We start from the raw sequence: 144,179 nt of genomic DNA on the forward strand, positions 1-144,179 counted from the left end.
CCCCTGTCTGATATAAACCCCCCCACAGTAACTGACACCAATATCTCCCTGTCTGACATAAACCAGCCCCACAGTCAGTGACACCAATCTCCCCCTGTCAAGATAAACCAGCACCATAGTCATTGACACCAATTTCCACGTGTCGGATATAAACCAGCCCCAGAGTCACAGACACCAATCTCCCCCTGTCTGACATAAACCAGACCCACAGTCACTGACACCAATCTCCCCCTGTCTGAAATAAACCTTACCAACAGTGCCTGACACCAATCTCCCCCTGTCTGATATAAACCAGCCGCAAAGTCACTGACACCAATCTCTGCCTGTCAAATATAAACAGACTTACAGTCCCTGACACCAATCTCCCCTGTCTGATATAAACTAGCCCCACAGTCACTGACACCAATCTCCACCTGTCTGATATAAACTAGCCCCACAGTCACTGACACCAATCTCCCCCTGTCTGACATAAACCTGACCAACAGTCCCTGACACCAATCTCCCCCTGTCTGATATAAACCAGCCGCACAGTCACTGACACCAATCTCTGCCTGTCAACTATAAACAGACTTACAGTCCCTGTCACCAATCTCCCCCTGTCTGATATAAACTAGCCCCACAGTCACTGACACGAATCTCCCCCTGTCTGATATAAACTAGCCCCACAGGCACTGACACCAATCTCTCCCTGTCTGATTTCAACTAGCCCCACAGTCACTGACACCAATCTCCCCCTGTCTGATATAAACCAGACCCACACTCACTGACACCAATCTCATCACGTCTGAGATAAACCAGCACCACAGCCACTGACGCCAAAATCCCCCTGTTTGATATACACCAGCCCCACCGTCACTGACACCAATCTCCCCCGTCTGAAACAAACCAGCCCCAGAGTCACTGACACCAATCTCCCCTGTCTGACAAAAACCATCCGCACACTCCCTGACACCAATCTCCCCCTGTCTGATATAAACAAGCACCACAGTCCCTGACACCAATCTCCCCCTGTCTGATATAAACCAGCACCACAGTCCCTGACACCAATCTCCCCCTGTCTGATATAAACCAGCACGACAGTCAGTGTCATTAATCTCCCCCTGTCTGATATAAACCAGACGCATACTCACTGACACCAATCTCCCCCTGTCTGATATAAACTAGCCCCACAGTCACTGACACCAATCTCCCCCTGACTGACATAAACCTGACCAACAGTCCCTCACACCAATCTCATCACGTCTGACATAAGCCAGCCCCACAGTCAGTGACACCAATCTCTCCTTGTCTGACATAAACCAGCCGCACAGTCACTGACACCAATCTCTCCCTGTCTGATATAAACTAGCCCAACAGGCACTGACACCAATCTCCCCCTGTCTGATATAAACTAGCCCCACAGTCATCGACACCAATCTCTCCTTGTCTGACATAAACCAGCCGCACAGTCACTGACACCAATCACCCCCTGTCTGATATAAACCACCCCACAGTCACTGACACCAATCTCCCCCTGTCTGATATAAACCAGCACCACAGTCACTGACACCAATATCTCCCTGTATGACATAAACCAGCCCCACAGTTACTGACACCAATCTCCCCCTGTCTGATATAAACCAGCCCCACAGTCAGTGACACCAATCTACCCCTGTCTGATATAAACCAGACCCACAGTCACTGACACCAATCTCCCCCTGTCTGATATAAACCAGCCCCACAGTCAGTGATACCAATCCCCCCCTGTCTGATATAAACCAGACCCACAGACACTGACACCAATCTCCCCTTGTCTGACATGAACCAGCCGCATAGTCACTGACACCAATCTCCCCCTGTCTGATATAAACCAGCACCACAGTCACTGACACCAATCTCCCCCTGTCTGATATAAACCACCCCACAGTCACTGACATCAATCTCCCCTTGCCTGACGTAAGCCAGACCACGGTCCCTGACGCCAATCTCCCCCTGTCTAATATAAACCAGCCCAACAGTCCCTGACACCAATCTCCGCCTGTCTGATTTAAACCACCCCACAGTCACTGACACCAATCTCCTTCTGTCTGATATAAACCAGCACCACATTCACTGACACTAACCCCCCCCTGTCTGATATAAACCACCCCACAGTCACTGACACCAATCTGCCCCTGTCTGATATAAACCAGCACCACAGTCACTGACACCATTCTCCCCCTGACTGATATAAACCAGCCCCACAGTCCCTGACACCAATCTCCCCCTGTCTGATATAAACCACCCCACAGTCACTGACACCAATCTCCCCTTGCCTGACATAAGCCAGACCACGGTCCCTGACACCAATCTCCCTCTGTCTGATATAAACCAGCCCCAGAGTCACAGACACCAATCTCTCCCTGTCTGACATAAACCAGCCCCATAGTCAGTGACACCAATCTCCCCTTGTCAAGATAAACCAGCAACATAGTCATTGACACCAATTTCCACCAGTCTGATATAAACCAGCACAATAGTCACTGACACCAATCACCCCCTGTCTGATATAAACCACCCCACAGTCAGTGACGCCAATCTCCCCCCATCTGATATAAACCAGCACCACAGTCAGTGACACCAATCCCCCCCTGTCTGATATAAACCTGTCCCAAAGTCAGTGACACCAATGTCCCCTGTCTGATATAAACCACACCACAGTCAGTGACACCAATCTCCCCCTGTCTGATATAAACCTGCCCCACATACACTGACACCAATCTCCCCTTGCCTGACATAAGCCAGACCACGGTCCCTGACACCAATCTCCCCCTGACTGATATAAACCAGCCCCACAGTCACTGACACCAATCTCCCCCTGTCTGATATAAACTAGCCCCAAAGTCACTGACACCAATCTCCCCCTGTCTGATATAAACCACCCCACAGTAACTGACACCAATCTCCCCCTGTTTGATATAAACTAGCCCAACAGGCACTGACACCAATCTCCCCCTGTCTGATATAAACTAGCCCCACAGTCACTGACACCAATCTCCCCCTGTCTGATATAAACCAGCCCCACAGTCAGTGACACCAATCTCATCACGTCTGACAAAAACCAGCCCCACAGTCAGTGACACCAATCTCTCCTTGTCTGACATAAACCAGCCGCACAGTCACTGACACCAATCTCTCCCTGTCTGATATAAACTAGCCCCACAGTCACTGACACCAATCTCTCCTTGTCTGACATAAACCAGCCGCACAGTCACTGACACCAATCACCCCCTGTCTGATATAAACCACCCCACAGTCACTGACACCAATCTCCCCCTGTCTGATATAAACCAGCACCACAGTCACTGACACCAATATCTCCCTGTCTGACATAAACCAGCCCCACAGTGACACCAATCTCCCCCTCTCAAGATAAACCAGCACCATAGTCATTGACACCAATTTCCACTTGTGTGATATAAACCAGCCCCAGAGTCACTGACACCAATCTCCCCTTGTCTGATATAAACCAGCCCCACAGTTACTGACACCAATCTCCCCCTGTCTGATATAAACCAGCCCCACAGTCAGTGACACCAATCTCCCCCTGTCTGATATAAACCCGACCCACAGTCACTGACACCAATCTCCCCCAGTCTGATATAAACCAGCCCCACAGTCAGTGATACCAATCTCCCCCTGTCTGATATAAAACAGGCCCACAGACACTGACACCAATCTCCCCTTGTCTGACATAAACCAGCCGCATAGTCACTGACACCAATCTCCCCCTGTCTGATATAAACCACCCCACAGTCACTGACATCAATCTGTTCCTGTCTGATATAAACCACCCCACAGTCACTGACACCAATCTCCCCTTGCCTGACATAAGCCAGACCACGGTCCCTGACGCCAATCTCCCCCTGTCTAATATAAACCATCCCAACAGTCCGTGACACCAATCTCCGCCTGTCTGATTTAAACCACCCCACAGTCACTGACACCAATCTCCCTCTGTCTGATATAGACCAGCACCACATTCACTGACACCAATCCTCCCCTGTCTGATATAAACCACCCCAAAGTCACTGACACCAATCTGCCCCTGTCTGATATAAACCAGCACCACAGTCACTGACACCATTCTCCCCCTGACTGATATAAACCAGCCCCACAGTCCCTGACACCAATCTCCCCCTGTCTGATATAAACCACCCCACAGTCACTGACACCAATCTCCCCTTGCCTGACATAAGCCAGACCACGGTCCCTGACACCAATCTCCCCCTGTCTGATATAAACCAGCCCCATAGTCACTGACACCAATCGCCCCCTGTCTGATATAAACCACCCTACAGTCAGTGACGCCAATCTCCCCCCGTCTGATATAAACCAGCACCACAGTCAGTGACACCAATGCCCCCCTGTCTGATATAAACCTGTCCCAAAGTCAGTGACACCAATGTCCCCTGTCTGATATAAACCACACCACAGTCAGTGACACCATTCTCCCCCTGTCTGATATAAACCTGCCCCACATACACTGACACCAATCTCCCTCTGTCTGATATAAACCAGCACCACATTCACTGACACCAATCCCCCCCTGTCTGATATAAACCACCCCACAGTCACTGACACCAATCTGCCCCTGTCTGATATAAACCAGCCCCACAGTCACTGACACCAATCTCTCCCTGTCTTGACATAAACCAGCCCCACAGTCAGTGACACCAATCTCCCCCTGTCAAGATAAACCAGCACCATAGTCATTGACACCAATTTCCACGTGTCTGATATAAACCAGCCCCACAGTCCCTGACACCAATCTCCCCCTGTCTGATATAAACCAACCCCACAGTCCCTGATACCAATCTCCCCCTGTCTGATATAAACCAGCCCCACAGTCACTGACACCAATCTCCCCCTGTCTGATATAAACCACCCCACAGTAACTGACACCAATCTCCCCCTGTTTGATATAAACCAGCACCACAGTCACTGACACCAATCTCCCGCTGCCTGATATAAACCAGCCCAACATTCACTGACACCAATATCTCCCTGTCTGACATAAACCAGCCCCACAGTCAGTGACACCAATCTCCCCCTGTCAAGATAAACCAGCACCATAGTCATTGACACCAATTTCCACGAGTCTGATATAAACCAGCCCCAGAGTCACAGACACCAATCTCCCCCTGTCTGACATAAACCAGACCCACAGTCACTGACACCAATCTCCCCCTGTCTGACATAAACCTGACCAACAGTGCCTGACACTAATCTCCCCTTGTCTGATATAAACCAGCCGCAAAGTCACTGACACCAATCGCTGCCTGTCAAATATAAACAGACTTACAGTCCCTGACACCAATCTCCCCTGTCTGATATATACTAGCCCCGCAGTCACTGACACCAATCTCCCCTTGCCTGACATAAGCCAGACCACGGTCCCTGACACCAATCTCCCCCTGTCTGATATAAACCAGCCCCACAGTTACTGACACCAATCTCTCCCTGTCTGATATAAACTAGCCCCACAGTCACTGACACCAATCTCCCCCTGTCTGACATAAACCTGACCAACAGTCCCTGACACCAATCTCCCCCTGTCTGATATAAACCAGCCGCACAGTCACTGACACCAATCTCTGCCTGTCAACTATAAACAGACTTACAGTCCCTGTCACCAATCTCCCCCTGTCTGATATAAACTAGCCCCACAGTCACTGACACCAATCTCCCCCTGTCTGATATAAACTAGCCCTACAGCCACTGACACCAATCTCCCCCTGTCTGATTTCAACTAGCCCCACAGTCACTGACACCAATCTCCCCTTGTCTGACATAAACCAGCCGCACAGTCACTGACACCAATCTCTCTCTGTCTGATATAAACTAGCCCCTATGTCACTGACACCAATCTCCGCTTGTCTGATATAAACCAGCTCCACAGTCCCTGACATCAATCTCCCCCTGTCTGATATAAACCACCCCACAGTCACTGACACCAATCTCCCCTTGCCTGACATAAGCCAGACCACGGTGCCTGACACCAATCTCCCCCTGTCTGATATAAACCAGCCCCACAGTTACTGACACCAATCTCTCCCTGTCTGACATAAACCAGCCCCACAGTCAGTGACACCAATCTCCCCCTGTCAAGATAAACCAGCACCATAGTCATTGACACCAATTTCCACGTGTCTGATATAAACCAGCACCACGGTCCCTGACACCAATCTCCCCCTGTCTGATATAAACCAGCCCCACAGTCACTGACACCAATCTCCCCCTGTCTAATATAAACCAGCCCCACAGTCACTGACACCAATCTCACCCTGTCTGACATAAACCTGACCAACAGTCTCTGACACAAATCTCCCAAAGTCTGATATACACCAGCCCCACACTCACTGACACCAATCTCCCCATGTCTGACATAAACCAGCCGCACAGTCCCTGACACCAATCTCTCCCTGTCAGACATAAACCAGCCCCACAGTCACTGACACCAATCTCCCCTTGCCTGACAAAAGCCAGACCACGGTCCCTGACACCAATCTCCCCCTGTCTGATATAAACCAGCCCCACAGTCAGTGACGCCAATCTCCACCTGTCTGATATAAACCAGCCCCACAGACACTGACACCAATTTCCACCTGTCTGATATAAACCAGCACCACAGTCACTGACACCAATCACCCCCTGTCTGATATAAACCAGCCCCACAGTCACTGACACCAATCTCCCCTTGCCTGACATAAGCCAGACCACGGTCCCTGACACCAATCTCCCCCTGTCTGATATAAACCAGCCCCACAGTCACTGACACCAATCTCCCCTTGTCTGACATAAGCCAGACCACGGTCCCTGACACCAATCTCCCCCTGTCTGATATAAACCAGACCCACAGTCACTGACACCAATCTCTCCCTGTCTGACATAAACCAGCCCCATAGTCAGTGACACCAATCTCCCCCTGTCAAGATAAACCAGCAACATAGTCATTGACACCAATTTCCACCTGTCTGATATAAACCAGCACAATAGTCAATGACACCAATCGCCCCCTGTCTGATATAAACCACCCTACAGTCAGTGACGCCAATCTCCCCCCGTCTGATATAAACCAGCACCACAGTCAGTGACACCAATCCCCCCTGTCTGATATAAACCTGTCCCAAAGTCAGTGACACCAATGTCCCCTGTCTGATATAAACCACACCACAGTCAGTGACACCAATCTCCCCCTGTCTGATATAAACCTGCCCCACATACACTGACACCAATCTCCCTCTGTCTGATATAAACCAGCACCACATTCACTGACACCAATCCCCCCCTGTCTGATATAAACCACCCCACAGTCACTGACACCAATCTGCCCCTGTCTGATATAAACCAGCCCCACAGTCACTGACACCAATCTCTCCCTGTCTTGACATAAACCAGCCCCACAGTCAGTGACACCAATCTCCCCCTGTCAAGATAAACCAGCACCATAGTAATTGACACCAATTTCCACGTGTCTGATATAAACCAGCCCCACAGTCCCTGACACCAATCTCCCCCTGTCTGATATAAACCAACCCCACAGTCCTTGATACCAATCTCCCCCTGTCTGATATAAACCAGCCCCACAGTCACTGACACCAATCTCCCCCTGTCTGATATAAACTAGCCCCACAGTCACTGACACCAATCTCCCCCTGTCTGATATAAACCACCCCACAGCAACTGACACCAATCTCCCCCTGTTTGATATAAACCAGCACCACAGTCACTGACACCAATCTCCCCCTGTCTGATATAAACCAGCCCCACAGACACTGACACCAATCTCTTCCGGTCTGATTTGAACCAGCCCCACAGTCAGTGACACCAATCTCCCCCTGTCAAGATAAACCAGCACCATAGTCATTGACACCAATTTCCACGTGTCTGATATAAACCAGCCCCAGAGTCACAGACACCAATCGCCCCCTGTCTGACATAAACCAGACCCACAGTCACTGACACCAATCACCCCCTGTCTGACATAAACCTGACCAACAGTGCCTGACACTAATCTCCCCCTGTCTGATATAAACCAGCCGCAAAGTCACTGACACCAATCTCTGCCTGTCAAATATAAACAGACTTACAGTCCCTGACACCAATCTCCCCTGTCTGATATATACTAGCCCCGCAGTCACTGACACCAATCTCCCCTTGCCTGACATAAGCCAGACCACGGTCACTGACACCAATCTCCCCCTGTCTGATATAAACCAGCCCCACAGTTACTGACACCAATCTCTCCCTGTCTGACATAAACCAGCCCCACAGTCACTGACACCAATCTCCCCCTGTCAAGATAAACCAGCACCATAGTCATTGACACCAATTTCCACGTGTCTGACATAAACCTGACCAACAGTCTCTGACACAAATCTCCCAAAGTCTGATATAAACCAGCCCCACAGTCACTGACACCAATCACCCCCTGTCTGATATAATCCAGCCTCACAGTCAGTGACGCCAATCTCCACCTGTCTGATATAAACCAGCCCCACAGACACTGACACCAATTTCCACCTGTCTGATATAAACCAGCCCCACAGTCACTGACGCCAATCTCCACCTGTCTGATATAAACCAGCCCCACAGACACTGACACCAATTTCCACCTGTCTGATATAAACCAGCCGCACAGTCCCTGACACCAATCTCTCCCTGTCCGGCATAAACCAGTCCCACAGTCACTGACACCAATCTCCCTCTATCTGATATAAACCAGCCCCACAGACACTGACACCAATTTCCACCTGTCTGATATAAACCAGCCCCACAGTCCCTGACACCAATCTCCCCCTGTCTGATATAAACCACACCACAGTCAGTGACACCAATCACCCCCTGTCTGATATAAACCTGTCCCAAAGTCAGTGACACCAATCTCCCCCTGTCTGATATAAACCACACCACAGTCAGTGACACCAATCACCCCCTGTCTGATATAAACCACCCCACAGTCACTGACACCAATCTCCCCTTGCCTGACATAAGCCAGACCACGGTCCCTGACACCAATCTCCCCCTGTCTGATATAAACCAGCCCCACAGTTACTGACACCAATCTCTCCCTGTCTGACATAAACCAGCCCCACAGTCACTGACACCAATCTCCCCCTGTCAAAATAAACCAGCACCATAGTCATTGACACCAATTTCCACGTGTCTGACATAAACCTGACCAACAGTCTCTGACACAAATCTCCCAAAGTCTGATATAAACCAGCCCCACAGTCACTGACACCAATCTCCCCCTGTCTGATATAAACCACCACACACTCACTGACACCAATCTCCCCCTGCCTGATATAAACCAGCCCCACAGTCAATGATACCAATCTCCCCATGTCTGACATAAACCAGCCGCACAGTCCCTGACACCAATCTCTCCCTGTCTGACATAAACCAGCCCCACAGTCACTGACACCAATCTCCCCTTGCCTGACATAAGCCAGACCACGGTCCCTGACACCAATCTCCCCCTGTCTGATATAAACCAGCCTCACAGTCAGTGACGCCAATCTCCACCTGTCTGATATAAACCAGCCCCACAGACACTGACACCAATTTCCACCTGTCTGATATAAACCAGCACCACAGTCACTGACACCAATCACCCCCTGTCTGATATAAACCAGCCTCACAGTCAGTGACGCCAATCTCCACCTGTCTGATATAAACCAGCCCCACAGACACTGACACCAATTTCCACCTGTCTGATATAAACCAGCCGCACAGTCACTGACGCCAATCTCCCTCTATCTGATATAAACCAGCCCCACAGACACTGACACCAATTTCCACCTGTCTGATATAAACCAGCACCACAGTCACTGACACCAATCACCCCCTGTCTGATATAAACCAGCCCCACAGACACTGACACCAATTTCCACCTGTCTGATATAAACCAGCCGCACAGTCCCTGACACCAATCTCTCCCTGTCCGGCATAAACCAGCCCCACAATCACTGACACCAATCTCCCTCTATCTGATATAAACCAGCCCCACAGACACTGACACCAATTTCCACCTGTCTGATATAAACCACACCACAGTCAGTGACACCAATCACCCCCTGTCTGATATAAACCTGTCCCAAAGTCAGTGACACCAATCTCCCCCTGTCTGATATAAACCACACCACAGTCAGTGACACCAATCACCCCCTGTCTGATATAAACCACCCCACAGTCACTGACACCAATCTCCCCTTGCCTGACATAAGCCAGACCACGATCCCTGACGCCAATCTCCGCCAGTATAATATAAACCAGCCCCACAGTCCCTGACACCAATCTCCGCCTGTCTGATTTAAACCACCCCACAGTCACTGACACCAATCTCCCCCTGTCTGATATAAACCAGCACCACAGTAACTGACACCAATCTCCCCCTGTCTGATTTAAACCAGCCCCACAGTCCTTGACACCAATCACCGCCTGTCTGATATAAACCAGCACCACAGTCACTGACACCATTCTCCCCCTGTCTGACATAAACCACCCCACAGTCACTGACACCAATCTCCCCTGCCCTGACAGAAGCCAGACCAGGGACCCTGACACCAATTTCCACCTGTCTGATATAAACCAGCACCACAGTCACTGACACCAATCACCCCCTGTCTGATATAAACCAGCCCCACAGTCACTGACGCCAATCTCCACCTGTCTGATATAAACCAGCCGCACAGTCCCTGACACCAATCTCTCCCTGTCCGGCATAAACCAGCCCCACAGTCACTGACACCAATCTCCCTCTATCTGATATAAACCAGCCCCACAGACACTGACGCCAATCTCCACCTGTCTGATATAAACCAGCCCCACAGACACTGACACCAATTTCCACCTGTCTGATATAAACCAGCACCACAGTCACTGACACCAATCACCCCCTGTCTGATATAAACCAGCCCCACAGACACTGACACCAATTTCCACCTGTCTGATATAAACCAGCCGCACAGTCCCTGACACCAATCTCTCCCTGTCCGGCATAAACCAGCCCCACAGTCACTGACACCAATCTCCCTCTATCTGATATAAACCAGCCCCACAGACACTGACACCAATTTCCACCTGTCTGATATAAACCAGCCCCACAGTCCCTGACACCAATCTCCCCCTCTCTGATATAAACCACACCACAGTCAGTGACACCAATCACCCCCTGTCTGATATAAACCTGTCCCAAAGTCAGTGACACCAATCTCCCCCTGTCTGATATAAACCACACCACAGTCAGTGACACCAATCACCCCCTGTCTGATATAAACCACCCCACAGTCACTGACACCAATCTCCCCTTGCCTGACATAAGCCAGACCACGGTCCCTGACGCCAATCTCCGCCAGTATAATATAAACCAGCCCCACAGTCCCTGACACCAATCTCCGCCTGTCTGATTTAAACCACCCCACAGTCACTGACACCATTCTCCCCCTGTCTGATATAAACCAGCACCACAGTAACTGACACCAATCTCCCCCTGTCTGATATAAACCAGCACCACAGTAACTGACACCAATCTCCCCCTGTCTGATTTAAACCAGCCCCACAGTCCTTGACACCAATCACCGCCTGTCTGACATAAACCACCCCACAGTCACTGACACCAATCTCCCCCTGTCAAGATAAACCAGCACCATAGTCATTGACACCAATTTCCACCTGTCTGATATAAACCAGCCCCACCGTCCCTGACACCAATCTCCCCCTGTCTGATATAAACCAGCCCACAGTCAGTGACGCCAATCTCCCCCTGTCTGATATAAACCAGCCCCACAGTCAGTGACACCAATCTCCCCCTGTCTAATATAAACCAGCCCCACAATCACAGACACCAATCTCCCCCTGTCAGATATAAACCAGCCCCACAGTCACTGACACCAATCTCCCCTAGTCTGACATAAAATGGCCGCACAGTCACTGACACCAATCTCCCCCTGTCTAATATAAACCAGCCCCACAGTCACTGACACCAATCTCCCCCTGTCTGATATAAACCAGCCCCACAGTCCCTGACACCAATCTCCCCCTGTCTGATATAAACCAGCCCCACAGTCAGTGACACCAATCTCCCCCTATCTAATATAAACCAGCCCCACAATCACAGACACCAATCTCCCCCTGTCTAATATAAACCAGCACCACAGTTACTGACACCAATCTCCCCCTGTCTGATATAAACCAGACCCACAGTCCCTGACACCAATCTCCCCCTGTCTGATATAAACCACCCCACAGTCCCTGACACCAAGCTCCCCCTGTCTGATATAAACCAGACCCACAGTCCCTGACACCAAGCTCCCCCTGTCTGATATAAACCAGCCCCACAGTCCCTGATACCAATCTGCCCATGTCTGATATAAACCTGTCCCAAAGTCACTGACACCAATCTCCCCCGGTCTGATATAAACTAGCCCCACAGTCACTGACACCAATCTCCCCTTGTCTGACATAAACCATCCGCACAGTCACTGACACCAATCTCCCCCTGTCTGATATAAACCACACCACAGTCAGTGACACCAATCTCCCCCTGTCTGATATAAACAACGCCACAGTCACTGACACCAATCTCCCCTTGCCTGACATAAGCCAGACAACGGTCCCTGACGCCAATTTCCACCTGTATAATACAAACCAGCCTCACAGTCAGTGACACCAATCTCCCCCTGTCTGATATAAACCAGCCCACAGTCAGTGATGCCAATCTCCCCCTGGCTGATATAAACCACCCCACAGTCAGTGACGCCAATCTCCCCTCGTCTGATATAAACCAGCCCCACAGTCAGTGACACCAATCTGCCCCTGTCTAATATAAACCAGCCCCACAATCACAGACACCAATCTCCCCCGGTCTGATATAAACCTGCCCCACAGTTACTGACACCAACCTCCCCCTGTCTGATATAAACCAGACCCACAGTTACTGACACCAATCTCCCCCTGTCTGATATAAACCAGCCCCACAGTCCCTGACACCAATCTCCCCTCGTCTGACATAAACCAGCCGCACAGTCACTGACACCAATCTCCCCCTGTCTAATATAAACCAGACCCACAGTCACTGACACCAATCTCCCCCTGTCTGATATAAACCAGCCCCACAGTTCCTGACACCAATCTCCCCCTGTCTGACATAAACCTGACCAACAGTCACTGACACCAATCTCCCCCTGTCTGATATAAACCAGCACCACAGTCACTGGCACCAATCTCCCCCTGTCTGATATAAACTAGCCCCACAGTCACTGACACCAATCTCCCCTTGTCTGACATAAACCAGCCGCACAGTCACTGACACCAATCTCCCCCTGTCTGATATAAACCAGCCCCACAGTCACTGACACCAATCTCCCCCTGTCTGATATAAACCAGCCCCACAGACACTGACACCAATCTCTTCCGGTCTGATTTGAACCAGCCCCACAGTCACTGACACCAATCTCCCCCTGTCTGATATAAACCAGACCCACAGTCACTGACACCAATAACCCCCTGTCTGATATAAACCAGCCCCATTGTCACTGACACCAATCTCCCCCTGTCTGATATAAACCAGACCCACAGTCACGGACACCAATCTCCCCCTGTCTGATATAAACCAGTCCCACAGTCACTGACACCAATCTCCCTTTGTCTGATATAAACCAGCCCCAAAGTCACTGACACCAATCTCCCCCTGTTTGACAGTAACCAGACCCACAGTCCCTGACACCAATTTCCGCCTGTCTGATATAATCCAGCCCCATAGACCCTGACAACAGTCACCCCCTGTATGATATAAACAAGACCCACAGTTACTGACACCAATCTCCCCCGTCTGATATAAACCAGACCAACAGTCACTGACACCAATCTCACCCTGTCTGATATAACCCAGACCCACACCTACTGACACCAATCTCATCACGTCTGATATAAACCAGCACCACAGAAACTGATGCCAAAATCCCCCTGTTTGATATAAACCAGGCCCACAGTCCCTGAAACCAATCTCCCCCTGTCTGATATAAACCAGCCCCACAGTCCCTGACACCAATCTCCCCGTCTGATATAAACCAGCCCCACAGTCCCTGTCACCAATCTCTCCTTTTCTGATATCAACCACCCCAAAGTCACAGACACCAATCTCCCCGGTCTGATATAAACCAGCCCCACAGTCAGTGACACCAATCTCCCCCTGTCTGACATAAGCCAGACCCACAGTCCCTGACACCAATCTCCCCCTGTCTGATATAAACCAGACCCACAGTCCCTGACACCAATCTCCCCCTGTCTGATATAAACCAGCCCCACAGTCCCTGACACCAATCTCCCCCTGTCTGATATAAGCCAGGCCACGGTCCCTGACACCAATCTCCCCCTCTCTGATATAAACCAGCCCCACAGTCAGTGACACCAATCACCCCCTGTCTGACATAAAGCAGACCAACAGTCCCTGATATCAATCTCCCCCTATCTGAGATAAACCAGCCCCACAGACACTGACACCAATCTCCTCCTGTCTGATATATAACAGCACCACAGTTATGGACACCAATCTCCCCCTGTCTCATATAAACCAGACCCACAGTTACTGACAACAATCTCCCCCTATCTGACATAAACCAGACCCACAGTCAGTGACACCAATCTCCCCCTGTCATGATAAACCAGCCGCACAGTCACTGACACCAATCTCCCCCTGTCTGATATAAACCAGCACCACAGTCACTGACACCAATCACCCCCTGTCTGATATAAACCAGCCCCACAGTCCCGAATACCAATCTCCCCCTGTCTGATATAAACCAGCCCCACAGTCCCTAACACCAATCTCCCCCTGTCTGATATAAACCAGCCCCACAGCCCCTAACACCAATCTCCCCCTGTCTGATATAAACCACCCCACAGTCAGTGACTCCAATCTCCCCCCGTCTGATATAAACCAGCACCACAGTCACTGACACCAATCTCTCCCTGTCTGATATAAATCCGTCCCAAAGTCAGTGACACCAATCTCCCCCTGTCTGTTATAAACCAGCCCCACAGTCCCTGACACCAATCTCTCCCTGTCTGACATAAACCAGCCGCAGTCACTGACCCCAATCTCCCCCTGTCTGATATAAACCAGCCCCACAGTCACTGACACCAATCTCTCCCTGTCTGACATAAACCAGCCGCACAGTCACTGACACCAATCTCCCCCTGTCTGATATAAACCACCCCACACTCAGTGACACCAATCTCCCCCTGTCTGATATAAATCAGACTCACAGTCCCTGACACCAATCTCCCCCTGTCTGATATAAACCAGCCCCACAGTCAGTGACACCAATCTCCCCCTGTCTAATTTAAACCAGCCCCACAATCACTGACACCAATCTCCCCCTGTCTGATATAAACCAGACCCACAGTCACGGACACCAATCTCCCCCTGTCTGATATAAACCAGCCCCACAGTCACTGACACCAATCTCCCCATGTCTGATATAAACCAGCCCCACAGTCACTGACACCAATCTCCCCCTGTCTGATATAAACCAGCCCCACAGTCACTGACACCAATCTCCCCCTGTCTGATATAAACCACAACACAGTCACTGACACCAATCTCCCCCTGTCTGATATAAACCAGCCCCACACACACTGACACCAATCTCCCCCTGTCTGATATAAGCCAGGCCACGGTCCCTGACACCAATCTCCCCCTGTCCGATATAAGCCAGCACCACAGTCACTGACACCAATCTCCCCCTGTCTGATATAAACCAGCCGCACAGTCACTGACACCAATCTCCCCCTGTCTGACATAAACCATCCCCACAGTCAGTGACACCGATCTTCCCCTGTCTGATATAAACCGGATCCACAGTCACTGACACCAAACTCCCCCTGTCTGATATCAACCAGCCCCACAGTCACTGACAACAATCTCCCCCTGTCTGATATAAACCAGCCCCACAGTCACTGACACCAATCTCCCCTTGTCTGACATAAACCAGCCCCACAGTCACTGACACCAATCTCCCCCTGTCTGATATAAACCAGCCCCACAGTCAGTGACACCAATCTCCCCCTGTCTGATATAAACCGGATCCACAGTCACTGACACCAATCTCCCACTGTCTGATATAAACCAGCCCCACAGTCACTGACACCAATCTCCCCCTGTCTGATATAAACCAGCCCCACAGTCACTGACACCAATCTCCCCATGTCTGATACAAACCAGACCCACAGTCCCTGACACCAATCTCCCCCTGTCTGATATAAACCAGCACAAGAGTCACTGACACCAATCTCCCCTTGTCTGATATAAACCAGACCCACAGTCTGTGACACCAATCTCCACTGTCTAATATAAACCAGCCCAAAAGTCACTGACACCAATCTCGTCCTGTCTGATATAAACCAACTCCACAGTCACTGACACCAATTTCCGCCTGTCTGATATAATCCAGCCCCATAGTCCCTGACACTAGTCACCCCCTGTATGATATAAACCAGACCCAGAGTCACTGACACCAATCTCCACTGTCTAATATAAACGAGCCCCAAAGTCACTGACACCAATCTCCCCATGTCTGATATAAACCAACCCCACAGTCTGTGACACCAATCTCCACCGATCTGATATAAACCAGACCCACAGTCACTGACACCAATCTCCCCCTGTCTGATATAAACCAGACCCACAGTCAGTGACACCAATCTCCTCCTGTCTGATATAAACCTGACCAACAGTCCCTGACACCAATCTCCCCCATCTGATATAAACCAGACCCACACTCACTGACACCAATCTCCCCCTGTCTGATATAAACCAGACCCACACTCACTGACACCAATCTCATCACGTCTGACATAAACCAGCACCACAGCCACTGATGCCAAAATCCCCCAGTTTGATATAAAACAGCCCCACGGTCCCTGACACCAATCTCTGTCTGTCTGATATAAACCAGACCCATAGTCCCTGACACCAATCTCACCCTGTCTGATATAAACCAGCCACAAAGTTCCTGACACCAATCTCCCCCTGTCTGATATAAACCAGCCCCACAGTCGCTGACACCAATCTCCCCCTGTCTGACATAAACCTGACCAGCAGTCCCAGACACCAATCTCCCCCGGTCTGACATGAACCACACCAAAAGACCCTGACACCAATCTCCCCTTGTCTGACATAAACCTGACCAACAGTCCCTGACACAAATCTCCCCCTGTCTGATATAAACAAGCCGCACAGTCACTGACACCAATCTCCCCTTGTCTGATATAAACCAGCCCCAAAGTCACTGACACCAATCTCCCCCTGTTTGACAGAAACCAGACCCTCAGTCCCTAAACACCAATTTCCGCCTGTCTGATCTAATCCAGCCCCATAGTCCCTGAAACCAGTCACCCCCTGTATGATATAAACCAGTCCCACAGTAACTGACACCAATCTCCCCCTGTCTGATATAAACCTGCCACAAAGTTCCTGACACCAATCTCCCCCTGTCTGATATAAACCAGCCCCACAGTCGCTGACACCAATCTCCCCCTGTCTGACATAAACCTGACCAGCAGTCCCAGACACCAATCTCCCCCTGTCTGACATGAACCACACCAAAAGACCCTGACACCAATCTCCCCTTGTCTGACATAAACCTGACCAACAGTCCCTGACACAAATCTCCCCCTGTCTGATATAAACAAGCCACACAGTCACTGACACCAATCTCCCCTTGTCTGATATAATCCAGACCCACAGTCACTGACACCAATCTCCCCCTGTCTGATATAAACCAGACCCACAGTCACTGACAACAATCTCCCCCTGTCTGATATAAACCAGCCCCACAGTCACTGACAACAATCTCCCCCTGTCTGATATAACCCAGACCCACAGTCACAGACACCAATCTCCCCCTGTCTGACATAACCTGACCAACAGTCCCTGACACAAATCTCCCCCTGTCTGATATAAACAAGCCGCACAGTCACTGACACCAATCTCCCCTTGTCTGATATAATCCAGACCCACAGTCACTGACACCAATCTCCCCCTGTCTGATGTAAACTAGCCCCACAGTCACTGACACCAATCTCCCCCTGACTGATATAAACCAGCCCCAAAGTCACTGACACCAATCTCCGCCTGTTTGACAGAAACCAGACCCTCAGTCCCTAAACACCAATTTCCGCCTGTCTGATCTAATCCAGCCCCATAGTCCCTGAAACCAGTCACCCCCTGTATGATATAAACCAGTCCCACAGTAACTGACACCTGGTTTATATCAGACAGGGGGAGACTGGTGTCAGTGACTGTGGGGCTGGTTTATATCAGACAAGGGGAGATTGGTGTCAGGGTCTTTTGGTGTGGTTCATGTCAGACAGGGTGAGATTGGTGTCTGGGACTGCTGGTCAGGTTTATGTCAGACAGGGGGAGATTGGTGTCAGTGACTGTGGGTCTGGTTTATATCAGGCAGGGGGAGATTGGTGTCAGGAACTTTGTGGCTGGTTTATATCAGCCCACAGTCACTGACACCAATCTCCCCGTGTCTGATATAAACCAGGCCCACAGTCAATGACACCAATCTCCCCCTGTCTGATAAAAACCAGCCCCATAGTCACTGACACCAATCTCCCCCTGCCTGATATAAACCTGCCCCACAGTCACTGACACCAATCTCCCCGTCTGATATAAACCAGCCCCATAGTCACTGACACCAATCTCCCCCTGACTGATACAAACCTGCCCCACAGTCACTGACACCAATCTCCCCCTGTCTGATATAAACCAGACCAACAGTCACTGACACCAATCACCCCCTGTCTGATATAAACCAGCCCCAAAGTCAGTGACACCAATCACCCCCTGTTTGACAGTAACCAGACCCACAGTCCCTGACACCAATTTCCGCCTGTCTGATATAATCCAGCCCCACAGACCCTGACACCAGTCACCCCCTGTATGATATCAACCAGCCCCACAGTCACTGACACCAATCTCTCCCTGTCTGACATAAGCCAGACCCACACTCACTGACACCAATCTCCCTTTGTCTGATATAAACCAGACCCACAGTCCCTGACACCAATCTCCTCTTGTCTGATATAATCCAGACCCACAGTCCCTGACACCAATCTCCCCTTGTCTGATATAAACCAGACCCACAGTCCCTGACACCAATCTCCCCCTGTCTGATATAAACCACACCAATAGTCTCTGACACCAATCTCGTCCTGTCAGATATAAACCAACCCCACAGTCACGGACACCAATCTCTGCCTGTCTGATATAAACCAACCCCACAGTCACTGACACCAATCTCCCCTTGTCTGATATAAACCATCCCCACAGTTCCTGACACCAATCTTCCCCTGTCTGACATAAACCTGACCAACGGTCCGTGACACCAATCTCCCCCTGTCTGATATAAACCTGCCCCACAGTCACTGACACCAATCTCCCCCTGTCTCATTTAAACCAGCCCCACAGTCACTAACACCGGTCTCCCCTTGTGTGATATAAACCAGCCCCAACAGTCACTGACACCAATCTCCCCCTGTCTGACATAAGCCAGACCACAGTCCCTGACACCAATCTCCCCCTGTCTAATATAAACCAGCCCCACAGTCACTGACACCAATCTCCCACTGTCTGATGTAAACCAGCCCCACAGTTCCTGACACCAATCTCGCCCTGTCTAACATAAACCAGCCCCACAGTCACTGACACCAATCTCCCCTTGCCTGACATAAGCCAGACCACAGTCCCTGACACCAATCTCCCCCTGTCTGAAATAAACCAGCACAAGAGTCACTGACACCAATCTCCCCCTGTCTGATATAAACCAGACCCACAGGCCCTGACACCAATCTCCCCCTGTCTGATATAAACCAGACTCACAGTCACTGACACCAATCTCCACTGTCTAATAGAAACCAGCCCCAAAGTCACTGACACCAATCTCGTCCTGTCTGATTTAAAGCAACCCCACAGTCATGGACAGCAATCTCTGCCTGTCTGATATAAACCCGCCCCAGAGTCACTGACACCAATCTCCCCTTGTCTGATATAAACCAGCCCCACAGTCACTAACACCAGTCTCCCCTTGTGTGAAATAAACCAGCCCCACAGTCACTGACACCAATCTACTCATGTCTGATATAAACCAGACCCACAGTCACTGACACAAATCTCCCCCTGTCTGATATAAACCAGCCCCACAGTAACTGACACCAATCTCCCCTTGTCTGATAGAAACCAGCACCACAGTCACTGACACCAATATCCCCCTGTCTGATATAAACCAGACTTTCAGTCCCTGACACCAATCTCCCCCTGTCTGATATAAACCAGCACCACAGTCACTGACACCAATCTCCCCCCGTCTGATTTAAACCAGACTTTCAGTCCCTGACACCAATCTCCTCCTGTCTGATATAAACCAGCACCACAGTCAGTGACACCAATCTCCCCCTGTCTGATTAAAACCTGCCCCACAGGTACTGACACCAATCTCCCCCTGTCTAATATAAACCAGCCCCACAGTCACTGACAACAATCTCCCCCTGTCTGATATAAACCAGACCCATAGTCATTGACATCAATCTCCCCCTGTCTGATATAAACCAGCACCACACTCACTGACACCAATCTCCTCCTGTCTGATATAAACAAGCCCCACGGTCACTGACACCAATCCACCCCTGTCTGATATAAACCAGCCCCACAGTCACTGACACCAATCTCCCCCTGTCTGATATAAACCAGTCCCACAGTCAGTGACACCAATCTCCCCCTGTCTGATATAAACCAGCCCCACAGTCACTAACACCGGTCTCCCCTTGTGTGATATAAACCAGCCCCACAGTCACTGACACCAATCTCCCCCTGTCTGATATAAACCAGCCAACAGTCACAAACACCAATCTCCCCCTGTCTGATATAAACCAGCCCCACAGTCACTGACACCAATCTCCCCCTGTCTGATATAAACCAGCCCCACAGTCCCTGACACCAATCTCCACCTGTTTAATATAAACCAGCCCCACAGTCACTGACACTAATCTCCCCCTGTCTGATATAACCAAGCCCCAAAGTCAGTGACACCAATCTCCCCCTGTCTGATATAAACCAGCCCCACAGTCACTGACACCAATCTCCCCTTGCCTGACATAAGCCAGACCACAGTCCCTGACACCAATCTCCCCCTGTTAGATATAAACATGCCGCACCGTCACTGACACCAATCTCCCCCTGTCTGATATAAACCAGCACAAGAGTCACTGACACCAATCTCCCCATGTCTGATATAAACCAGACGCACAGTCAGTGACACCAATCTCCCCCTGTCTGATATAAACCACACCAATCGTCCCTGACACCAATCTTCCCTTGTCTGATATAAACCAGACTCACAGTCACTGACACCAATCTCCACTGTCTAATATAAACCAACCCCACTGTTCCTGTCACCACTCTCCCCCTGTCTGACATAAACCTAACCAACATTCCATGACACCAATCTCCCCCTGTCTGATATGAACCACACCAAAAGTCACTGACACCAATATCCCCTTGTCTGATATAAACCAGCCCCACAGTCACTGACACAAATCTCCCCCTGCCTGAGAAAAACCAGCCCCACAGTCACGGACACCAATCTCCCCTTGTCTGATATAAACCAGCCACACAGTCACTTACACCAGTCTCCCTTTGTGTGATATAAACCAGCCCCACAGTCCCTGACACCAATCTCCCCCTGTCTAATATAAACCAGCTCCACAGTCACTGACACCAATCTCCCCCTGGCTGATATAACCCAGCCCCACAGTCAGTGACACCAATCTCCCCCTGTCTGATATAAACCACACCAATAGTCCCTGACACCAATCTCGTCCTGTCTGATATAAACCAGACTCACAGTCACTGACACCAATCTCCACTGTCTAATATAAACCAGTTCCAAAGTCACTGACACCAATCTCGTCCTGTCTGATATAAACCAACCCAACAGTCAGGGACACCAATCTCTGCCTGTCTGATATAAACCAACCCCACAGTCACTGACACCAATCTCCCCTTGTCTGATATAAACCATCCCCACAGTTCCTGACACCAATCTTCCCCTGTCTGACATAAACCTGACCAATGGTCCATGACACCAATCTCCCCCTGTCTGATATAAACCAGTCCCACAGTCACTGACACCAATCTCCCCCTGTCTGATATAAACCAGACCCACAGTCACTGACAACAATCTCCCCCTGTCTGATTTAAACCTGCCCCACAGTTACTGACACCAATCTCCCCCTGTCTGCTATAAACCAGCCCCATGGTCACTGACACCAATCTCCCCCTGTCTGATATAAACCAGCCCCAACAGTCACTGACACCAATCTCCCCCTGTCTGACATAAGCCAGACCACAGTCCCTGACACCAATCTCCCCCTGTCTAATATAAACCAGCCCCACAGTCACTGACACCAATCTCCCACTGTCTGATGTCAACCAGCCCCACAGTCACTGACACCAATCTCCCCCTGTTTGATATAAACAAGCCGCACCGTCACTGACACCAATCTCCCCCTGTCTGATATTACCCAGCCCCAACAGTCACTGACACTAATCTCCCCCTGTCTGATATAACCCTGCCCCACAGTCATTGACACCAATCTCCCCCTGTCTGACATAAGCCAGACCACAGTCCCTGACACCAATCTCCCCCTGTCTGATATAAACCAGCACCACACTCACTGACACCAATCTCCCCCTGTCTGCTATAAACCAGCCCCATGGTCACTGACACTAATCTCCCCCTGTCTGATATAAACCAGCCCCAACAGTCACTGACACCAATCTCCCCCTGTCTGACATAAGCCAGACCACAGTCCCTGACACCAATCTCCCCCTGTCTAATATAAACCAGCCCCACAGTCACTGACACCAATCTCCCCCTGTTAGATATAAACAAGCCGCACCGTCACTGACACCAATCTCCCCCTGTCTGATATAAACCAGCACAAGAGTCACTGACACCAATCTCCCCATTTCTGATATAAACCAGACCCACAGGCCCTGACACCAATCTCCCCCTGTCTGATATCAACCACACCAATAGTCCCTGACACCAATCTCCCCTTGTCTGATATAAACCAGACTCACAGTCACTGACACCAATCTCCACTGTCTAATATAAACCAGTTCCAAAGTCACTGACACCAATCTCGTCCTGTCTGATATAAACCAACCCCACAGTCATGGACACCAATCTCTGCCTGTCTGATATAAACCCGCCCCAGAGTCACTGACACCAATCTCCCCTTGTCTGATATAAACCAACCCCACAGTTACTGTCACCAATCTCCCCCTGTCTGACATAAACCTAACCAACATTCCATGACACCAATCTCCCCCTGTCTGATATGAACCACACCAAAAGTCACTGACACCAATATCCCCTTGTCTGATATAAAGCAGCCCCACAGTCACTGACACAAATCTCCCACTGTCTGATATAAACCAGCCCCACAGTCACTGACACCAATCTCTCCTTGTCTGACATAAACCAGCCGCACAGTCACTAACACCAGACTCCCTTTGTGTGATATAAACCAGCCCCAGTCACTGACACCAATCTCTGCCTGTCTGATATAAACCAGCCCCACAGTCCCTGACACCAATCTCCCCCTGTCTGATATAAACCACACCAATAGTCCCTGACACCAATCTCCCCCTGTTAGATATAAACCAGACCCACAGTGCCTGACACCAATCTCCCCCTGTCTGATATAAACCAGCCCCACAGTCCCTGACACCAATCTCCCCTTGTCTGATATAAACCAGACTCACAGTCACTGACACCAATCTCCCCTTGTCTGATACAAACCAGCCCCACAGACACTGACCGCAATCTCCTCCTGTCTGATATAAACCAGACCCACAGTCCCTGACACCAATCTCCCCCTGTCTGATATAAACCAGCCCCACAGTCCCTGACACCAATCTCCCCCTGTTAGATATAAACATGCCGCACCGTCACTGACACCAATCTCCCCCTGTCTGATATAAACCAGCACAAGAGTCACTGACACCAATCTCCCCATGTCTGATATAAACCAGACCCACAGTCCCTGACACCAATCTCCCCCTGTCTGATATCAACCACACCAATAGTCCCTGACACCAATCTCCCCTTGTCTGATATAAACCAGACTCACAGTCACTGACACCAATGTCCACTGTCTAATATTAACCAGCCCCAAAGTCACTGACACCAATCTCGTCCTGTCTGATCTCAACCAACCCCACAGTCGTGGACACCAAACTCTGCCTGTCTGATATAAACCCGCCCCAGAGTCACTGACACCAATCTCCCCTTGTCTGATATAAACCAGCCCCACAGTCACTAACACCAGTCTCCCCTTGTGTGATATAAATCAGCCCCACAGTCACTGACACCAATCTCTGCCTGTCTGATATAAACCAGACTTACAGTCCCCGACACCAATCTCCCCCTGTCTGATATAAACCAGCCCCACAGTCCCTGACACCAATCTCCAATTGTCTAATATAAACCAGCCCCACAGTCACTGACACTAATCTCCCCCTGTCTGATATAACCCTGCCCCACAGTCAGTGACACCAATCTCCCCCTGTCTGATATAAACCAGCCCGACAGTCACTGACACCAATCTCCCCTTGCCTGACATAAGCCAGACCACAGTCCCTGACACCAATCTCCCCCTGTTAGATATAAACATGCCGCACCGTCCCTGACACCAATCTCCCCCTGTCTGATATAAACCAGCACAAGAGTCACTGACACCAATCTCCCCATGTCTGATATAAACCAGACCCACAGTCCCTGACACCAATCTCCCCCTGTCTGATATCAACCACACCAATAGTCCCTGACACCAATCTCCCCTTGTCTGATATAAACCAGACTCACAGTCACTGACACCAATGTCCACTGTCTAATATTAACCAGCCCCAAAGTCACTGACACCAATCTCGTCCTGTCTGATCTCAACCAACCCCACAGTCGTGGACACCAAACTCTGCCTGTCTGATATAAACCCGCCCCAGAGTCACTGACACCAATCTCCCCTTGTCTGATATAAACCAGCCCCACAGTCACTAACACCAGTCTCCCCTTGTGTGATGTAAACCAGACCCACAGTCACTGACACCAATCTCTGCCTGTCTGATATAAACCAGACTTACAGTCCCCGACACCAATCTCCCCCTGTCTGATATAAACCAGCCCCACAGTCCTTGACACCAATCTCCACCTGTCTAATATAAACCAGCCCCACAGTCACTGACACTAATCTCCCCCTGTCTGATATTACCCAGCCCCACAGTCAGTGACACCAATCTCCCCCTGTCTGATATAAACCAGCCCGACAGTCACTGACACCAATCTCCCCTTGCCTGACATAAGCCAGACCACAGTCCCTGACACCAATCTCCCCCTGTTAGATATAAACATGCCGCACCGTCACTGACACCAATCTCCCCCTGTCTGATATAAACCAGCACAAGAGTCACTGACACCAATCTCCCCATTTCTGATATAAACCAGACCCACAGGCCCTGACACCAATCTCCCCCTGTCTGATATCAACCACACCAATAGTCCCTGACACCAATCTCCCCTTGTCTGATATAAACCAGACTCACAGTCACTGACACCAATCTCCACTGTCTAATATAAACCAGCCCCAAAGTGACTGACACCAATCTCGTCCTGTCTGATACAAACCAACCCCACAGTTACTGTCACCAATCTCCCCCTGTCTGACATAAACCTAACCAACATTCCATGACACCAATCTCCCCCTGTCTGATATGAACCACACCAAAAGTCACTGACACCAATATCCCCTTGTCTGATATAAAGCAGCCCCACAGTCACTGACACAAATCTCCCCTTGCCTGATCAAAACCAGCACCACAGTCACTGACACCAATCTCCCCCTGTCTGATATAAACCAGCCACACAGTCACTAACACCAGACTCCCTTTGTGTGATATAAACCAGCCCCAGTCACTGACACCAATCTCTGCCTGTCTGATATAAACCAGCCCCACAGTCCCTGACACCAATCTCCCCGTTAGATATAAACCAGACCCACAGTGCCTGACACCAATCTCCCCCTGTCTGATATAAACCACACCAATAGTCCCTGACACCAATCTCCCCTTGTCTGAAATAAACCAACTCCACAGTCACTGACCGCAATCTCCTCCTGTCTGATATAAACCAGACCCACAGTCCCTGACACCAATCTCTCACTGTTTGATATAATCCAGCACAACAAACACTGTCACCAATCTGCCCCTGTCTGATACAAACCAGACCCTCAGACCCTGACAACAATCTCCCCCTGTCTGATATAATACAGCCCCACAGTCCCTGACACCAATCTCTGCCTGTCTGATATAAACCAGCCCCACAGTCACAGACACCGATCTCCCCCTGTCTGATATAAACCAGGCCCACAGTCACTGACACCAATCTCTCACTGTTTGATATAATCCAGCACAACAAACACTGTCACCAATCTGCCCCTGTCTGATACAAACCAGACCCTCAGACCCTGACAACAATCTCCCCCTGTCTGATATAATACAGCCCCACAGTCCCTGACACCAATCTCTGCCTGTCTGATATAAACCAGCCCCACAGTCACAGACACCGATCTCCCCCTGTCTGTTATAAACCAGGCCCACAGTCACTGACACCAATCTCCCCCTGTCTGATATAAACCAGCCCCACAGTCACTGACCGCAATCTCCCCTTGTCTGATATGAACCAACCCCAGAGTCAGTTACAACAATCTCTTCCTGTCTGATATTAACCAACTCGGTAAAAACAAGGACTGCAGATGCTGGAAACCAGAGTCTAGATTATCGTGCTGCTGGAAAAGCACAGGTAGTGTTGATATAAACTAACTCCACAGTCACTGATGCCAGTCTCCTCCTGTCTGATATAAACCAGTGGCTGTGGGTCCCGTTTATATTAGACAGGGGGAGATTGGTGTCAGGGACTTTGGGCCTGGTTTATTTCAGACAGGGGGAGATTGGTGTCAGGGACTTTGGGCCTGGTTTATTTCAGACAGGAGGAGATTGGTGTCACGGACTGAGGGTCTGGTTTGTATCAGACCGGGAGAGATTGGTGTCAGTGACTGTGGGTCTGGTTTATATCAGACAGGAGGAGTTTGGTTTAGTGGTGCTCGAAGAGCACAGCAGTTCAGGCAGCATCCAATGAGCAGCGAAATCGACGTTTCGGGCAAAAGTCCTGATGAAGGGGTTTTGCCCGAAACGTCGATTTCGCTGCTCGTTGGATGCTGCCTGAACTGCTGTGCTCTTCCAGCACCACTAATTCAATATTTGGTTTTCAGCATCTGCAGTTAATTTTTTAACCAGGAGGAGATTGGTGTCAGGGGGTGTGGGGTAGGTTTATATCAGACAGGGGGAGATTGGTGTCCGTGACTGTGGGTCTGGTTTATATTAGACAGGGGGAGATTGGTGTCAGTGACAGTGGGTCTGGTTTATATCAGACAGGGGGAGATTGGTGTCAGTGACAGTGGGTCTGGTTTATATTAGACAGGGGGAGATTGGTGTCAGTGACAGTGGAGGTGGTTTATATCAGACAGGAGGAGATTGGTGTCAGGGACTGAGGGTCTGGTTTATATCAGACAAGGGGAGATTGGTGTCAGTGACTGTGGGGTTGGTTTTTATCAGACAGGGGGTGATTGGTATCAGTGACAGTGGAGGTGGTTTATGTCAGACAGGGGGAGATTAGTGTCAGTGATTGTGGGGCTGGTTTATATCAGACAGGAGGAGACTGGCATCAGTGACTGTGGAGTTAGTTTATATCAACACTACCTGTGCTTTTCCAGCAGCACTATAATCTAGACTCTGGTTTCCAGCATCTGAAGTCCTTGTTTTTACCTAGTTGGTTAATATCAGACAGGCAGAGATTGGTGTCAGTGTGTGTGCGGCTGGATTATATCAGACAGGGGGAGATTGGCATCATTTCTGTGGGGCTGGTTTATGTCAGTCAGGGGGAGATTGGTTTCAGGGTCTGTTGGTCTGGTTTATGTAAGACAGGAGCAGATTGGTGTCAGTGACTGTGGTCTGGTTTATATCAGACAGGGGGAGGTTGGTGTCAGGGACTATGGGGCCGGATTATATCAGTCAGGGGGAGATTGGTGTTAGGGTTTGTGGGTCTGGTTTATATCAGACAGGGTGAGATTGGTATCAGTGACTGTGGGGCTGGTTTATGTCACACAGCGGGAGATTGGCATCAGTAACTGTCAGGCTGGCTTATATATGACAGGGGGAGATTGGGGTCAGTGACTGTGGGTCTGGTTTATATTAGACAAGGGGAGATTGGGGTCAGTGACTGTGGGGCTGGTTTATACCAGACAGGAGGAGATTGGTGTCAGGCACTGTGGGACTGGTTCATATCATACAGGGAGAGATTGGCATAAGTGACTGTGGGGCTGGTTTATATCAGACAGGGGAGATTGGTGTCAGTGACTGTGGGCTGGTTTGTATCAGACAGGGGGAGATTGGTGTCAGGGACTGCGGTCCTGGTTTTTGTCAGACAGGGGGAGATTGGTGTCAGGGACTGCAGTCCTGGTTTATGTCAGACAGGGGGAGATTGGTGTCAGGGACTGCGGTCCTGGTTTATGTCAGACAGGGGGAGATTGATGTCAGGGACTGCGGTCCTGGTTTATGTCAGACAGGGGGAGATTGGTGTCAGGGACTGCGGTCCTGGTTTATGTCAGACAGGGGGAGATTGGTGTCATTGTCTGTGGGGCTGGTTTATCTTAGACAGGGCGAGATTGGTATCACTGACAGTGGAGGTGGTTTATATCAATGCTACCTGTGCTTTTCCAGCAGCACTATAATCTAGACTCTGGTTTTCAGCATCTGCAGTCCTTGTTTTTACCTAGTTGGTTTATATCAGACAGGGGGAGATTGGTGTCAGTGTGTGTGGGGCTGGATTATATCAGACAGGAAGAGAATGGTGTCACTGACTCTGGGGTTGGTTTATATCAGACAGGGGGAGATTGGTGTCAGTGTGTGTGGGGCTGGTTTATATCAGACAGGAAGAGAATGGTGTCATTGACTCTGGGGTTGGTTTATATCAGACAGGGGGAGATTGGTGTCAGTGTGTGTGGGGCTGGATTATATCAGACAGGAAGAGAATGGTGTCATTGACTCTGGGGTTGGTTTATATCAGACAAGGGGAGATTGCGGTCCCACAGTCCCACAGTCCCTGACACCAATCGCCTCAGTTTTGACATAAACTTTGATTCCCATTCTTCCTGGTAGGAAAGTAGGGCCATGTGTGGAATGTTCAAGTCAGTAAGAATCGTCAGGAAGGATTCAGTAAGAATCGTCAGGAAGGATTCAGTAAGAATCGTCAGGAAGGATTCAGTAAGAATTGTCAGGAAGGATTCAGTAAGAATTGTCAGCAAGGATTCAGTAAGAATCGTCAGGAAGGATTCAGTAAGAATTGTCAGCAAGGATTCAGTAAGAATCGTCAGGAAGGATTCAGTAAGAATTGTCAGCAAGGATTCAGTAAGAATTGTCAGCAAGGATTCAGTAAGAATTGTCAGGAAGGATTCAGTAAGAATTGTCAGGAAGGATTCATCAGCACTTTCTTACTGGAGATTTTAATGCCGGGGACCTTTCAGATATCAAATTTCAGTTCTTATCACAGGGAGCAAGTTCCATTTGAAGCAGAAATTCAATACTAATTGCACACTAATTGCCTGTGTAATTTTTCTGAATTTTACAGAATAATCACAGAGAGCTGGTTTTAAAGGGTCACTATACCCCGAAGATCGCTGTCAGCTACAATGACAAGAATCTTCAACTCTACTCTCGTGATAAGGAAGTAACTTCAGCAGAAACAAACCCTAACTGTCAGGACATACCTGATTCAGTGCTGGATGTCACGAGCAACAGGAGTAATGGAATATTCCAACCTCTGCAGTCACATGTAGACTTGCTGGTGTGTGAGCTGACTAAATCCACTTGCACTGGTTGAACAGGTCACTCCCAGGTGTGAATCTGCTGATGTGTCAGAAGTTGGATGAAGTTGTGAATCCTTTCTCTCACACAGGGCAGGGGAATGGCCTTGACACAGTGTGAACTCACTGATGGGTCACAAGGTTAGATGTATTCGGGAACCCTTTCTCCCACACGGCAGATGAATATTCTTTCCGCAGTTTGAACATGTTGATGGATCAGTCGCTGTGACAGTTGAGTAAATCCCTCTCTCAAATGGAGCAGGGGAATGAATAGCTTCTCCCCAGTATGAACCTGATCTACAAGTCACTCTGAGTGAATCCTTTCTCACAGAGACAACAGGTGAATGGTCTCTCACTTGTATGAAACAGCTGGTGTGTCAGCAGAGCTGTTGACTGAGTGAATCCTTTCCCAAACTGAGTGCAGGAGAATGGCTTCTCTCCAGAGTGACTGTGCGGATGAATTTCCAACAGGAATGAGTATTTGAATGCCTTTCCACAATCCCCATGTTTACATGGTTTCCCTGTGGTACTGGTGTTGTTGCTTGTCTCCAGGTTGTGTGATCAGTTCAAGCCTTGCACACACACAAGCATAGCCCCAGGGTAGTGGGAAATGGGAACTTACTGTCTGTAAGGGTGACAGAAGGAGAAACTCTCCAAATATTGAAGATGTTGTTATGAAGTTGAAGGTGTATACTGTACCTTTAAGGGAGAGTGAAGGCTGTTTTGGCAGTGAGAGCAACTGCTGTGTGACTGACTAGCAGTCTCAGAGTGTTCTGGAAAATTGAAAATATGCAACATTTGGTTGGAAATTAGATACCTCAGTATTTTGACCACAATTTGAATTCAGCCAATCTGTTTAAATTATGCCCCAGTATACCAAAACCCAAAGAGAGAGAGAGAGAGAGAGAGAGAGAGAGAGAGACTGCCATCCAAAACACTCTCGATCAACGGTACTTTTTTTACCCTTGCAGCAGAAGTCCAAAGATGACCCAGGGAGATCTCCAATCAGGTCTCCTCTCTTCCTCCTTCTCTCTAGAGAGAAAAGTCTGAGCTTCTTCAATCTCTCTTCATAAGGCAAGCCTTTCAGTCCAGGCAGCATCCCAGCAAACCTTCTTTGCACCCTCCCCAAAGCCTCTGTATCTTTCCTACAGTAGGGCAACCAGAACTGGACACAATATTCCAAGTGTGGTCTCACCAGGGACTTGTAGAGTTGTATCAAAACCTCACGGCTCTTAAACTTGATCCCCCTGTTAATGAAAGCCAAATCACCATATGCTTTCTTAATAACCCTATCCACTTGGGTGGAAAATCTGCGGGAACTATGTACTTGAACACCAAGATCCCTCTGCTCCTCCACATTGCCAACAATCCTGTCTTTAATCCTATATTCAGCATTCGAGTTCGACCTTTCAAATTGCATCATTTCGCATTTATCCAGGTTGAATTCCATCTGCCATTTCACAGCCCAGCTCTGCACCCTGCCTATGTTGCGCTGCAGCCTGCAATCGCTCTCGATACTATCAACGGCACCTCCAACCTTTGTGTCATCTCCAAATTTACTAACCCACCCCTCATCCAAGCCATTTATAAAAACTACAAAGAGCAGAGACCCAAGAAGAGAGCCCTGTGGGACACCACTTAAGACTGATCTCCAGGCAGAACTTTCCATCTCACCTTCTGTCAGCTAACCAATTCTGAATCCAAATTGCCAAATCTCCCTGTAACCCATACCTCCTGACTTTATGGATGAGACCACCTTATCAAATGCCTTGCTGAAGTCCTCATACACCACATCCTCTTCATCGATCTATCCTGTCACTTCCTCAAAGAACTCAATAAGATTTTTGAGGCATGACCTTCCCCTCACAAAGCCATGCTGACTGCCTTTAATCATGCTATGCTTTTCCAAATAGTCATAAATCCTATCCCTCAGAATTCTTTCCAAAACCTTGCTGACCACAAACATAAGACTGACTGGTCTGTAATTGCCAGGGATTTCCCTATTACCCTTCTTGAAAAGGGGAACAACATTGGCCTCCTAGCAATAACATAGAACATAGAAGAATACAGCGCAGTACAGGCCCTTCGGCCCTCGATGTTGCGCCGATCAAAGCCCACCTAACCTACACTAACCCACTATCCTCCATATACCTATCCAATGCCCGCTTAAATACCCATAAAGAGGGAGAGTCCACCACTGCTACTGGCAGGGCATTCCATGAATTTACGACTCGCTGAGTGAAGAACCTACCCCTAACATCAGTCCTATATCTACCCCCCCTTAATTTAAAGATATGCCCCCTTGTAATAGCTGACTCCATACGTGGAAAAAGGTTCTCACTGTCAACCCTATCTAACCCCCTAATCATCTTGTACACCTCTATCAAGTCACCCCTAAACCTTCTTTTCTCCAATGAAAACAACCCCAAGTGCCTCAGCCTTTCCTCATACGATCTTCCTACCATACCAGGCAACATCCTGGTAAACCTCCTCTGCACCCGTTCCAGTGCCTCCACATCCTTCCTATAGTATGGCGACCAAAACTGCACACAATATTCCAGATGTGGCCGCACCAGAGTCTTATACAACTGCAGCATGACCTCAGGACTCCGGAACTCAATTCCTCTACAAATAAAAGCCAGTACGCCATATGCCTTTTTCACTGCACTATTTACCTGGGTGGCAACTTTCAGAGATCTGTGTAGATGGACACCAAGATCCCTCTGCTCTTCCACACTACCAAGTATCCGACCATTAGCCCAGTACCCCATCTTTTTGTTACTCTACCAAAGTGAATCACCTCACACTTAGCTACATTGAACTCCATTTGCCACCTTTCTGCCCAGCTCTGCAGCTTCTTTATATCCCGCTGTAACCTGCCACATCCTTCCTCACTGTCTACAACTCCTCCGACTATAGTTACTAGGATTATCCCTACTCCCCTTCTTGAACAAGGGAACCACGTTTGCTAGCCTCCAGTCCTCTGGCACTACTCCTGTAGACAAAGAGGACACAAAAATCAAGGCCAATGGCTCTGCAATCTCCTCCCTTGCTTCCCAGAGATTCCTAGGATAAATGCCATCAGGCCCAGGGGACTTATCTATTTTCACCCTTTCCAGAATTTCCAACACCTCTTCTCTACATATCTCAAAGCCATCCATTCTACTTATTCGTGCCTCAGTATTCATATCGACAACAATGTCCTGTTCCTGAGTGAATACTGATGAAAAGTATTCATTTAGTGCCTCCCCAATCTCTTCAGCCTCCACACGCAACTTCCCATTACTATCCTTGATTGGACCTATTCCTACCCTAGTCATTCTTTTATTCCTAACATACCTATAGAAAGCCTTAGGGTTTTCCCTAATCCTACCAACTAAGGACCTTTCATGTCCCCTCCTTGCTGCTCTTAGCTCTCTCTTCAGGTCCTTCCGGGCTACCTTATAACTCTCAATCGCCCCTATTGAACCTTCACACCTCATCTTTACAAAGGCCGCCCTCTTCCATTTAACAAGGGATTCCAATTCCTTATTAAACCATGGCTCCCTCACACGACCCTTTCCTCCCCGCCTGATAGGTACGTACTTATCAAGGACACTCAATAGTTGCTCCTTGAACAAGTTCCACATATCAATTACGCTCTTGCCTTGGAATCTACTTTTCCAATCCACACATCCTAAGTCATGCCTCACCGCATCATAATTTCCCTGCCCCCAGCTATAACTCTTGCCCTGTAGTACACACTTATCCCTCTCCATCACTAGAGTAAAAATCACCGAATTGTGGTCACTGTCCCCAAAGTGCTCACCTACCTCTAGTTCTAATACCTGGCCTGGTTCGTTACCCAGAACCAAATCCAGTATGGCCTCACCTCTTGTTGGCTTATCTACATATTGTGTCAGGAAACTCTCCTGCACACATTGCACAAACACTGACCCATCTAACGAACTTGAGCTATAGCTTTCCCAATCAATATCAGGAAAGTTAAAGTCCCCCATAACAACCACCCTATTACTGTCACTCTTCTCCTGAATCATCTTCGCAATCCTTTCTTCAACGATTCTAGGACTATTAGGAGGCCTGTAAAAGACTCCTAACAGGGTGACCTCACCTCTCCTATTCCTAACCTCAACCCAAACTACCTCAGATGGCAAATCTTCGTCCATCTTCCTTTCCACCGCTGTAATACTATCTTTGACAAGCAAAGCCACACACCCCCCCTCTTTTACCCCCATCTCTGACCCTACTAAAACATTTAAACCCTGGAACCTGCAACAGCCAATCCTGTCCCTGATCTAGCCATGTCTCCGTAATAGCCACAACATCGAAGTCCCAGGTACCAACCCACGCTGCGAGTTCACCTACCTTATTTCGTATACTTCTGGCATTAAAGTATACACACTTCAAGCCATTCTTCTGTTTACAGGCACCCTCCTTTAAGATTGATGCCATATTCCTAACCTCCCTACACTCCAGGTCCTGCACCCTAAAGCTACAGTCTGGGTTCCCATGCCCCTGCAGAGTTAGTTTAAACCCCCCCCAAGAGCACTAGCAAACCTCCCCCCAAGGATACTGGTGCCCCTCAGGTTCAGGTACAGACCATCCTGTTTATAGAGGTCCCACCTTCCCCAGAAAGAACCCCAGTTATCCAAGTACCGAAATCCCTCCCTCCTGCACCATCCCTGTAGCCACGCATTTAACTGTTCTCTCTCCCTATTCCTCGACTCTCTATCACATGGCACGGGTAACAAACCAGAGACAACAACTCTGAGCTTCCAACCTAGCTCCCTAAAAGCCTGTCTAACATCCTCAGCACTCCTCCTACCTATGTCATTGGTGCCAATATGGACCACGACTTCAGGCTGCTCCCCCTCCCCCTTAAGGACCCGGAAAATACGATCAGAAACATCATGTACCCTTGCACCTGGGAGGCAATATACCAAACGTGAGTCTCTCTCGTTCCCACAAAACCGCCTATCTGTGCCCCGAACTATCGAGTCCCCAATTATTATTGCTCTGCTCTTCTCCACCCTTTCCTTCTGAGTAGCGGGGACAGGCTCCGTGCCAGAGGCCTGAGCCCCGTCACTTACCCCTGGTAAGTCCCCCCCCCACAAGTATCCAAAACGGTATACTTGTTCTTGAGGGGAATGGTCGCAGGGGGTCCCTGCACTGGCTGCTTCCTCCCTGTCCCCCTCACTGTCACCCATCTATCTGCCATCTTTGGAGTTACTACTTCCCTATAGCTCCGATCTATGACCCCCTCTGCCTCCCGAATGATCCGAAGTTCATCCAACTCCAGCTCCAGTTCCCTAACACGGTCTTGGAGGAGCTGGAGATGGGTGCACTTCCTGCAAGTGTAATCAGCAGGGACGTCCATGGCATCCCTCACCTCATACATGTTGCAGGAGGAACATTGCACTGCCTTCACTGCCATCCCTCTAAAGCTAACCTTTATTTTAAAACAAAACTGGGTCTAAAGAATACAACAAGCAAAATTCAGCACTTACCTCCTTCCCACAACGGATCTTATTATTAGGTTAGAGGAGGAGAGCGGGTGGGAGGCACTACCTCCGTAGTGCCTCGGGTTCTTCGGCTGCGCGCTTGTAAAGGGGAAACAAACCTACCCAGGTAAGCTTACGCTCTACCTGCTTCCGGGTCTCGGCTGCCTCTCTGGTCGTCGTCACTTCCCCCTGCTGCTCCCGCTCTTTCTGTGAAGAGAGAGTGAAAAAAAAACACCGCTGCCCGCTTCCGGTAAGTACTTTTAAAACAAACAGTCTTACCTTAGCTGCTGCTCGCACTCAAAAAAAAATCCTTCTGTATGACTCCTGTGGAGAGTGAGAATGCAAAAATCTTCACCAGCAGCTTAGCAACCTCCTTTCTTGCTTCCCAGAGTAACCTACGATAAATCTGGTCTGGTCCTGGGGACTTATCAATCTTAATGTTTGCCAAAATTTCCAGCACATCAACCTCATCAATCTTGATCGGTTCCAGCCTGTATCCCAGCTCCTCAAAGTTCTCATTCACAACAAGGTTCCTTTCCTTAGTGAAAACCAAAGCAAAAAAACTCATTTAGGGCTTCCCCTATCTGCTCAGATTCCAAGCACAAGTTCTCTACGCTATCCCTGATTGGCCCTACCTTCTCCCTGATCATTCTCTATTCCTCACGTAGGAGTAAAATGCCTTTGGATTCTCCCTAATCCTTCTTGCCAAGCCTTTTTCGTGCCCCCTCCTGGCTCTCCTCAGTCCATTTACTGAGCTCCTTTCTAACTCGCCTGTAATAATCAAAAACTGTGCTATATCCTTGCTTCCTCCACCTAACCGAAGCTGCCCTCTACCTTTTGCCGAGACGTTCCTCTGTTCTCGTCATCCAAGGTTCCTTAATCTTACCCCTTCGTACCTGTCTCACAGGAACAACTTGGTGCATCACTTGCAACAACTGCTCCTTAAATAGTCGCCACATGTCTGCTGTGCCCTATCTGTGGAACAATTGCTCTCAGTTTGTACTTCCCAACTCCTGCCTGATCGCATCATAATTTCATTTTCCCCAATAAAAATGTTCATTTTTGTTTAATGTTTCATATTCACTTTTAGGGCTAAAGAATAAAATTGATAATTTTCTTTAAATAGTGGAATTTAGGAGTCCTTGTCTCTCATACCTTAACATATTACAAGGCAAGGTGAGTTTTTCTGTGTGTTTGGTTTAAATTGTAGAAGGGCTCAAGGATCTTATTCTGTTCTGTAGATCTCTGTAACTCTATGCTGTCCAGGTCCTGTCTGCTGCGAATGGTGCAAAGCTTTTTCTAGGCTGATCATCTGGTTGTAACACTTCTGCTTTCAAGTTCAAAGACCGATGGCATTCAGTTCCTGATTAATTGTGTCGTATCAGATTTTGACTGTTTTTGGTTTGGTTTGAGTTTCCTTTCTCTAGCTCTCTCCTGATGCCCTGTAAAAGAAGTTTATAAAAGTGATCACTGTCAATACAGGAGAGAAGTTCAGACCATTCCAGTATTGGTGAATTATTTGTCCCTGTCCTGTTCCCCCTCCCCCAGAGCTGTGAATGCCTGTCCCCCCACCCCCCGAGCTGTGAATGCCTGTCCCCCCCAACCCCAGAGCTGTGAATGCCTGTCCCCCTCCCTCCCCCAGAGCTGTGAATACTTGTCTCCCCCCCCCAGATTTGTGAATGCCTGTCCCCCCCCAGAGGTGTGAATGCCTGTCCCCCCCCCAGATCTGTGAATCCCTGTCCCCCACCCCCTCCCCCAGATCTGTGAATGCCTGTCCCCCACCCCCTTCCCCAGAGCTGTGAATGCCTGTCCCCCCCTCCCCCAGATCTGTGAATGCCTGTCCCCCCCAGAGGTGTGAATGCCTGTCCCCCCCAGAGGTGTGAATCCCTGTCCCCCACCCCCTCCCCCAGATCTGTGAATGCCTGTCCCCCACCCCCTTCCCCAGAGCTGTGAATGCCTGTCCCCCCCTCCCCCAGATCTGTGAATGCCTGTCCCCCCCTCCCCCAGATCTGTGAATCCCTGTCCCCCCACCTCACCCCCAGATCTGTGAATGCCTGTCCCCCACCCCCTCCCCCAGATCTGTGAATGCCTGTGCCCCCCTCCCCCAGATCTGTGAATGCCTGTCCCCCACCCCTCCCCCAGATCTGTGAATGCCTGTCACCCCCCCACCTCAGATTTGTGAATGCCTGTCCCCCCCCAGATCTGTGAATGCCTGCCCCCCCTCCCGCAGATCTGTGAATGCCTGTCCCCCCCCTCCCCCAGATCTGTGAATGCCTGTCCCCCACCCCCTTCCCCAGAGCTGTGAATGCCTGTCCCCCCTCCCCCAGATCTGTGAATGCCTGTCCCCCACCCCCAGAGCTGTGAATGCCTGTCCCCCCTCCCCCAGATCTGTGAATGCCTGTCCCCCCCTCCCCCAGATCTGTGAATGCCTGTCCCCCACCCCCTCCCCCAGAGCTGTGAATGCCTGTCCCCCACCCCCTCCCCCAGAGCTGTGAATGCCTGTCCCCCCTCCCCCAGATCTGTGAATGCCTGTCCCCCCCTCACGCCCAGTTCTGTGAATGCCTGTCCCCCACCCCCTCCCTCAGATCTGTGAATGCCTGTCCCCCACCCCCTTCCCCAGAGCTGTGAATGCCTGTCCCCCACCCCCATCCCCAGAGCTGTGAATGCCTGTCCCCCCTCCCCCAGATCTGTGAATGCCTGTCCCCCACCCCCATCCCCAGAGCTGTGAATGCCTGTCCCCCCTCCCCCAGATCTGTGAATGCCTGTCCCCCCCTCCCCCAGATCTGTGAATGCCTGTCCCCCACCCCCTCCCCCAGAGCTGTGAATGCCTGTCCCCCACCCCCTCCCCCAGAGCTGTGAATGCCTGTCCCCCACCCCCTCACCCCCAGATCTGTGAATCCCTGTCCCCCCCTCACCCCCAGATCTGTGAATGCCATTCCCCCACCCCCTCCCCCAGAGCTGTGAATGCCTGTCCCCCACCCCCTCCCCCAGATCTGTGAATGCCTGTCCCCCACCCCCTCCCTCAGATCTGTGAATGCCTGTCCCCCACCCCCTCCCCCAGATCTGTGAATCCCTGTCCCCCCCTCACCCCCAGATCTGTGAATGCCTGTCCCCACCCCTCCCCCAGATCTGTGAATGCCTGTCCCCCCCTCCCCCAGATCTGTGAATGCCTGTCCCCCACCCCCTCCCCCAGATCTGTGAATGCCTGTCCCCCCCCTCCCCCAGATCTGTGAATGCCTGTCCCCCCTCCCCCAGATCTGTGAATGCCTGTCCCCCACCCCCTCCCCCAGATCTGTGAATGCCTGTCCCCCCCTCCCCCAGATCTGTGAATGCCTGTCCCCCCCACCCCCAGATCTGTGAATGCCTGTCCCACCCCCCCTCCCCCAGATCTGTGAATGCCTGTCCCCTACCCCCTCCCCCTGATCTGTGAATGCCTGTCCCCCCCCTCCCCCAGATCTGTGAATGCCTGTCCCCCCCTCCCCCAGATCTGTGAATGCCTGTCCCCCACCCCCATCCCCAGAGCTGTGAATGCCTGTCCCCCCTCCCCCAGATCTGTGAATGCCTGTCCCCCCCTCCCCCAGATCTGTGAATGCCTGTCCCCCACCCCCTCCCCCAGAGCTGTGAATGCCTGTCCCCCACCCCCTCCCCCAGAGCTGTGAATGCCTGTCCCCCACCCCCTCACTCCCAGATCTGTGAATCCCTGTCCCCCCCTCACCCCCAGATCTGTGAATGCCTGTCCCCCACCCCCTCCCCCAGAGCTGTGAATGCCTGTCCCCCACCCCCTCCCCCAGATCTGTGAATGCCTGTCCCCCACCCCCCTCCCTCAGATCTGTGAATGCCTGTCCCCCACCCCCTCCCCCAGATCTGTGAATCCCTGTCCCCCCTCACCCCCAGATCTGTGAATGCCTGTCCCCACCCCTCCCCCAGATCTGTGAATGCCTGTCCCCCCCTCCCCCAGATCTGTGAATGCCTGTCCCCCACCCCCTCCCCCAGATCTGTGAATGCCTGTCCCCCCCCTCCCCCAGATCTGTGAATGCCTGTCCACCTCCCCCAGATCTGTGAATGCCTGTCCCCCACCCCCTCCCCCAGATCTGTGAATGCCTGTCCCCCCCTCCCCCAGATCTGTGAATGCCTGTCCCCCCCACCCCCAGATCTGTGAATGCCTGTCCCACCCCCCCCTCCCCCATATCTGTGAATGCCTGTCCCCTACCCCCCTCCCCCTGATCTGTGAATGCCTGTCCCCCCTCCCCCAGATCTGTGAATGCCTGTCCCCCCCTCCCCCAGATCTGTGAATGCCTGTCCCCTACCCCCTCCCCCTGATCTGTGAATGCCTGTCCCCCCTCCCCCTGATCTGTGAATGCCTGTCCCCCACCCCCTCCCCCAGATCTGTGAATGCCTGTCCCCCCCTCCCCCAGTTCTGTGAATGCCTGTCCCCCACCCCCTCCCTCAGATCTGTGAATGCCTGTCCCCCACCCCCTCCCCCAGATCTGTGAATGCCTGTCCCCCCCCTCCCCCAGATCTGTGAATGCCTGTCCACCCTCCCCCAGATCTGTGAATGCCTGTCCCCCACCCCCTCCCCCAGATCTGTGAATGCCTGTCCCCCCCTCCCCCAGATCTGTGAATGCCTGTCCCCCCCACCCCCAGATCTGTGAATGCCTGTCCCACCCCCCCCTCCCCCATATCTGTGAATGCCTGTCCCCTACCCCCTCCCCCTGATCTGTGAATGCCTGTCCCCCCTCCCCCAGATCTGTGAATGCCTGTCCCCCCCTCCCCCAGATCTGTGAATGCCTGTCCCCTACCCCCTCCCCCTGATCTGTGAATGCCTGTCCCCCCTCCCCCTGATCTGTGAATGCCTGTCCCCCACCCCCTCCCCCAGATCTGTGAATGCCTGTCCCCCCCTCCCCCAGTTCTGTGAATGCCTGTCCCCCACCCCCTCCCTCAGATCTGTGAATGCCTGTCCCCCACCCCCTTCCCCAGAGCTGTGAATGCCTGTCCCCCACCCCCATCCCCAGAGCTGTGAATGCCTGTCCCCCCTCCCCCAGATCTGTGAATGCCTGTCCCCCACCCCCATCCCCAGAGCTGTGAATGCCTGTCCCCCCTCCCCCAGATCTGTGAATGCCTGTCCCCCCCCTCCCCCAGATCTGTGAATGCCTGTCCCCCACCCCCTCCCCCAGAGCTGTGAATGCCTGTCCCCCACCCCCTCCCCCAGAGCTGTGAATGCCTGTCCCCCACCCCCTCACCCCCAGATCTGTGAATCCCTGTCCCCCCCCTCACCCCCAGATCTGTGAATGCCATTCCCCCACCCCCTCCCCCAGAGCTGTGAATGCCTGTCCCCCACCCCCTCCCCCAGATCTGTGAATGCCTGTCCCCCACCCCCTCCCTCAGATCTGTGAATGCCTGTCCCCCACCCCCCTCCCCCAGATCTGTGAATCCCTGTCCCCCCCTCACCCCCAGATCTGTGAATGCCTGTCCCCACCCCTCCCCCAGATCTGTGAATGCCTGTCCCCCCCTCCCCCAGATCTGTGAATGCCTGTCCCCCACCCCCTCCCCCAGATCTGTGAATGCCTGTCCCCCCCCTCCCCCAGATCTGTGAATGCCTGTCCCCCCTCCCCCAGATCTGTGAATGCCTGTCCCCCACCCCCTCCCCCAGATCTGTGAATGCCTGTCCCCCCCTCCCCCAGATCTGTGAATGCCTGTCCCCCCCACCCCCAGATCTGTGAATGCCTGTCCCACCCCCCCTCCCCCAGATCTGTGAATGCCTGTCCCCTACCCCCTCCCCCTGATCTGTGAATGCCTGTCCCCCCCTCCCCCAGATCTGTGAATGCCTGTCCCCCCCTCCCCCAGATCTGTGAATGCCTGTCCCCCACCCCCATCCCCAGAGCTGTGAATGCCTGTCCCCCCTCCCCCAGATCTGTGAATGCCTGTCCCCCCCTCCCCCAGATCTGTGAATGCCTGTCCCCCACCCCCTCCCCCAGAGCTGTGAATGCCTGTCCCCCACCCCCTCCCCCAGAGCTGTGAATGCCTGTCCCCCACCCCCTCACTCCCAGATCTGTGAATCCCTGTCCCCCCCTCACCCCCAGATCTGTGAATGCCTGTCCCCCACCCCCTCCCCCAGAGCTGTGAATGCCTGTCCCCCACCCCCTCCCCCAGATCTGTGAATGCCTGTCCCCCACCCCCTCCCTCAGATCTGTGAATGCCTGTCCCCCACCCCCTCCCCCAGATCTGTGAATCCCTGTCCCCCCCTCACCCCCAGATCTGTGAATGCCTGTCCCCACCCCTCCCCCAGATCTGTGAATGCCTGTCCCCCCCCTCCCCCAGATCTGTGAATGCCTGTCCCCCACCCCCTCCCCCAGATCTGTGAATGCCTGTCCCCCCCCTCCCCCAGATCTGTGAATGCCTGTCCACCCTCCCCCAGATCTGTGAATGCCTGTCCCCCACCCCCTCCCCCAGATCTGTGAATGCCTGTCCCCCCCTCCCTCAGATCTGTGAATGCCTGTCCCCCCCACCCCCAGATCTGTGAATGCCTGTCCCACCCCCCCCTCCCCCATATCTGTGAATGCCTGTCCCCTACCCCCCTCCCCCTGATCTGTGAATGCCTGTCCCCCCTCCCCCAGATCTGTGAATGCCTGTCCCCCCCTCCCCCAGATCTGTGAATGCCTGTCCCCTACCCCCTCCCCCTGATCTGTGAATGCCTGTCCCCCCCTCCCCCTGATCTGTGAATGCCTGTCCCCCACCCCCTCCCCCAGATCTGTGAATGCCTGTCCCCCCCTCCCCCAGATCTGTGAATGCCTGTCCCCCCCCCTCCCCCAGATCTGTGAATGCCTGTCCCCCCCTCCCCCAGATCTGTGAATGCCTGTCCCCCCCCCCTCCCCCAGATCTGTGAATGCCTGTCCCCCCCCTCCCCCTGATCTGTGAATGCCTGTCCCCCCCCTCCCCCAGATCTGTGAATGCCTGTCCCCCCCTCCCCCTGATCTGTGAATGCCTGTCCACCCCCCCCGATCTGTGAATGCCTGTCCCCCCCCTCCCCCTGATCTGTGAATGCCTGTCCCCCCTCCCCCGATCTGTGAATGCCTGTCCCCCCCTCCCCCTGATCTGTGAATGCCTGTCCCCCCCTCCCCCAGATCTGTGAATGCCTGTCCCCCCTCCCCCAGATCTGTGAATGCCTGTCCCCCCCTCCCCCTGATCTGTGAATGCCTGTCCCCCCCTCCCCCAGATCTGTGAATCCCTGTCCCCCCCTCCCCCAGATCTGTGAATGCCTGTCCCCCCTCCCCCTGATCTGTGAATGCCTGTCCCCCCCTCCCCCAGATCTGTGAATGCCTGTCCCCCCCCTCCCCCAGATCTGTGAATGCCTGTCCCCCCCCATCCTCCCCCAGATCTGTGAATGCCTGACCCCCCCTCCCCCTGATCTGTGAATGCCTGTCCCCCCTCCCCCAGATCTGTGAATGCCTGTCCCCCCCCTCCCCCAGATCTGTGAATGCCTGTCCCCCCCCTCCCCCAGATCTGTGAATGCCTGTCCCCCCCTCCCCCAGATCTGTGAATGCCTGTCCCCCCTCCCCCAGATCTGTGAATGCCTGTCCCCCCCCCCTCCCCCAGATCTGTGAATGCCTGTCCCCCCCTCCCCCAGATCTGTGAATGCCTGTCCCCCCCCTCCCCCAGATCTGTGAATGCCTGTCCCCCCTCCCCCTGATCTGTGAATGCCTGTCCCCCCCCTCCCCCAGATCTGTGAATGCCTGTCCCCCCCTCCCCCAGATCTGTGAATGCCTGTCCCCCCTCCCCCAGATCTGTGAATCCCTGTCCCCCCCCCTCCCCCTGATCTGTGAAGCCTGTCCCCGCCCCCAGGCTCTCCCTCCTCCTGGGTCAGTCCCACAGGCCCCTCCCCATCTCCATTGTCTCCATTGTCTCCGTCACTGGGACCGTAGGCCCCGCCCACCCCCTTTGCGTCACCAGTATAACGGCGCCTGCGCCTGGCCCCAAACAAAATGGTGGCCACGGCCAGGTCCCGGAAATTAAACTCAGGGCTGAAACCGCGGGACCCGCTCATTCTTATTCGGTTCGCGGGACCTTTACTGGATATTACGAAGACGGATCGCACCACCTCTCCCACCACTGGCTCTATTATTCCTCCGGGACCACCCTCTCCCCGCCATAACCTGGATACTGAAAAAGGGGCCTTCAGTCAATTTGCGCATGCTCCAATGTGCTCAATCCAGCGCCTGCGCACCGGTGTCTTTTGGGGGGCGGGGGGGATATCGCGCGCCCTCTTCAGGAATGTCCTAGAACTTCATCCTGCAGCCAGGTCTCAGGGATGACCATTCAGTCAGATTGTGGTCTTCTCACTCACTTTGCTTCTCTTTAATTAGCTTCATAGATTCTGTGAAGGGGACACTCTGTGGTCAGGAAACAGAACCAGGTATCATATTAGAATTGGAAAGATTGATTTTTATTTTATGTTTGGAATATTGTTCAATTCTGAACTTGGAAGGAAAAAACACCAAGCGAGGAGGAACTGTGCACCTGTCCTGTGTGTGGATGAAATCATCTGAACTGTCAAAATATAATCACAGTCAAGCTGGGGAGAAAGGATGGGAATATGAGGACAGTGAAGGAGGATTCAAATCCCCACCTCAACTGGAAATTCAGCAATGCACTCACACTGAGGAAAGGCCATTCATCTGCTCCAAGTGTGGGAAGGGATTCACTCAGTCTTCTCAACTGCAGGCAGACCATAGAGTTCACCCAGATAAAAGAACTTTTTAAATCACAAGACTTTGGAAAATGCCATAGAAATTCTGGGCAACTGATTGACGTATTCGAACAGAGGAGAGACAATTCAGGAGTTCTCACTGCGGCATTAAGTTTAGACAATTATTTCAACTCACTACACACCAGCGAGATCACACTGGGTAGAGGCTGAGAACCTGCTCTGTCTGCAGCAAGGCATTCATTCAGTCATCCAGCTGCAGATATATCGGCAAACTCAGACTGTTCCCCTGAGCCGAATGAGAAGGCATTCTGTACCATATCCTATGTGCAAAAACACCGGTGAGTTCACACAAGCGTGAGACCATTTCATTGCGATGTGTTTAGGGAGGGATTTACTCACTCTTCTGCCCTACTGGGAGGCCAGTGAGTTCACACTGAGACTAGGCTTTTTAAATGTCCAGACTGTGGGAAGTGCTTTAAAGGTTCCAGGAAACTGATGTTCCATCAACATGTTCACAATGATGAGAAACCTTTCTGGGGCTCTCACTGCAGGACCAGGTTCAGTCAATCATCTGACATCAAACATCAGTGAGTTCACACCAGGGAGAGGCCATTCACCTGCTCTGTGTGTAAGAAGGGTTTGCTCGCTCATTCAACCTGCTGAGACACCAACGTGTTCATAAGGAACTGCAGCAATCAGATTGTGCTGTTAACCACATCCAGGCCCAAGCCATGTTCACTGAGTCTGTTTATGCTCAGGTCAATTAACCTGTGTGAGACAGGTTTAATATTTTGGATAAAAGTCAAATAAATTAGTTTTGCATTAGCTATATTGAGCCATTTTAGCATCTCTGACACAAGTTAGTTCACTTTTGAAGGGATCACCCCCACTGTGGTATTTCACCATTGGCCCTATTGAAGGTTGAAGGTTCATGGATGAAGAACTCCAGAAATGGACTGGAGGACAGTCAAGTTTCAGTATCTTAAGGAATAGCTGGTGAGAAACAAGAGAAAACCTGACTGAAGTCTGGGCTTTCCTTGTCAGTGTAAGTCTGGGGTGAATGATGCCTAACTCCCCGATCTGTCTGACATTCAACCAGTTTGGTACAAGATGAGCTCAGTTTCTACGAGAATAGGGACAAATATTCTTCACAACTGAAGGCAATAAATATAGTCGTTAGAGAAGTGGAAAGGACTTTAAAAAGAAGATAGTGAATTATTGTTATAGAACTGAACAAAACCAAAATGTTGCTAAAAGAAAAACAAAATTGAACATTTCTGCCCTACACTGGTCAGGATTAGAAGACAAGTAAGCAAACTGAAACAGGGAGAACCAATTAATGAGTGATAAGGATTGACATGGAGATGGAGTAAAAGCTATCAGGATTTGGGTAATCCAAGATGGAAGATGGGAAAAGTTTTGGCTGTAAGAACTGCTCGCTTTTGGAGTATTTTACGTGTTGGAAGTGAGTTCCTCGAATTCCACAAGCAGTAATTACTGTTTTTAAGCTGTTTCATTGTTTTGGAAGTTTGGGAGAAAAGATCAAAACAATGGCTCTTTAAAAAGGAGGAAGTGAACAAAGGTAGTGACCACATGGTCTGGGAGAGAAACGGAGAGGGAGAGAGAGAGAGACAGAGAGAAAGAAACTGACACTGCGAACTGACACAGCAGTGAATCTGCACAGTTACTGCCTTTGCTGTTTGAGTTCAAGTGTTTCTGGATATTGGAGTGTGTTGAAGAAAAATTGACAAACAGCGAAATTCACAGCTGACATTCGAGGAACCTATGTTGGAGAGCACACAGCACAGGAGCAGATAAGTGCATGGTTTTTAAGTGTAATATTGCTGTCATTTTTAATGGTGAGTGTTTTTTTTGAGATCTGTCCTTTGATTAAAATTTAAAAATATGAAACATAGATACTAAGTTAGACTGGATTACTGTTTTTTTAGTGCATAAGACTATGCTATTTTCTGTAGGTTGTTAAGGTACAAAGATGGCCTTGAGTCGAGTGATGTGCTCTTCCTGTCAGCTGTTGGAGATTAGGGACAGTTTCCTTAATTCTGATGATTATGTCAGCAGTAAGTATGTTTAGTTCTGAATCCTATCAGATCGCATCGATCAATTGGAGCGGCAGTTTGAGGCAAGGAGGAATTTACAGGAACTAGGGGCATCTGACGGATGGTAGTTTTAAGAAAGGGAGAAAAACCAGGAAAAGTAGGAGAGGGAGGCAGGTCGTGCAGGAGTCTCCTGTGGTTAACCCCATCTCAAACAAGTATGTTGTTTTGGAAAATGTAGGGGGTGATTGCCTTTCAGGAGAACGCAGCATGAACAGCCAAGTTTCTGGGACCGAGACAGGCTGTAATGTAACAAGGGGTATGTCAGGTACCAAGTGATCGATTGTGAGAGGGGACTCTCTAGTCAGAGGCACAGACAGATGTTTCTGCGGTCGACAGTGAGAAATCAGAATGGTGTGTTGTCTCCCTGTTTCCAGGATCAAGGCAGAATATTCTCAAAGGGCAGTGGGACCAGCAGCAGGTCACTGTGCACACTGGAACAAATGACACAGGAAGGAAAATGGATGATATGCTGAAGAGAGGAGAGAGAAAGTTAGGCAGGAATTTTAAAAGGAGGTCCTCGAGGGTAGTAATATCTGGATTACTCCCGATGCTGTGAGCTAGTGAGGCTAGGAATAGGAGGATCAAGCAGATGAACATCTAGGAAAAAGTGAAGACTGCAGATGTTGGAGATCAGAGTCGAGAACGTGGTGCTGGAAAAGCACAACAGGTCAGGCAGCATTTGAGCAGCAGGAGAATCACCATTTTAGGAAAAGGCCCTTCATCAGGAATGAGGCTGTGAGCCAAGGGGATGGAGAGATAACTGGGAGGAGGGTGGGCCTGGGGAAAGGTAGATGAGAGTGCATTAGATGGATGGAGTTGGGGGTAAAGGTGAAAGGTCGGGGGGAGGGTGGAGTGGATAGGTGGGAAGGAAGATTGACAGATAGGACAGGTCATGATGGTGGTGCTGATTTGGAAGGTTGGGGCTGGGATTGGGGGGATGGTGAGGGGGAGGAGAAGTGAGGAAACTGGTGAAATCCACATTGATAGTGTGTGGTTGCAATGTCCCAAGGTAGAATGTGAGGCATTCTTTCTCCACGAGACGAATGGTTAGGGTTTAGTGATAGAGGAGGACCAGGAACTGCATGTCCTCAGCGGAGTGGGAGTGGGGGGTGGGTTGAGAGGTTTTCAGCCACAGTGGTGGGGTTGGTTGGTGCGGGTGTCCTGGAGATGTTCTCTGAAGCACTCAGCAAGTAGGCGACCTGTATCCCCAATGTAAAGGAGACTGCATCGGGAGCAACGGATACAGTAAATGACGTGTGCGGAAGTGCAGCGAAAGCTCTGTTGGATGTGGAAGGCTGCTTTGGGGCATTTGGGAAGTGAGAGGGAGATCGGGGCACAGGTTTTGCAATTCCTGTGGTGACAGAGGAAGGTGCCAGGAGGGGAGGGTGGGTTGGTGGGGTGTGGGGTGTGGACTTGACAAGGGAATGGTCTTTACAGAATACAAATAAGTGTGTGGAGGGAAATATCTCTGTGGTGCTGGGGTCCATTTGTAGGTGGCGGAGGATGATGAAATGTATCCGGAGGTTGGTGGGGTGGAACGTGAAGATCAGGGGGATTCTGTCCTTGTTTAGCTGTGGGAGCCGGTGGGTTTGGAGAAGATGTCAGTGTTGAATCGGACACTGTTGATGGAGATGGAGCGGTCCAGGAAGGAGAGGGAAGGTGGTGTCCGAGATTAATGTGTAGCCAAGGAGCTTGTGTGTGGGAGAAAGATTCACATTTTAGATCATTGGAAGCTCTTCTAGGGCTGAAGTGACCCATATAAGAGGGATGAATTGCACCTGAATTCAAAAGGGACTAATATACTGGCAGGGAGATTGCTGCAACTGCTTGGGAGGAATTAAATTAATAAGGTGGGCAAGGGGATGGGACCCAGGGCGAGAGTGAGGAAAGAGATCAATCTGACACTGGTACAGTTGGGAAAAGGAGCAAGTCAAACAGTCAGGGCAGGCAGGAACAAAGCAGAGAATAACGTAGGACTGATACATCAAACTGCATTTTCATCAATGCAAGAGACCTAGCAGGGAAGGCAGATGAACTCAGGGCATGGTTAGGAACATGGGTCTGGGATATCAGAGCAATTGCAGAAACGTCGCTCAAGGATGGGCAGGACAGGCAGCTTCATGTTCCAAGATACAAATGCTACAGGAAGGATAGAAAGGGAGGCAGGTGTGGAGGAGGAGGAGTGTCATTTTTGATAAGGGATAACATTATGAATGTAATTAGGGAGGATATTCCTGGGAATACATCCAGGAATTCATTTGGGTGGAAGTGAGAAATAAGAAAGGGACTATTACCTTTTTGGGATTGTACCTTGGAGCTCCACATAATCAGCGGGGAATTGAGTAACAAATTTGTAAAGAGATCTCAGTTATCTATAAGAATAATAGTGTGTTATGGTAGGGAATTTTAACATTCTAAATGTAGACTAGAACTGGCATAGTGCTAAGGGTTTAGATTAGATTAGATAAGGTTAGATTAGATTAGATTAGATTACTTACACTGTGGAATACAGGACATTCGGCCCAACGAGTCCACACCGATCCTCTGAAGACCAACCCACCCAGACCCATTCCCTTACATTTACCCCTTCACCTGACACTACAGGCAACTTCGCGTTGCCAATTCACCTAACCTGCACATCTTTGGACTATGGGAGGAAACCGGAGCACCCAAGGAGTGGAATTTGTTAAGTGTGTACAAGAAGATTTTCTGATTCAGTATGTGAATGTACCGACTAGAGAAGGTGCAAAGCTTGACCTACCCTTGGGAAATAAGGCAGAGCAGGTGTCAGTGGGGGAGCACTTTGGTGCCAGTGACCATAATTCGATTAGTTTTAAAATAGTACTGGCAAAGGATAGACAGGATCTAACTGTTAAAGTTCTAAAATGGATAAAGGACAATTTTGGCAGGATGAGGGAAGAACTTTGAAAATGTGATTATGTGCGGATTTTTGCAGGTAAAGGGATGGTTGGAAAATGTGTAGCCTTCAAAAATGAGATAATGAGACAGTATGTTCCTATTGGGGTGAAAGGCAAGGCTGGGAGGTGTGGGGAATGCTGGATGACTCGAGAACTTGAAGGTTTGCTCAAGAAAGAGAAGGAAACATATGTCAGGTATAGACAGTAGAGATTGAGTGAATTCTTCAAGTATAAGGGCAGTAGGAGTATACTTAAGAGGGAAATCAGGAGGGCAAAAAGGGGGCATTGAGATACATTTGGCAAACGGGGTTAAGGAGAATCCAAAATGATTCTACAAAAAAAGCATTAAGGACAAAATGGTAACTGGGGAGAGGATAGGGTACTTCAAAGATCAGCAAAGCAGCCTATGTATCAAACTGCAAGAGATGGGAGGGGGACATTAAAGGAGTATTTGCGTCAGTGTTTACTGTGGAGAAGGGCATGGAAGAAATAGAATGTGGGGAAATAAACAGTGATATCTTGAAAAATGTCCACATTACAGAGGAAAAGGTGCTGGATGTCTTAAAACACATAAATGTGGGTAAATCCCCAGGACCTGATCAGGTGTACGCTTGAACTCTGTGGGAAGCTAGAAGTGATTGCTGGGCCCATTGCTGAGATATTTTTTATCATCGATAGTCACGATGAGGTGCTGGAAGGCAGCAGGTTGGCTAACATGGTGCCACTATTGAGGAAAGGTGGTATGGAAAGCCAGGGAGCTATAGCCCAGTGAGCCTGATATCAGTGGGGGTGGGGTGCGTTGCAGTTGAAGGGAATCCTGAGGGACAGGATGTATTTGGAAAGGCAAGGACTGATTAGGGACAGTCAACATGGCTTTGTGCATGGGAAATCATGTCTCTCAAACTTGATTGAGTTTTTTGAATAAGGAGCAAAGAGATTTCATGAAGGCAGAGCAGTAGGTGTGATTTATATAAGGCGTAAGGCGTTCAACAAGGTTCCCCATGGGAAACTGGCTCGCAAGGTTAATTCTCATGGAATACAGGGAGAACTAGCCACTTGGATACAGAACTGGCTTGAAGGTAGAAGACAGAGGATGGTGGTAGATGTTTGATTTTCAGACTGGAGGCCTGTGACCTGTGATGTGCCACAAGGATCAATGCTGGATCCACTGCTTTTCATCACTTACATTTAAGATTTGGATGTGAACATAGAAGGTATATGTAGTAAGTTTGCAGATGACACCAACATTGTCGGTGAAATGGACAGCGAAGAAGGTTACCTCAAATTATAACGGGATCTTGATCAGATGGGCCAATAGAGCAAACGTTGGTAGATGGAGTTTAATTTCGATAAATGCAACGTGCTGCATTTTGGAAAGACAAATCAGGGCTGGGCTTACACACTTCATGGTAATGTCCTGGGGAGTGTTGGTGATCAAAGAAACCTTGGAGTTCCTAGTTCCGTGGAAGTGGAGTCCCAGGAAGACAGCATAGTGAAGAAGGCATTGAGTATGCTTCCATTTGTTGGTCAGAGCATTGAGTATAGGAGTTGGGAGGTCATGTTGCGGCTATACAGGGCAATGGTTAGGCCACTGTTAGAATATTGCGTGCAATTTCCCTCGTAAAGGAAGGGTGCTGTGAAACTTGAAAGGGTTCAGAAAAGATCTCCAAGGATGTTGCCAGGGTTGGAGGGTTTGAGTGACAAGGAAAGGCTGAAGAAGCTGCAGCTGTTTTCCCTGGAGTGTCGGTGGCTGAGGGGTGACCGTATAGAGGTTTGTAAAATCATTGAGGCATGGATGGGATAAATAAGGTTTTCTTTGTTTAAAGGCAAATGTGACATTGATGTTCCAGATGTGATACAACTGGTTAAACCGCTCGGCATTAAGCCACACAGAATTCACTTAAACACTACGGTTGAAACACAAACAAAAGAAAGTGGCATTAAACGATTGGAAAACATAACCGACTACTTGATACAGTAACTTACTAATTTCCTGATCCAATGTTATAACATCTCATAAACACACCCCTTGGCAAAAAGGTAAATTCAAACTCGTATTCTTACAGGCAGGAGGGAACAACATCCAGAGAAATGCCCGAGTGCTCAGTTAGGAATCATTTACTGAAGCTTGCAACCTTCTGATACTCAAAACATCTTGGGAATGCTGCAGCTCGACCAAAACTAGAAGAACCTGAACTGGTCACTCCTTTTCCATTGTTAAACTTTTTTAAAGAAAAAACTGCAAACACTCTGGACTCTTCAGCACCTCTGCCCTTACAATCTCTCTTCAAAAAAACACAGGACAAAAATAACATTTTTATGATAACAGCATCCTCACATCACCACACCCCCCACTCCGCTTGCCCCCGACAGACACACACACACACACACACACACACACACACACACACAGTCTTTTGCTATCTCTCTCTCTCACACACACACACACAGAGGCATGGTCTCTCTCTCTCTCTGACTCACTCTCTTACACATGCTCAGGCACAGTGTTTTTCTCTCTCTCTTACACACGCAGAGACACACACACACAGAGGTATGGTCTTTCTCTCTCACACACACACAGACACGCACATACACAAATACACATACACACATACACAGAGACACACGCGCACACACACACACAGAGGTATGGTCTTACTCACTCACTCTCTCTCTCTCACACACACACACACAATGAACTATTATCTTTTATTTATTTTATGGGGTGTGGGTGTCGCTGGCTGGCCAGCATTTTATGCCTGACCTAAGTTGTCCTTGAGAAGGTGGGGGTGAGCTGATTTCTTGAACTGCTGTGGGTTAACCCCCAATGTAATTAGGGAGGGAATTCTAGGACTTTGACCCAGTGACAGTGATGGAACGGCGTTATATTTTCAAGTCAGGATGATGCATGACTTGGAGGGGAACTGAAGATAGTGGAGTTCCCACACATCTGCTGCCCTTGTTCTTCTAGATGGAAGTGGTTGTGGGTTTGGAAGGTGCTGTCTGAGGATCCTCGGTGAATTTCTGCAGTGAATCTTGTAGATAGTAGCAGCAGCAGTTTGTACTGAGCATGTGTGGTGGAGGGAGTTGACTCTTGTGGATGTGGTGCCAATCACGTGGGCTGCTTTTCCTGGATGGTGCCAAACGTCTTGAGTGTTGATGGGGCAGCACCCATCCAGGCAAGTTGGGGGAATTCCATCACACTTCCAACTTGTACATTGTAGATGGGGGACAGGCTGCAGTATTCCTTGCTGCAGTATTCCTAGCTTCTGACCTGCTGTTGTAGCTACTGTGTTTGTGGCAAGTACAGTTGAGTTTCTGGTCAATAATAATGCCCAGGATGTTGAGCAGCTGAGTGCTGAGCAAGTGCTGCTTTATAGTACTGTTCATGACACTTTCCATCACTTTACTGATGATCAAGAATAGACTGATGGGGGCGTTAATTGGCTGGAATTTGTCCTTTTTTTAATGTACAGGACATCCTGGGCAAGTTTCCACATTGTTGGTTTGGTACCAGTATTGTAATTGTACTGCAACATTAATAAGAGACAAAGATGATTTCATTTTAAAAACCTTAGTCTTAATCTATTATTACATGACAATACATACACCTTGCATCACCTGGAACCATGCAAGTATTCACTACAGCATTCTGTTTCTGTCCATTTACTCCTGTCACCAAATCCCTCCATCTTACATTATCCAAGTTGTGACAAGTCATCAGCAAATGCATTTTCTCATCCTGCCACGTGTATCATTTTCAAATTGAATGGCTGCAGTAATAAGCTCCATGTAAACCATCTGGAAGTGCAGCCCTTACATTTCTCCAAAAGCTTTAATGGGTTATGATCAGTCCAGACAATTGACCAAGGCCCATTACTGACAATACAAATGTTGAAATGTTGGAACACCAAGCTCAAGGTTCTCCTTCTCAATTGTGGAATATTTCTGATGAGTATTCAATTTCCTGAAGAAATACCCAATGGGGCTTTCTATCTTCTCATTGTCATCTTGTAAGAATACAACACCAACACTCCTATCACTCACATCAGAAGCCATCTTGAGGAGCTTTGTGCAATTCGGCATCGCTAACACTGGGGCAGTGGCTAACACAGCTTTCAGGTTGGCAAATGCCTTCTGACATTCTACTGTCCACTGAAATTTCCTGCACTTCTTCAATTAGTCAATTAGTGGAGCAACCACACTACTATAGTTTGGTACAAACTTCTGGTAAACCTTTTCATTCCCAGGAACCATCGTCCTGCTGTCGTTGTCAATGGCATTGTCGGGGCCACCTGTCCATGCCTGACAACATGGCTGAGGGACATGACTCGGTCTTTGGAGAATTCACACTTAGACAGGTTTATCACCAGCCTGCCTCCCAAAGTCAATTGAATACTTCCAATAAATGCTGCAAATGTTCCTTCCGTGTGTGACTAAAAGATCACAAGGTTGTCGATGTACACCGTACAATTGAATAACCCAGAAATTACTTTATTAGCTAGCCTTTCAAATGTGGCTGGCACATTTTCTAAACCAAATTGCATGACTTAAATGAATTGGATGCGAGCATAAGAGGTACAGTTAGTAAGTTTGCAGATGACACCAAAATTTGAGGTGTCGTGGACAGCGAAGAGGGTTACTTCAGATTACAACAGGATATGGGCCAATGTGCTGAGGAGTGGCAGATGCAGTTTAATTCAGATAAATGTGAGGTCCTGCATTTTGGGAAAGCAAATCTTAGCAGGACTTGTACACTAAATGGTAAGGTCCGAGGGAGTGTTACTGAACAAAGAGACCTTGGAGTGCAGGATCATAGCTCCTTGAAAATGGAATCGCAGATAGGTAGGATAGTAAAGGTGGTGTTTGGTATGCTTTTCTTTATTGGTCAGAGTATTGAGTACAGGAGTTGAGAGGTCATGTTGCGGCTGTACAGGACAATGGTTAGACCACTGTTGGAATATTGTGTGCAATTCTGGTCTACTTCCTATCGGAAAGATGTTGTGAACCTTGAAAATGTTCAGAAAAGATTTACAAGGATGTTGCCAGGGTTGGAGGATTTGAGCCACAGGGAGCGGCTGAATACGCTGGGGCTGTTTTCCCTGGAACATCGGAGGCTGAGGGGTGACCTTATAGAATTTTACAAAATTATGAGGGGCATTGATAGGATAAATAGACAAAGTATTTTCCCTGGGGTTAGGGAGTCCAGAACTAGAGGGCATAGGTATAGGGTGAGAGAGGAAAGATATAAAAGATACCTAAGGGGCAACGTTTTCACACAGAGTGTGGTACGTGTATGGAATGAGCTGCCAGAGGAAGTGGTGGAGGCTGGTACAATTGCAACATTTCAAAGGCCTCTGGATTGATATATGATATTCAAGGAGATAATCAGCTGGTTAAGCCACCTCATTGTAAGCCACCTTATTTAAAAGATTACTGAGGGATATGGGCCGGCGCTGCCAGCTGGGACCAGTTTGGGTTGGGATATCTGGTCGGCATGGACGGATTGGACCGAAAGGTCAGTTTCCATGCTGTACATCTCTATGACTCTATGACTTTAAGTTGGTAACATCCATTCATTGTTACAAAAGCCGAAATTGTCTTCTCTCCTTTGGATAAAGGTACCTGCCAGTATCCTCTGAGCAAGTCCAAATTACAAATATAAGTTGCTTTGTTCTACCTTTTCAATACAGTTTTCTCAATGTCGAAGTGGGTATGGATCAGACGCTGCAAGTGCATTAACTTTGCAATAGGCTGCACACAATCATCTGGTTGTGGCACCATTACTATGACTGAGCTCCAATTCCTGCAACTCCCTTTGATGCTGTTGTTTTGGAACATGCGTTCAAGTTGTCTTTGAACCGATACCAACTTTCTTTGGCGTACATCTATAAGGATATTGCTTAATTGGAACAGCATTTCCTATATCTATATCATGCATAATTAAATTAGTACTTCCCAGCTTATTCCCACATATCTCACCCATGTAATAGAAATAACTCTTTCAGGTCACTTTGATTTCCGGTGGAAGGTACCTCAATAATTTATACCAAATTTTGAGAACGTCCTCATTGTCCATTTTAATTTGAGGAAAGTCCAATTCAGAATCCTGTGAACTCACTTTGTCACGCGAGTTGATTCCAGTCACACACTCTCCTTTTACTTTCCTTCTCGATTGTTATGGACCAGACCAAACCCCTTAAAATATTTCAAGAAGGTAGCCCAGACCCTAACTTTGCTAGTTGTTTTGAGAAGGTGTACAGTGGATATTCAAGGAGAGAGTCAGCTGGTTAAACCACCTCATTGTAAACCAAACAGGATTTATTTAAAAGATTACTGAATGAAACACAAAGAACAGAAACAGAATACCGAATAATTTATCCTATCCTAAAACCTAACAGTGTATCTGTTCCAAGGTACTTGCAACATCCCCACAAGCACCCCTTGGCACAAATGGTCATATCAAACACAAGTTATCACAGGATAGACACCTGAGAGAGATTACCAGCCTGGACATGCTTCTTTGGGTCCAGCAGTCTTTCTTCACACGACTGCTAAAAAAAACTAAACCAGAGAAAAGCTGAGCTGGGTGAACTGGCCGCTCCCTTTCAATATACAAGTGTTTGTTTTTTAAACTTGAAAGCATTCTGCCTGCGGCAGTATCTGTTAGCTATTGTCAAATTGGCCCTAGAACCCTTCCAAACTCAGACTTTTTCTGAACCTGAGTTTTTATGACCTCCAGAAGAAAAAAGACCGAATGACAACCTAACCTTGTTAAAGTAACAGCTTTGTCACAGGATCAAATTATCATTTGAGCATATTCACATGACACTCTGAGATTGCTTTCTATCTGCAGTCCTTATCAAATAATTCACCTCACTCAATTTTCTTTCACTTTGATAAGTTCCACTAAATTTTGCTTTTATTTGTTCAAGTGGAAGTAACACTAACACTTTATCCATGTTCAAAAAATTCCAAATTTTCGATCTCTTGTCTGCTTCCTGCTTCATCACGTGCTGTGCTACTTTTAAATGCCATCTAGCCAACCCCCCGCTCAATTTAATCATTGCCTAAAATTTGATACACAGTTCAAATATGTTGCTGAACTCTGACTCACTAATTTCTCCTTATTTAATTTCAGTGGTCCTCTCAGCTCGTGCCCCAACACTCATTCAAATGGACTGAAAGAGGCAGATTCATTTAGTACATCCCTATTGGCAAGATGTGCAAATGGAATTCCTTTATCCAGTTGGTTGGATTATCTTGAATATAAGCCCACAATATGGTCTTCCCTAAATTTGTTAATGGTCTTTGAAGTTTGATGCCACCTTTCTAACACTCCCTGCCATAAATGTGATGTAAAATTTGATCCTTGATCTGGTTGTATCTCTGTGGGTAGTCTTTATTGAGTTAAACACTGGGTTAACTCTTCTACAATCCTTCGAGCAGTGATATTGCACAGATGGAATAGCCTCTGCAAATCTAATGGACTCATCTATTATTGTTAACAAATACTGCCTCCCACTTTTTGTTTTATGTAGGGGACCTACTGAATCAGTTAAGAACCTTGTAAGACCGTAAGACCATAAGACATAGGAGCAGAAGTAAGGCCATTCGGCCCATCGAGTCCACTCCGCCATTCAATCATGGCTGATGGGCATTTCAACTCCACTTACCTGCATTCTCCCTGTAGCCTTAAATTCTTGACGTCACGAGGAATTAATCAATTTCTGCTTTGAAGACATTTAGCGTCCCAGCCTCCACTGCACTCTGCGGCAATGAATTCCACAGGCCCACCATTCTCTGGCTGAAGAAATGTCTGCGCATTTCTGTTCTGAATTTACCCCCTCTAATTTTAAGGCTGTGTCCACGGGTCCTAGTCTCCGCACCTAACGGAAACAATTTCCTCGCGTCCACCCTCTTCAAGCTATGTATTATCTTGTAAGTTTCTATTAGATCTCCCCTTAATCTTCTAAACTCCAATGAATATAATCCCAGGATCCTCAGCCATTCCTCATATGTTAGACCTATCATTCCAGGGATCATCCGTGTGAATCTCCACTGGACATGCTCCAGTGCCAGTATCTCCTTCCTGAGGTGTGGGGCCCAAAACTGGACACAGTACTCCAAATGAGGCCTAACCAGAGCCTTATAAAGTCTCAGCAGCACAACGGTGCTTTTATATTCCAACCCTCTTGAGATAATTGACAACATTGCTTTCGCTTTCTTAATCACGGACTCAACCTGCATGGTTAGCTTTAGAGAATCCTCAACTAGCACTCCCAGATCCCTCTGTACTTTGGCTTTACGAATTTTCTCACCATTTAGAAAGTAGTCCATGCTTGTATTCTTTTTTCCAAAGTGCAAGACCTCGCATTTGTTCACATTGAATTCCATCAGCCATTTCCTGGACCACTCTTCCAAACTGTCTAGATCCTTCTGCAGCCTCCCCACTTCCTCAGTACTACCTGCCTGTCCACCTAACTTTGTATCATCGGCAAACCTCGCTAGAATGCCCCCAGTCCCTTCATCCAGATCATTAATATATAATGTGAACAGCTGCGGCCCCAACACTGAACCCTCCGGGACACCGCTTGTCATCGGCTGCCATTCCAAAAAAGAACCTTTAATCCCAACTCTCTGCCTTCTGTCAGACAGCCAATCCTCAATCCATACCAGTAGCTCACCTCGAACACCATGGGCCCTCACCTTGCTCAGCAGCCTCCCGTGTGGCACCTTATCAAAGGCCTTTTGGAAGTCTAGGTAGACCACATTCACTGGGTTTCCCTGGTCTAACCTACTTGTCACCTCTTCAAAGAATTGTAAAAGGTTCCTCAAATTCAGGGATGGGTATTAAGGTGCTGGTTCTATTCCTGCCTGAGGTTTTCCAGATGCATGACATGTTTGACATTTCTATCAACTGTAAACTCCATTTAGTGCAGTCTCGACCAGTAAAAATGTTCTTGTATTTTGGTGAGTTTTATCACTCCCACAATGACCTACAGGTAGCTCAGGTGCTCCATGCCACACCTCCTTTCGAAAAGCCCCTGGTAATGAATTTCTGCCACTTTCCCATCTGCCTGAATATGTGATCGCCTCCATTTTCTCATCAAGACATCATTTTTAGGTTAGTAACATTTGGGAATGCTTTCCGATTCTACTTCTGTGTGTGCCTTTCAATATATTGCTTCAGTGTTTCATCTTTCCGCTGTAGCTCAGTTAATTTCTCTGAACTGAAAATATCCATTTGTTCGTCATCTGTACTTGTTTTGTCTCAGTCATTCAATCAAATATGGTCTCTGATAATTCTGCTTGAACTTGCTTATCTGTATTCTTTGTTTTCTTCTCCTGTGTCAACTGGTGGCTTTGTGACTTTGTTATCAGTCTGTTAATGTTCTCCAATTTTTTCATGATTCACATAACAATGATGTTCATTGTATTTTATTTGGAGCATGAGATAATCCATCCACAAGAATGTTGTATTATGGCATTCTATTAGAGTGACAACTAACTTTTCACTGCCCAATTCTAACAGCAGACCTTGTCCCAACAATAGTCTTCACTTCTGACCAAAAAGTCAATGTTTCGGGCAGGACACTCCATGAAAAGCCTATGCCCCAAACGTTGACTCTTCTCCTTGGATATACTGTCTGACCCGCTGTGCTTTTTCAGCGCCACGCTTTTTGACTCTGAGCTGCAGTCCTTTCTTACTCCCTTTCCCTTGGTTGTCTGGTCTGGAATAATCTGAGAGGTACGGATGCCCTTGCAAGGAGTTTTGTGTTCCTGGAACATACAGAGGGTGGAATGAAAAGGAATGGAGACATGCAGCGTTTGTTGGGTTGAATTGAGATGTGGGTGAAGGTATCCCAGTTAGAATGCTGAGATTTGGAGGTGACATGACAAATTCTTGAATTCTGTGTCCTCTCAAATGGAGAGTCCCTAAATCATCCAACAAGTGTATCTTGGGCATGTTCACAGAATAGAAGCATGTGACATGTGAACTTACTTCCTGCATGGTGAGATTCCTACAGCCAGGCAGCTAGTGATGGACCAAAGGGTCCGCTTTAGGAACGCTGAAGAATGGTATGACAGTCTTGAACATTGACTATACATGGAGAGAGTCCCTATTGGCTGAGAGAAATGAATGGGAAGATTTCCATTGGTTTGACATGTGCTGTCAGGGTGACCTTAAATGCTAAAACTAAAGATAATAACTCATCATGACACTCTGTAATTGTTAGTGAGAAATTGGTGATAGAAGTTGTCTCTTATGAATCAGTCTTTTCATCAAGCAGTAAAGTTACATTACATGGAGGCACACAATCTGAAATACATCAGAGCACCTTCCAGCAACTGGAGCATGCTGGTGGCCTCTGACAAAGAAAGTAGTTTCAAGGAGATATGATGTGCTTCACATGGCTACAGATACAGAAATGTACATGCACACATACACACGCACACACACAGACATGCACCTACACAGAGACACAAACAGACACAGTTATGCAAACATCCCCACACAGAGACACACACAGACACACACACACACACACACATACAACCATACAGACACAGACACATACATACACAGATACACGCACACAGACACATGCGCACATAGATTTGCAGTCACACACACAATCACAGAACAAAATGACATCTTGTGTTAAGACTGAGCAAAGCTGCACTTCAGTCATCACATCTTGACACTTGGGAGGTGATGTGTCATTGAAATTTGAGTGGTTACGTCTCCATATTATTTTTCGGGTGGGATGATGAGTGATATTTTGAGTTAAATGGGGAAGCACTAATACTGTCCATGGTTTTCTCAGGGCAATATCCTCTTAAATGTAGTAGATAGGAGCAGGAGGAGGCCATTCAGCCCTTTGAGCCTGCGCTGTCATTATCATGATCATGGCTTATTGTCCAACTCAACAACCTCATCCTGTTTACTCCCCCTTTGAACTATTTGCCTTAAGTGCTATATTGAGCCGCTCTTCAATACATTTAATGTCTTGGCATCAACTAATTCCTGTGATAATGAATTCCACGGGCTCATCACTCTTTGGGTGAAGAAATGTCTCCCTCATCTCTGTCCTAAATGATCCACCCCAAATCTTCAGTCTGTGTCCCCTGATTTGAAACACACCCACCATCCGGAGCATCCTCCCTGTATCTACCCTGTCTCGTCCTGTTAGAATGAGATCCCCTCCCATTCGTTTAAATTCCAGTGAATACAATCCTAAACTGGACAATCTATCCTCGTATTTTATTTCCAAGCAAGGACACCCTTCCTCAGAAAATGAGACCAAAACTGCACACAGTGTTTGAGGTGTGGCCTCACCAAGGCTCTGTATAACTAACTGTAACAACACATCCCTGCTCCTGTACTTGAAGCATCTCACAATGAAGACCAATATAGCATTTGCCTTCTTTACTGCCTGCTGCACTCGCAAGCTTACCTTCAGCAACTGGTGCACAAGGACATGTAGGCCCTGCAGCACACTCTCCTCTCCCAATTTACAGCCAGTCAGGTAGTAATCCACCACCTTACTTTTGTCTCCAAAGTGAATAACCTGACATTTATCCAAAATAACTGCATCTGCCATTGTTTTGCCTGCTCACCCAATCTGTCCAGACCATGCCATAGGGTCTCTGCATCCTCGTCACAGTTCACCCTCCCACCCAACTTGGTATCATCTGCAAACCTTGAGATATTGCATTTTATTCCCTCATCCAAATCATTAAAATAATTGTTAATAGCTGGGCTCCCTGCGGCGCCCCACAAGCTACTGGCTGCCAATTTGAAGCGGACCCCTTAAGCCCTACTCGGTTTCCTCTCGACCGATCTGTTTTCTATCTATCTCAGTACACCTACCCCAATCCCATGCGCTTTAATACTGTACAGTGATGTCTTAAGTGGGACATTGTCAAAAACTTTCTTAAAGCCCAAATATACCATATTGACCAGTTCCCCTTTGTCGACTCTGATAGTTACATCTTCACAGAATTCCAATAGATTTGACAAGCATGATTTCCCCTCCATAAATCCATGCTGACTCTGTTTGATCTTGCCACAGCTTTCTCAATGCTTGGCCATAAAGTACTTGATAAAGGATTTGATAATTTTCCCCACTACTGATCTGAAGCTCACTGGTCTCTCATTCCTTGGTTTCTTTGTACCTCTCTTTCTGAGTATTGGAGTGGCAGTAGCTGCCCTCCAATCTGCAAGGGCTGTACCAAAATCTAGTGAATCCTGACAACCAAAGCATCCACTATTTCTAGAACCATTTCCTAAGTGCTCTGGGATGTAGATTTATCAGGCCCTGAGGATTTATCGGGTTCAATCCCCTCAATTTCCCAGCAGCATTTCTCTATTAATATTGACCTCCTTCAGTTCTTCCCTCTCAATAAATCTTGCATTCTCCAGGATTTCTGGTACCTGATTTCTATCTTCGAGTCAGAGAGTCCTACAGCACAGAGAGAGGTCGTTTAGCCCAAACTGGTCCATACTGACCAAAATGTCCACCCATGCTAGCCCCATTTCCCTGCATTTAGTCCACACCCTTCTAACCCTTTCCTATCCATGTATTTGTCAAAATGCTGATAAATTTTGTTAACGTACCCACCTCAACCACTTCCGCTGGCAGCTCATTGCATACGCGTGCCAGCCACTGTGTAATCAAATTGCCCCTCAGGTTCCCATTTGTACTTTTCCCCTCTAACCTTAAACTAATGCCATCTAATCCTCGATTCCCCAACCCTGGCAAAAAAGACTGAGTGTATGCCTCTCATAATTTTGTACAAGGTCCCCTCTCAGTCTCCTGGACTGCCAAGAAAAGAAGTTCGAGCTTGTTCAGCCTCATCTTATAACTCAGACCACTGAGTGCGAGCAACATCCGTATAAATTTCTTCTGCACTCTTTCCAGTTTAATATCTTCCTTCCTCGAGCAAGATGACCAAAACAGAACATATGCTCCAACTGCAGCCTCACCAACCTCCTGTACAACTGTCGTTTTTTGTGAAGACAGAACGAAAGGATGTATACAATTGTTCAGCTGTTTCGTTGTCCTTTGTTATACATTTCCCCAATTTCCATCTGTAGGGACCTACATTTGTCTTCATCAATCTCTTTCTCTTCACATACTGTAGAACCTTGTAGTGTCAGTCTTCATGTTCCCTGTAAGCTTACTTCCTTTTGTACTGTGTTTCCCCATCTTCATCAATCCCTTGGTCCTTCTTTGCTGAATTCGAAACTGCTCTCAAACATCAGACCTATTATTTTTCTTGGCCAATCTCTATGCTTCTTCCTTCAATTGGATGCTATCTAATTTCCTTTATAAGCCATGGATTGGCCCTGTTACCCATTTTGCTTTTGTACCAGACAGGAATAAATAGTTGTTGCAGCTCCCCCATGATTTCCTTGAATATTTGCCAATGCCTATCTACTGTCACACCTTTAAGCAACTTCCACTAATCTATCAACCCCAACTCATGCCTTATATATCTTCATAGTTTCCTTTATTAAAATTCAGCACTCTAGTCTCCAAATCAGCCGGCTCACTTTCCATCTTGATAAAAAAGTTGTATCATGTCATCCCCAAGGAGTCTCACGCAGCTGGATTGGCAATGATTCCCTTCTCATTACACAGTACCCAGTCTAAGATGGCCTGCTCTCTAGTTGGTTCATCCACATGTTGGTTAAGAAAACCATCCCATTTGTACTCCAGGAATTCCCCTTCTTAGACATTATGGCTAATTTGATTTGTCCAATCTAGATGCAGGTTAAAATCACCCATGATCACCGATGTCTCCATATCACATGCTTGGCTAATTTCCTGTTTAATACTATTCCAACATGACCACTGCAGTCTGGGGGTCTCTGTATGACACCCACTAATGTTTTTTGTCCCTTGGTATTTCACAGCTCCACCCACACAGTCTCCACATTGTCGAAGCTAATGTCCGAAAAAGAGATGAACAAAAATACGTGACCAGGAATTGAGATATTTTTGCTCAAATATTGATCTTGATTTGATGCTAATTAGCCTTGTTGACTTTCAATGAGTTGCTTCGTAAAATCTGGGACCGCCAGCAGAAGGTGATGAGCTAGAACATTTGTGGAATTGCTTTCTCAGGAAATGAACATAGATAAATTTTGTTGAGATTTTCACAGTAGATGCAATGACAGTGCTTCTCCAGCAGTTGGAAGTGAGGGCTGATAGTAGATCCTTCACCCAACACCTTCACTCATAAAAAGTTAAGGCACACAAATATTGACTGAGGCTAGTTAGTTTAACATCATTTATTGAAAAAAATGGTGGAGTCTTTAAAAAGGAATATTATAGCAGAAAACTGAGAATGGCTTTACAAAATGGAAATCTTGCCTGATAAAAGTATCGGAATTCTTGGAGAAAATGGAGGAAACTGTGATTGTAAAATGTTTTGATTTTCTGAAGGTGTTTGATAGCACCCATGGATAAGATTACTGAATAAGAAAGGAGCCTTGGCTTTGGAGGGACTGTATTAACATGGAGAGAGGTGTTTTGAAATCCCAATCAGAAAAGTTTGATTAAGTGTTTTATTTTACAGGATGTCAACCTGTGGAGTACCACATAAGTCTGTTCTGGAGATAACAAAAAAAATTACAAAGTATTTTGATGACTTAGATGAGGAAAGTGAATATATTGCAGGCAAGTTTGCGAATGACTCAAAAGTTGGAGCGGAGACAAGTGGTGAGTATGACACAAAAAGAAGTTTGTGGAGGGATACAGATAGGACAAGAGAGTGAACAAGGAGCTTTGCATAATAATGTAATGTGGATGAAATAAATGAGAACAGACATAAACCGTGAAGTTATGCATTTTAACAGGCAAGATAGAGATTGAATTCAGAAATCTACAGGGAGTCTGCATCTCCGAACCACAAAAAGTTAGCTTTTAATTTCAACTATCAATAAGGATGGCAAATGTCATGTTGGGATTTGTTTAAAAACTAATGGAATATTGAGATTAGGAACAGTCAGATCGAGCAGCTAATGTGTAGCTGAGGAGCTGCTGCAGGGGTTCGGATTCCCATTTTTCAATCATTGGGATCTCTTCAGGGATAGAAATGACCTGTATAAGAGGGATCTGAATTGGAAGGGGACCGATATTCTTGTGGGGAGATTTGCTAGCAGTATGCTGAAGGTTTTAAACCAGTAAGGGGGATGGTGGGAACCAACAAGATCGTGAGAAAAGAGAAATGTTTGAGGTGTGATATGGTGAGCAGTTCTAGGGGTCAAGGCAGATAACAGTTCGGCAAGAGCGAGGGAAGGCTGCGAAACTGCATTTACTTTGATGCAAGAGGCCTAACATGTGAGACAGATGAACATAGGCCATAGATGGGAATGTGGGACAAGTATATCATTACCATTACAGAAATGTGGCTCAGGGATGAACAGGACTGGCAGCTTAATGTTCCAGGATATAGATGCTATAGAATGTATAGACAGAGGAGCAAGAGAGGAGATGGAGTGGTGGTTTTGGTTAGAAAGAACATTACAGCTGGATGTAGAGAGGATATTTCTTGGAGACTGCCCAGTGAAGTTACATGGATGAAACATAAAAATAAGAAAGAGGTGATGACCTTGCTGGGATTGTAAAATGGGCCTCCTAATAGTTAATGGGAAATTTACAAGCGAATATGCTATCTGTCAGAAAAAACGGATAATGATCGTGAATTTTAACTTTCCAAACAGAGTTTGGGGTAGTGTTAAGATCTTGGAAGGTGGAGAAATTGGTTAAGTGTGTACAAGAAAATGTTGTTATTCAATATGGGGATGCACCTACTAGACAGTTCACAATACTTGACCTTCTGTTGGGAACCAAGACAGGGCAAGTGACTGAGGTGTCCATAGGGGCAGGCTTCAGGGAAAGTGATCATAATTCTATTGCTTTAATGATAATGATGAGAAAGGATAGAATTGATTTAAAAATGAAAAGTTTCAAATACGAGTGTGGCCAGTTTCGATGGTATTAGACTTTGAGAAGTTGGTTTGGGGAGGTTATTCACAGGTAAAGGGATGGCTGACAAGTGGGAGGCCTTTAAGAATGAGACAATGAGAGTTCAGTGATGGTATGTTTCTGTTTGTGTGAAGGGCAAGGCATGGGGAAAGCTCAATGATGAGGGAAATTGCAACTTCTGTCCAGAAAAAGAAGGGGGCATTCATCCGATATAGACAGCTGGGATTGAGTGAATCCTGAGAAGGGTAGAAGGGCAGTCGGAGTATCCTTAAACAGGAAATCATGAGGGAAAAAAGAGGACATAAAATTGCTATGGCAAATAGAATGAAGGAGAATCCGAAAAGATTCTAAAATTATTTGAAGGTTAAAAGAATATCTAAGGAGAGAATACAGCCCTTAAAGATCAACATGGCATTCCATGCATGGAACCACAGGGGATGGCTGAAACACTAAACAAATATTTTGCATCAATATTTACAGTAGACAGGAGCATAGAAGCTAGGGAAATAAATAATGTGATCATAAAATGAGTTCATTTTGCAGAAAAGGAGATGTTGGAGGTCTAAAGTAGAAAAATGGAAATAAATCCTACAGACTAGATTAGGTGTTTCCCAGAACTTTGTGGGAAGCTAGGGAAGAGATTCCTGGACCCCTTGCTGAGATATTTGTATTGTTGATAATCAAAGATGAGATGCCAGAAGACTGGAGAGTGACTAATGGGGCAGCATTATTGAAGAAAGTTGGATGGAAAAGCCAGGGAACCATAAACTGGTGAGCCTTTCACCCCAGAGATGCTGCCAGACCTTCTGAGCGTTTCCAGCAGTTTCTGCTTTTGTTTCTGATACACAGCATCCACAGTTCTTTCAGTTTTTATTTAGTAGTTAGAGAGCATTACGTTTTGAATTGGAGGCCTGTTAGAACATAACAACATCCGAACATAAGAAATACAATCAGGAGGAGGCCATCTGACTCCATGAGTCAGCTCTGCCTTTCAATAATATCGTGGATCATCTTTCAATGGACTGAGACTTCACTTACCCACCCCTCACGATAACCCTTCATTCCTTTACTCTTCACAAATCTATCTTCACCTTAAAATATTCAACAGGTTCGACTCAGCTGCTTCACTAGGCAGGGGATTCCAGAGATTCACAACCCTTTGGGTGAAGACTTTGGCTTAACCAGCTATCCTTAGTAGCCACACACACACAGATGACAAGCAACATGAGTTCGATTGGGACAACACTACTATTACAGGACAAGCCAAACAGAGAACAGCCAGGGAATTCCTAGAGGCATGGCACTCATCCACAGATTCTATCAACAAACACATCGACCTGGACACAATGTACCGACCACTGCAACGAACAGCTGGAACTGACAACCGGAAGCGGCAGATACCAATCAATATAAATACCGGAGGAAACATCACAGAAGCGCTTCACAGGAGGCTCCCAAGCACTGAGGATGTCACCGAGACAGGGGATGAAACGTTTGCAACACAAATTCCCAGCTCGGCAAACAGAACCACAACAACGAGCACCCGAACTACAAATCTTCTCCCAAACTTTGAGCCTCCCAGCTTCTGTCTTATCTATCCCATTTATGATTTTACAAACCCGGTCCCCCATTCTTCTGAATTCCAATGAGTATAATCCCAGTCTGCTCAATCTCTCCTCGTAAGCCCACACCCTCATTTCCAGAATCAACACAGTCAACCTCCTCAGCAAACCCCACCCCAGTGCCATCTCATGTAAGGCGATGAAGAGTGTACAGAGTACTCCAGGTGTGGCCCTATACAGCTGCAGCTCCTAATTTTAAACTCTATCCACTGGCAATGAAGGACATTATTCCATTTGTCTTCCTAATTAGCTGCTGTACTCGCAAACCATACTTTTGTGTTTCATGCACAAGAACACCCAGGTCCCCCTGCACAGCAGCATTCTGTAATTTTTCACCATTTTAAAGTAGACCACTTTGTTATTGTTCCTACCAAAATGGATGACCTCACGTTTACTAACATTGTACTCCATCTGCCAAACTCTTGCCCACTCACTTAGCCTGTCTATATCCTTCTGCACACTGTGCCCTATCACTCATTTAAGTGGCTTCTGTGAATTACAACACTCTACACTTGGGTCTCTAACTTGAAGCAATCTATCTGAATTGTAAACAATTGCAGTCCCAACCATTGTAAATAATTGCTGTCTCAACACTGATCCCTGAGACACATCACTAGCCACTGATTGTCAACCAGAAAAACACCCATTTATCCCCAATTTTTGCATTCTGTTAGTTAACCATTCTTCTGTCCTTGCTAATGCATTGCCCGTAACACTGTGCATCTTTATCTTATGCAACAGCCTTTTGTGCAGCACCTTGCTGAATGTCTTTTGGAAATCCAGATACACCACGTTCACCAGTTCCCCATTGTCTACCACGCTCGTTATAACCTCAAAGAATTCCAATAGATCAGTTAAAGCTGACTTGCCTTTCATGAACCCATGCTTCATTAAATAAATGTAGGTGTTGCATTTTTGTAAGGCAAACCAGGGCAGGACTTACACAATTAATGGCTGGGCCTTGGGGAGTTTTGCTGAGCAAAGACACCAAAGGGTGCAGATGAATCATTCCTTGAAAGTGGAGTTGCAGGGAGACAGGGTGGGGAAGATGGTGTTTGGCATGCTTTCCTTCATTGGTCATAACATTAAGTGTAGGAGTCGAGATGTCATGTCTCAGCTCTACAGAACGTCTGTGAGGCCACATTTAGAATTATTACAGACAAACCTGGTTGACCATTTCTATGAAGGATTTTGTGAAACTTGAGAGGGTGTAGAAAAGATTTCCAAGAATGATGCTGGAACTGGAGTGTTTAAGGTATAAGGTGAGGCTGAATAGGCTGGGGCTTTTCTTTTCCCTGCAGTGAGAGGAAAGGAGGCTGAGGAGTGGCCTGAACAAGACCTATAAAATCATGGGGGGCATTGATATGGTGAATAGCCAAGGCCTTTTTCCTCGAGTGGGAGAATCCAAAACTAGAGGACAGCGGATTAAGGTGAGAGGAGAAACGTTTGAAAAGAACCTGAGGGGTAACCTTTTCACGTGTATGTATGGTTAAAGCTGCCAGTGGTAGTGGTGGAGGCAGGTTCAATTACTGCATTTAAAAGGCACCTGGATGGGTGTATGAACAGGTCACATTTAGAGGAAGGTAGGCCAAATGTTTGGCAAATGGTACTCAGTCAGATTGGGATGTCTGGTCAGTGCAGTTGGACCGAAGGGTCTGTTTCTTTGCTGGATGTCTGTATGACTATAATCTTTGTTAAAACTGAAAAAAACCTCTATTCTCACCACAGCTGGAATACTGTGAATTGTTCTTTGGACTCATATCACAAAGAAAAGGTACACTGGAATGTGAGACAATCCACACGAGGTTGAGTCGACTGATCCTGAGGATGCAGGGACTGTCTTGAGAGTAGAGATTGAGTCGTTTGGGCCTATACTCAATGGAACATAGAAGACTCAGTGGTGACATTCTGAAACATCTATTATTTTCAGGAAACTTGATGGTGTAAATGCAGAAATGTTGTTTCCCCTTGTGGGAGAGTTTCGGACCAGGGAGTAGAATCTCTGAATTAGAGGTCACAATTTTCAGGCAGAACAGAATTTTGTCTCCCAGAATGTTGTGAATCTGTGGAATTCATTTCCACAGAAGACTGTCGAGGTTGGGTCATTCAGTATTTCGAAGGCTGAAATGGACAGATTTTGATTTGGTAATTGAATCAATGCTTACATTTAAAACGCTGGGAAGTGGAGGTGAGGATTATCAATTCAGCCATGATGTCATTGTTTGGAAGACCAAACTCCATCGGCTGAACAAGCTGCTTCTGGTTCCCTATCATTGACCTTTGCTCTAAGTTACTCTTTTCAGAATTATATAGGCCTCATTTAAATTTCGTGTTTGAAGCCCAGCTGCTTCAATCTCTCCTCATCATGAAAAAAGACAGGGATCATCTTTCTCCCTGTTTGATGGCATTGCATTCTGCCTCGAATGCAGTGACTGTATTTATAGTCATAGAGTCCTCCAGTTCTGTTGAATATTTGTCAAACACAACCACGACTGTCACAGAAAAGGTTAAAGACAAATCAAAACTACATTTAAACGACCATATCAAACACACTGTCGGCATGTGTTGCATGGAATAGACACGTATTGCATATTAAAGCTCTCTCAGCACTCATCCATTAAACACTGCAAGGGTTGTTCATAGATGATTTGCGTATGTGCCTGTAGATGATAATCTGCTTGTATAACAAAGTTTCGGTGCATAGTGTTGTTCCCTTTTTATTCTGGTATCAAGCATTTCAAAATCACAAAGACAGTGGGTAGGAGTCCAAGCCCCTTTACACGGCTACATCAAATGTTTTCTGTGAATGTACAGCTCATGTAATGTGCTGGGTAAATCTCCCTCTATATTGTACTGTCCAATGCAATCATGTCAAATATATTTTGGTTTAGACATAGAGTAGAGCTGCGTCCAGGGTTCCCTTAAAAAAAACCCTCCCAGAGTAGGTACGACACAGAGTCGATACAGAATAAATCGACCTCTACAATATTAAACATTCCATGAGATGTGCAGTAAAGGTTAATTATAGTCTCAATAAGCATTGCCCTGAACCATTAAACATTCCTCAGCCAAGAATAATACTGCTGAGATACAATGAAAACGCTATCCCAGTCTTGCAGCCTCATTCCTATCAAGTATTTCCAGATCACTCAATACTCAGACAGATTTTTGAGAAAATCTTGACTCAAATCCCTCTAATGAAATGGATGAATGTGGCTGAGAGGATATGTTGGGGAGGTGTTGGATCAGGTTATTAAGGAAAACATCGTCCGATTGTGGAGAGGCAAAACACGGCATCAGATAGAAAGAAAAAAGGGGAGAAGGCAGGAGGGGAAGAGAGAAAAAGAGAGACAGAAATATTAGCTGTGCCAATGTATCTCTGAATTATAGATTTTTGACTAAACATGAGAACTGATACCTCTGTCATTCAACAATCATACAACTTATGTATTAAAAAGTCCTAACATCAATTAGTATTGGAATCCATTGAGTTATTTGCATTTTTTCCACAATTCGTGTGCGGTGCTTGTGGGGAAATATAAATTAGGGTTTTGTGGTTCTGTAATCTATTCTGAGAATTCTATTTCTGTGTTTATTTACATAAATGCTTAATTGGCTTCAAGGAAGTGATGATGACAGCAAAGCCAGATGAACAAAGTGATTTGTTGGTAAGATTCAAATCGAAACATGTATGTTTTAAGAATATTGACCATTTGTAGAAGTGAATACAAATTAATGAAGACGAATTGCAACATATTTTATTTATTGAAAACTTTTATTTAGGTTAAAAATTCAGTGCTGAAAATTCTGCTATTAAACTTAAATGTTGAACTGGATCTACTCTGAATGACCAATGATTTATATTGTAGTCCGTTTAGACGGTGCAACATCACTCAAAGTGTGTGTTAGAACATTCACATGAAATACATGAAATGTCATCAGGAACTGCCGCAACAATTACATTTAATTGATATAGTTGTTGTGAGGTTTTGTTACACGTATTACTTTCTGGTTCGGGTCAGCGATGAGTCCCTATCCCCAATTGCCCATTGAATAACTTGCTAAAGCCACTTCAGAACACAGTCAATTAACTTCCCAGTGGGTCTGGAATCTCATGTCGGCCAGACCATGGAAAGGTGACAGATGCCTTGGCATTCGTGCAGCAGCTGTTTTTGTATTTTTCCATTGACTCGGGCTACATGGTCACCATTTGGCTTTCTTTCCGATTCCAGGATTTCTTTAAATTCAAATTTCACCCTGGGCAAACGATGGTATTCCAAACCCTGGCCATTCAACATTAAACTGGAGTTCGAGAATCCTGGTCTCATGATATCACCACTGTGATCCTAATGTGGGAAATGCACAGAAAGCACAGAAATGCAATAAATCTGACACTTTACTTCATGAACAAATATTGGAGTGCAATACTGGCAAGAACTCTTTTGCTGTTCACAGCAACACCACAGGAGACTTTGCATCCAATCATCAATCTTAAATGTGTACCGGGCTCTGTCTGAACAGCCTGACTCACCATAATTTGCATTTTTGAATTCTGCACTGACTTATGAAAAAGTTAGTCACATATCCCAAGAAGGTGGTCATCAGCTACCTTTTTGAAGGTCTGCCATCTTGCTCGGCTAATTATGGTTGATCTTTCTTAAGCTTTATTACAACCAAATGGCTTCTCAGTCGAGACTGTAGTGCTGGAAAAGTACAGCAGGTCAGGCAGCATCCGGAACAGGAGAATCGGCGTTTCAGGCATGAGGCCTTCATTAAGATACCTGATGAAGTTGTTATGCCTGGAACGTTGATTCTCCTGCTCCTTGGATGCTGCCTGACCTGCTGTGCTTTTCCAGCACTACACTCTCAACTCTGGTCTCCAGCACCTGCAGTCCTCACTTTCTTAGTCAGGTTCGGCACAGGAAAGGAACCATCGCCTTTTTGTTGAACAGGTAGGCAGGCCAGGTAGGAAAGTCACACATCCTCCTCTGAAGGACAATACTGAACCATTTCACATGTTTCAAAACTTTGGTAGGTCTGTGATTATCATTCATTACCCCAGCATTTTCATTTCATACTCTTTCATTAATTGAAGCTCCCATGGTAGAGATTGATTCTGGAACTTTGCTCCAAACCTTTTGATTGCTTATTACATACCCATAGTGCCTCCTCAACCACTTTCTCAAACTGTCATGTTAGCTTGAATGATTTTTTTTATTGACTCATGGAACACGGTGGTTGCTTTCAGTTGTCTGTAGGTGTCCTTCAGACGATGGCAGTAAGCTGCCTTTCTGAAATAACATGTTCCAAAATGGCCTGAGGAAGGGAGTTCCAGATTTTGACCCAGTTACAGTCAAGGATCGATGATATATTTCCATGTCAGGAGTGGTTTAGAGAGGAGCTTACAGTGGTGCTGTTCCCAAGTATCTGCTATTCTTGTCCATTGAGATGCAAGTGGTAGTGGGAAGATACTGTCTAAGGAAGTGGCTAAGTTTCTGCAGTGCAGTATTTTAGATAGTGCATATGGCAGGTATGCCTGAAGACGGGCTTAGGCCCGAAACGTTGATTCTCCTGCTCCTTGGATGCTGCCTAACCTGCTGCGCTTTTCCAGCAACTCATTTTTCAGCATACGGCTGGTACTAAGCATCAGATATGGAGGCAATGGGCACTTGTGGATGTGCTGCTGATCAAGTGGGATGTTTGTCCTGGACAATGCCTAACTTCTTGAGTGCAGTTGAAGGTGCTCCTATCCAGTCAAGGGGTGAGCTGTGCTATTACTCTCCTGACTTCTGTCTCTTAAATAGTCAATTGGCTTTGCAAGTCAGAAGGGTGAGTTACTCGCTGCAGTATTCCTCGCCTCTGTCCTGTTGTTACAACCATTGTATTTATATGGAGTGTCCAGCTCAATTTCTAATGAACAATAAAACCCAGGATGTCGATGGTGAGGGATTCAGTGAAGGTAACACTATTGAATATCAAGGGGTTTTGGTTAGATTCACTCCTATTGTCAATGGTCTTTGTCTCGCAGTTTTGTGGTGTGAATGCTATTTGTCACTTGTCAGCTCAAGTCTGGATATTGTCCAGATTTTGTTGCGTTTGAATGTGGACTGAGGAGTCACAGAAAAAGTGCTAGATCAATGCAGATTTCACTTCTGACCTTCTGATGGAGGGAAGGTCATTGCTGAAGCAGCTGAACATGATTGGGCCAAGAACACTTCCTTTAGGAACTCCAACAGAGATTTGCTTTGGCTGAGACGACTGACCTCTAACAAGCAGAGCCATCTTCCAATGTGGGAGGTCTGACTGCAGGCAGCAGGGAGGTTGTCAACTGATACCCATTGAATCTAGTTTTGCTAGGACTCCATAATATCACACTCTGTCGAATGTGACTTTAGTGTGAAGGGCTGTCACTCTCCCCTCATTTCTGGAATTCAGTTCTTTGTCCATGTTTCAATCAAGTCTGTAATTCAGTCATGAGCTGAGTAGGCCTTGCATGACCCACATTTACGCAGGTTATTGCTGAGCTAGTGCTGCTTGATAGCACTGTGGAAAGCACTTTCCTACACCTAACTCATGATTGAGCATGGATTGATGGGGCAGTAATTCACCGGGGTGGTTTGACCTGTTTTCTGTGCCCAGGACATGCCTGGCCTATTTTCCACATTGTCCATGCCAGTGTTGCAGCTGTACCGGGAGTGCTTGGCTAGCACAAGTCATCAGTATTATTGCCAGAATTTTGTCAGGCTCCATAGCGTTTGCAGTAACCAGTGCCACTCGCCCAACAGTGTCTTGATTTCACGTGGAGCGAAGCGAATTCCCTGCTGACAGGTATCTGTAATATTGGTGATCTATGGAAGATGCTGAGATGGATCAGACAATTGGCACATCTGGCTGAAGGTTGCTGTGAACGCTTCAGCCTTAACTTTTGCGCTGATGTGTTGTTCTTTCCAAAGCAGAGCAAGGGAATATCTGTGGAGCTTATTCCTTCAATGAGTTGTTTAATTATCAACCTTAATTCACGTCTTGATGTGGCAGCACTGTGGGCTCAGACCCCAGCTTCCTGAATTAATGGTCTAGCCACAATATCGAGGAGAAAGTGAGGACTGCAGATGCTGGAGATCAGAGCTGAAAATGTGTTGCTGGAAAAGTGCAGCAGGTCAGGGAGCATCCAAGGAACAGGAGAATTGACGTTTCGGGTATGAGCCCTTCTTCAGGATTCCTGAAGATCGCTTATCCTTTGTATTTTGTAGATTCTAACAATACATCATATATTCACTTAAATTGTTAGTCTTGAAAATGCTTTACTTCACAGACTTTAGGATATAATGTTCTGTTTTCAATTCTTCTCTCCGACAGGCAAGGTCATCGATGTCACACTGGCTTTCCTCCTCACTAATTGCAAAACCAAATGTTTTTCACCTCATCTTTGAACTTACTGATCAAAATTGCTCCATTCTTGACTAGACCTTTCATATACTCTGCAAACATCAAAGGATCCAGCACCAAGTCATATAATAAGCCACTGGACACAAGATGTCTTCACAATGACTACCTTCAAACATCACCTTCTGCCAACAAATAAACCTTCGATGCATTTGCCAAACTGCACCAGATCCCATGAACCCTTACCTTATTGAAGATGCAAGATCTGGTCAAAAACCTGATTGAAGTCAAGAAGCATTACATCCACTTTTTACACCCGATGTCACATCTCATTGCCTCTCCGGAAAACAGAATCAACCACTTCCGATATGATATCACTTCCACAGTGTCAAGAACAAACGGACAGATTGCTGTAGGTCTCAACATTGTATTTAATTCCATTCCCATTTTCCAGAATGAAACAGAAGAGACACAAGATTATTTCAGCTAGAGTAAATTATCTGTCAGAGAGATAAGAAGAGTTACCATGCTGAATTTTATTGCTTAAACTTTACTTTTCCAACTTTTAATGAATGCTGTCTCTTAGATTTACTTATTAACTTCCCTCAAGCTTTCTACTTTTAAACATAGGTTTATGAGCGAAACTACATATTGTCATTTAGCTCCTTTCACCCGATGGTAACTCTTCTTATCTCTCTGACAGATAATTTACTCTAGCTGAAATAACCTTGTGTCTCTTCTGTTTCATTCTGGGAAATGGGAATGGAATTGAATACAACGTTGAGACCTACAGCAATCTGTCCGTTTGTTCTTGACCCTGTCAGTGTGTGTTCACCCTCAGAGGTAGGAAGACTGTTTGTGCTGATAATACGGAAAGTAGCGCCTGATGGATCATTCTCAGCTGGCGCGCAACTTCCTGTTTCTATGTGCCAGCAGCAAGCCACACATCTCACTTCTGATCAGAAAATAAACCCAGGGGATGCAATCTAGCGGAAACATCTGCCAATGTGGCCTATATCAGGACACAGAGTGTGAAGCGATCACATCGAAGTGACATTTGCAAATCGACCTTTCGATCTCTGTTTCATGGTCTGATTCCAGGACGTCATTGCACGAGTCTCTCGACCATCGAACAAACTCAATCGATTCACTAACGTCTGGAACATATTGACATGCACCTTATCATGTCTTTGATCTTGTACTCCTTGTAACTCTCTCAGATTTAATGTTCCCAGTTTTTGATTCTGCCTTCTGTATCCATCACCTTCCCAGCCGAATACATTCTGTTTGATCTGTTTCCTAAATTTTGATCAACTAAACAAATAATACAGTTTTGTACAGACAGGTATGTCGGTCTGTCAGATTAACAGAATCAATATATGGAGAGATCACCTTGTCTGTATCTAACTCTGACCGACATTGAATTCAAATAAACCACAGCACTGTATGGTTTCAAACTTTGCAAATCCTCTCTCTTCGAAAGAGCTTGTTCTAACGGTTAATTATTTTCTTGATTATTTCAGAAACTATGACTAAAAATCCCTATTTTTAACAAAGTTTCAAATATTATTAAAAGTTGCACCACTGTCATTTCCTACAGTGAGCTTTGTGGTGTTTAAATGTTCTGATCTAAATTTGCTTCAAGCAGAAGACCTAAACATTGGTTTCTCCGAGTTCCCAGCCATTGTCCTTGCAGTTCCATAATAACTGCAAGCAATTGATAAGCCCCAGAATGAACAGAATGTCCAGGCCCTGTACACATCCAAACGCCATGATGTAGGCCTCGAAGATCTCCGTTTCTTCCTGTCACACCAACCCAAGCAGTACATGCTCAACCTCAACTACATTTCCTTTCAATCCTCCCACTTCCTCCAAACCAAAGGGGTAGCCATGGACACCTGTATGGACCCCAGCTATGCCTGCCTCTTTGTCAGATATGTGGAACAGTCAATCTTCCACAGCTACACTGATACCATTGCGCACCTTTACCACCGCTACATTGATGACTGTATCAATGCCACCTCATGCTACCACTAGGAGGTTGAACAGTTCATCAACTTTAATAAGACCTTCCACCCTGACCTAAACTTCAGAGGGACCATCTCGGACACCTCCCTCCCTTTCCTAGACCTCTCCACCTCTATCTCCAGTGACCAACTAAACATTTACTACAAGTCTTCTGACTCCCACAGCTACCTGGACTACACTCCTCCCACCTGACCTCCTGTAAAAATGCCATCCCTTTATTGTCAATTCCTCTGCCTGCATCGCATCTACTCCCAGGAGGACCAGTTCCACCATAAAACATCCCAGATAACCTCCTTTTTCAAAAATTGCAATTTCCCCTCCCACGTGGTCAACGATGCCCTTGAACCCCATTCCTCCAATTTCAACAGGGAGCCCTCCTGGTCCTCAACTTCCAATGCACCGACCTTGCATACATCATATCATCCTCCGCTGCTTCCACCGCCTGTAAACAGACCCCATCACTCGGGTATATTTCGCTCCCTACCCCTATCTGCATTCCGGTGGCACCATTCCCTCCGCGACTCCCTCGTCAGGTCCATGCCCCTCCACCAGCCCACTCCTCACCCCTATCACCTTCCTTTGCCACCACAGGAAGTGCAAAATCTGTACCCACACCTCCACCTCACCTCCGACAAGGCCCCAAATGATCCAGAGAAATTTATCTATACTTCCACAAATGTCATCTGCTGTGTCTGTTTCACTTGATGTGGACTCCTCTACATCAGGGAGACAGGACACTAACTTGCTGATCATTTCAGAGAACATCTCTGGGACACCCGTGCCAACCAACCCCACGGCCCTGTGGCTGAACACTTTAACTCCCTCTCCCACTCCACCAAGAACAGATCAGTCATATTCTGTTCATTTCCAATGAATAAATACAAAATAACCGAGTCTGAATTTGGGATGATATTAACAGGATTCATTTCGAACTAAGCATGAACAGATTATTTTGACATAACAGGTGGAGAGATTCACTTCCTGAAAAAGCAGATCGAGTGATATAATCTGCACCAAACCGAGTTTGGTCAATACTGAGGCAAAAATACAGCTTACAGTCTTGAGTGAAATAAATAAAGAAACTATCTTCACACTGGAACAAGATAGAGTGTATTAAATATGAACGAAGAAGCAAGTATTTTAGGATATAATAGAAAAGTGATTTATAGCATATTGAAATGCAAACAGAGATGTGAATTTGTGTCTCTACATTCATCCTAGCTAAATTAATCATTTCAGAAATGCCTTTGTTAAATTTCATGATTCATTCGTTGGTCCATTCACGAACCTTGTTAGGTCCTTGTTAAATTCTGAACCATTACCTTCCAGGTTCACAGGTTGCGAATTTCATGTTACAGCAAACTGTGAAGTTGTCCACTGTATGTCAATGTCTTAGTTAAAAATATAAGCAATCACAGCTCCAAACATTTACAAAATCTCACTATGGATCTTCCTTGAATCCAAAAAAATTGTCCCTTTGATCAATGATTTCTAACTTTTACTCACATATCTGTTTTGAAGGACGTTTTCAAATAACTTGAAGTGCAAATGGTTCCCATCAGTCGGAATACAGTAACATTTCATGTGTTACCCCACACAAAAAGATATCAAGCAATATTCACGAGTTGCTCTAAGCAAGTCTATGATGGACTGTTTTATCAAACAAAATCATTTCCAATGTTGTGAGGACTCGTCTATCTTCTGTGCAATGGTCTGAATTTTGTGTCTGACTGCAGATGACACTGGCTGATCTGGGTATAAGTACAGTTTGTGCCTTTCACATTGTGAATGTATATTGCTGACTTTAGTTGAATAAAGTGATGTTGTCTGGCACCATTAATTAGACCATTAATTTCCACATCACAAGCCAGACTATCAGGTGGAATGTATTGATCTCATTGAAACGAATGCTTGGAATATTTCTGGTATGAAGAGCCTCTGAACGAGACAAAGTAGGAAAGATGAATTTAGAGTAGTAGGAAGTTTTCACGACAGAGAGAGATCACTTCGCCCATCGCACCTGTATCACGTGAAGACAGAGCCTTCCAGCCAAGACCCAATTTATAGCATGTTGTCCATAACCCTGCAGGTGATAGCACTGTAAACATTCGGGAACATTGTGTAGGGTCTAATCCATTATCAACATAGATATGATCTCCAATGCTGTAAATCCTGGCTTATGGGGAAAAAGTAGGGGCAGAACTGTATCAATATTCAAACAGTTGGTACAGCCCTGAGGAGCTAATAGGCCCATTTCTAAACGTTGTTTCTCAGGACATTTTGACAATTCTTGTCTTAATATAAACTGACATGAAAAAAGTGCAGACATGTTCCCCAGAAATGCTGACAGCAACATACCTTTATTCAGCCAAGATCAGCAACATGAATTAAGAAAGTTTAAAAAAGAAACTTTCTTTTAAATTATTATTGACAACACGGATTTCACAAAGTGCAAACTACAGAGGGGAATGGTGGAGAGTTGGGTGTGGGCGATGTTCATTGTTCCCTGATGTCTGGTTGCGTCTGTGAGCAACAGATGAACCTGCGAACCAGATTCAGGATGGTATGGCAGGTATTTCAGCAGATATTGTGTACACGGCATTCTCCCATAAATCAGCAATGACACAAACATTTATTTTTGATGGTGTTTGAAGCCAAAGAAAATTGAAAAATATGGTGGGACAAGTTCCTTTCATTTCTTTGAATTGGTATCAAGGGACACTGTCTGTGGACCTGGGGTGGCAGGAGGATCTTAAACAGCAGAATGTGAGGGAACAGAACCACCATTGGAAATCCAGATAGACTGGAACCTTTATCACTGGAGGGTGAGAGTTCGGGGGGGCGACCTCATATAAGTTTATCAAGCCATGAGTGGAAAGGTGAATGGCTCTAATTGACATGATTCATACTGGAAATGTACGAAGCTTTCGTTTCAAAAATATTCCATATCAATAAACTCCACCTGATAATCTGGCTAGTGATGTGGAAATTAATGGTCTAATTAATGGTGCCAGACGATGCCTGGGACAACACCTAAAGTCAGCAATATACATTAACAATGTGAAAGGCACAAACTGTACTTTTACCCAGATCAGCCAGTTTCATCTGCAGTCAGACACAACTTAAAATTCAGACCATTGCACAGAAGATAGACGAGCGCTCACAACAGTGGAAATGATTTTGTTTGATAAAAGAATCCATCGTAGACTTCCGCAGAGCAAATCATGTTAACAAACTAGTTCTTTTTTTTGTGTGGGGTAGTGCACGAAATGTTACTTTAATCCGATTGATGTGAACCATTTGCATTTAAGAAGTTATTTGAAAACGTCTATCACAGTAGATACACGAGTAAATTTTACAAATCATTGATCAAAGGGGACAATCTTATTTTGGACTCGAGGAAGATCCATAGTGATATTTTGAAAGTGTTTGGAGCTGGGATTGTTTTCAATTTTTGACTAAGACATTGGTGAATTTTCCCTATGGTGTGGGATTTCAACAATAGGGAACATGTTTTTACAATGAGAGGAGAAAAATTTTAAAAAACATATCAGAGACAACTTTTTACAATGAGAATGGTTTTTGTGTGGGATGATCTTACAACCTTGAGAAGACATTTGGATAAGTAAATGAATATCAAATGTTTGGAAGGATATGGGCCAAGTACACACAGGTGGGATTAGTTTAGTTTGGGATTATGACTGGCATGGACTGGTTGGACCGAAGGGTCTGGAACCATGCTGTATCACAACATGACTCTGACTATTTATCAATTTTTCTCAATATTAAACAGTGCTGTAGTGATCCTCGAATGAACTGTTGATGTTAAGGTTGTGTCTGAGACTCTGTGAATATTTCTTTCAATGAGAGGAGTGACTAGTTCTCCAAGTTACATAACTGAAAAATAAACTTTCCTCCAGCATTGTTGCTGAGTCGATTTGTTTCTGAGGAGGCGGTGGTTATGGTTTGCAGTTTGCTTTCCACCAACTGGTCAACAGTGAGACAAAAAACTTTGATCCACTGCAGAAACTCCACCTGTTTCCAGTAAATGAAACTGGAAACTCAAGGACCCCTTCGGCAGTCAGTTTAATTGCTGCCAACTATTGTATCTGGCTGATTAAAGGGAAAATGAATAAACTAAAGTAAAATCCTACCAAACAAACGATATTTTCCCATTTACTTACAATGGATACATTTCACTTGGCATTTCTTCTTTAAAAAGGAAAGTCACTGAATACAGCATTCACTGTATGACTGTCAGAAAACAGGACATTGAATGCAGTGACGTTCTGGTTAGTTCAGCCTGTTTATTGAGTATCTTTAAAGCTCCTGAATATGAAGTTAATGGATCCAAAATCCCACATTGCAGTAACATTTGTTATCATCTCAAAGTAAATTAGCAAACTTGAATTGGTTCAAACTCACATCACTTGTTACACCATTCTCGGATTCATGCATCTCATTAAAACTGAGTGTAACAGCGAATTTTTACTGATTTTTATGAGTTATCTGCCCCTGTCAGAGCTATCAGTGAGCAGAGACATGTACTGTTTATAACCTCCATCCGTGGTAATGATTATTGTAATACTCTCTAATTTAATCAAACATTCCTGATGCACCCAGACTGTTAGATATGGACGTATGGACTGTCCTGTTCTAGTTCATTAGATGCTCTTTCAAAAGTTTACCTAGGTGTTATGTATCACTGCCAACTCATTTTTTTGTTTCTCAGGCACACAGCTTTCCTTTACTATGCATTTTAGGGTCGGAGCAATTTGAAAAAAAAGATGCAGGGAGAGACATTCTGCAATGTAAGGAGGTGCTTTTAATCTCCGAGTCCAAACTGTTTAGTGACACACACTCACATTCTGAACATAATCACTTTAGACATGCTCCATATTAGGTTGCCTAAACTGAATTTAGAAACGCAGATTAGAAATGGTATGTTATTTTGTAAAGTGAGAGCGACTTTGACAGCAAAAATAAAGTCACTAATTTTGTTGGTTAATATATTATTGAAGTTCTTTTTAGCTTTATCTGCTTGTGGTGGAATGTAGAATTAAAGGGAGTTAACTTCTAATTGAATATTCTAAATATAATCACTTTGGACAAGCTCTAAGTTCAGTTGTCTAAATTGAATTTTGAAATGTTTAGTATGAATTACATGTTATTTTGTAGTGGGACAGAGACTGGCAGTGTCCTGGGAAAACAAGCTCAATTGTTTTACTAGCTGGTAATATGTTTGAACTTTGATTTTAGTTTTATCTGCTTGTGAATTAATGTAGAAATAAAGGGAGCTAACATCCGAATGAATTTGTTTTTTTTAAACAAAATACTTGCAACTATCATGTGAAACACACCTGAAGCTACTCAATTTTACTTCCACCATTTAAATAAAAACACTCCCAAAGAAGCTATTCAGCAAAATAAATATCCCAAGATGTGTATATGTCCATGTTTCAGCGTACCCTCGTAAATAAATGATCCCATGTGTTCGGGCTGTACAAGCTGAGACCAGGATCCAGTCTGAGCCTCCAGCAGGAAACCAACAGGCGGAAGCTGTGATCCTGCCCCTTTCCGATGGCCATATAAATCCTGGGCACTAGACCGTAATTCAACACTCCTGGGTCGGCTCTGTTTAGAACGATCTTGACAGAACCGCTTCCCACAAGTTATCAGAATGATTGTGTCGACAATTTTTCTCAGTTTATTCCTTACTTTCTTATCATGTGAGTGTTTTTTGTTGAAGTCTGTCTTTGTCACTGTCTCAATGTTAGTCTACCGCAGGAATGTAAAAGACTCAGCCATCATTTAATCTGTATTAATGCTCATGGTTTATTTGTTTTCTTTTTTGAAGGTGTCCAGTCGGAGATTGTTTTGACCCAGCCAGAGGCAGAGACTGGCCGTCCCGGAGGCAGCCTGAAACTGACCTGTAAAACCAGCGGCTTCGATCTTAGCAGCTACTACATGAGCTGGGTCCGACAGGTTCCCGGACAGGGTCTGGAGTGGCTGCTGTACTACTATAGTTCATCCAGCAGTAACTATGCACCAGCGATTAAGAATCGATTTACTGCGTCCAAAGACAATTCAAACAACATTTTCGCGTTGGACATGGGGAACCTGAAGATCGAAGACACCGCCATCTATTACTGTGCAAGATACCACAGCGAGAGGAACCAGGGCTGGACCCGTTCAAAAACAGCTCGAGGGAACATTTTGTCAATTCCATCATAAACTGACGGTCAGTACGAGTTTTAAATGCAATTATACCAACTGCGATCTGAAGCAGACCTCAGGCTGCCTCTTACAAAACTATCAAAGAGGAAATGTACCATTTAAATTAGCAAACTGGTGACACAATGGGACAATGTTTTGGGCATGTCGTATGTACTGCTAACACTTCCATCAATTAAATGCTCGGACAAAATGTTAGTTTTAATATATCTAACAGCTCAGGAAATCACTGCTAATTGTGATGTCAACTATGGCATTAATTCTAAACATGATCAGTACTAAATGGCTCTTTCAAATGAAAATTGAGACCTAGAGTAAAGAACAGAGAATGAGTGTACTGGTCTACATCATTGTGATACTACAGTGGGTCACAGTGTTGTGCACAGCGACATCCTCATACAATAACCACTGACAAGTGATTATCTCAAATTGGTGATTTCTACCATGGCAGGAGCGAGAAATAATGTGAGATGCAATTTAAACACAATTCAGTCGTGTTAGTTTGTACAAATGTATAATTTTTTTCTACCTTTTTCGTGTTGATTGTCAAGTTAAATGCAGACCAAACCTGGAAAAGTATTCCAAGCTTTCAAAGTACAATGAAGAGTAAAAGCAGAAATAATGCACCAAATCATTCTTAGAGGAGTCTGAATCACTGCTTTCCAGGAAGTGAAGAAATTATCTGCATTTTACAGTTTACAGTCTGTCATAGTATTTGACACAACGTGTCTCACAGTGATATAACTGGGGTGACACTGCAATTATGATCATTACAAAAACCTATTCAGCCTCGATTGTTTGAAACTAGTCAGTGATTACTTCTACAAACCGCCTTAACTTGCAGTGCAGTATTAATTCTGTGGGGTTTAATGCCAGTATCACTATTTAATTTGTAAAAGTGTTGGGTAATTATCGATACACCATTTGTGGATTTTGAGAATCAGCTCATGTGTTACTTGGGAAGTATAAAACAGTATTAAAATTTATCAAGAATGATCAGAACTCACTAGCGCAATTATGTGATGAAGATTTATTGTGACTTTATTTTGCCTGTGGTTCTGAAAATTTAAAATGATAGTAGATTTTTGATTTGTTTTATGCAGAGCTAGTTATTGTGTGACCCAGTCCAGAGAATGTAACACTGTGATGGTCTTGATTACTGGGGCCAAGGGACCATGGTGACAGTGACTTCAGGTAAGAACTATGAACTTTCTTAGTGACTTTTTAAAAACTTTCTATTCATGTGACTAATTTCTGAATTAAATGAAACTCAGATTCTGTGCTGAGTTTGGTTTGGTTCGGATTGATTTTTGTTCAGACTGATTATAGACTTCAGTTAAGGCTCAGCAAATAGCTAAAATGGTGATGATGGCGTCAGTTGCTCCGTGTATCTCTTTTTTTTGATCAGATGGGCATTCTATGTGGCTGGGTTACTTGAAACACTAATGTCTCTTAAACAGTCAGCTATAAATAATGTTTAATGTCAGTGACACACTGACTGTGAGTTTTATTGTCAACAACAAACGCTAAGAATTCAAAGATGTTTGAGACATTACCAAACATGATTAAAATATGCTAAACTATCATTATTCATTTCTTGAATATATGTTCTTACCATGATTATATTTTCTCATTTATTTTGTTGATGACAAGCAGGTTAGAAACTGTCATAAAATGTTCTTGCGGTGCTATATTGCAATTTGTTGATTAGATTCTGAGTTTGTTTTACTTGATTCTGTTGAATTGAGTTGATTGGAGTTTGGCTTTGTTTTTACTTGGTTTTGTTGAAGTGTGTTGATTGGTATTTGAAATTGTTTTATTTGATTCTGTTGAATTGAATTGGTTGGATTCTGATTATGTTTCATTCAAATATGTTGTTTTGAGTTGATTGGATTCTGATTTTATTTTCCTTGATTCTGTTGAATTGAGTTGATTGAATTCTGATTCAGTTTGTGAAATTGATCAGCGTTTTCATGCTTTCTGTAATTGGTGTTTTCTTTCTGGTGAGGAGATTGTCTCTCTGGATTACTGTTCATTACCAATATTTGTGAAGTTCTATTGTTTTTCATGAATCATTTCTGCATTTGTTCAACTTATATGACACATTTTTCTCTGCTTGATTGAAAACATTACATCCATTTGTAACGGTTTGAAAACCAACTTAAGGCAGAAACCCGGAAGTGTGAGAAATGAAAAAAATAAGTTTTTAATGCATTGAATTTTTTTTTAAAAACTCAGTTCTAATTGTAAACTAACTGAATTTTGTTTTGAGTAGCCTCATTCAAAATAAAATTTGGGACTAAAATCTGAAACTGCAGAATTGAACAGATTATGTAATTGAAACTAACTTAAAATTATAATGTGGTAATATTTGTCCATTCAGTAATTTTGTTTTGACCATGAAGTGATTAATCAATATATGCCTTCAACCGCTCTACTGTACTCTGCACAAGATTGTCACGATCAAGTAGAGTGTACAGGTTGGAAATAAATTGATCTGTTGCCAGAAACGTTACAGCTTTAAGTGTTAAGTCCCCTCACAAACAAGGTTGCTGTTATGACTTGTTATTTCTATTCAATTTAATCATTAGCTTGCTTGATTCTGAGCAGCTTTGTTAGACTTCAATTTGTTTTTTTTTGTGTGAGGTTACATCATGTTCTTGGTTCTGTTGAAAATGTTTGCAGAGCCAGTTCTGCTGCAAACACACCATGTTGTGATCTGGTGATCGTTCATCTGTTGAGGAAGGACTGTGCTTGGGTAACATTAAATGTGTTATATTTGGGAAACCGTTTCTGGTTTCTACATTGTTTTGCAATGTTAACACGGTTGGTGACAGTGAACCGCTCCAGGTTCCTCATTCAATGCAATCAGCATGTGAGTTGAAATTTCATAAAGCCTATTATTAAGTGAAAGGCAAATCGCAAAGGTTTTAGGAATGAAGGGAAAACAGATACCTTCGGGCACCATTTTTACTTAAAAGTAATAATTAAGGATTAATATAATCCATGCTTTCCAATCCAAATTCAGAACTCCACTATCTTGTTCAATCACAAGGTCTGTCTTTAAACAGTTTACAAGTCATAGAGAAATATAAATAGCATTTCAAAAATCTAATGTTCTAATAGTTCTTGCTCTTGAGCAAAAATGCCTTGACTGTGTTATAATTGATCAAGAAATACCTTTCAATTCCGCTGTACACTACATACATATTTTTCTGACTGGAAAAGATCATTGGCAAAGACCATTTGGAGATTCTGCTCAATTCTATGAAGAACAGATCAGTTTCACTGCTTTGATCAGTTTCATACGTAACTTGAGTTAATTCATTGTTATGTCCCTGATTAAACTGGATTTGCAGGATAAAAATAAAACTAACTGAATTATTTAATCTGCACAGTGCTTTATGTGTTCCCAATCTGTGCATTTTAATTAAATAGTTACATTTTACAAAAAAATATCAACTGAAGAGTCATTCTTTCGGAAACAACTGCTATAGTGAATTATGTGACCAAGGACAAATTTTGAATTAATTAAAATAATTCACTCATGAACTCGCAGGGCAGCATGGTGGCTCAGTGGTTGGCACTGCTGCCTCACAGCGCCAGGATCCCAAATTCGATTCCACCCTCTGGTTACTGCCTGTGTGGAGTTTGCACATTCTCCCTGTGTCTGCGTGGGTTTCCTTCGGGCGCTCTGGTTTCCTACCACAGTCCAAAAGATGCGCAGGTCAGGTGATTTGTGCAATTTAGCACAGCCATAGTGTTCAGGGATGTCTAGGTTAGAGTGCATTAGTCAGGGGTAAATATAAATTAGGGGGAATGGGTCTGGGTGGGCTACTTACTGTTCAGAGGGTCAGTGTGGAATTGTTGGGCCAAATGGCCTGTTTCCATACTGTAGGAACTCTACTCTTAAAACCATGGGAGTACTTGCTGCAAACGCAGAGAATTCATTTTACATCGATGTGTTCAGACGTGTGCAGAGTTCACAAATTTGCAGAAGACATGAACTAGAGGATAACGGAGCACATTGTTTATTCAGACACTGAAAATAGAGTAATATTTATTTTAATTAATATACTTGACCGATTTATTGCAATGTAGTGATCTGAAGGAATCTGCTCCCATTTGTTAAGTGTGACAATCGTTTAGATTAGATTTCCTGCAGTATGTATCGGGCCATTTGGCCCAACAAGTCCACACCGACCGTCTGAAGAGTAACCCACCCAGACCCATTCCCCTACCCTATATTTACCCCTGACTAATGCACCTAACACTATGGACAATATAGCATGACCAGTTCACCTGACCTGCACATCTTTGGATTGTGGGAGGAAACCCAGACAGACACAGGGGAGATTGTGTAAACTCCACATCGGCAGTCACCCAAGGCTGGAACCGAGCCTGGGTACCTGGATCAGTGAGGCAGCAGTGCCCACATTTACTTAGACATCTGTTAAAGGGGCAACTCCAGACAGAAGCATGTTTTCAATTCATACCTTTTTAAACATTTTCGTTCATTAAAAGCAGTAAACAAGAAAATGACCTTGCCCTGATTCCTTCAACAGAAATGCTTTCCACACTGGAATGCAGTATTGACTTTATGCAGTGCATGCAAAATCTCCACAGTTCAAGGAACATTTTAAAAATATGTAAAAATAATTCAGAGAATAATCCATTGCCTCCGGATCTGTGCTTTAATTGGCGATATTTCCCACCTCAATCATTTTATTAAATACAATGACTTATTAAGTTTATTAACTCAGTGGTTATTTATGTTCATTGTGAACACATTCTCGTTCACATTAATCCACTGGTTAGTTCCTCTGATGAATGTTCAAGTACAGTGAATATATTTGACGTGAGGAGTTGAGCAATGTATCCTCTAGGATTAAGTCTGTTGTACAGTTTGTTTCAGTGCTATCTCTGACTAACTTGTCAACGGTCCTGACCATTTGTAAATTGTCCAGTTCGGATCCCTGAATCTCAGACAGTTCAATTTCATCTCGCGCTTCAAAACCATTTTTATCGGCCAGAAATACAATATTCGATTAGGTACCTCAGAATTGAGAGCCCTGACTAAGTTGTTCCAATCAGAACAAACGTTTCAGGAACAAAAGGCAGATAGCAAGAGTTTTGAAATTGGTTGTTGGCAACAAGAGATATTTGATTGAGTGAGGCAGATGGAAATATGCTGTATACTTTCTTTGTGCCTCAGTTATGCAGGACATGTTTCGTGGCACAATGTAGAATCAGAATTTTTTTGCATCTTATTATTTGAAAACCTATTATCAGCTTTTCATGTCACTGGCAACGGTCATATTACACTTCAAAACATTTTAATCTTTTTCAGACTAAGTAGACCATCTGGTGCAGCAACATTCACAGGGGAAAGAGGAAGGGAGTTCGAGGTTGGAATCCAGTGACAGTGAATTGATGGCAATGCAATTCCTAGTTTTATTCCTCTGTAGTTCCCATAGAGTTTGAACAATTCGGAGCTGCTATCAAAGTATTCTTGGATAAATGTTGAAATGTTACTTTCATTGTACAAACATTCTGGAACAATTCCTGGTTGTTGGAAGGTGTTAATAACTAACATGGTTTATGTACTGTCAAACAGGTGGGCTGTGTTCTCTGTGATAGTGTCGAGCTCATTGTGTTCAGGTCTGTTGTGATGTTGTAGTAGTGTTCCTGATTCTGTGCCAGGTGGCCTGTGTTCACTTACAACCTGTTAGAGAGGTGTGTAACACCATCTCTTATCAGGTTACTTCAGTGCAAGAAAGCAGATTGAGATGTTTGGGTGTTTGTTGGAATTCCACTCACAGAGGCCAGTGAAATCTATTCAATCGCTGTCCTGACTTGTGTCTCTTAGATATTAAACAGAATTTTGGCAGTTAGCAGCTTTTTCCAGATCAATATTTGTTCACAAGCCTTTGGGCATCGCTAGATGGTGTTAATGGAGTAAGTGCTCAAAGAAATCCCAGCTTTTGACTTGCTGTTCTAACAATATAATTTATAACTAATCCAGATTGAATCATTTTCGAAGCATATTTGATGAGATGATCCTTCGGCTGTTTTTACTTTATATTAAACCAGTGCTGTCGCTGAATTTGATTGTTCAGTACGGTGGGAGTTCCGCTGAATCCAATACTTGCAGCAGATGGTGATAGCTTCTCAGATGGTTTTCAATTGCTATCTCCGACCATCCAGTCCCTCTGCTAAGAATCCTTTCTCCAGCAGGAGTCAAGCCAACGTAATCACTGTTTATCTCAACAGGTGTGAGCTCTTGTGTCAAAAACATGAAAACAATTTGGTGAAGAGGGGGTCTCTGGGTGCGAAAGGTTAACCTTGCCTTCTCTCCACAGGAGCTGCTAGACCTCCTGAGTTTCTTCAGAAATTTCTGTCTTTTATTTTGGTTTTCTAGCATTTAAAGTTTGTTGTTTCATTGAAAAAAGTTCTGTTCGATTAAACACGTTCTTCAGAGAAAAGATGCATTTGAACAAATTGCGAATGTTCAGAGATATGAAAGATCAGAGAATCATTGAATTTGAGCGCCCTGATCTCGAGCTGGAGTTTCACAAGAAACTATTATGAAGTAACAACCCACTCCAGAGTGCAGTGGCTGCTGTAATTGGGTGGAAGTTATTTTGATCACTCAACTAGAGAATGTCAATGATCTCGTTCCAAATACTCAACAGAATTCTTTTTAAAGCATGTGTGAAACAATTAATTTGTTGAAATATTTTAATAAAAAGTGTTCACCGCCAGTGCTAGTTTAATGAATGACACAATGATAGGAAGGTAGGAGCAAGAGGAGGGCACTCAGCCCCTCGAGCTGTTCCACCACTTACTTAGATCATGGAGCATCTGTGAGCTAAATCCGCAGGTCTCCCTTTGGCTAAACCTCTTTAACACCTTTGATTAACAAGCAAAAACTATCCCAGATTTACTGATTCAGTAAACAAATGGAGACACCATTTCTGAAAGACATTCCTGTGAGTACTGTGAAACAATGAGGCTGGAATTAATTGCTCATGAAAGTAAACTTTAAATCTCTGACTATTTCCAATTGAAACATCCCAATCGTCATATTTCATTAAGTTAACACTATACTTCCCTGGAATAAAGAAATATAATGTGATTGCCTTGCTAAAAATGAGGGATGCTTGATTCCTATTATATGATTAAGAAATAGCTCTGTTCCTTTAGTGAAAACACAGTCAAATCACACAAAAGGAAACCATGTCATCTTGTGTAGACACACAAGTGCCTCAAATTATTTACAATTCTTCCAGTGGTTGTTTGAATCTCTAGACCGGTGTGGAAGTGTCAGACTTTTTATATTGCCTTGAGAAACCAGTTGTCATCAGTCTATTTGAATTGCTGAAGTTGGTGTGGTATTAGCACATTCACAGCGCTGTTAGGAAGTGAGTCCCATGGCTGTGATTGAGGAAGAGGAAACGGGCAGGGAAATAGTTGAGAGTCAAGTTGAAGTCTGATTTGGAGGAAAGCTTTCAGGAGAAGCATTTACATACATGTGCGCCCTTATCCTCAAGGGTCACAATTTTGGAACATGCTGCCGAAGGGACATGACAGCATGCAAAATGGAAGCTGAAGAAGGCACCTTGGCCCCTCTAGAAGGCTATTCCATTCATGGGATCATCATTAATCTTGCTGCTCACCAATCTTCCCAACACTCGATAACATTGAACCTGATTGTTTACTATTCAGCAAAAGAATGGTGAACCTTTGGAATTCTCCACCACAGAAATTGATTGAGGATAAAACATTAAATGATTTCAATAAGGAGATAGATTCCTTCAATCTTTAAAAAAGTGCTACAGATATGTGGGAGAAAGGGAAACAGGCTACAATATTGGTTGAAAGCCATGAAAACATTGAATGGGACATGGTTTGTAGGTTTGTAAGTTTGCATGTAATGCCAACATTGGTGGTATAATTGGCAGTGAAAGTTATCTAAACGTACAATGAGATCTTGATCAGCTGGGCCAATGGGCTGAGGAGTGGCAGATGGAGTATAATTTAAATGAATACGACATGTTGCTTTTTGAGAAGATAAATCAGGTCACAACTTACAGAGTTAATGGTAGGGCACTGGATAGTGATGTTTAAACACAGGGCCTTGAGGGTCCAGACTCATAGAGTCTTACAGGGTTAATGGTAGGGCATTGGATAGTGATGTTTAAACACAGGGCCCTGAGGGTCCAGACTCATAGAGTCTTACAGAGTTAATGGTAGGGCACTGGATAGTGATGTTTAAACACAGGGCCTTGAGGGTCCAGACTCATAGAGTCTTACAGGGTTAATGGTAGGGCATTGGATAGTGATGTTTAAACACAGGGCCTTGAGGGTCCAGACTCATAGAGTCTTACAGGGTTAATGGTAGGGCACTGGATAGTGATGTTTAAACACAGGACCTTGAGGGTCCAGACTCATAGAGTCTTACAGAGTTAATGGTAGGGCATTGGATAGTGATGTTTAAACACAGGGCCCTGAGGGTCCAGACTCATAGAGTCTTACAGAGTTAATGGTAGGGCACTGGATAGTGATGTTTAAACACGGGGCCTTGAGGGTCCAGACTCATAGAGTCTTACAGAGTTAATGGTAGGGCACTGGATAGTGATGTTTAAATATAGGGCCCTGAGGGTCCAGACTCATAGAGTCTTACAGAGTTAATGGTAGGGCACTGGGTAGTGATGTTTAAACACAGGGCCCTGAGGGTCCAGACTCATAGAGTCTTACAGGGTTAATGGTAGGGCACTGGATAGTGATGTTTAAACACAGGGCCCTGAGGGTCCAGACTCATAGAGTCTTACAGAGTTAATGGTAGGGCACTGGATAGTGATGTTTAAACACAGGGCCTTGAGGGTCCAGACTCATAGAGTCTTACAGAGTTAATGGTAGGGCACTGGATAGTGATGTTTAAACACAGGGCCCTGAGGGTCCAGACTCATAGAGTCTTACAGGGTTAATGGTAGGGCACTGGATAGTGATGTTTAAACACAGGGCCCTGAGGGTCCAGACTCATAGAGTCTTACAGGGTTAATGGTAGGGCATTGGATAGTGATGTTTAAACACAGGGCCCTGAGGGTCCAGACTCATAGAGTCTTACAGGGTTAATGGTAGGGCATTGGATAGTGATGTTTAAACACAGGGCCTTGAGGGTCCAGACTCATAGAGTCTTACAGGGTTAATGGTAGGGCACTGGATAGTGATGTTTAAACACAGGGCCCTGAGGGTCCAGACTCATAGAGTCTTACAGGGTTAATGGTAGGGCATTGGATAGTGATGTTTAAACACAGGGCCTTGAGGGTCCAGACTCATAGAGTCTTACAGGGTTAATGGTAGGGCACTGGATAGTGATGTTTAAACACAGGGCCCTGAGGGTCCAGACTCATAGAGTCTTACAGAGTTAATGGTAGGGCACTGGATAGTGATGTTTAAACACAGGGCCTTGAGGGTCCAGACTCATAGAGTCTTACAGGGTTAATGGTAGGGCACTGGATAGTGATGTTTAAACACAGGGCCTTGAGGGTCCAGACTCATAGAGTCTTACAGGGTTAATGGTAGGGCATTGGATAGTGATGTTTAAACACAGGGCCTTGAGGGTCCAGACTCATAGAGTCTTACAGGGTTAATGGTAGGGCACTGGATAGTGATGTTGAACACTGAGGAACCTGAGGGTTCAGACTCATAGATTCTTGAAAGCGTTGTCTCAAGTACCTAGTGTGTTGAAGGTGTTTTGCACATGTACCTTCATTGGTCAGAGCACTGAGTGCAGGAGTTAGGGCTTCATGTTGTAACTGTCCAAAACGTTGGAATGAACTGCCAGAGGAAGTGGTAAATGCAGAGATAGGTCCAACATTTAGAAGACATTTGAACAGCTAAAGGAACAGGATATGTCTGGATGGATATGGGTCAAAGGCAGGCAAGTGGAATTAGTTTAATTTGGGAACTCTGGTCAGCATGGATGAGCTGGACCAAAGGAACTGTTTCTGTGCTGTACGACTTTATGACTCTCTGACTTTATGTTGGAGTAGGCTCAAAGTTGGAAGGTGGTGAGCAAGTGAGGGGCTAGATTGGGCATGTGGGAGAGTTTGGGCTGGTAGGCTGTGAGGTGTTGGCTGGCTGCTGGGTAAGCTTGCATGCACTCTGTCTGGCAAGGTGGCATCAAGGTAAATGGTAATGGTCACAGGATAATTTGTTCGAATTGTGCTTGGTAGGTGAGGGGTAGTTTGAGCTGAAATGCAGGAGGTCTGTCTTTGCCAGACAGGTTTATAGAGAGGTGGGAAGGATGCCAGGCTGGTTAGTGTAAAGGTGGGCAGAGTGCCAGGATGTTTCAGGGTGGAAGGTCACTGTAATGAAGTGACAGGTGGACGTGTTGTCAAAATGCAAAGCTCGGAGTCTGGCAAAATGGCAGGTTGTAAAGCACAGATGCGAAAGGAGCGAGGATGCAATGTGCACAGGTTGACTTGGGTAAGATGAGAGGTCAGTGATCAAGGGCTGAGGTCATGTCTTGGGTAGTGGGCTTTTGTCAGAGGTTGTGAAAATGATGGTGCCAGGTCCAGTCAGGGCCAGATTCACCATGGGCCAGGTGCAGGGCGGCAGGAGTGTAAATGAGTGAAAGGAATTGAGATCATATGTCCTTCTGGAATATAGAATATTGAACATTACAGTGCAATACAGGCCCTTCAGCCCTCAAGGTTGTGCTGACCTGTGGAACCAATCTGAAGCCTATCTGTCCTATACTATTCCATTTTCATCCATATATTTTTCCAATGACCTTTAAATGCCCTTAAAGTTGGCGAGTGTACTATTGTTGCAGACAGTGCGCTCCATGCCCCTACTCCTCTCTGAGTAAAGAAACAACCTCTGACATCTATCATCTATGTCCTCTCCTGCTAGCCATCACTTTTCAAGGAAAAAGACTTTCACTGTCCACCCTCTGTTTATCTTTTATATCTCAATTAAGTCACCTCTCAACCTTCTTCTCTCAAACAAAAACAGTCTCAAGACCCTCATCCTTTCCTCATTAAACCTTCCCGCCATACCCAACAACATCCTGGTAAACCTCCTCTGATCTCTTCCAAAGCTTCCACATTCTCTCTATAATGTGGTGACCAGAACAGTGCACAATACTCCCAAGTGCGGCCACACCAGAGTTTTGTACAACTGCAGCCTTACCTCGTGATTCTGAAACTCAGTCCCTCTATTGATGAAAGCCAACACAAAGTATGCCTTCTAAATAACTCTTATCAAACTGGCTGGCAACTTTTAGGGATCTATGTACATAGACACCGAGATCTCTCTTCTCAGCTACTCTACCAATATGGATTGCCTTGGATGTGTTTTGTGTGTTAGGGGTTGTGTGTTCCGGGCATGAATGGGTAGGGTTTGTCAATGTGAGTGGAAATTTAGTCTAGACAGAGTAAGTGCAGTGGTTAGTCTGAAAGATGAGGTTTGGTGGTGAACTGTGTGTCAATTTGATAGTTATTAAAGTTAAAGATTACCAGTTCATTAATCAAATCATATTTACGTAAATACTCAGCTGTAACACTCCAAAGTCTCTGAACCTTAATGGTCCTCCATTTTTCAGAGGCCTCCAGAATTCAGATAATTGTAAATTAGATGTTTCAACTTCCAGATAATTGGCCTGAGTTCAGCCGTGACAGCCCTCCTCCCAGTCCCAGTGCTCAGCTCCTGCCTGTGCTGCTGCTGCAGTGACCTTCCTCCCACAGAGAACATTCTGCCTTGCATTGATAAGTGAGGAAGGCTCACTGGACCTGATTTCCAGCAAACACGAGGGGACACAACTTTAAAGTGAGGGGAGATAGGTATAAGACAGATGTCAGAGGTAGTTTCTTTACTCATTGAGTAGTAAGGGAATGGAATGCTTTGCCTGCAATGGTAGTAGATTCGCCAAGATTAAGTCATCATTGGACAGGCTTGGATGCTGCCTGAACTGCTGTGCTCTTCCAGCACCACTAATCCAGAATCGGATTTCCAGCATCTGTAGTCATTGTTTTTACCTAGGCATACAGACGTAGGTGGGATGGGCTTCAGATTAGTATGACAGGGTGGCGCAACATCGAGGGCCAAAGGGCCTGTATTGCACTGTAATGTTCTATGTTCTATGATTCACTCTGATTTCTCTCCGGGGGTACTGCCAGCGGTTGGGTATTTCCAGCAGCACGGTACCTCGTGGGACAGCACGCTGGTTCCGTGGTTAGCGCTGCTGCCTCACAGTGCCAAGGACTCGGGGTCCATTCCAGCCTTGGGTGACTGTCTGTGTGGAGTTGGCACTTTCTCCCCATGTCTGTGTGCGTTTCCTCCCACAGTCCAAAGATGTGCAAGCTGGGGGAATTGCAAATGTTGTGTTCAGTGATTGGGAGGTTAGGTGCATGAGTCAGGGTTAACTGTAGCATAATAGGGTAGGGGATTAGTTCTGGATGGGTTACTTTTCAGAGGGTGGGTGTGGACTTGTTGGGCCAAATGGCCTGTTTGCACACACTGTAGAATTTCGATAAATCTGCATTTCCTTGGTTTGTATTTTGTGAAATGTCTTTGCTCTTCACAGCAATCCAGTGAAGGTGTCAGTTGGTGAGATCTTCAAAGTTACTGGGGTGGGATCAGAATGTTCTTCTTCCTAAATTATATGGCAATGGTCAAGGTCGAGGGCATGTTTCTAAAGAAGGAACAAATGATCGTGATCAGTAACTGGTAGGAAACAAAAATAAACTCCCGTTATGCTGTAGACTCAGTGGGAGCAGACTGGCAAACGTTTACAGCTGAGGATACATTTGAGTAACTGATAAGGTCAAATGAACAGAAACTAACTTGCTCAATTGGTCATTCTATTGTAGAGACACCATCTCCCCCCACGCTTTATGGCCTGGTCTCCTCCTGTCAGGAGCACGACACTGGTTCTGCGACCTTTGGTTGTTTGGCGATGGACTATTCCCCTGACGTCACCAAGGTAACCTGGAAGAAAGGTGGGGAGTTAATCACGAATGGATTTAAGACTTACCCATCAGTGAGAAACAAGAAGGGAACCTACACCCTGAGCAGCCAGTTAACCCTGCCCGGGTCAGCGGCAGATTGCCCCAGCAAAATCTACTGTGAGGTTCAACACAGCGGGTCACACAAGAGCAAAGAAATGCCATGTTCAGGTACGTGTTGTGGGAACTGAGATAAACAGAGCATCTGGGATTAATATGAACAAGGCATTATTTATAACCGTTTTCACAGAATCACCTTATACAGCACAGGAAAAAGGCCCTTTGATCCATCCAGTTCACGCCTATCAATAACAGCCACCTAACTATTCCAGTCTCATGTGCCAGCAGCTGATCTATTGCCTTGTGTGACTTGCCCTTGCAAGGATGCATCGCAATACTTCATACCTATTATGAGGGGCTCAGTCTCTACATGACTTATAGGTGCTGAGCTCCAGGCTAACACCACCCTCTGTTTGATTTTGTTTTCCCCTGAGATCCACTTGGAAGCTCCTGGCCTTCCCTTCACCCTGTGCCCCTGAGGCATTGATCTCTCCATCAAGGGGAAAGGTTTCATCCAGTTGACCCTGTCTATGCCTAAAATAATTCGAGACATCATGATAATCTTCTCCCTAATTCTCCTCTGCTCCCAGGAAAACCCCTGTCTATCTAAACTAGTTTCATAACTGAAACCCTCCAACCCAGGCAAGATCCTGGCAAATCTCATCAATACTGCCTTCAGTGTAATCACATTCCTTTGATAACATGCATACAACGCTTCAGTATGGCCTAACCAGTGTTCTATTAAGTTCCAGTATCATCTCCCTACTCTTCATTGTCAATGTCTCGAGCCCACTGCATTCTTGGTCCCACTCAGTGGCTTCCTGGGAAATGTCCTCCCTGTGATTTTCTTATCTCTCTCTTAAATGTGTCACACTGCTCTGACTCAGATTTACCAATAAGTGTCAGCTTCTCGTCCACTCTGGTCAAGTCATTACCTGATCTTACTAAAATTGTCCTTCCCTTTTTCAGAACTTTGGGCCAATTTCTATTCCTTTACAGTACAATCTGAAATCCAACTGATTTACGATCACTGTCTGCACAGTGCTCCACCATTGAGGTTTTACCCACTGGGTCGACTTCATTCCCTAAAGTTAAGTCCAGATTCACCCCTCTCTTGCAAGGTCTGGATTAAAATTCTCAATATTAAACACATACTTTGTTAAAATATTCTCCTGGGGGCATTTTCAGAATTCTGCTCCCTCTAAATTTTTGACTAAATGAATATCCAAGCCTAAGCTGAGGAAGTTAAAAACCTCTTTTCTCACTCCCCGATTTAATTTACATTTCTCTGAAATTTGCCCATGTATGTTCACTTGCTCTTTTGGACCGATAGTAAGGTCTATCGTGCTCTCCCAGTAGTTATGTTTGCTGTATTTTGGTTTTGAAGTACTGTCCATTTGCCTTTGTTCGAGGAGGTATCCATGGTTTCATTTCTCTTTACAGCCTAAAATACTCTTGTCAGAATTGCGACAGAAGCAACATTCTGCACTGCACACCCCCAGCCCTCATCCTTTTCCATCTTTGCCTGTCTCGCCTGAAGGCACTAAATCCTGGAATACTGAATAGCCCACTCCTGCCTGACTCTCAATATGTCTCCGTGATAGCAACCGCATCATTTCCTCATTTATGCCGGTAATTCGTCTGCCTTGTTCATCAGACTCTGTCATTAAAACGAATACCATCCAACATTGCTATCTCCCTTTTGATGTTACCGGCCTATAGTTTCTATGCCTCCTTGATTCCCTTGCTGTGCCCTATAATTTTAGCCTTTCACATTGTCCTGCTGATCTTTCTGTGTGGATCCCAGCTTCTCCAGCACTCTGCACAATTATGACTCTTGTATCCATTAACCACAAGAAACCTTGATATATGAGAACTGATTGTATTTGTTCTGAAATTCGTCAGATAATTTATGCGATGTGTTTCCTAATGATCTAGGTATTCTCCCACCAACTCTTCTCCTAACCGTGAGCTCCAGTGAAGAAATCACAAGCAGCAAGTTTGCAACCGTCGTCTGTTCAATCATCGATTTCCATCCGAAGTCAATCTCCGTGAGTTGGTTGAAAAATGGCCGACCCTTGGATTCTGGCTTCTTCACGTCTCCCGTGTGTGAGGCAAACGGGAACTTCTCGGTGATGAGTCGGCTAATGGTCCCTTATGGTGAATGGTTCAACAGTGCAGTCTATACCTGCCAGGTCACTCATGGAGAGAACATTCAAAGTAAAAACATCACCGCACTCCAGGGTAAGAGACACACACTGAGAGAGCTACAAATCATTGTGAACTCTGATGTGAATCAAACACGCTCATTTATCAGGCATAGTAAACAGTACGGTACAGCTTCTCGTTTCCCAACATGCCACATATTGCATTTCAGTTTGAGTGTTACATTAGCATCGCTCATGACTCAACATTTTGGCAAGTCAGAAAAGCATGTTTCCTCTCTGTTGAAGATAGATATATAGACAGTGAGCTTTGTTAAATAGTTTATTGCCTGACCATGCTGGGAGAGGCGTTCAGAGGGCCGCTTCAAGGATAAGCTTGGGGGTGGAGGGGGGATATTGGAGAGATATCTGATTGAAACATAGAAAATACTGAGAGACTGAGGTCGAGTGAACGTGGAATAGATGTTTTGACTGGTAGGTCAGACTAGGACCCCAAGGGCACAATCTCAGGGTCAAAGGGGCACCGTTTCGAACTGGGATGTGAGGAGAAATGTCTTCAGCCAGAGGGTGATGAGGCTGTGGAACTTGTTGCTGCAGAGGGCTGTGGAGGCCAGGCCATTGTGTGTATTCAAGCCAGAGATAGATCGGCTCTTGTTTCGAGAAGACAGTAGAATGGCTGTAGCCCGAAACATCGATTTTCCTGCTCGTCGGATGCTGCCTGACCTGCTGTGCTTTTCCAGCATCATTCTGATCTAAACTCTGGATTGGCCGTACAGCCTTATTCTGATCCTCTATCTTATGATGTTGTGGTCTCAAAAAGATGTGGTTAAAATATGCAGTGACCCTTACTTGAAAATAAATCAAAATGCGTTCAATGCTTCATTCCCTGCTCAGGAATGACCTGTTGGCCTTGGACATTGTACGACATCGATTTTTATCTGGTACTGAACTCCTTAACTTCACTTATGGGATCAGACCCCAGACCAAGTGGGTATCACATCAACTGGGATAAACGTGATCTCAATGAGCTTCTTTAAGATGCTCTCTGTAATTAGTGGATGAGGCAGGAGAATAAATTCTGGTAAGAACGGTCCAATAGGGATGAATGAACTAGGAACTCGAGACAGGCTGATTTAGCCTGGTTTGGGGTAGTGATGTTTACACAGTGAGTAGTGGATGTCTATAAAACTAGTGCACATTTCCATCGCGTTTGTAGATTAATTTAAGACGCTTTTGTTTGTTTTTTTCTCCCCTGCTCTATGAAGAAATTAAAAAAACGCACCTTGGTAAATAAAGTGAAAGTACAGACCAGTTACGAACAAACTGAATGGAGGGAAAGACTTAAGGAGATGGGTGTCCTTCTCGATATCCAATACTGTACTCAATGTCTTGTTTTCCGATCTACTCCAAACACAGCTCACGAGGAACAATGACTTAAATTAGAGAATGACATCACACCAATAACGCAAAGTATTTTTGATCACGTTAAATATAATGAACAGAATTTCCATGGCTGTTCACCGCTCCTGTAACACTTTAGAACTCTGCAAAGAGAATAATTATTATTTATTATAATTTCTCTAAAATGTAGGATGTGATTTGGCAGTCAGCATGACCAGCAGCATTTGCACCTAAGGGTTATGAACATGGAAATGAACTCATTATATTGAGATTACTCTTGTCACAAGTATCAATAGATGGTGTTAAGTGAGAGACAGACTCTGAAAGAAAGGTAATTCCATGGGTTACATGATGGTATCTTCGATTATTTTACTTTTTTTCAGGTTTCACTTGTTACAAAGCCAGTGTTCTTTAGGAGTAATTACAGAGGGTATGTTATAGGTAATCACAAATGCTTTCACAAATCAAAATACATCAACAACAGTAAGCATCGTTTCAGCAATAGTTGGAGTTGCCATTTTGAAGGTGGTGTCTTCACCCTGTGAAGAAGTAATCTGAAGATTGACTGTTTGTATCATAAAGGGGCATTTTTCATTAACTTTGATTTTTGTTTCATAGAAGATACCGAGTGCCACCCTAACACCGTTAAAATCCTCCCACCGCCAGTAGAACAAGTCTTACTGGAGGCGACGGTGACGTTAACCTGCGTTGTGTCCAATTTTCCTTCTGGAGTCAACGTGACCTGGAAACAAGAAAAGAAGCCTCTGAAAACAGAGATTGCTGACCAGCCTGGACAGAATCCCGACAGCGTGATCAGCAAATTAGACATTTCTACTGAAGCCTGGCTGAGTGGCGTTACTTTTGAATGTGTGGTGTACCATCAGAATCTACCGACTCCGCTGAGAGACTCCATCCACAAGGAGAAAGGTGAGCGGTGAGATTAAAGCACAAAGGATCCCATGTGTAATCCAGATCCAGTTACATCAATGTCAGGCTTTGATTGGTAATGAACAAACACCGTTGGGAGTATTAATGATGCATGTGAAGGCAGGATAGCTAGGTAGCTGATTAAGAAAAAGATGGACCAAAGGATATTGTATTCTGATTCAGTCAGATAAAGTGGGAAGAAGCCTGGGTTGTGACGTCACCATCAGCAATGACAGTTGGACAGAATGTCCTTGTTGTGGGCTGGAAACATGGAGGCAACTTTCACATTAAACTCGACCTTTTTTACTGGACAGAATGTGTACCATTCTGCTCCTTTAGTAAACGGAAGTGAATAAATCCCAAATTAAACATGGCATATTTTAATATTTAGTGAAATTGTGATATTGGTTCAGCATTTTTTGGTTGATTTATATTTGTCTCAAATATTTTGCAGTGATTAATCCGCTGGAGCCATCAGTGTCGGTCCTCCTGCCACCAACAGAAGAAATCTCCGCTCAGAGGTTTCTCTCCCTCACCTGTTTAGTGAGAGGTTTCTCCCCCCGAGAGATCTTCGTCAAGTGGACAAACAATGACAAGCCAGTGAATCCCAGTAACTACAAGAACACTGAGGTGATGGCGGAGAGTGACAACATCTCCTTCTTCATGTACAGCCTGTTATCCATTACAGCGGAGGAGTGGGCCAGCGGTGCTTCTTACTCCTGTGTGGTGGGACATGAAGCGATTCCACTGAAGATCATCAACAGAACAGTCGATAAATCCAGTGGTAAACCAAGTTTTGTAAACATTTCGCTTGCACTGATGGACACTGTTAATTCATGTCAATAAAAATCTCAAAGTTGCATTTAATAATTCAACAGAAGTAATAGAAGTGTTTTTTTTTCCCTCCAGTTGTGAGTTAAATACTGAATTAATTGTTTCCCACCTTGACTTCCATTCCATCTGTGTAGTTAAAGTGGATTATTAACAGGTCTTGGACAAGTGTCTTGTGCAGTTAATGTTCTCTGCTCAGATACACCCTGGGTTAGAGACAGAGTAAAGCTCACTCATTGCAGGATTCCGCCAAATACCTTATCCATCCTAAATCCCTCTGTGACAAAATCTGACAATGTCCATTTTATGTCAAGGGTAGAGCACGAGTTTTGAACTTGGTGTTCTTGATTCCCCCGATTGGACACTCTTACAAAATTCATGTCAGTTTTAAACTGCCACATTGCACCAATTGGAAATGTAAATTTAAGACACGTAAAAATTAAATTTGATTGGAACATACCAATCGTAAATAGTGCAGAACAGTTTGAATGTAACCTTTGTTTCTGGGGAACTGCCAGGGATCTTGCACCAGCGCATGAGTTGACAGAATGTATCTTCACTATCACACCAAAGAGAATCAACAGATAAGTTGTCGTGAAGCAGAGGGGAGGGGAACGATGAATGGTCTGTCCTCTTGCTCCCTGTGAAGAGTTTTCATGGAAGATGTCCTCTGTAATGTAACCCAGTTACTAACAGGAACAGTCAGCGTCTTGCTTACTGTCCAAAGATTTAACATTTCCATGCAAAATAATACCTTTGAAGCATGTTGGACATGCTTGGCTCTGTTAACAAATGATTAACATTGATTCCCATAATCCCAAACTGGTGTTTGCATCGTCCCGGTTTGTATTCCATAGGTTTGTCTCAGTTTTCTGGAGCACATGGGATCAATTCTGGTATTCGAATACCTGATATCATTTTGTTTCACATACAGAACACAAGTCGACATTTTCTAATAAATATATTCAGAAATGTTATCTCTGGGGCAGTGGGGATTTGAACTCAAGACTTTTCTCTCAGAGACAGAAATTCTATCACTGCAACAGAAGTGTTGCTCATAAAACACTTATCTCTCCATGACAATGGGAAATGTTTCCTACAACACCAAGGCCAGATCTAATTATGGGCAATCCATTAAAATTAGAACAATAAATTAGAATAATAAAAATTGCAGTCTGGTATAAGAACAGATACAGAGAGATGATCACAAATACACTCGTAATGACACATATACGAGCTCTCACCTAAAGACACATATTTATGTGCACACTCAAATGTGCATATAGATAAGATGTCACACATGCATACTCACACAGAGCCACACATGCAAGTGGCACTTGAACACTCTCTAAGCTCATACAAAAACTCACATACACCGAATGAAAATCATTTGCACAAATGAACAGGGGTACTCACACATAACCATGAGAAACATAGACACATGGTAACACACAAATACATTTACATTCATACAGCACAATGCGTACAGACATACACGCATGAACACAGATACAAATTCCAAAAAATGTCCTCCCACTTGTCAACTCACACAGGCACATAAGTGCACAGAGATAAATATTAATATCATAATTTTCCCATTTTCAGAATCACAAACATACAATGACAGAGGCAGCTTAATTCGTTATTTTTAAACCACATTGATCAGCATGGATACAATATCACACGTACACACAAATTCAGAGTCTCACATGCAGACACACAAGTGCATAGATCAACAAATAGAGGGGTGTTTATTAAATAAGGATAATGGGCACAAGCATCAGCAAGCATCCACAAACAGTAACACAAACAAGCTTCTCAGGAGATGGTTTGGGAAAGATTGTCACACAAGCAAACATCATCATATAAAGATAAACATCCATCAAAACATAACATTTCATGCTAACATTTATTAAGCATAAACATGAAAATAACCTAATGTAGGTAGGATCTGAAACAGACACATAACCACACATTTTAGATAGCACTAATGAAAAGTGAACACTCACAAAGAAATTACAAGATAAGCATAGGCAGCAACGAAGTGGCATATTAGCGTGATGATACTTACACAATGTGAAAAGACCAAAATTTAGGTACACAAACACATGAGCACACCAGCAGTAAAGGAACAGGAATATGTTTATTCACGCACAGACTCCAACATGGGCAAGAGTGAAGTAAGAGACTCTCATAACCACATACACAAACATTGAAGGAAAACCAAACACACCAAGCAGTAGATCAAATAAATTAAGGGACACATGTACAAACACTTATTCCTAAATGTACAGATCCTACAAACAAAAATATGAAGCAATGTCCTGACTGTGATGTCACTTATATTCATGATTTGCCAAGCAATTGGTCACCAATACATAAAGATGAGAATCACATTTGAACTTTTATTCAGTGATGGCCACAATTTTCAACTAAAGTGCTGTCACAGCCTATATTTAAAATATAATGATTCAATTAAAATAATCATTAGTTATCAGCATTCCTCAAATAATAATATCCTTAAATAATAGATTGAAAGAAAAATAATTTAAAACGTTCTGACATGGACAATGAAGAAAGAACATGTGCAGTTAGTATTTGTAATTTCTTGCTGAGAGTCAATAATGCACTAATAGATACAGATAAGAGTCACATTTGAGAAATACCTGACTGCTTTATGAAGATGAAATGGTCTCTAATTACATGACTTGGATGCAGATAGATCGATCTGGATCAATAAACAATCTAAATGTGTTCTCTCGGCTTTATATTCATAGATTCAATAGATCGCACTTGGATTGAAGACTATGAGGACGATAACAGCAACATCTGGACAACTGCTTCCACGTTCATCACCTTGTTCTTCCTGAGTATTTTCTACAGCGCTGCCGTCACTCTGGTGAAGGTGAGAATAATCACATCTTTCTCACGCCAAGCAGCCCAATATGTTTTGTGAAATCTCTAAGTGTGCCATTGAATAAACATTAAGTCTGAAAGTCCCTGATCATAAATATCTGTGTCATTGCTTTATCTCTCTTTTCCAGGTTAAGTGAATGAATTGTGGACCCCCTTGATTTTCCTGATCTGCTTATCAAGGTCTCAGAATTCCCAATCTACAATCTGTCCTGTTGCTGACTCTAACAGTGAGATTACTTCAGTTTATCAGCGTGTAACTGAGACAATTATTGATGGATTTTCCTTTTTACTTTGATATCTTTGAGATGGTTGTGGTTGGAAGAATTCGTAGCTTCCCAGTTGTTTGAAGCCCATTTGTTTTGCTTTTATTAGTTCCTTACTCAGAATGGTTACCTACCCTTTCTGATGGGCCTTTGTACTCCCTTTCTTGTGACTGTTACTGATGTAACCCTTTCTGATGAGCCTTTGTATTCCCTTTCTTGTGACTGTTACTGATGTAACCCTTTCTGATGGGCCTTTGTACTCCCTTTCTTGTGACTGTTACTGATGTAACCCTTTCTGATGAGCCTTTGTATTCCCTTTCTTGTGACTGTTACTGATGTAACCCTTTCTGATGAGCCTTTGTATTCCCTTTCTTGTGACTGTTACTGATGTAACCCTTTCTGATGAGCCTTTGTATTCCCTTTCTTGTGACTGTTACGGATGTAACCCTTTCTGATGAGCCATTGTATTCCCTTTCTTGTGACTGTTACTGATGTAACCCTTTCTGATGAGCCTTTGTATTCCCTTTCTTGTGACTGTTACTGATGTAACCCTTTCTGATGAGCCTTTGTACTCCCTTTCTTGTGACTGTTACTGATGTAACCCTTTCTGATGAGCCTTTGTATTCCCTTTCTTGTGACTGTTACTGATGTAACCCTTTCTGATGGGCCTTAGTACTCCCTTTCTTGTGACTGTTACTGATGTAACCCTTTCTGATGAGCCTTTGTACTCCCTTTCTTGTGACTGTTACTGATGTAACCCTTTCTGATGAGCCTTTGTATTCCCTTTCTTGTGACTGTTACTGATGTAACCCTTTCTGATGAGCCTTTGTACTCCCTTTCTTGTGACTGTTACTGATGTAACCCTTTCTGATGAGCCTTTGTACTCCCTTTCATGTGACTGTTACTGATGTAACCCTTTCTGATGGGCCTTTGTACTCCCTTTCTTGTGACTGTTACTGATGTAACCCTTTCTGATGGGCCTTTGTATTCCCTTTCTTGTGACTGTTACTGATGTAACCCTTTCTGATGAGCCTTTGTACTCCCTTTCTTGTGACTGTTACTGATGTAACCCTTTCTGATGAGCCTTTGTATTCCCTTTCTTGTGACTGTTACTGATGTACAGAAAATTCCCAGCTCACAGCGCATGTGTTCTCATCTCAATGTGGCATCCAGCCATTATATTCACTTCTGTTATCTTTTACATCAACTTTTTGGATAAAAATGCTTTCTGAAATTGTTAATAAATCTCGAATGAATATGCACCAACCTTGAGTTTACTTAATTCTTTCTTCAAGACCAGTCAGTAATAATACATTTTCCCACATCCTACTCCTTTCCCAGCCAAATGCTTTCACTTGTTCTGTTTGGTTGTGTTTCATCCAGTCAGTTAGTTTAATGCTGCGCTACCATGCAGCCCACTAATGTAAATACATCTATCACACCATATGCCTGATGGAACACTCCAGAGGCCGAATGATTAGAGAACATTTCCTCTTATGCACAAAGGGTCACGACCTCGGGTCATCTAATGATACAAATGAGGAGCTTTTTATAGAAGCCTATAAAAGGCAGGCAAAGGAGTTTGAAACTTTACTCTACACTGTCTAAACTAAAAGTACTCCCAATGTGGGGACAGCCTGGGTTAGTAATGCAGAAATCGCCACCTAAAGCGCCCAACGAAACATTCATCAGCCAAAAATGTCAACGTTCAGTCAGGTATTCAGACACAACACGCGCACAATCCAAGGGCGGATTCTCAGGACTGGAGTTTTTCTCACACCTAAATCTCATGGAGCACAATTCCTGGGGTCTATTTGACACACCACACCTGTCAAATCCCAGGGAATGAGACTGAGATCTATCTGAGACAGGGATATTACTGAACAGCAACCCTCCCAAATAATAAATCAGAGGTCGATGTTGATCAGGCAGAGCTCATGAGGACTTGAAATATTCAGCAATTGGGATCTATGTGACGCAAGACGGAATTGAGAACCAATCAGAGCAACTGTTCACAGAGTCTGGAAACTATCAGCAGAGGAGAACAGTCCCAATTTCTCAGAGTTGGTGAGGTGTATCATCCCGGGAATAGTGTTGTGAATCAGTCACGCACTCAATCTCATAACTTCGCATCTTTTCAAAAACGTGGCACCGGAAACAAGATGCAACATTCCAGGTGAGACAAGAGACTGTTTTATTTCAGTTTAATACAATTGCTTTGTGTTTGTTCTCTACAGCGTTATTGATGAAGTAGGGATTATTTGCTCTTCTGTCCACGTGTCATGGTACATTCCCTGATTTGTGCACATACACACAGAGGATCCTCTGCTCCTTCACCCCTTTGGGTTTACTCCCTTACTATTGTATGTTCCTCTGAGTTCATCACAAAACAAAGAAGCACGTCACACCTCCCTAAGACTGAGATCTATCTGACACACCGATGTTAATGAATAACAATCCTCAAAAATGATAAATCACAGGTTGATTTCGATCAGGGAAGGCAGAGATGAGAAGTTTTGGAAACCCTGCTGCTTTCCATGTCCTGTCCCACAACCCTCTGTCAAACTTGATGCTCTTAGCTGTTCTTCCAATATCCTAACATTTTACCTTAAATTACTATTAATATTTTTCTGTAATTTTGCATTATATACCAAAGCACAGGGTGAACCAACAAGGACCCCAAACACTGAACTCTGAGAAGGTACACAATAAGGTAACCTACATTCTGAAACGGCAAACCCCCGTTAACAAATAGTTGACAAGTACAAAACAGTGGCTGAGATTAACTTGAACTCATCAAAATAAAAGGAAAGTCCTCTGGAGGTACAGCGGTGTAGGCAAGACCTGGGCAGACAGAATGGAGATCGGTTTGTAAAATTCTTGTTTATATCCAGAATTTTCCTTCCACACAATGTAACCTTTTATTTCCCATCACCCAAATCACCCATGGTATCTTTATTTTCAACTACGAACCATCACCGGTAAACTGAATAATTTATGTTCAAAGCCCATCCCACCATCAAAGGTTCGGCAGAAATAGGAAGAGCTAGAAGGAGATTGGAGTCAATTTTTCTTGTGGTGAAATATAAGTGCTGTTCTAACACAAGGGATTTCTGAGGGATGATCCAGTGAAGCTATGTGGATGGAACTCATAAATAAGAAGGGCGTGATTACTTTGATGCAATTGTAATAGTCCCCCCAGTAGTCAGAGGGAAATTGAGTAACAAATATGTTGAAAGATCTTATTTATATTGAAGAATAATAGGATTTTAAACTTCCAAACATACAGTGGGACAGCCATGGTCTTAAGAGCTTGGATGCGTGAGGAATTTGGTAAGTGCTAAAGTCAATTTTCTTCATTAATATGCAGACGTAACTATCACAGAAGGATCAAACCTGACCTACTCTTGTGATACAAGGCAGGGCAAGGGACTGAATGGTTATTAGGGGAGCTTTTTGGGGCCGGGGTCAGAATTCGATTAGTTGTAAAATATCTATGGAAAGGATTGGCATTATATATAAGTTAAAGTTCTTAATTGGACTAGAGCAAATTTTGATAGTATGAGACAAAAACTTTCAAGGGTTGATTGGAGTAGACTGTTTACAGCTCAAGGGACGGCTGGCAAGAGTGAAGCTTTCAGAAGTGAGATAACGAGAGTTCGGAGGCGTGATGTTCCTGTTAGTGTGAAGATAAGGCTGGTAAGAGGAGGGAACACTGGAGGAATAAAGATATTGAGGCTCTGGTTCAGATTAAGAATGAATCATATATTAGATATAGATAAATGAGATCAAGTGAACCTCGAAGAGTCCAAGAGGTGCAGGGACATTCTAAAGAGGGAAATGAGGAGGGCAAGAAAGGAAAATGAGATAGTCTTGGGAGATAATGTTCAAGATAATCCAAAGAGATTCGACTAGTACATTAAGAGCAAAGGGGTAGATCATAGAGTCATAGAGATTTACAACTTGGAAACAGGCCTTTCAGTCTCACTTGCCCATGCTGACCAGATATTCTAAACTAATCTAGTCCCATTTCCTAGTACTTGGCCCATTTCCCTCTAAACCCTTCCTATTTGTATACACACTCAGATGCCTTTTATAAGTTGAAGTTGCACCAGCCTCCACCGCTTCCTCTGGCAGTTGATTCTATACACACCATCCTCTACATGAACATGTTACTCCTTAGGTACTTTCAACTTTTTCCCCTCTCACTCTAAACCTATACTCACGAGTATAGGTTTAGGTGAGACTCCACCCAACTCAGGGAAAAGACCTTGTCTATTCACCGTATCCATGCCTCTGATGATTTTATAAACCTTTATAAAGTCACGCCTCAGCCTCCAACGCTCCAGAGAAATCAGCCCCAGCCTATTCAGCCTCTCCCTATATAACTCTACATGGCTGTGAATATGTATAAGCCTAGAGGGATGGCTTCATAAATCATGTTACATTTTATATAAATGCTTTTTTTAAAAATTATCATTTAGCTTAAAATGGAGGATGGGTGCCTTTTCAATTTCGTACCAGTAGCACAGAAAGACCTGAGGAAATAAACTGCAACAAAAAAATGGACAAAAAGTTATTCCACTACGGATAATCTCACCATATCATTCGTGTAAAAAATAATTCCCTGTTTTGACCTTGCAGTTAATAGAGTCTATTAATTAACCCTGTGTTTGTAATAATTTTCATCTATCTGTCATTCTACATTTAGTTGTTATAGTTACCGTGTGGATTACTGCACCTCTCTAAAAATTCAAAACAAAATAAAGTAAAACTGCAAATTAAATATTGTATCTAATTACGACAACAAAAAAAATGAGCAATTCAATGACACCAAATTGGAAAGGGATGTTGAAATGTAGCCAATTCTGAAGACTACAAGAAGTTGCAAGCGATCATTAATTAATTTAGGGTATGTTCAAAAAATTAGCAAATGAAGATCCACACAGAGAAACGTAAGGTGTTCCATCTTGGTCGGAATAATGTGCAGGTCACTTATTCAAAGATGCACGTCTAAGTGAGGGAGATAAACAAAGGGATTTCAGACAATTACATCAGTCATCAACAATTTCACCACAGGTACCAAAGGCCATAAAAATGCAAACAAAGCTCTAAGCTTTATCCCGAAAGGGATAGATTTGAAAGTAGGGTCCCTGTAAAAATTTGGTTGACTATAATTAAGAGTATTGCTTGCAGGTCGAGTTGACATATTATAGAATGTATGAGAAAGAGTGAAGAGAAGATTTATAAAAATGCTACACAACTTTCTGGCTGTGCATATCAAGGAAGAATTGTTGTGCTGTTCACTTCTCTCTTGAAAAGAAGGCTGACAGTTCTAAAATCATAAAAGGTTTTGAAAAGAGAAGGTACAGAGAAAACATTTCACTTTGGGGTAGAACATAACTAGAGGCTGTCAATATAAGGCGGTACCTCAAGAAATCCAAAAGGGAATTCAGAAGAAACCTCTTCACTGAAAGAATGATGAGAATGGGGAATGTGTGACCAGACGGAATAGTTGAAATCAATAGTTTAGATGTATTTCAAGGAAACTAGGCGAGCACTTGGAAGGGATGGGAATAGAGAATTACAATGGGCGATTTAGATGAGGAAAGGTGTGAAACACCTTGAGTGGAACAGAAGCACTGGCATGGACTGATTGTGCCAAATGGTCTGTTTTTCCTCTGTAACCCTATGTAGAAAATCACCATTGTATGAAATAAAAAGTGTATTCAGAACAGCTAGAAAAATTATAAAGTTTCTCACAAAAAGTCCCGAGTATTCAGCAGTGAATGTAAATGATTTTATCACATGGCCACACTTCACTATTTGCTTAATAGCACTAAAAAGCATTAATCACAATACTCTTACTAGGAGTAGGAGTAACCCATTGTCCATGCACCAATTGGGGGATCTTAATGACTTATTAATGGCTTCAGTAGGACCTGCCAACCTGGTCCTGGGAATGTTGTGAACACTCTAGCCCTCACGGCTTCTTTCACTCACATACTCTGATTTCCAGTTCCCGTAATAATCGCTACCATGGACAGGAGACTGATCCAGTATGCAGATTGGATACCCTGTTGTGAGCCATGAGGTACTTCATTAGGAGGGACATCCTGCAGGCGTGTCTCTAGGATGCAGGAGGAGGTCTCCCACGCAATGGAGGACCCACCTACTGCTAATAAACTGCCAGCACTGGCGGGAACAGACTCTACATTGACCACCTGAGTAGCCATCCTTTCCCGAATTTGGGATCAATAAACACTATGGAGGTGGAAATATGAGAGCCACAGAAACTCCTTCCTTCCCTTGTCATCTTCCACCCTACTATCCACCTAATGACCTTGCTGCCTGTCCCTTGAGGCCTGATAGACCCCAGTCCCATTCCAATATTCAAGAACATGAAGAGCTGGAAAACTGGTCAAAATTGATAAAGCTTAACACAAACAGTCTTGGCCTGACTGTCAAATTCTAAAGTGTAGCTTGAGATGAGTTCAATAAAAATGGCAGAAGTACAGAAGCAACCGCTTCCATCCATCAGAAACAAATTTCTCTGAATGGGAACGGGATGGTCCGCTATTTGGAATGGAGCAGTGTATTTGAAGAGTTAATGAGGAACAGCAATGTTATGTGATGGATGTGCGCACAGTTTGAAGCTGTTTGCTGATTCAGTTTTGCTAAAGGTTTGGCAGATACATTCCAATTAGAATCAATTAAATCTGCCAAAAGTGGACATTATTACTCACATTTATGAGATGCTTTCACGTAGAACATAGAAAAGTACAGCGCAGAACAGGCCCTCAGACCCACGACAGTGTGCCGAGTTTTAATCCTAATGTAAAATATAATAACAACCTACACATCCCTCAACTCCCTGCTAACCATGTGCATGTCCAGCAGTCACTTAAATGTCCCTAATGACTCTGCTTCCGCCACCACCGCTGGCAATGTATTCCATGCATTCACACCTCTCTGTGTAAAGAACCTACTCTAACGTCTCCTCTACACCTTTCTCCTAATATCTTAAAACTATGACCCCCTCGTACCTGTCATTCCTGCCATGCGGAAAACTCTCTAGCTTTGATTTTATCTATTCCTCTCATTATTTTGGACACCTCAATCAGGTCTCCTCACTTCCTCCTTCTCTCCAGAGAGAAAAGTCTGAGCTTATTCAACCTTTCTTCATAAGGCAAGCCCTCCAGTCCAGGCAGCATCCTGGTAAGCCTTCTTTGCAATCTCTCCAAAGCCTCTATATACTTCTTATAGGAGGGTGACCAGAACTGGACACAATATTCCAATCGTGGTCTCACCAGGGACATGTAGAGCTGTAGCAAAACCTCGCGGATCTCAAACTCAATTTCCCTGTGAATGAAAGCCTAAACATCATATGCTTTCTTAACAAACCTGTCCATTTGGGTGGCAACTTTGAGGGATCTATGTACTTGCACACCCAGATCCCTCTGCTTATCCACCCTGCCAAGAATCCTGTCTTTAACCCTATATTCAGCATTTGAGTTTGACCTTCCAAACTGGAAAAGGATGCACTGAAAGCCAAACAGGAGAAGGTTGTTGGCATGTATCAGTAGAGTTTGGACCAATGACCAGAAACATGAAACTGCCTTTTAAGTAAGCTTTCAAAGAGAGAATGAGTAAAGAGGGCATCTGAGGAAGTTTATCAGTAAAGTCCAGCTAATTAAGGGGACTTGACCATACTCGTGGACAAAAAGATATAAAGCAATCAGAGAACCAAAAGAACAGAGTGTGTATATTAGGGGTACAAGAGGCAGCGTGGACCAAGGCCTTGAAGAATTTACAGACAGACATAAGTTTAAACTCAATACATTAGATGATAATGAGCCAGTTAAGTTCTCAGTCTTTTCTCTATAAGCGCCAGTTTAAATTTACCAGTCTTGTCCAGGCCAGCAGTAAATGGGATGTTCATTTGCATTGTGCACATCTCCTGATTTCACAAGATATCTTAGTTTTGTAAATGCAATAGAATGTATTTTCCACCGGTTCAGCAATTCATTAAATGAAGTTAACATAATCAAACAACTTTCCAAAGCTGTCTTTCAACAGCCAGACTGATACAATATTCAAAGAGGATCTGCATGTACAAAGTGGGCTTGTCAGGGGGTTAAATTATTTCAAATTCGAAAACTAGATTCCATTTTAATCATGGGAATCGACGTTTCGGGCATAAGCCCTTCTGAAGAAGGGCTTATGGCCGAAACGTCGATTCTCCTGTTCCTTGGATGCTGCCTTACCTGCTGCGCTTTTCCAGCAACACATTTTCAGCTCTGATTTCCAGCATCTGCAGTCCTCACTTTCTCCTCCATTTTAATCATATCAGCCGGATGTTGGATCCTCCATTAACAAAAGGTTCCCATTTTCAAACAGTTGTTTGCAAATACAGAAATTGGGTATTGCTGTAAAATAGGACATACTCTTTTTTTTGTCTTGCATGCATCAGCATAGCTGCAAGGATTTTGATGTAAAGGGAAACAACAGTTTACACTGAACAGGAAAAGAGTTCTGCAGCTTTGGAAAGTGCACAATGATTGATTGAGATGTCCCCAATGGAAATGGGCGGGTCAGATGGTGACGGACAGTTAACAGCTAAACTTTGTTAAGTTTTCAATTGGCAGGTTGCCTGAGTGGTTAAGGTATTGCCCTGCCAAATGAATCAGAGAATGGCCATCACCAATTTAGTCGAATCACAACAAGCATTGGCAGTAAACTGCCAATCATCAGCTGGTCCATTCTCCAGGCCTTTACCAATCAGCACTCATTACCCAGACAGATTAAATGTCTTCTTCCTTCCCATTGGTATTCTTGAGTGTGTCCTGATAAGTACAATAATAAAGACTTAAATTTTTAAAAAATCTTTATTTTCATCAATACTCAAATTTCCATGTTGTACCAGCTGGCAGAGGTGAAACTTAACTATAATGTATCAGGCCTACAATGAACTGGTAGAGTTCTGCACTGGCCTCAGAGGAAAACCAGCAACAATGTACTTCTGGAGAGAGAAGAATGGCATTACTTTGCCCTTTGATCCTTTTACAGTAAGAATTTCAAAGTCATTGAGGAACAGAAATAAATAGAAACAAACCACAATCATTACAATATTACTTAAAGTAATAGAGAGAAATTCTGCACGAGCAGAAAAACCAATTGCTATTCTGAATAGTGAATGTGGCACCAAAAGCACCCTTGTGATAATGACAGTTGGAAAATCTAGCCCACATTGGTTTGTAGCAGTTGTCAAGTTGGTCATTCTATTATGAGCCCTACTCAGTTCCGACACCAGTATGTGACCATAGATTCAGATTGTTTTTAAAGGCAGATATCAATATGAAGTTGCACAGTGGCAGGAGCACGGCTCTCCTATGGACAGCACTAAAGAGATCTCACACCCATTGGATCTTTAATAAAGAAATGGGGCAAACCTCAGAGATAGGGAAATGTAAATAAATGAACCACTAACAAGATTTCATCCAATTCGATGGTAACTGATACCTGATCAACAAATTCAGCTGCCACTTGAAAGGATGCAAGAAGCCCCAAAAGGGGATACTCCAAATTTCACTTGATTCTGTGTCACATTATTGCAGGAGAGCTTTGTAGTTGCCTCCGAGCAGACATGATTTGTTTCCACAAACCACATAGGTTTGACAGAGAAGCATTGGTTCTGATCAGAGATCAGACCCGAATAGTGCAGAACCACACCATAACTCATCTCGAGAAGCTGTGTCAATGGGTGCTTGGGTTTACAGTGCCTCTGTGTTCTGAGCTTCGGCCCCAATCTCTCCCTGTTCCCTCGTCTTTCTGATAAGTTGCAGTTCCAGTCAGTGTATATTTCATCATTGTCCCAGATTATAAAGGTTTCAGTCTCAGTGAGTTCACTAGTATAGTGCCTTGGGAAAATCAGTAGTGGCCCCATTGAAAAGGCTTCTAAATCCTGAGGGGCATAGAACAGCACATAGTTATCCCTGTTAAATGACCTAATTACAGTTAACAACATTTTATTTGATCTGCTATATTTCCCATTACTGATTGCAATGAATCTACCTCATGGGATACAGAAACTCACCATGAGTAAAAACCTCTTAAACTTTGGGCAAAAACCAGGCTATTGACTTCAGAGAATAAACTCCACACAATAATGCAAAAAAGAAAAGCAGATTGAAGTCAAATGATGCACAGGTTTGATGAAGAGCAAAACCCTCTCTACCCTCGCAGGAAGACAAGTAGAAAAGTTGTGCATTTATATAACATCTTAATGCAATCTCAGAGTATCCTAAACATCTCTTTCCAGATCTCTGAAACAAGTGCAGAACCCCTGGGGCCACTGTCAATTACATGTTATCAAACCCAGGGAGTCATAGATGGAAATATCAGCACGTACCCATGTAACAGTTTAAAATGTGTGTTTAATACTTCCACTTGAGTAACTAACATTATTGTTTCGAGGTATGAACAATGAACAAGGATAGGTCACTTGGCCCTTCGAGCCTGCTCCACCATTTAATAAGATCCTGACTGACCCGATTTGAACAGACTTATAAAACATTCAGCTGACAATATCCCACTTCAGCTTCTCTCATTCTATCATTTTAGTATATTCCACTGCACATCTATTCTAACCTGGAGAGTACTGTTCCTGCTGTTAATCACTGATCCACACTGTACTCCTTTCCTCATTCTCAAATTGAAGGAGCCCATAATGCACTGCTCTTTTCCTCAGCCTATTCTTTCGACAAGATAAAATAGATTGGAACAGACTCCACTGTTTGCTGGTAATTGACACAATGAGAACTATTGAAATATTTCAATACACTCCTTTGGTGAAATATATAATTTGTTTTAAACGTTTAAAACTGGTTCAATTCGTTTTATATTTCCATTGAATGGTATTTTAGTTTCATCCAGATGTTAGTACAAAGTGAAATATTACAGCACTGAGCTTTGTCTCATTCTCCTTTGGTGGAAGTTGGAAAGGAGTTTTTTCTTACAGCATAGAGTGAAGAGAATAAAAAAATGAACAGCAAAGTTGAGTAACAATACATCCAGGTTCTGACAAATCAATTTTCAATCAGAGATATTCTATACAACAACCGAAGTACTTTTGATCATGTAGTCACATGTCAGAAAAGTGATATTTAATTTGTGTGCCATGAGAAAACCAGGAAGGAGATGATGACTGGATCATCTGCTCATCGGGATTGAGCAATAAATATTGGCCGGGACACCAAGTATAATCTCCTCACGTTCGTTCAAAATAATAAGTGGCTTTGGTTTAATGCCTCATATATGTCTGATGTGTAGGATTATCTCAGGACAGCACTGCTGTGGCAGTATCAATTAGTCTATTTTAACCCCGAGGGTAGATCTTGAACCCTGAACGTTCCGACTTAAAGATCAGCACACTGCTCAGTGACACCTGAGCAAAACACAACACTCTGACAAGTGGCTTATTACTTACATCCCCAGGGATTAATGAAGCAATTAAGGGCAATTGCATCGATTCTGTATGAGATGCCAAATAGGCCTCTTATCATCGAATGGTAGTCTCCCTACCCTAGATCAGTAGCTTAAGTTCCTAGGTTAGACTGAGTAGGCTTATCTTCCTGTCCCACCTACTCCAGAAGTGTATCATACATCGATGGGCATTTTAATTTTAAATAAAGGAAAACTTCTTCAACCAATGGGCTGCTGTCATTTGGAAAGTGCAACATGTGAAATTAGGAATCAGCACTTTGGGTCACCTTTGCTGATTCCCTGTGTGTTCTATGGGAGTCAGTAATTTCTATCACTGTCCACCCTTACAGCTATAAAAAGTCCTCTAATATCTCTCCTCAATAGGTCATTCTTCCCTTTTGAATATGGGCAGTGAGCACTCAGTCCTATCTCTTCCTTAGCAACAAATGGCTACCTTGCTTCCAACCTGCTATCAGCAAGAGGTTAACTTGCACTGTCAAAGTGTGGCAATACAGAGAACAACCCTGCCCATATTGACCCAGGCTAAGATCACAAGATGTAGCACAAGTCAGTGTTTATGTCCAGAATTAGATAATCAGGAAGGATGTTCTCCACGGCTGGGGAGTCCAGAACCAGGGCTTACAGTCTAAGGATACTGGCTTGGGCATTTTGGACTGAGATGAGGAAACCTTTCTTCACCCTGACAGTGGTGACTCTTTGGAATTCACTGTCATAGAAATTGATTGAGTCCAAAACGTAATAGTTTTTTTTCAGGCTAAAGGGATCAAAGCTTACAGAAAGAATGATGGAACAGGGTACTGGATTAGATAATCAGCCATCGTCATTTTGAACAGCAGTGCATGCTTCATGGGCTGAATGGCTTACTGCTCCACTTACTTCTGTGACCATTCTGTGGCTTGAAGAGATGTGTTTTGTTCAAAAGCTATTTTGATAGGAAAACAAAAGAGAATGTGGTACTGGTTACAACACAGAGTGACGAAATAATTTCAGATGATTGTGAATTGGTCTCCTCAAATTAAATTGAACAATGAGGAAGTTCTGGGAAACTGGGATAAACTGCTGAGTTCCCTTCCAGATGAAAATCGAAATGACCCAAAATAAATAGTATAATCACATGGGGATATATGTAGGAATAACCTGGGAAATACTAATCTCACTACACATAATATTGATTGAGGAAATGCAGTTCCAATCAAATAATATCCTACAGATTTAACCTTTGAAGGTTGGCACAGGTTCAGAAAGAGACTGAACACTTGCTGAAAGACAATATAATCAAAATCTGTCGTAGTGAATAGAGTTCACCTACATCAGTGGGACCAAAGCCAGATAATATCCAATGATTACGTGTGGACCTATGCATAATCCATGCAGTTACTAAATCTGATACATGTCCTAAATCAAGTTTGGAAGACCATATTGAGAAGATGGGACTAGCAATTTATATTTCTCTGTACGACTTACTCAAAGGATTCCTTCAGCTACTTCTATTCAAAAAGGTGAAGACAATTTCGGCTTTCATGACACCAAAATGCACTGTACAGTTTACAGCCATATCATGTGGTATGAAGAATGTGCCAGCTACATTTTAAAGACTAACCAATGACGCAATTTCTTCGTTCCCCAATTGCATGGTACACATTGATGACCTGGTTTTTAGTCACACATGAATGGAAAATTTGCAGAATTTCTCAAAATTATTCACTCGACTTTGATAGGCAGGCTTGGTGATAAACCTGGCTGTCAGCGAACTCAAGAAAACACAAATCACTCTCCTGGACCATGTTATTGAACATGGACAGGTGTCCTCATCGACCAAAAGAGCAGTACGACTACAAAACAATCTTGATTATCCACATTAGACGGGTGGGGATAACTAATTGTTCGGATAACTAATTGTTCAGATAACGCATTGCTCGGATAACTGATCAGATTGCAAACACAGGACCTTGAGATCTTGTTCGGATAATCTGAAATTTGGATAATTGACGTTCATATAACAGAGATTGTTCTGCATTTGGTAGTACTACAAGTGGGTTTTATCAGAAAGTTGTAGGGAGTCTTAGCAGTGTGGCTGCTTCACTCACTGAATTGCTGTAGAAATGCAGGAAGTTTCAATGGATGGAAAACTGTCAGAAGGCATTTGTCAGCCTGAAAGTTGTGTTAACTACTGCCCCAATATTAGCGACAACTAATAACCCAAAGCTATTCAATGTAGTTATCGATGCAAGTGAAAGAAGTGTTGGTGCTATACTCTTACAGAAAGCATCGAGAAGATAAAAAGGCTTATCAATTGTTTCTCAGGAAGCTAAACATTCATCAACAGGAATATTTGAAAGGTCAGGCAACATCCAAGGAGCAGGAGAGTCGACGTTTCGGGCATAAGCCCCTCTCTTGTGATCATAGCATGGGTCATGTATGGGGAGGATTCCTCTCAGTATTGCCACACTTTGACAGTGCAAGTTAACCTCTTGTTGAGAGCAGGCTGGAAGTAAGGTAGCCATTTGCTGACAAAAAAAAGATAGAGCTGAGTGCTCACTGCCCACATTCAAAGGGGAAGAATGACCCATTGAGGAGAGATATTAGAGGATTTTTTGTAGCTGTAACGGTGGACACTGATAGAAATTACTGACTATTGATTGTGCCCGAAACGTCGATTCTCCTGCTCCTTGGATGCTGCCTGACCTTCTGTGCTTTTGCAGCAACACATTTTTCATCTCTGATCTCCAGACTCTGTAGTCCTCAATTTCTCGTAGGAACATTTAAAGTTGAGAAAGAGACCTTGAGTTTGGTATTGGCGTTACAACATTTGCCAGTAATGTATCTGAGACAACCATACATACTGATCATAATCCTTGAAAGGTTTTTGGAAAAATTCAAGGACAAACAATGTAGACTGGTTTTCGGGGCATGTCTTCATGAGAAAGTCTCTACATTATTTTGCAGGATATTCTGACTCTCCTGCAATTTCTCTCATGGTGTTAGATTCCACATTAAAAATACAATTTAGCCACATGACAAATCAAACTTACTTTTTCGTCCCTTTTTTTTCTGTAGAATTGAGTCTATAATGTTTTTGAATGCTCTGTCTGTTAAATTGCAATTGATCAATAACCACAAAATTAAAAGCAAACTAAAATGGTGTCTGGGTCTATAATTTATTGTCAGACATTTAAAAAGCAGAAGTCTCACAATGCTGCATTTCAAGCCTTGATCAACTAATTTAATGAAACAAGGTCATACTCCAATCAGCCATGATCGTGATGAATGACAGGGCAGGCTCGAAGGATTGCATGGCCTGCTCCTGCCCTATTTTCTACGTTTCTAAACTGGATTAAATACCCAAGAAAACTGAAGATTCAGAATTATGAGCCTTCATCAGTTGATTTAGGTGAACAGGTTACATATTAAATTTTTAGTCAGCATATAAATTTAGTCCATATGATCTCCCAGTATTGTTGCTTGAGCTGTGATTACAGTTCATTAGAAACTTTCCTACCACTAAGATGAATCTGGTTGCTGGATTTATCCAGACAATTTTGAACAAAAGTATTTGAAATGTTGTGATTCTCCTGTCTCTGATTCCATGCCTCTATTTGAACAGGATTCGGTTGTTGTGGATATTCCCACTGCAGCTTCAATGTTACTTTTCTCTGTATCCTCAGGTATCTCCAATTTCGCTGTTATCAGTTACAACACTCAATGATGATCAGCCTTTCTCATTGAAAAAGAAAGAGCTGGATTTACTCAATGGGTCACAGGACTCAAAAACTAAAACTCTGCTTTCCCACCACAGATGCTGCCAGACCTGCTGAGATTCTCCAGCAGTTTTAATTTTGTTTCAGATTTCCAGCATCTACAATTTTATTTTATTTTAGCCTTTCTAAAATTCTGTCAAACTTCATCTCATCCAAGTCTCAACTACATTTTGTTTCACCATGAACTGGACATCAACATCCTCTTCATAATACCTCAGCCAGGCCCCTGCCCCGATGATGTTTAAACAGGAGATGAATGAGAATTGGCCCCACTCATTCCTTTGGTGCCCTTTCACTGTTTGTGACTAATGATGACTTTTGGATTCCCTTTTAAAGTTAGCTGCCAGTCTCCCTTACTCTTTATTTCCCCTCTGAACAGTCTATATTTAGCATGGTCCTCACTGAGGTTAACAATAATCCATATCCTTTGCAATATCATGCAGGGAATTAGAGTACTGTTTTTGCCACCATTTCCTGCTTGTGGAAATGTTAAGCTGTACTATACAGCTGGAGCTGAACATTGCCCAGATTTGTGCTCAAATGCCCTTGCACAAATGCCCTCTTGCCCCATTGAACTCAGCCCTCCTCCAACTCAGAATTATTCTGGATTGTTCTTTGTTCATTTAATATACAAGCTAAAATCTTTTGATACAATGATCAATGCTTTCTGAAATGATCCCGGTCTAATATTTAATACATTTTATACATATTGTGTGTATGCACACAAATTATGAAGTTGGCAGTGCAGCTTGAAGATATCATTAGGATTCTGAACATTAGAAATAGGACCGTCACTAGCAAAATAAGGAAATTATGACAAATGGTTATAAACAGTCCTGCTTTTCCCACATGTATAGTATTTATGCAGCACGCTTCAGGAAGGGATTTGAGAATGTGCACAAAAGGTACACAAAAATGGTACCAGAGATGAGCAACTGGAGAACTAAGTGGATAGTTTGAAGAAGCTCGGGCTGCTCTTTATGGAGAACAGAAGATGAAGAAGACATTTTACATGTGTTCAAAATCATGAGGGATTTGGATAGAGTAGAGTAAAAGGGGAGGAGAATACATTTGGATTGGTTACTCTGTGGAGGGTTGGTGTGGACTTGTTGGGCCAAGTGACCTGTTTCCATACTGTACGGATTCTATTTTAAAAAGGCTTGAGAAGAAAAGGACACCGATTTAAGATGATCGGCAAAATAAAACAACGGTTACAAGGAATCCTTTTTTTTTAAAAAACAGCATAGTTCGGAAACTGGAATGTTCTGCCTAATAGTGTAGTGGTGGAGGCAGCTTCAACTGATGGTCTTCAAAGGGAATCTACGATTTTCATACGGAGAGGTTTTGTAGTATCACATACTAAAAGGACTTGGGAGTGAACACAGGCAAGTTCCTCTTTGAGAGTTCATCAAATCATTGCCTCCGAGTTGTTACCACTGATCGTTGTATAACATTGCCCAAACTCCCAGCTCACCAGTTATTTCCTAATGGTTTGTCATATTCTGAAATAATGACTTCGTCAGTCATGCATGAAACTAAACTTACTTTGCAATTACTTCACTTGATCCAGGAGAACCTACATTCCCATTTTCCTCACTGTTTGCACTGACAATGTTTCCAGAACTGCAATTCATCGAAGAGCACAAATTAAGTAATTTGCTATCAGTAAACTTATTCAGAATTAAGTCCAAAGCAATTTAACAAAAAACATCGCAGACTTGCGATTCAATATTCCAAGCCTGATCGATTAGTTTTCATAAGTCAGTTAATGACTGCAATTTTAATAAATCACATTATTTTGCCATAGCGATAATAACAGAACAGAGATATCCATACAAAGTCAGAATCTGGTGTAACAGACCTTTAGCTGATCGTTGTTCTGTTCAGAAATAGAGATTATAGACAGGAAAGGTCCTTTCAGTGTGAGGCTAATAAGTTGCTGAGGTTCATTCCGTAGAGTGTAAGTACGAGGTAGCCCAACATCGTAGTTCAATGATGGTGAAGGGAGTGGAAATTAGGTTCATTAGTTCTTTTGCAAGTCAATCAAACTGCTCTCTCTTTGATCATATTGAGCTTCTTGACTATTATTGCAAATAAACCAATCACCAGGTGAGCAGTGAAGATTCCAATGCTCCCGACTTTAGCCTTGTAATGGTGAAGTTAATGAGGGGGTAATGACAAAGCAGTATACCTTGAATCCCAGTCTTGTAATCTTGCTAATGTAACTAGTTATTGATGCCTTCACCACCCATCCCCCTGGAGTGTATTGACAATGCTGTCCTATGGTCTAAAAAATGGTATTTGTTTTCAAGATGCATCATAAACCATCTTGGTCCTGTTGTTATGGGGTTCTTTTGACTTCCACAGGACCTCGACAGTACAATACAATGAGGGAATGTTGGGGTTGGGGTGTGGAAGAGACAGTACAGAGTGAAAAGAAGAGAAAACCATTTATTTAGTATGTCACCATTGTTTATAGCTATTTCTGGTCTATGCAAGACCTTCATACTGAAAGACAAGCAAAATTCAACCGACCATTGAAAAACTTTGGATATTTTATGCTGATTCAAGATTGGTCTTTCGAAATAACCAAGCATTTCTGAACCAGTTAAGCAGCTGTTTTCTGCGATTGTTCTCATCTGTGTTGGTGTTCACCACGCTGCCATGGGATGCCTTCGTGAGGCAATCCTGACATAATCTTACAACAACTGCCAGCACTTCCATTTCACATTATTGGATCCATAATATAGCAGATTTAAATCTTACATTAGACCAAACTTACTTGCCAATTTGTTCCCTTTAGTTTCTGACAAACTTAGGCTTCCACCTAATTCACAGTGTGAGGTGTCAACATTTTCACAGCTGCAACTGATTATAAATTACCAGTTAAATCATTTTAAATATGTGCATGATCACACAATTAATATTTGGCACTTCTTATTAACATCGAGAGTTTTGGCTGTGAGGGTAGGAGTTGGTGGGTGGGGAGTAAAGAGGTCAAATAAAGACTTGTCTGTACTGGGACAGAGGGAAAACATCCCAAATGCAAGGATTCAAGTTTAACTTCCTTATCTCTGAAAAAGAAACTCAAGGTCTTTATACACTATTGCTAATTTAACCCTTACAAGCACAATTTGTAGCTCAATGTTTGATTCAGAATCCGAATATAGTAATTTCTCATTATTCAAATTCACTGAATGTTCATGTCATATTAGTCAGTATTGGCTGTTTTGTTGAAAAGAGAATTTTATTCCTTTTCCTTTCCTGCTCCTTCATCCGTTTGGAGTTTACTGAAAGACCTGACCATAATAAACCCGGGAGCAATTACAGATCTCTGACCCAGAGCACTGTAATGACCTCAGTATTTAGTCTTCTATTCATTGATGATGTCAGTGAAACGGTGTGGATGTGATGCTGCCTGTATTGAATTCACCATGAAAGCAATTTATAAGCTTGATTCAAACAAATGACTATAACGAGGGAATGTGCCTGACTCTGTGGATACACATGGCCTCTGGCCAACTTAAATTATAAAAAGTGCGAAGTATACAATGGCGACATTGTATGGGAGATAGACCAAGGTGAGGAGACCAGGAGCTGGTCCCAATCCATAGCCATATTTCTTCAAATATGCAGCCATATTTCATCAAATGTCACCGAACTCTGGAGACCATGGCGATGATTTTGGAGTTAGTGTGGAATCGGGGGTGGGGGAGTGAGGATGAGCAGGAAAGAGAAAGAAAAAGAAGCGATGAGGTGGAGTGAAGGAAAGGAACACAATTCTTCAGTGTTTTCACTATAGCTCCGATGTCCAGAAACAGAACCTCAATATTGATCAGCAAGTAATTTCCCTTCTCAGCATTTAGGGTGGTGGTACTACTGTTTAAGACAACTCTGTCACTAACCTTAAATTCCTTGGGAGGCAGTCTAGCAGCCTCTTTAATGTAGCTGCTGTTGTCTGAACTGGCATTCGTTGCATTGCACAAAACATTTTGAAGGAATCAATGGTTCTCCAACATTCCCTTTTCACATTGTTGTATTCCAAATGAAGCATAATTAAATCACATCAAAATCAGATCAAATCAAACTTGCTTCCTCATGTCTGGCAAAATTTGATTCCCATCTTCCTGACAATCTAGTCTGTCAAAATGTCCCCAGCCACAAGTCATCGTGAAGCACAAATTAAACAAAGGATTTACACTTATCAATGACTTGCAAACATTTGAAAATAAACCCTGAAGATCAAAAGGCTCTATTGAGCTGAAACAGCATATTTTTTAAAAAGAGAGGAATCACTCTAATCACCAGGAGTAATGTAAATATTGGGAGGGGCTGTGGTCTGGAATGGTGGGGTTTGCTATAAAACTGAGAGATGTTGTCAAGAGGAAGTTCCTACAGAAATCTTACAGAAATTAATGCACTCCAGAAATTCCTGATTACATTAGGATAGATAGTGCAGACAGTCAGAGACTTTTTCCCCGGATGCAAAAGATTGTTACGTGGGGACATAAATTTAAGGTGAATGGTGGAAGGTATAGGGGGGATGTCAGGGGTAGGTTCTTTACCCAGACAGTGGTGGGGGCATGGAATGCGCTGCCTGTGGCAGTGGCAGAGTCAGAATCATTGGTGACCTTTAAGCGGTAATTGGATAGGTACATGGATAGGTACTTAAGCTAGGGCAAATGTTCGGCACAACATCGTGGGCCAAAGGGCCTGTTCTGTGCTGTATTGTTCTATGTTCTATTATATTCTGTTAAAAAAGGCCACTTTCAAAAGATATGACTGCAATATATGCTGACTTTTTTTCAACTTCCACAGAGGTTTGCAGGACACCTTAGTCTGTTCTTTTTGAAGTGATGGGGTGAGGGGAGGTGGCCAATGTAATAGTGTCTGGAAGCAGAGCGTTAGGTAGTCAATGTGTTTTCAATATGTTTAGCCTCACTGTACAGTCCAGTGCTTTGAAGTGAACAACTGAAGGCCTGAACATTGAAGGGCTGGAAATGATTATTGAAAGACTTTGTATTAATGCATTATTCACTCAATTATTCACTAGCTTTTAACTGGGAGGTGGTCGAATTTGGAAAATGGCAGGAGGGAGTCTGGCACCTTCTCATTGCTAAGCCATGCTGACATAGACCAGTTCTCTTTGACATCTTGACTCTGCATGATCTCTCAGTCCTGCCTCCCTCATTTCCCTGATTGTGCCCACCTTTACAGCCTCAACAATGATCAGTATGAACAGTAGGGCTCAGAAATGTGTCCCTCTTACTGGAGTAGCAACTCTTGAAATTAAGCTGCACTGTCAACTGATGAGTAACCCTGGCAGGAATCTCTTCATTTTAGATTAGAATGGAGCTGGAAAAGCACAGCAGGTCAGGCAGCATCTGAGGAGCAGGAAAATCGCCGTTTCGGGCAAAAGCCCTTCATCAATGAAGAATCTCTTCATTGGTCACTGCTGGCAATATACCATCCTGAGCATACGCCAAAACTCCAGGTTTCAGTCCGAGCATTAGGTCTGTAGCATTCACTGCAAGCTTCCACCTAAAATCTCTTCTTACAAGATTAACGATAGAGCAAAGATTATACGCCAGTCAATAATTTCTTTAATGTAAAAAAACAAACTGTGGAAGTTGACAATCTGAAAAAAATACAAAAGTTGCTGGAGAAACTCAACATATTTTGCAGCATCTGTGGAGAGAAAGCAGAGTTCACCTTGAGTCAAGTGACCCTTCTTCAGAGAGGTCTGAAGTTCTGAACATGAGTCATTCAACTAAAAACATTAACTCTGCTTTCACTCCACAGATGCAGCCAGACCTGCTCGCTATTAGTAGACAGTCACACATTGTATTCAGCTTATTTTTCAATGACCTTCTTAGTTTCTGGAGAACCAGAATCACCAGCTTCCTTGCGCTTTCAGCAGTTGATGTTTTCAGAGCTGCAAATGGTCATCAAGTGCCATTAAGTCAATTTTAGCAAACATTTACATTCAGAATAAAAACATTTTTAGAAACTTGAATAGGAGTGTCAGGATTTCAAGCCACTGACAGGCAGGCTGGAACATGGAAATGAAGGATGTTACAAACCTATTTCTTCACAGTTGCACAGTCTAGAAAAGTCTCAAATAAAAAGCTTGGGGGCAATTATAGAAGGGCAACGAACTGTCCAATTTCTCCAGTGAAGTGCTTTGGATACTGGTTCTAATACAGGATTGACTTTTCCTCATCAATGGGTATTGGCTCAGCAATTGCAAACATTAATGGTGGCACAGAAAGATTTGCCACTCTGTTATCGTTCCGATTTCACCATCAGCTCTTTGGATTGGGCCATTTCATTCTTGGGACAGTGACCCAGCAATATCTTCTTGGTCAGGCCACATCAGCAACATGCTGCCCTTGGTGGTGCCATCCACCACAGCAGCGCTGGCTCCAGCTCTCAGTCCAAGCAGCAGGACTCCACCACAATTCACAACATTATTACTGCAAAAGCCTTGTTTAAATAAAAAAACACCACAATCTAACTTCTCGGTAAAATACACACTTGGGAGGCAGAGCCCAGCAGTTTCCACAATGTGCTAACTGTGGCCTGAACAGCATATTTGACATTGTTCTTGCATGTATGCAGAAGGAAATACCTACATAACTTCACAAGAATTGCTGGTTCTGCAGCAATAGCCTTTATTCCAAATACAATATTATTCAGGAGTTAAATTGCACTTTGGATCAAACTGACACTTCAATTTCTTCATTTGTTCCTGACAATTATAGGTTTCATTTCCATTGCAGTTTGGATTGTTACACTTACTATGCCTGCAATTGATGATAAAAGATACATGAAGTTATTTAAATGAGCATTTGCCTCCATCCCACAATTGTGTGCCAGCTGTTTGGAAGACTGAAGATTCGGGATTCAGGACTGCAGCTTGCATTCAGCCGTTTGAGTGAAACTGGCCACACTCCAGATGGGGGACTGCAATAAATGTTCATGATTCAGTTACATCACACTGTAAATGTTTGCTATAAATTCTGTGTGCTACGATTGAGCCCTCCACTATCACCTGATGAAGGAGCGACACTGCGAAAGCTAGCATGCTTCCAAATAAACCTGTTGGACTATAACCTGGTGTTGTGTGATGTTTAGCAATAAATGATGAATTTGTTCTTCAAAACCTTTGTTGCTGGTGATAATGATTAGAGACAAAAATGGGATAGCAAGGTCTTGAATGTATTCATATTAAGAGTTTAGAAACTTCAATAATAAAATGTAAGCAAACTTACAATGAAGTGTCTTCGATGTTCTCTCCTGATATTTTTGAAACAAAATTCTGAATCCCTCATTCTAATGCAGATAACAGAGAGACAGTAATGCAAATGCTCTTGCCTGCAGTGGTCTTCCCTGTGCTGCTGTGTGATGTTTCCTGAAAAGTCCAGAGAAAGTGATTTACTTTCTATTTTGTGTCCTCTGAATGAAGCAAATCATATATTGTTTTCAAACTTACTTTTTTCATGATAGATTTTGGAGTGTACAGCTTTTCATCGACCTTGTACTTTGGACTCTCAGGTGATCTGCAAATAGTCAGAAACGTGCTATTCAGTCATTTTAAGCGTACCTCTACATCCACAATAAAATCATCATAATAAACCTGAAGAATTGAGTAAATATTTCAAGCGATTGACAGCTAGTTTTATAAAACTGGTTCAAGATTTATTCGCTCAAAACCCTCATTAACTGTTGGCAAGACAAGCTAATGAGGCTGGAGTGTGGAAGCAAAGAAAGGGAGATACGATGCAATCAATTCATTTCTTCAAAACTTTATACTTGTTGCAGCGTCTCAAAATATCTCAATTGAAGAGCTCCAGGCCCAAATGGAGACTTGGCAACCAATTTTCCAATATCTCCAATGAAGACCTTTGGTACTGTCTCCACATGCAGGGCTGCATTTTCCATGTCAACTGGCATTTGTCAAGATTCTCATGAGTCAGGCCAAGCGGAGGGGAGTCCAGGAGCAAAGCCCAACTCCCTTCTGCCCCATTATATTATCCTGTCAGTGGGGGGGGAAATGAAGTCACCAGTTGAGAGCCACTCGTGTCTGTCTGTGTAGTGAATAGGAGAGCTCCTCAACTCCTGCAGTGGGCCATGGCCTGCAAATCTCTTGAGTACAGGCTCAGCAATATCCACCACTACTGGCAGCAAAGGACAGATCACTGCTCTGTCTTCATTCTGTTGTTGCTGTTAGCTCCTGGGATCATGCCATTTCAATGATGGTTTGTGATCAGGCAGCATCTTCTGTACTACCTACTGTCAGTACCATGCCACCCTTGGCACTGCCAACCATCACGATTGACTCCAGCTCTCAGTTCAACCAGCAGGGCTTCACCAGAATTCATAAAATGATGACTGCAAAAGTCTCCTGTAAGAAAGAACACTATCCCACTTCTGGATGTAATACATCTTTTGGGGGTTAAAGCTGACTGTGGTAACTAGGGCCTGCTACATGGTTCCTGGATGCAGAAGGAAATATCTACATAACTTCACAGGAACTGCTTCTTCTCCAGCCTTTGCCTTGGAAAATATAATATCAAATGAAGTACGAATTACACAAAAGATCAAACATATTTTCCAGTTATTGCAAACAATCTTGGAGAATTATATTTTACATATCCCTTGCAGTTTGGATTGTCAACCTTACCATGCCTGTAACTGGTCAGACAAGATAAATTAAATCCTGAAGTTAGCATTTGCCTCCAGCTACTGTTGAGTGCCAGCTGCTTGAATGGCTGAAGACTCTGGAGGCAGTCCTGCAGCTTGCGTTCAGCTGCTTTTGTTCAACTTCTTACAACCCAGATGGATACTGCAATCAATACTGATTTTATTCTTCAACCCCTTTCATAGGTTTGATGAACATTATAGCCGGTGATAAAGGTGAGAGTGTGATGGGATACGTATTTCTTGAATATACTCATTTTAAGACACTAAAATGAGGAGGGACAAGTAACTCAAATTTGCAAGCAATTTTGAATTCAAGCTTCCTTGATGTCCTCTCCTAAAACTGTCTGTTTTGTAATAAACTCTCTGACCCGAAGGATAATGTCGATAATGGAGAGGCAGTATGTGATTGCTATGGTCGGGAATGGTATTCTCTGCATTGCTGTGTGCTGTTTTCATGAGGAGTCTCTACGTTATCTTACTGAAACTGTCAGTCCACCAGCAATTTACTGTTATTGTTGCATTGTTGTGGCATGTTCTCAGACAGAAGCCCCTCCATAGAACTTACGGGAAGTAACACTAATTTTCTTTCACATTGTTGAGTTCTAGATGAATCTTAATTAAGTCCCACATTGGACTAAAACTTTCTTTGTGATCACTGCATTCATTACTGGAATCTCTTCACAGTTTCCATATCGGCAATTAGTGTTACAGCACAAATTAAGTGATTTTAAACAAACACTTGAAAAATTCAACCATTGAAAAGGCTCTGAAGATGGAGGATTTCAGCATTATAAACTTTGGATCTTTACATTGAAACTCCAATTTGTCAGTTTAATCAACCTGCCACATCCCATACAAACAGGGATGAGTTAGATATTCAACATGAGTATGTCTCATTCATTGTAACGTTAAATCCACATTCCTGCCTACCCTGAAAACCTTTCACCATCCCTCTCTCAACAATAAACTATTTATTTATGCCTTTAAAATATTCCATAGCTCTGCTTTAATAACGTGTCAGAGTTTCCACATTTTGAGAGAAAACAAATCATCTCGATGTGTTTCAAATGGGCAACCACTGACATTTAGACAGCAATCCTTCATTCTCGTCTCTTCCGTAAGAGGAAACATCTTGTTTCAATTAATTTGTCTCTTCCTCTCCTAACCACAAACTGACAAAAGCCTAGACTATCCGAATTCCCTTTGTATGAAAGTCATTCTGTAAGTATTATTCTGGTAAGCATTCTCCGAATTGCCTCCAATGAATTTACTTCCTTCCATAAACAGGGTGACCGATAAGAATTAGAGCATTCAAGATACAAGCTCAACAGTGCTCTCTACCTTTGGCTTTAAATTGCCCCACGATAAAAGGAAAACATTTATTCGCTTTCCTAATTACGTATTGCTAGCACTTTGTGATTCAGGTAATGTTACACTCTGATCCCACTGCATCTCACAGCTATGGAATCTCCCTCTATTTAAAAAAAATGCTTTTCATCCAGTCAAAATGGACAACTTCACTTTTATCCACGTAAAGCTCTATTTGTCAGGCCTTTGACGACTCACTTAACCTACATTTCTCTATAGCACTCCAATGTCATCTGAAGTTATTTTTTAACCTTTCTTTTGTCATGTTAGCTTTATATTAATTCCTTCGTGAGTCATGGACTGTGAGTCAATACGTGGAAGATTTGAGCAGATTCAGATTTGTTTGAAATAGCTGCTCAAGTTATATGATCCTAACCATTCTGAACTCCGGATAATTCTCAGTTCCAAACACCGAAGTAATGAACATTCATGTAAAAAAGGCTGAACCCCTGAATATAATCAGAGTATACCAAAATAACAATAGGATTCTTGTCAGCCCCCCTCTCTCTCTGTCACTCTCTCACACACACACACCATGGATATGTGAAAATCATGAAATGTAAGATGTCTGTAAGGCAAATGGATACTATAAACTTCCACTGTACGATGTCAACAATGGTTGACTCAGACCCGTGGCCTGTGCCTCTTGCTTGATGTGGGAGCTCAGGAATGTGGCTGACGCTCCTGACTCTTACACTTGCAAGAAGTGTGTCCAGCTGCAGCTCTTGTTTGACCGCATGATGACTCTGGAGCAGTGGATGGACTCACTGTGGAGCATCTGTAATGCTGAGGATGCCATGGATAGTACGTTTAGTGAGTTGGTCACAACACAGTTTAGAATTGCTGAGGGAGACAGTGAATGGGTGACTAAAAGACAGAAAAAGAGTAAGAAGACAGTGCAGGTGTCCCCTGCGGTCATCTCCCTCCAATACAGGTATACAGTTTTGCATGCTGTTGGGGGAGATTACTTACCAGGGGAGGGCAGCAGTTGCATGGTTCATGGCATCATGGCAGGCACTGCTGTTCAGAAGGGCGATAAAACGACTCGTAGGACCATTGTCACAGGGAATTCTCTTGTGAAGGGAGTAGATAGGCGGTTCTGTGGCCGGAATGGGACTTCTGGATGGTATGTTGCCTCACAGGTGCTCAGGTCAGGTATGCCACCGATCAGCTGCAGATCCTTCTAAAAGGAGAGGGTGAACAGTCAGTTGTCTTGGTGCTTATGGACACCAACAATATGCGTAGGAAATGCGATGAGGTCCTCAAAGAAGAATTCAGGGAGCTCGGAGGGAAATTAAATAGGAGGACCTCAAAGATAGTGATCTTGGGATTACTACCAGTGCCACGTGCGAGCCAGCGTAGAAATTTTAAAAAAAGACAGGTTGAACACATGGCTTGAGAGATGGTGTAGAAAGGAGGGGCTCAATTTGTTGGACATTGGGACCGGTTCTGAGGCAGGTGGGACTATTACAAAATGGACGGTGTACATCTGAACCAGACTGGAACCAAATCTCCTTAGTGGGTTTTTTGCTACTGCATTTGGGAATATTTAAACTAATGTGGCAGGAGACTGGGAACCAGAAGAGAAAACAAGTAGGCAGTGATGTGGAGAATGTAAGAATTATGAAGATTGCATTCATAAAGGGAAGAGTAGACAGAGCACAAAAAAACTGGTAGCCTAAAATGCATCTCTTTTAATGCAAGGAGTATAGTGTGAAAGACAGATGAACTTAGGGCTTGGATTGGTGCCTGGGAGTATCATGTCGTTGCAATCACAGACGCTTGGTTGAAGGAAGGGCATGAAGATTGGCAATTAAACATCCCTGGATATAGACGCTTCAAAACAGGACAGGGAGGGAAGTAAAAGGTGGAGTTGCATTGCTGGTCAAGGACGATATCACGGCTGTGCTAAAGGAGCACACTATGGAGGTCTTGGGTAGTGGGTCATTATGGGTGAAGCACAGAAATTAGAAGGGTGCAGTTACACTGTTGGGGCTGTATTACAGGCCTCCCAACAGTGAGCATGTGGTAGAAGAACAAACAGATTATGGAAATATGTCGAGGCCATAGGGTAGGGGTGATGGGAGATTTTAATTTTGTCAACATTGACTGGGATATACTTCGCGTCAGAGGTCTGGATGGGGTAGAATTTGTAAAAAATGTCCAGGAGAGTTTTCTACTGCAGTATGTCAATAGTCCGACGAGGGAAGAGGCCATATTGGACCTGGTACTGGGGAACAAGGACAGGTGGTAGAAGTTGCGGTGGGGGATTTCTTTGGGAACAGTGACCACAATTCTGTAAGTTTTAGAATACTTATGGATAAAGAAGAGAGTGGTCCTAAGGGAAGAGTACTAAACTGAGCCAAGACCAATTAAATCAAAATTCGGCAGAAGCTCGGAAATGTGGAATGGACACGGCTATTTGAAGTGAAGTCCACATTTGAGATGTGGGAGGCTTTGAAAGATAGGTTAAAGATAGTGAATGATAGGCATGTCCCGTTGAAGGCAAAGGATAGGAAGGGCAACATTCGTGAACCGTGGATGACAGGAGAAATTCTACGATGAGCAAAGAGGAAAAGGGAAGTGTACATAAGGTCTAGGCAGCTCAGAACAGAACGGGCCCTGGAAGAATATCGGAAAAGTAGGACAAGTCTTAAACGAGAAATCAAGCGTGCTTAAATGGGTTATGAAATATCTTTAGCAAGCAGAATTCAGGAGCATTTTATTCTTATACAAGAAGCAAGAGAGTAACTAGAGAAAGGATTGGTCCACTAAAGGATGATGAAGGAAGGCTGTGTGTCAAACCTGAGAGAATGGGTGAGATTCTGAATGATTACTTTGCATCAGTGTTCACTGAGGAGAGGGACATGATGAATGTTGAGATTAGCGATAGAAATTTGATTAGTCTTGATCACGCTGACATAAGTAGCGAAGATGTGTTGGGTAGGCTAGTGGTTATTAAGGTGGACAAATCCCCAGGACCGGATGGGATCTATCTCACGTTGCTGAGGGAGGCGAGAGGGGAAATAGCTGGTGCCCTGACAGATATCTTTGTGGAATCCTTAAATACAGGTGAGGTGCTGGAGGATTGGAGGGTAGCTTATGTTGTCCCCCTATACAAGAAGGGTAGTAGGGATATTCTGGGTAACCAAAGACGAGTGTGCATGACGTCAGTGGTGGGAAAGTTGCTGGAGAAGGTACTGAGGGATAGGATCTACTTATATTTAGAAAAGAATGGGTTTACAGTGATAGGCAAAATGGTTTTGTATAGGGGAGATCGTGCCTTACCAACTTAATTGAGTTCTTTGAGGAAGTGAGCAATTTTCTAGATGAAAGAAGGGCTGTACATGTCATATACATGGACTTTAGTAAGGCGTTTGATGAGATTCCCCATGGTAGACTAATGGAGAAATTGAAGTCATATGGTGTGCAGGGTATTCTAGCTAGGTGGATAAAGAACTGGTTGAGAAACAGGAGACAGAGAGGAGTATTTGAAGGGAGTTTCTTGAAATGGTGAAAGGTGACCAGTGGTGATCCACAGGGGTCAGTGTTGGGGCAACTGTTGTTTGTAATATAAATAAATGATCTGGAAGAGGACACTTTTGGTATGATCAGCAAGTTTGCAGGTGACACGAAGATTGTTGGAGTAGCAGAAAGCATAAGGGACTGTCAGAGAATGCAGGAGGATATAGAGGGACTGGAGATTTTTGCGGAAAGTGGCAGTTGGTTTTCAATCCAGACAAATGTGAGGTAATGCAAGTAGGCAAGACTAATTCTAGAGCGAATTATACAATGAACGGAAGAGCCTTGAGAAAAGTTGTTAGGCAGAGAGATCAGGGAGTGCAGGTCCATGGTACTCTGAAGGTTGCTGGATAGGTGGATACAGTAGTCAAGATGGTTTGCTTGCCTCCATTGGATGGCGTATTGAGTATACGAGCTGGCAAGTCATGTTAAAATGGTACAAGACATTGGTTCAGCCGCACTTAGAAGACTGTACAGTTCTGGTCGCCACATTGTCAAAAGGATATAGACGCCTTTTGGAGGGTGCAAACAAGGTTTACGAGGATGGAAGGTGCTAGCTATGGAGAAAGGTTGAGTAGGTTAGGGTTATTTTCATTAATAAAAAGGAGATTGAGGGGGGACCTGATTGAGGTTTACAAAATCGTGAAGGGTTTAGACAGGGTGGATAGAGACAAGCTTTTTCCCAGTGTGAAGGATTTATTAACGAGAGGTCACGCTTTCAAGGTGAGAGATGGAAAGATTAAGGGGGATACATGCAGCAAGTACTTCACACAGAGGGTGGTGGCCGTTTGGAATGCGTTGCCAGCTGAGGTGGTAGAGGCAGGCATGGTAGATTCATTTAAGATGCATATGGACAGATGCAGTAGATGGAGAGCAGAGGGATACAGATGCTTAGGAATTGACTGACAGGTTTAGATAGTACATTTGGATTGGCTCAGGCTTGGAGGGCCGAAGGGTCTGTTCCTGGGCTGTACATTTCCTTTGTTCTTTTTTGTTAACATATACTTTCCTTTTCATGTTGTATTTATTAGAAGGTGCGAGGTTGGGAAGTGCTTTTGCCAAAAAGGACCAGAATGTCCTTGATCACGCGTCATGATCAGAATTCATGCAGGGCATCCAGGAAATGAAATGCTAGCCTTCATTACAAAATGAATCATATGTAGGAGTTGTGGAGAGTTGTTGAGGCTATTGTGGACAGATTTTCTGACCTTTATAAATCGGTGATCTCCTTGTCACAGAGGCAGTGCAAAGCTGTTTTATCAGAATAGTCTCTGGGATGATGGTAACATGAAGAGAGTGTGAAGGAAATTGATGTTTAATTTGCAGCACCGTGAGAGAATAAGAGTTGACTGCATTGAACCTTGAAGATTATGGACAAACACACAAAACGTCCAGAGAAAAACATTGATGGCATGGGAACTTACATTTTGCCCATGATACATGCTTCTTTTTAGTTTATGTACCTCTGTGAAGCTCCTATGTTGGTTGGGAGAGAGCTTCAGGCTCTGAATGAACTCTCATTGCCTCAATGTGCAGTTGGTGTGTGACCCTGCACTGAAAGTCACATTGTTCACAATTCTGTCAGCAGCTGCAACGCCTAAAATATTTATTGTTCCCAACAGCTTCCGACCTCCACTGGGAATACCGGTCTGCCTTCTCGGAGATGTCCACCCTCCTCCCCGTCAACAAACCGTATTAATGTATCTATTGTGTACCATTAGCAATGGAGCCAGGAGGAACGACATAGAGCAATCTATCCGTGCAGTCTCTGTTTCATTGGTTTGTCTTGTTTGGTCATAAATAACATCGTCTTATTTCTGTACAATGGGCTTGAGCGGCTGAATGGCTACCTCTTGATGGCATGGGAGATGCTCAAGAACCTGACTGGGCAAACTGTGTTTCCTGTTCAACAGCTCATGTATTTGACTGGGCTCCTTATCTTCCTGTGTAATAGTCAGGAAAGAATGAATGGGCTATCCCTATTCTTATCCAATAACATTGATGGGCAGAATGACCTCCTCACATTCCTGTGAAGTGAGCTTGAGGTGCTGAATGAGCACCTCTCTTTACTCTGGTAACGCACAGTATCCAGCAGGACTGTTACATGAATGTTACCAACACTTCAATGTTGTCCGGGTCTTCCTGCACATGGACACAGGCTGCTTCAGGAGGTGAGGGGGGCACATTGTTCTAAACCTTACATGATTTTCAGTCACAATCTCCACTTCTGAGATTCTGATGGGGGGGGGGGGGAAGACACCGAGGCACAAATGAGGATGGTTGTGCTGTGGATCTCCTGCAGAGATGTCCTGAGACTGAGGTGGGACATGTCGAAGAACCACAAACATCTTCTTTGTGCTGAATCACTCCAACCTGTGGGGAGGTTACCCTTCATTTCCATTATGTTCAATTTTCTTCAGGTTACTTGATACCATCCTCAGTTAAACACTGCCTTGTTGTCAGGGCCACTCACCTGGTTCTTATATATTTTGTTGATGTCAATAGGTCATGGTGTACAGTTGCGGTGTGTTCCCTTCTCACAGAGGGGAGTTACCATCGGGACTTCACTCTTCCACAGAGGAAGGGGAGATAGATCATTGAGGTAGTTGGAAGAAGGGATGGATGGATGGTTGAAACGGCTGACATTCCAGGAGTTGGGGCTTAGAGCAGATCAGCCATGATCCAATTGAAGGGAAAGGCAGACCGTAGGAGCAGAATAACCCACTCCTGCTTCTCATGTTCTTGCATTCTGTTATTGGAAGGTTCATCGTTGTTATTTTCCTGGAAGTCCTGTGAAGGAATGTTGTAGTCAAAGAGACCAGAGGATTTTGTGAGCAATTTCTGGGTACAGTATGTGGTCATTATTCACTATGAATCTGGGTCAACAACATGACAATTAAATGGAGACAGAGGAAATTCCGTATAGAGACAGGAGGGGACTGTCTCACAGTAACACCAACTCTTTTTCCCAAGAACGTTTTTCAATCCACACTAAATCATTTTGACTGTATTCAGGGGCTAAATGGTCACCTCAGTTTCTGTGCACCAGGTAGTAGGAGTAAGTGGTCTCCAATTGCTCGTGAATGGCCGATTGAGTGGCTGAATGGAATGGGGCGAAGTAGGACTGAGGAACAGGAGTGGGCCCCTGCACTACCAGGCACTAAGGTTGTGGCTGATCAGATTGTGGTCTCAGCCCCACGTTCCTATCTACAGTTCATTATCCTTGATTCACTTGCCCGTCAAATATTTAACTAACACACCTTTAAATAAATGCAAACACACAGGACCACAAACCTGTGGGTAGGAGAAATTCCCACTCAAATGGCCTTTTGAGAATTTCTCCTTATCGCTGTTCCTACCGAGGTTAGAGAGTCATTGCTTCTTTTTCTAGTCACACTCCTCCAGACGTCACGACAAATTATCAGTGTAACTAAGTGTGTGATATGGTAAATGATATCCGTCTCAGACTGGGTCAGGTTCAGTGTTAGGAACAAGTGAGATAGGTTTTTTAAATTTGTAAAAATAACTAATCTAAAACCAAAGCAAATTTACTCGAATTACGATGGATACATAAATGCAATACAGTTTGAACATCGACAATATGTTCATCAACATTTATTTTTCTATAAATCTGAGACACAGAAACATGCATACGAAGACACACGCACACGCATGCAAGCACACACACGTCTGAAGGCAAACAGAAAAAAATGGAACTCTGTAGAATATTAATTTGAAAGACCTTTGTCCAAATAACAGTTAATTTCAGAATAAAAGCAAATTATAGAGATTTTCAATTGTTATTCTGCCTATGAAGTGATTCTGCCTCACAGAAGCTGCTAGCACTGGGGTTTCCTCATGGAACAGTTGGATTTGCCTGAATTCCCTTTGCTGCAGGCAGTGGAGAGATTCCAAGGAATCCTCAACAGGAACCCTCAAAGAGTGCTAAAGATGGCTGATTGGTTTTCAGCTCTCATAGATTGCTGTAGAGAAGTACAAGTAGAGACTGAGCAATGGCTGTTGTTTCTACGACAGTTTGCATTTGCTCCCTCTCTGATCTGAAACATGCAATAATGTGACCCAAACACCAACCTGGACTCGGTAAGATCTGGTTGAATATTCTTCTGATTGAATGACTCCATCCCTGTTACCTACTTCATTTAGGAATAATTTGTAATTTATAATTTGAAGGTATATTTATATATGTCTATATACTTTTTGTACAATAAATTCATGTCTTCATAGTACCTGTGTTAAAATGAGTATGTTGTTTTTTAAAATTTAATCCATAGTTTTATTCTCCCATCCCTCAGCTCCTCCCCAATACACTCTCCTTAGGATCTTATATGGTTCAATACGATCAACTCTCATTCTCAGGTCTGAAGTACTCTGAACTTGTAGAGGCCATGAGGGCCATGGATGTGTGATCGGCCAAGGTTATTTTCCGAGGCTGGAGGAGTCCAAACCAGAGGGCAAAGACTTAAAGTGAGAGGGGAAAATTAAAAAGATACCTGAGTGGTACCTTTATCACATAGAGGGTAGTGCGTGAATGGGACGAGCTGGCAGTGAAAGTGGTGGAGGCTGGTACAATTACAACATTTAAGAGGCAGTGGATGGGTATATGAATAAGAAGGTTTAGAGAGTTATGGGTCTAATGTTGGTAAATGGTTTTACATCAGATTGGAATATCTGGTTGGTGCAAATGATCTGGACTGAAGGGTCTGTTTCCGTGCTGTATGACACTATGGTTCTATCAGGCCTTCATTCTAACAAGGAGTAAAGTGAAGCATCTGTGAAAAGCGTCCAAAACAATTGCATATTTTTTCTCTTTCAATTTCAAGGTTCATTACTACATACAATACATTCGATGTAGTCTCAGCATTGTCATGTACAGATACAATAAAACATCCTGGTGATTATACCCGATAGCTTTTGCATGAAACAGCATCATTCAATACACTTCCCTAATCCCTTGCTGAATCTGCTGACTAGGTTTATATGGCTCATGTACCGAGACACACACATCCCTCCGGACCAATGCGTTCTGTGATGTTCTCTCCATTTAAGTAGGTTACTGTTATTTTATCTGTTTTACAGAGCACTGACTTCCCTTAGCCCTTGTTATACTGTTTTCTGCCAAATTTGCTCACTAACTTCCCCTGTTGGTATCCCATTGCAGAGGCTCCATATCCTGTTAAATGACTGTCTTGGTAAATGAGCTAATTGAACTCCAATCCAATCAGTCACCTCATCCAAGTCATTGGTATAGATTGTAAATTGTAAATCAGGGAATATTTATTCCCTGATAGTTTACCAGGTTTCCCCTGTTGCTGGGTAAGCTAGAAAGGTAGGATGGCCTCATCCTACACTGTGTAATGTACTTAGCCGGCTCAATAACCTCAATCTATTCCTGTGTGAATCCTTAGAGGGCAGAATGGTCTCCGTCTGTCTCATTATAACGATGCTGACTGGCTAAATGGGATCTTTCTTTACCTCTGTAACATTATTGAGTGGTTGAGAAAACAACATATCGGTTGGGGCAGCAGCTGGCCATTCAGCCCCTTGTGCCTGCTGCACCATTCTGAATGTGCATTGTTGATGTGATTGTTACTAAACATCCCTTTCCTGTCTGTACCCAATAAACATGGATTCTCTTGTACATCAAAGATCTAAGGAACTGAACCTTGTTACTTCGGCATGAGAACACCACAGATTACACAACCCTAAACAGAAAGGAATATCCCTGTCTCAGTCTGAAATGGGAATCTCCTTATTCTCAAAATATGTTCCCTTCAAAGTAATCACCACGCTTTTGATATAAAAGGAGACAACAGTTAGAAACAGATATTGATCACTCAGCTCTTCAAGCCTGTCCATTTTCTCATTAACTCTCCTAAACCACATACTTACCAAATGCAGCCTCCACTGACGTTGTGGAAAGACGATTCCAGGCACCACATGATCATATGAGCAAGGAACCCTGGAGCAGAATTAGGCTATTCAGCCCATTTTTGTCTGTCAAGACATTTGATCGCGGCAAAAATATTTCTCAACCCCATTCTCCTGCCTTCTCCAACTGACCATCGATAACTTATTAATAAAACGTTTATATCGCTGTATTAAAGACAGTGTGTGCCTGTATGTGGGGTTATGTTCGTGTGTTTGTGTGTAAACGTCCATATCTGTGTGCGTACCTCTGTGTGCATACGTTATGTATGTTAGTGTCAGTATCTCAGTTTGTGTGTACCTCTGTCTGCATCTTTGTGCAAAGTTGTTTTTGAAGTAAATATAATGAAATTGGAATCAAAGTCTCCCTCCTCCACTGTCTCTGTCTGTCCCTGTTGTTCGCAGAGTTCATAGAATTCCTAAAGTGTGGAAACAGACCCTTCGACCCAAACCATCCACACTGACCCTTCGAAGAGTAACCCACCCAGACACGTTTAATTACTATCCTATGTTTACTCACCACTAATGTCCCTAACCTATACATCCCTGGGCACTTTGGACAATTTAGCATGGCCTATTCGCCTAATATCCACAACTTTGGTCTGTGGGTGGAAAGAGGAGAGTCCGGTGGAAACCGTCACAGATACGGAGAGAATGTGAAACTCCACACGGACAATCCCCCGAGGGTGGAATCGAGCCCGGGTGCCTGGCGCTGTGAGGCAGCAGTGCTCGCCTCTGAGTTTAGTGATTAGATTCATACAATACTACCCTCTTCTGGCCTCCCCACACCACTGCATCAATGGCAGAGTTTTCTCCTCTCTCAGAAGATAACAAATCCTTTACTGTGTACCTCCCAAATTGCACGGCCGTTTGATTTTTCAATAATATCGTTGGAAGCATACAGCAGTTTTGTCTGATACTGAGCAATGTTGTTTCTGCGTCATTAGCCACACTACTGGACCTTTTTCAGGACTTTTCAATACTTTCTCACGTAAGTTTTTAACATTGCAAGTCACGGAGTGAGAAATTAATTCATCTGATCTCCTGACAAAGTGGTTCACTCAGAGATGAGCATTTCCATTCTGACAGGCCCAAGTATATTTACAACATTCCATCTACCAGCATTGTGTGTGCGAGCCTGCTCGTGTTTGCGTGTGTGTATGTATTCATGGTGCTGTCAGTTTGGATCATGCTATGAGCTCTCTCACTGTCTCTCCCTCCCAGACTGAATCCTCGAGGGTTGTCACTCTCTGCCACTGTCACTGCAGTCGGGTGGGGAGGCCAGCTGAGGGAGAGATTGGTTCATTTTCAGCACCACAGAGACGGTCAGACCTGCACTTACATACAGATACTCAGAGTCAAATACAGACACACAGTTCCGGGTGGTAGTGGAGAGATGGATATTGGGCACTCCACAACGCGGCTTGTCCCTTTCTGTCCTATTCCAGGCTGCTTCTCTTGGAATACGAGAAATGGAGGGAGGGAGTGAAGGTAGGAGTGGGGGTCCCTGCTGTTCGTGCTGGTGTGGGTGGTGGGGGGTGGAGAGGGTGATGTGTCAAGAAGGAGTCAGTCCATCGTATTGTATCCAAAAAGTGTTATTAATGACAGAGGTATGGTGGAGGGGAAAGAGAGAGAGAGGAAGGTGCTGTTTGCAGCAGTGAGAGTGGTGGAGCATGAGCCTTGTTCGGGGGTCGGTGCTATAACAGATATACAGTGAGTGTGAGGGAGCAGAGAGAATACGGTGACCCTTATCCTGACAGAGCGGGGAAGGTTATTGATGCTTGTCCTGTATTGCTGGACATTTCTTCAGACCACAGATACTGCACTGAGCTGGGTGAGGAGCTCAGACCATGCTCGGTGGGTCTGGTGGTGTGGCCCCTTCTGGGAAGAGAATGGCCCTGTCTGAACGAGCCCATCCACCAGGACCTCCGTGTCTCTGTCGACAAACCGTTGTGTAATTGTTCCTTACCTTCCATGCTCGGGGTAAACTGTGCAGGGCAGCTCCTAACAGAGAAAGCTCAACTGTGTGCCCATTGGCTTTTTAAAGATGGCACCAGTGTCAGGGTTCACGGAATATTCAGGGGCATCTGGGCGATGGTGAGTACCTCCAGCCATGATGGGTGGGAGAATCGGATTGGCATTGAATGAGAGGGTCACCATGTGGTGGGGTGGGTAGTTAATGACATGCATTCGATAAGGTAGCACCAGGAAACTAGCTCAGCCTCGTACAGACAATCCCTCTGTCACACTCTATAAAAATGTCACTGAGACAAATTATTTTTAGAATCAACCAAATGAATCAAAGACTCTGCTGACCCCAAAACCGGTTATAACGCTACAGCTGCTTGTCCAATGCTCTCCATCACAGGGAAGGATCTAAACGTCACATTACCCTTGGAAATAAGGCAGTGGAGAGGGGGTTGTTGGGGAGCAGTGGGGGAGCACTTTATGGTAAGCCATCATAGTTCTATTAGTTTCAAAATAGAGATGGAAAAGGATGAACCAGGTCTAAAACTTAAAGTTCTAAATTGTTGGAAAGCCAATTTTGATGATATTCAAGAATTTTCCAAAGTCGATTGGGGCCGATAATCGCAAAGAATGGGGACAATTGAGAAGAGAGTAGCCTTCGAAAATGACACATCAGGAGGACAGAGACATTACATCCCTGTTAGGGTGAAGAGTAAGGCTGGTACGTGTAAGGAATGCTGGAGGATTGGAGAACTTGCGGTTCTGGTAACGGATAAGAAGGAAGGATATGTCAGATATAGACAGCAGGAATTGAGATTTTTTTTCTTAATTCATTCACGGGATGAGGGTGTCCCTGGCTAGACCAGCAACTATTACTCATCCCTAATTGCCCAGAGGGCAGTTAACAGACAACCACTTTGTTATGGTTGGGGAGTCACATGTAGGTCAGACCAGTTAAGGATGGCAGTTTGTTTCCTTAAAGGGTCTCAGTGAACCAGATGGATTTTTCCGACAATCGGAATGGTCATCATTGGCCTCTTAATTCCTGATTTAAAGTGAATCACTAGAAGAGTCTGAAGGCAACAAGAAAATACTTTAGAGGGAAATTGGGAGCATTAAAAGATTACATGTGATAGCTTTGGCAAATACAGTTAAGGAGAATCCAAAGGAATTCTACAAATATATCAAGGACAAAGAGGAACTGTGGAGAGAATAGGACATTCTTAAAGATCAGCAAGGCTGCCCATGTGCAGAACAACAGGAAATGGGGGAGGTACTGAACGAATATTTTGGATCAGTATTTACTGTGCAGGAGGATATAGAAGCTAGAGAACTTGGGAAACAAGTAGTGACATCTTGGAAAGTGTCTGTATTTCAGAGGAGCTGCTGGTGATCTTAAAACATGTAAAGGAAGGAAAATGTGTTGGCTTTTATTAGATGTACGCTATACTTTGTGGGAAGCTAGGGAAGTAAATGCTGGGCTCCGTGCTATCATCAATAGCGACAGGTAAAGTGCCAGAAGACTGGAGATTGGCTAACTTGGTGCCATTACGTAAAGGATTGAAGAAGGGTAATAAGGAAAAAAACCAGTGACCCTGACGTGAGTGATGGGTAAGTTGTTGGAGAGGATTTACAAGGCATTGGATTTTCACGCATTTTGAAAGGTAACGACTGATTAGGGATAGTCAACATGGCTTTGAACAAGTAATATTGTGTCTCACTGGTCTGAGAGATATTTTTGAAGAAGCGCCTAAAAAGATTAATTGAGATAGAGAGGTGTACATTGTCGATTATGGACACCAGTAAGGCGTTGAACAACATTGTACATGGTCATCTGTTTAACAAGGTTGGTTCATATGAAATATATGGAGAACTAGCCATTTGGATACAAAAATTGGCTCAAAGTTCAAAGACCGAGGGTGGTGGTAGAGGGTCGCAATATCCTGGCAAAGGTTTGCAATGTTCCCGGTGTTATGCAGATAGTCCAGTTTATGGAGTAGTCCACTAGCACGGTCCGCATAACTCTCCATCTAAGCCGCTACCTTACCCCAGTGTATGGTGTCTGGGCTGATTCTGTAAAGCAGATTCAAAATTTGAGGCAATGGACCATTCTAGCTGATCTGGCAATGTCTTTCAATGTGTGCATTCTTGTGATTGGACTCACCATTGTCATATTTATCCCGTTATTCCAATCCCTCCATCTCTTTATCCACACTTTCACCAAGTTGTCAGTTAATTCGTTCTTTATTTGTTTTTTTCTGTATCTTTCCCTGGCTTTGGCTTTTCACTCCCTCGTGTATCGAGTGCTGGTATGGGGAAGCTCAAAAACATTGAAACGGTGTGTGTCAGGTTGTTGTTCACTTCTCGATATGTCCCATGTGGTGCTTCATGGACAGGGGTGTTCCAGGAGCTTTGACACATTTCTTTGAAACTTGGAACGCCTCTGTTTGTCTCTCTCAATTGATTGTGCGATCAGGAACACGAGGAAGACCCTTCAGAATAATTGTAAAGGCTCAGGTATCTAACTTGTAACTGAGGGGCTTGTGATTGACTCCTGTTATTGAAAAGTTAGTGGGGTGGCTGGGGATGGTTTGCTGGAGATTGTGCTGTGAGCTGCCTGAGACATTCAGGGAGACCTGCGGATTTGTTGACCCAACTCTGGATGGAGCATGGGGACTGTAGTTACAGCATCTGGGTCCGTAACATGAACAACAAATGGAGCAGAGGCTGCAGAGAGGGGAAGCTCTGAAACTACAGAGTGAGTGTGTGTGGGGAAATTGATCAGCCGTATCTGTCTGTATCTTAGCATGGACAAGTACATTCCCTCACTCTCCCCGTTACATACAATGATGCAAACTCTCCCTATCCGCCCATGACACACATTCGCACAACCCCCTCACATTCCACACACGCACTCCACTCTGTCCCACACGCAAGCGCACACAGCCTCTCTCTCTCTCTCTCCCTCCTGCACTCACACGCACACTCCACCTCACTCTCTATCTCATATATAGAATGTGTGTCTCTCTCTCCCCTTCACACAGACACGCCCCCTCTCACACACATATGGACATTTGCTACTCCTACTTTGTAAATAAAACAGTCTCACTCCAGGTTAAGACACAGACAGAGTCCAAACAAGATCCTCACATGTCTGACCGCAAGTGTTACTTCATTTACATCGATAATACCTGACGGTATCTCCAGGCAGTGGCTTGAAATAAATTCTACGATTTGCATATTA

At 44.6% G+C, this 144,179-nt stretch overlaps 1 long non-coding RNA gene and 2 gene segments (V, D, J or C); all 3 read left to right on the forward strand.

The window, feature by feature from the left end:
• Nucleotides 1-43,540: 43,540 nt before the first annotated feature.
• On the forward strand, nucleotides 43,541-74,573 carry LOC140487741 (uncharacterized). Its single transcript, XR_011962918.1, has 3 exons — nucleotides 43,541-44,615; nucleotides 70,562-70,606; nucleotides 74,295-74,573. It is a non-coding gene; the product is annotated as an uncharacterized lncRNA (long non-coding RNA).
• Nucleotides 74,574-81,238: 6,665 nt separating this feature from the next.
• Nucleotides 81,239-82,583, forward strand: LOC140488200 (Ig heavy chain V region-like). The segment is given in 2 exon segments: nucleotides 81,239-81,290; nucleotides 82,207-82,583. Coding segments are annotated over 2 exon segments (429 nt in total).
• Nucleotides 82,477-101,026, forward strand: LOC140487742 (Ig heavy chain C region-like). The segment is given in 6 exon segments: nucleotides 82,477-82,590; nucleotides 83,687-83,777; nucleotides 95,465-95,770; nucleotides 97,598-97,903; nucleotides 99,844-100,152; nucleotides 100,607-101,026. Coding segments are annotated over 5 exon segments (1,332 nt in total).
• The last annotated feature ends 43,153 nt before the right edge of the window (nucleotides 101,027-144,179 follow it).

This window comes from Chiloscyllium punctatum, chromosome 17, assembly GCF_047496795.1.
Source record: "Chiloscyllium punctatum isolate Juve2018m chromosome 17, sChiPun1.3, whole genome shotgun sequence".
Lineage (NCBI taxonomy): Eukaryota > Metazoa > Chordata > Chondrichthyes > Orectolobiformes > Hemiscylliidae > Chiloscyllium > Chiloscyllium punctatum.